A 144,179-nucleotide genomic window follows, 5' to 3' on the forward strand; every position below is an offset into this window, starting at 1 on the left:
CTACTGTACTTCTAACAGCTCATATCACGATACAGAGCATCAAATGTCCCTGAGGAAGTACATGGCAGGCCAGACAACAAAAGTCACATCACACAAAGCACATTCATAACCCACAAGATGGGTAACAACTGGCCTTGACTTGCAATCTGAGTTCTGACAGGTAACATCTAAGAATCATGCTGCATATCTTCCACCAAGAGCTGGGCTACAAATGTCAGTGTACGGAAAGCAAAACTAAAGCCACATGGTCTGCAAGTTGTAACTGGACTGTCCAGTATGGTACCAAGTGCCAAACCTGAGTGTGTATACTACTATGCAACCAAACCGTCACTTATTCACAGGTATGTGTAACATACTGGTAGCATCAATACTAGGTACCCCATTCACAAACCCATGGCCGTGTTTGAGGGGGGGCGGTGGATACACAACTATAATTTGCCAACAACATGTACACCGAGGAGTGTATAGGCTAATCCACACATTTTTGTCTCCACAGACACACCACAGGTAAGGTCTATCTACAATTAGGAGTCAGCAAACCCTAGAGCACTCATAGGGTCAGACATGTCAGGAAAATCAGAACTTAGTACACAACATATACTTCCAGTGAGGCCTGACTTACATCAGACACAGAGTTGCTAGAACACCCATGATCATGAATTGCATGCACACCTAGGCCATTACACTCAGGTTCCACAGACTTGATGCACTACATGTGGAAGTACATGCTGCTAGGAGGTTCTACCTACTGTTTCAAACTTACGTAGGTAAATAGGGAAGCAGATGTCTATTGGGAAGCTATTAGCTCCACCAATCTTAGAGAATGTGGGTCTGACAGGCTGACTAAATAGGGGCTGACTTCCATTGCGACTCTTGGTGATACAAGTGTCAGAGACATGACTATCCCCTGTACTCACAGTGGGGCCTACAGGGATGTCCTACAATCCCTACATGATACCATTGGATACGCATTGGCTAACTCAAAACATGTGAGAACTGCATTCCCACTCAAGGAACAAGTGAAAAACTTGCCCAACGCATCACACCTTGCTATGCGTCCAACTCACACGAGTCCATAACCAGCATACACAACACATAACAGACATATCAACACTTACTGTAGTGGTCGGGGTCCTCAAATGTCGCCACCTCTCCCACAGTGTAGGGCGCCGGTCCACCTGTAAGGTATGGAAGGAAGAAATGTGCTCAAAATCTGTGCACAGTGCAACATTTTCAGTATAATGTACAATGTGTAGGCTGAATAAGGACATGGCAGCCATTCAGACATGATGGTACTGCATCTGATATTTCATGGCCAACTTGTAGATAGCATGGGTCTCCTGTGACAGTTACACACACATATCTGCACACATACATTGGCCCTAACTATCATGTGGTTGCAAACTTGCCCCATAATTGGTGAGCACTAAAAAATATGGAGTGTAATTGTCTCATCATGTGCATCCAAGAGAAACATCCAAGAGAAACATCCAACGTCTGGTTACTTGAGGACTGCATTACCAGTCAAACATGCCTTGTGGCCATGACACATTTAGTGCACATAGGCCCAATGTACAGAGGGAGGGGCAGGGACTCCTGTAAGCCATCCTGTTGTTACAGTATAGTCAATTGATGTGGCCCAGCTATGGTGATTTGCACCAACCATGGAGATGTAAAGCCATGTGCATACACTCGGACTGCCATCCATATTTGGATTGTGGCTCAACCGATTCCAACAAACTACTTAAGATGTTAGCTGAGGGCACCTTACACCTTTTCACGATGTTTTCAAATCATTAACTGACATGTATCCAAAAAGATCAAGAAACACAATAATCCCACACATTCATAGTATTTCTGTGAACGCTTTCCTTCCACACTCACCAAACTAACATGGGTCCAATGTTTGAGCCACTTTGATATTATCAATTGACGTGAAGGCAGCACTCATTTTCAGCATCATGTAGTGATTCTAAAGTCAGTCTAGCAATTGCGTCAACATTGTTGGCCTAAATGTTGGTACATCTGTACTTCTCTGTCAATAATATAGACATGATTGGCTCCTATTTTGTTAGCTGTGCTGACAAAAAGGCCGCACCAATTTCCTTCATGGTAAAGTTACCTGTAAGTTTGCTGAGCACGTGCTACCTGACAGCTAGCAATTGTGATCCTTGCCATAGTGCATCAATGATCCCCTTATATTTCCCCCAAATTACACACAGTCATCAAGGTAGCTTGCAGACATTGCACTAATCCACTGATGTCACTACAGAGCATTTAATCGTGCACAATAACAATAGTCGTACTCACCAACAGTGCCACCAATCATGATTCCCAGGTGGACCAAGAGATCCTGCTCCCTGGTGATGAGGTCAGCCCACCGGTGCTTCAGCTGGTGGTCACTCCTCTGGCTGGCATAAACACTCTGCAGGTGATGCAGCACCTTTCCCCACCGGATTCTGCGCGCCTCTGTCGGGTTCCCCTGTATGACCCTGCCCCCTGCCTGGATCATGAGTGGCAAGAAATGTGTCACCAGCCAGAAGAATCCCCCAACTCCTCTTCCCCCATCCTGCCAAGACGTGGCCTACCAGACATACTTATAAATGAAGAGAAGGAATAGGGGTAAAAGAAATAGAAAGGGGAAATGGGAGAAAGTAGGGGTAAAAAGACAGAAAAAAAGTAAACCTAAACACTAAAAGAGCCCAACTATCCCCAAACTAACACTACCCACAACAGGCTCCCACAAACAAGAAATACACAAGATAAATGGACAAATGTAGACAAAACACAGTACTACAGTATTCACAAACAATATTTATTTCACAAAAGGACTTTACAGATAGCACACAGGACAAATACAGCACAAAATCTCAGGACAACACTCTACACAGCCACACAGTCTAGAAGGATCAAAGACTGCAAAGTGAAAGTGAAAGTACACCCACTGTACATGATCTGTAAACAGGATATCCTATTACATCACTTCCTGTATGAAAAGTCCCGCCTTTTTCGCGTTATGCGTCATTTTTTGTTACACAAAACTGTATTTGCAGCATTTTTTTTGACGCACAGACGTGAATATTAACCCGCATCCACATAATGATACATGGACAGTACAAATATCTGAATGCGGGCTAAATTTCACTCCTGTGCGTCAAAAAATTTTACGCAAATACAGTTTTGGTCAACAAAAAATGACGCACACCGCTAGGGACGTCAAAATTACAGTGCATTAACTGGTTTGGGGCATTTTTACTTCTTTTTAGGTTATTTTACATTTGGAACACATCAGAGATTGGCTAATTGAAGGCAGTATGGTGTTGATGGTGTATGTTCACATGTGTGACATCATACTGCAGTGGAACATCATCCACTACACCCTTCACAGTATGTTTACAGTTGGCTGACGTCATAGATGGTCATAAGTGTGCCCTACATAAATGTGTGGCACAAATTGTGCATGTTTGCCATGAGGAGAGGATAGCAATGTGACGCACATATGTACAATACCTAATTGCCTTTGGCTCAAAGTGTGTGCTTTGACAACTAATTTGTTGGTTGACCAAGTGTGTGTGTACATCACATAAAGCATTATTGTACATTTGGTTGTATGAATGTGACGTCCATGTGTCCAACCCTAAGATGCAAGTAAAAATTGGAATGAGCAAGGGCATGTGTTAGTCATACATGTAACAACACCCGCAAAGTATACTTCCAAGTTTTAGGGTCACATAAACACCACACGTGACATAGCATGCACCAGATGGATGGCAGACGCATGTTCATGTCAAAGGTCCACAATTTCTACATCCTATGTCCTAGAGTATTGGTAAGAGCTTCCTAGGCACTAGTTGATGAATCCCACAGTGAGTCATACACATGCATTGAGGAAGTGGGTACCATGTTGTTTGCACAGACAGACAAGGGTCAATCTCATATGTATGATGACACCACAGTTGAGGCCATAGAAGTAAGCCCCAACTATCAAGTGGCTGTGGTGGACCAGCATACAAGACAGCACGGGTCCACATATTTCCAGTGATCAATTGCACATAGGTGTCTTGTTCATGTGTGTGGTCCAATGATGAGCCTGTAGATTGTTTGGGGTGTAATTTGTCACAGTTCGGACCAGGACTCATCATGAGTCAGTGGCAGCTATTCCTGTAACTACTGAGTATCCTTTGTTGATCAATGTGAGTAAAGTAGATGTGGACATGTGAATCAACATGTGGATGGTCCCACCCTGTCACTAAAGACGTGTAATGAGACAGTCAACAGGGCAACCTTGGTGTGCTGAGTGAGATAATATCTCAATTGTCATGTTCCGGCAGGTGTCATTACAACATTTGTACACAGGTTGGCCTCTGCACTTCCCATTGCATCTGTGAACATCATAGCCTCTGTGCTGTTTATTCTTGCAGCTATTCACCACACACGGCCCATCACTATGTTGTGCGCACTGTGATGCTGTGTGTGAACTGTCATGGTTCTGACATTTGTGTATCAGTCATGTACATTATCAGAGGTTGCTGGTTGTGCTTGACGCCCCGTACCTAATCCCTGCCTATGACCCTGGGACACTGTCACACTTTGTCATTCATGCATATATGCAACCCAGACAAGGGATGGGCCATGAATTTTGCATTTCCAAGAGGATTTAACTCAAATGGTACAGTTAAAAGGCAGATGATGCTATACAATGTATTTGTGCATGCATGGAAGAAGCCCATGCCCAATGCCCCCTGATGAATGAGAGGTTTGCTAACGCAAGTGTGGTACATGTGTAGACACAGGGATACTTTAGTGTGACGCACAGACTGTTGCCAGTCAGGCTCCCAGAATGCAAGATGATTCAGGAGCCAGCTACTGGACAAGTTACATAATCAGTGGTCTGACTGAGACTGTTTGGAGGACAAACTGGACAGTTGACATGTCAATCTGTGTACGTCCTGTGTTTTTGAAGGTGACAAATGAACCCAAGGGCTGTGTTACACGGCTTAATTACTATCAATGGTTGACGGTGTATTTGACATAATGGCGACTCCTATGCTGTTTCAGGCATCATTAGGGGCAGTGCTTTTTGTAATGGGTGGTGTGCATGGAGGAGATCACATGTGTGGGCTGCATCTGTTTCTCACCAGTCCTGTAGGTGAGACTTGCATTCTAAGGGCCAACAGACATTTTCACAAGGGGAAGCAATCTACATGTGCTAACAGGGCTTTGAAACTAGAAGACAGTGTATAAATTGACCAGACGTCCATGCAGTCAGATGTTCTATGACAATGGCATACCTTAGGAAAGGGTGTAGCACACTGGTTTGCTAATGTTGGTCTGTGTGTGTAGAGGAGGTATTATCAGGGTACACATCTTAGTATTCCAGGGACCTCTTCCGACAGGTGGATTGTGAACAGGTGCATGGGTGTGTCAGGAGTTAGGAAATGGGCTGACATGTGCATGGAATGTCATGTGCACAATGCATGTCATATGTGTGGCACTTTTGCTGTCTATGTTCTGCTTCTATGGAACTCTAGTCACAGATATTCCTTGCAAATATTGGTTGCAATTTGACTAACTGCTGTCAAGGGTCTTGCCAGACATTCCTGTTAGTGATGCCAAAGCACATTGACTGCCTCATGTATGAGGCTTGTTTTCCCCTTATTGAGTGATGGTGTCATAGTTGTGTGCCATATGCTGTGTTGGACCTTGCTTTCAACATGTATGTGTGAAATAGTTGTGGTCCTCTGCTATAGGCCTTCAAAGTAGATATGTACATGATATATGTCATTAAGAGTGTGTGTGTATGTGACCATTGCATGTTAGGCATCACATAATCTCTGGGATGTTCCGTGTCCTACTCAGTATCTCAGCAATGCTCCATGAGGCAACACTCTTATTCTGATAAGTAGAGATGAAGGTGTGTAAAAAGGAATAGCCAGACCATGATATGGTGATTATAATAGGTTTTTATTTAAATTAGTTAACTAAAGTGGTGAAGGTGATCATATTCAGAAGAAATTATTTACAATCTGTTGCCGCCTGCGTATACCAGCAGCTGTGTTCTGTAGTTCCCCCTCTTGCTGATGGCCAGCATCCTCCTCTTCCTCCTCTTCAGGCATGTGTGGCTCTGGTTCCAGGAGTGGAATGTTTCTTCTGATGCAAATGTTGTGCAATATTGCACATGTGAGGATGATCCTACAGACCCTCTCGGGGGAATATAGGAGGCTACCACCAGTGATGTCGAGGCAGCGGAACCTTGACTTGAGGATGCCGAAGGTCCTCTCGACAATGCTGCATGTGCTCCTATGGGCCTTGTTGAATGCACTCTCTGCAGCTGTACTTGGGTTGCCAGATGGTGTCATAATCCATGGCTGGATGCCATACCCCTGATCAGCTGCAAGAGAAAATGAATGGGATCATGTTGATGTAGATGGCACTATTGAAAAGGCCTTTAATGGCAGTAGTTGTCTTGTGTTGTCTGTGACTCTTTTGTGTACTAATGTGACATCATATGCTTGTATGCTGCACCATCTGCATTGTGTTGTTTCCTTGGCTGAACAAGTGTTTGTCTGCTAACCATTTGTCAGCAGTATGTTTTGGGATTTGCAGTACAGTGTGCCCTCCCTAGCATTGTGACTTGTGATACAGGTGTCCGTGTGTCTTCACTAGGGGTGAGATGATAATTCCATGCACAGTTAAAATTGAAAGTGTTGTTAACACGTTCATATCAAAGTACACTGGACATCCCATACCTTTAAACTTAGGCAATGTATTAATGTAAAGGCCATTGGGACACTTACAATTTGCAAGGTGACATTTAGGCAACCACACTCATTGACGTCTTCACATTAGGCTGTACAGTAAATTCCGATGTGTGACAGGTTCAATGGTGACTTAAGAAACATGGCTAGCGATGTCACGACCACAGTGTGTTCCTGTCGACATGTTGCTGTTGTGGTGTATGTGTTGTGTGTCCTAGAGGGTTGCTGTGCAGTGTATTTATATGTAGGTTTTTGTACTTACCAACAAGTAGTCCATTGCCATACCGTCCATCCTGGAAGTGTTCATTGATGGTGCAGTGACGGAAGATGTATGAGTCATGTACACTCCCAGGATATTTAGCCACGATGTTGGTGATCAATCCCCGGTGATCAACAATGGCCTGCACGTTGATGGAATGTGTGTGCTTCCTGTTGCGATAGAGGTGTTCAGTTGCAGCAGGTGGCACAAGGCGTACATGTGTGCAGTTGATTGCACCAAGGACGTGTGGGAAGCCACTGATTGCGTAGAACCCCTGATTAGTTTCCTGCTGCTTCTGCAGTGTGTTAGGGAAGCAGATGTGGTGGGGTGTCAGTCGAAGGATGGCGTCCAGTACTTTGGGCAAAAAGGCGGAGAATGATGGTTGTGATATTCCGCCAACCAGGGCACCAGTTGTTTGGAAAGAGCCACTTGCCAGTATATGAAGTACGGAAAGCAGCTTTGTTTCTGTTGGGATGGTGCAGGGTGTCACCAAAGTGGGGGCCAACTGCTGTTCAATGTTTCGCAGCAGCTGCTGAATGGCCTGCCAGTTCAACCGGTACCTCTGTATGATGTTGTGTTCCCTGAGGCCCTAAAGGGTTGTTCTTGGGCGGAATATCTTCTCCTGCCTTCTGCGCTGCCTTTGGGGTCCCTGCTAGTGTTGTTGTAGCTGCTGTTGTTGCTGCTGGGCTCTGCGTCTGCGTGCACGCTGGATTAGAATCACCTCCATGGCTCCATGTTGCTGCTCTGCTGCTCTGCTGTTTGTTCTGTGTGTTCTGATTAAATACTGGTGTGTTTGCCCCATTTTAATGCCTGCCCTGACCCAGGCGTTAGATTTTGACGCAAATCGGGCTGTGCGTCATTTTCTGGCTCCGCCTCCTGGCCGTGCGTAATTTTTGCCCGAAAGCATAAATACGACGCACAGCCGTTTAAGCCATTTTTTGGACGGGAACGCCTACCTTGCATATAATTAACGCAAGGCGGGTTGCCGCATCCAAAAAATGACGGAATTTTGTCATCCGCGGGCTCTGGCATCAAAGTTTAAATACGGGGCGACGTTCGCGCTGATTGTGCGTCAAAATTTTTGACGCACAATCGGCTCAGACAGAGTATATATATCCCCCTAGAGACTTTGTAATTTGGTCTAAAGAGAAAAACCTACTGAGCACTATAGACTAAAATCACTGCAGTGATGATTTCAGGATCAAACTTGAATATTTCATAGTGAAAATGGAAGATTTGGGGAAAATTACCAATTGGTGGAGTTGGCCCTATTCTTTTAGTTTTTCACATATTAACCTAGTAGCTGGTCATTATTATTTGCAGCAGTCCAGCCATTGCCTATCTATGCTCTATGCAGGTAGACAGGTGCCAGCCTCTTTGGAAATGTTTTCAATGTGCATGCACCAAACTATGTGCAGTCGAATACGGTTTGCACCTGTTCGAAATATGCTAGGGTCCCTTTGCATGATGGTGATTGTATGGCCATACTGCAATGGAAAACCATTGAACTGCGATTTCCTCAATTCTACCTCCTCTTGGATAAAAATCGGGACCTCATTACATGGGAATGGTTGGCAGGTATGTGGCATGAGTGTACACACGAAGATACAGCCCAGATGCGGCGGTCACCGATGGCTGCACCCCAGCAGGTGTCTCTGTTTCTGCGGCTGGCAGTCAGAACGAGCTCCGTGCCGGGTTTTACGCCAGAAAAGGATGCCCGTTTGACTGGTTTCTATGGGAGCAGAGGTTCTGTACAAGCTGCAGGGTACTGTCAGGCGCTGCATGTTAGATGGTCCTGGTGTTCAAAGGCAGAGCTCCACATTAGCGGGCAGGGTGTGCAGCCACTCTGTATCTGGGGCTTCGCAGCCAGCTTTTAAGTTAAAAATGGATCGAGAGCGAGCACGAGGAAATTAATGAATGCAGGCAGCACTGCAGAAGAAGCGCGCGCGGAAGACTCGGATTGGTACAGCTCGAGCCCCGCAAAATGCATACGAATTCCACGATAAAGGTGAATTGTGTTCCGTTCCCAGGCTTTTCACAAAAGACACGCAGATTGTCGCGTTTATTTTTAAAACGTAGATGGAGCACTGACGTAGTCGACCCATTTTCATTTTGGTTTAGCCTCCCTTCCTTCCCCACAACAACACCGATTACCCCATCAATCCCTTGTTCAACGCTTCTAGAAATTCCTTTGCATCCACTTGTCAATTACGTGGCTAGGCTGAGCTGGTTGTCCAGGTGACAATGATGCCCAGGCTTCAGATTGGCACTTGCCACCGACGTGCTGCAGCTGGGAACGCTTATCTTAATGTTTACTCAGGGCCTCGTTTACAAGAGGCCTGCGCTGCTGGAGCCTCACACGAGGCTCCTGTGGCACAGGCTTCTCAATCATATCTATCCCTGCGTGACTTTGCATGGCCTCATAGATATGGGGTAAGGCAAGGTTGTGTAAAACTCTGCCTTGCCTTACTCTATATCAGGGAGGTGTTTTATGGGCGTCACAGTGGTTTTTCCCATTCCCAGATTTACAACAATCTATAAACATGGGAATACATCAAAACTGTGCACCTCCCCAGAGGAGGCTTAAAAGGGCAAAATAAGGGCCATATTTGCAAGGCCTTTAGCGCTGCCAGAACATCACTTTTACTGACGGGCTGGCGCTGCCACTGCAGGGCCATATTTACAAGGCCACATACAAGGCCCACTTTGTAAACTGGGTCTCTAGTTGGCAGAGGTAACATCCTGTGCAAGTAGGGACCATAATCCTAGTCAGGGTAAGTCACAGCACTTAGGGCCAGATGTAGGAAGACGGCAAATTGCGACTTGCAATTTGCGAGTCCGAGCGACTCGCAAATTGCAACTCGCAATTTGCTATGCAGAACGGTGTCTCAGACACCATCTGCGAGTCGCTATGGGGTCGCAAAGACCCACCTCATTAATATTAATGAGGTGGGTCGCAATTTGCGCCCCCATAGCGACTATGGGCACTCACGGGATGGAGGCCTGCTGGGAACAGCAGACCTCCATGTCTGTGACTGCTTTTAAATAAAGCAGTTTTTTTTTTTCCAAGTGTAGACCGTTTTCCTTAAAGGAAAACGAGCTGCACTTAGAAAAAAAAAACGAAACCTTTAGTTTTGGATTTTTTCAGGGCAGGTAGTCGTCCCTTGGACCACTGCCTGCTCTGAAAAAATATTTTTGGGTCCACTCACATAGAGGAAGGGGTCCCCTGGGGACCCCTTCCAGTTTGCGAGTGGGTTACCATCCACTTCAAGTGTATGGTAACTGCGACTCCATTTGCGACAGCGTACGCGGTCGCAAATGGAATTGCATACCACTGCAAGTCGCAAATAGGAAGGGAACACCCCTTCCTATTTGCGAGTCGGAAATGCATTTTGCGAGTCGGTTCCAACTCGCAAAATGCATTTCTGCATAGCAAACACACGTTTGCGACTCGCAAACGGCGATTTTCGCCGTTTGCGACTCGCAAACTGTTTGCTACATCTGGCCCAAAGTATATTATCCTGTGCTCACTCACCGGTAGACTGGCACAGAGAAGGCAGGCTTAACTTAGAAGGCAATGTGTAAATATTTGTGCAATAACTCATACAGTAACACAATCAAAACACCACAAAACTTACTCCATATCAGTTTATAAAAATAGATAACATTTAACTGAAAAAAGCAATACAAAAATGACAAAAATCCAATGTGCACAAGTTAAGAAATTACTTTGTAGAGGTTTAAGTAAGTCTTAACTCATGCCAACACCCTCGCACCGCTCAAAATACCACCAAACACCTCCCACAGAATCAAGGCCAGCTGGTTCCCCCCAGAACTACAGGAATCCAAACGGCTATGTCGCAGAATGGAAAAAACCTGGCACCTTGACCCTACCAACTCCAACCACATCGCTTTCAAGGATGCCCTACGCAAACATCACCAACTGATCCGCACCACTAAAAGGACCCACTTCAAAAACCGCATTGACGCCAACGCTCACAACAGTAAAGAGCTCTTCAGCATCATTAATGAGCTCTCCATCCCCAGGACCTGCTCCAACGAACCCCCGCCATCACAGGAGTTCTGCAACTCAATGGCAACCCACTTCCGTCGAAAGATAGTATAAATCCACAATAGCTTCAGACCCCAGACCCACCAGCTGACTACAAACACCCAAGAACCCAAGGCTCCAAGCAACACCCACCTCCTCCACATCTGGACCCCTGTCAACATAGGGGACAACCCCACCACCATGGCCTTCATCCACTCTGTATCACCATCAGACCCCTGCCCACACCATATCTTCAATAAGGCAAACATCATCATCGCCCCCCACCTCTGCAAAACCATCAACAGCTCCTTTGAGTCAGCCACCTTCCCAGAAAAATGGAAGCACGCAGAAATCAACGCCCTCCTGAAGAAACCAAAGGCATACCCAGATGACCCCAAGAACTACCGGCCAATCTCCCTCCTCCCTTTCCCAGCCAAGGTCATTGAAAAAATCGTAGGCAGCCAACTATCCCAGTTCCTGGAAGACAGCAAGGTACTCAACACCTCCCAATCCGGATTCCACAGAAACCACAGCACCAAAACTGCACTCATTGCTGCCACAGACGACATTAGGACCATGCTCGACGAAGGAGAAACAGCAGCACTCATCCTCCTGGACCTCTCCGCAGCTTTCGACACAGTATGTCATTACACTCTCTGCACACGCCACCACAATGCTGGAATCCGCGACAAGGCACTCGACTGGATCTCGTCATTTCTCTCAGGCAGAATCCAGAGAGTCCGCCTCCCAACGTTCCTGTCAGAAGCCTCCAGAATCATCCGTGGCGTTCCCCAAGGATCTTCGCTCAGCCCCACGCTCTTCAACATTTACATGGCCCCCCTCGCCAACATCGCACGAACCCACCACATCAACACAGTTTCCTACGCAGATGACACTCATCTCATCCTCTCCCTCACGAAAGACCCTACAACTGCAAAGAGCAACCTCCACAACGGACTTCACGCCTTTGCCAGCTGGATGGAATCAAGCAACCTCAAGTTAAAGACAGACAAGACAGAAATCCTCATCTTTGGCACCAATCCCTCAACTTGGAATGACTCCTGGTGGCTCACCTCCCTAGGAACCGCGCCCTCACCCACCACCCACGCATGCAACCTAGGCTTCATCTTGGACTCCACACTCAGCATGACTCAGTAGATCAATGCCATCTCCTCTTCCTGCTACAACACTCTCTGCATGCACCGCAAAATCTTCAAGTGGATTCCCGTCGAAACCAGGAAAACTGTCACCCACGCCCTGGTCAGCAGCCGATTGGACTACGGAAACGCCCTATATGCAGGAATAACAACCAAACTCCTAACAAAGCTGCAAAGAGTCCAGAACGCATCCGCCCACCTCATTCTGGACATCCCACTCCGCAACCACATTTCCCCCACCTCAGAGACCTTCACTGACTACCAGTATTGAAGAGGATCACCTTCAAACTCCTCATCCACGCACACAAGGCCCTCCATGACCCAGGCCCAGCCTACCTCAACGACAGACTCACCTTCCACACCCCCACCTGCAATCTTCGCTCTGCCAGCCTCGCCCTAGACTCCATCCCCTGCATCCGCTGCACGACCGCTGGAGGAAGATCCTTCTCTCACCTAGCCACCAAGACCTGGAACTTCCTACTGCTCCACCTTCGCCAGACCCAAGACCTCTTGACATTCAGGAAACGCTTCAACACATGGCTCTATGACCAGTAGCTCCCCCCCCAGCCCTTTGAGACCCTAACGGGTGATTAGTGCCCTCTATAAATCCTTGATTGATTGATTGATTGATTAATCCATAGAAATCAATGGATGTATTGCTTTAGCACAAAGCACCGGAGATGCATCAAAAATAAAGACACTACGGGCCACAGAGGAGATGAGCCATTGGAAAGTAAAGCGAGGTGTCATTCTTTCTCGCGCGGCGGAGGTGATGCGACAATTCTTTTTTTGCAGGCAAGGTGTTGCATCGTTTCCATGCACGCAGCCTTGGTTCCTTACTGTGATGCACGGTTTAATGACAAATTGACCCCCATGGACAATGCATGGAAAATCCAAACTCTCTGTAATGATAAAACAGGTGCTGTGTCAATTCTGCAGGTGCTGCATCAGTTTTTCGGGCCGCAAGACAATAGCTGCATCTATTCTGCCGGGCACTGCATTGATTTCTCTGGTGCAGTGCATTTTCTCTGTTAGGTGAAGTCTTTGATGGCCCCAAGACTTCTTAACAGGAGGCAAGCTGACAAGCACTTGGAGATCACGTGTGGGGATAAGGCAAAGTACTTACAGCAGAGTCAGTGTGCAGCAGGCAGCAGGGCAACACGCAGGGAAGCAGTCCTACCACAAAAATCAGTCCTGGTGAGCCCTTTGGGCAGGACTGCAGTCCTTCTGACAGAGTCTAGTTGTAGGTCCAGAAGTGTCTGATTTTTGGGTGACCAGGGACCTAGCATATATACCCAAATGTGCCTTTGAAGTGGAGGAGAGTTCAAAGAGTGGTTTTGGAATGCACCAGTTCCCCTTTCAACCCAGTCCTGTCTGACAGGAGATCTGTTGGGTGTTATCAGTCCTTTGCATGGGGTCAGGCCACTAGCCTTTGAAGTGTAAGTGAGAGCCCCTCTACCATTCCTGCCTAGGAAGACCCTTCAGTATGCAGATGGATCCAGATGCAACTGAGTGTCCTGTGTGAATGGCTGCCTGGGTGTAATGCACATGGGGAGCTGTCAACCAGCACAGACTGTCGTAGTTTGACTCTTGCTCTAGGCAAGACTGCTGGTTTAAGGATGACAGTACTTATGTTTGTAGGTGACTATGCCAGTCCTACAACAAGTCAAAACTGTCGTCCCAACCCTCCCGGCTCACAAGCAGCACCTCACCAAAAACCCAAACAGTAAAAGGTTATTTGTGGCAGCCTTTACGCTTGGACTCAAGAGTGTGACATCTCAGGGAGTGTGGTGGTTAAACAGATGGCAATACCACTGACCTGGTCAGTGAACTACTCTGCCTCTCATGGCTCCAACAGGTAAGTAGAGCCCTCATCCCTTGCTCCTCTGAACTCCTGACCCCTGTCAGGAGTTCAAGGCTCTCCTCCACCCACAGGCTTCTGCCTGCGCCTCATCCCTGGTGTCTAGTGGGAGAGCTCTGCTTTCCTATTAGGCTGCCTCTCTCTTTCTTTTCTCTGCTTCATTCTCTGTCTACTCTCTCTTCCGTGTCTGCCCCCCTCTGTGTCGCTTGCCGTTCGCTTTTCACCGTGCTCTTTTCTTGACTTTTTTGACTTTGCTTACACTCTCTCTTTGCCTTTTCCCTCCACTGTGCTCTCTCTCTCTCTCACTCTCGCCCCTCTCTCTCTCCCCCCGCTACTGCCCCTGTGGCCCTGCCACCCCTCTCTCTCACACTACACTCCCACCGCTGCTGCCCCCGCGGCCCTGCCCCCTTTTTTGCACACCATTTCAACCCCGCTCCCACCTCCCAGCTGTCCTCTCCTTCCCCCACCTCCCTACTTAATGGCGCCCACTGCGTGGTAGGTCTAGCAATACCACTGACCTCGCTTCTGCCTGCACTTCATCCCTGGTGTCTAGTGGGAGAGCTCTGCTTTCCTACTAGGCTGCCTCTCTCCTTCTTTTCTCTGCTTCATTCTCTGTCTACTCTCTCTTCCGTGTCTGCCCCCTCTGTGTCCTTTTTGCCGTTCACTTTTCACAGTGCTCCTTTCTTGACTTTTTTGGAGGTTGCTTACCCTCTCTCTTTGCTTTTTCCCTCCACTCTACTCTCTCTCTCACTCTCGCTCTCCCCCCTCTCCGTCCCCCACCGTTGCTGCCCCTGCGGCCCGCCCCCCTCATCTCTCTCGCGCTGCACTCCCGCCGCTGCTGCCCACGCAGCCCACCTCCTTCTCTGCACACCGTTTTCACCCCCAATCCCGCCTCCCAGCTGTCATCTCCTCCTCCCACCTCCTTACTTAATGGCGGCTGCTGCGTGGTAGGTCGATCAATACCACTAACCTGGTCAGTGAACTGCTCTGACTCCCGTGGCTCCAACTGGTAAGTAGAGCCCTCATCCCTCGCTCCTCTGAACTTCTGACCCCTGTCAGGAGTTCGAGGCTCTCCTCCACCCTCAAGCTTCTGCCTGCGCCTCTTCCCTGGTGTCTAGTGGGAGAGCTCTTCTTTCCTACTAGGCTGCCTCTCTCCTCCTTTTCTCTGCTTCACTCCCTGTGTGCTCTCTCTTCTGTGTCTGCCCCCTCTGTACCCGTTCACTTTTCACAGTGCTCCTTTCTTGACTTTTTGACTTTGCTTAAACTCTCTCTTCACTTTTTCCCTCCACTCCACTCTCTCTCTCAGTCTCGCTCTCCCCCTCTCTGTCTCCCCAGCCACTGCTGCCCCTGCAGCCCCGCTCTCCTCCTCTCTCTCACGCTACACTCCTGCCGCTGCTGCCCCCACAGCCCGCCCCCTTTTTTGCACTCTGTTTTTGCCCCGCTCCTGCCTCCCAGCTGTCCTCTCCTCCCCCTACTTCCCTACTTAATGACGGACACTATGCGGCCGCGCCATTGGGGCGTCAAAGGCGTGCCAAAGGCAAGCCCGTCTGCACCCGTCCGCACCTCGATCATGGCCATCGCTGGAACCCCTGGCTCTCGTCACCCCCACCACCGCCACGCACGTCTTCATTATGACGGTGCCACCCTCCACGCCCTCAACACCGGCTGCTCTCCCGCCTGCCTTCAAGCGTCCCCGCAGATCACCTGCAGACCCTTCTCCTGCCGTAACTGCACCTTCACCAGCCTCCATGCCAACGACCCTCCCACCACGGCAGGATGCAACCATCTTAGATGTATCCTCCTCAACTCCTGTTCTGTCCACAAACACACAGTAAAGCTATGGAATCTACTCGACTCAGCTTCCCCAGACATCGCCTTCCTGACCGAGACCTGGATGAACCCCTCCTCAGTGCCTGACATCACCATAGCCATCCCGGATGGCCACAAGATCACCCACAGGGACCGCTTCAACAAACCAGGAGGAGGCATCGCCATCACCCACAAGAACACCCTGAGAATCAGGACCAGCACCGAAGACACCCTCAGCACCGCCAAACACCTACACCTCCAGATCCACACTGACCCAAACACCAACCTCCGAGGGACCCTCGTCTACAGGCCCCCTCTGCCCCCGACACCAGTTCAGCGACTCCATCACTGACATCATCAGCATGCACGTTCTCACATCCATTGACTACATACTCCTTGGGGACCTAACCTTCCACCTCGAGAACACCAACGACAACAACACCGCCACCCTGCTCAACAACCTCTCCAACCGCGGCCTCAAACAGCTCGTCACAACACCGACCCGCTCCACAGGACACACACTCAACCCTATTTTCTCTGCCAGCAATCACGTCTCCTTCAGCCACACCACCAAACTCCACTGAACAGATCACCGCTCCATCCACCTTACCTTCAAGAAACCTATAACACACCACCACCCACAATGGATTCCCACAGCAGTTGGAACAAGGTCACTGAAGACCAACTAATCACGACCCTCTCCCGAAACCCACCCATTGACACCACCCACACTGAAACAGCTGCCCGCAACTTCAGGCAATGGATTGACACCTGTGCCACCACTCTAGCCGATCAAGAATCCCTCCAACAGACACACTGACAGAAAGGCCTTCTGGTTTACCGCCGACCTCCACAAATCTAAGCAAACCTGCAGAAGACTCTAAAAGAAGTGGCGCCAAGATCAGACACTGGACAACCACACACCCTTCAAAAACACCATCCGCAGACACCACCAACTCATCAGAACTGCCAAGAGAACCGCTTTCAAAGACCGAATCAACAACAATGCACACAGCCACAAGGATTTCTTCAACATCATAAAGGAACTCTCCAACCCCAGCTCCAACGCCAATTACATCCTGCCATCTCAAGACCTCTGCAACTCCCTAGCCTCCTACTTCCACCACAAGATTACATACAATCACAACAGCTTCAGCACTCAGACCCCCCCGGCAAACACCAACACCACAGACTCACCACCGACCAGCCTCCTGCTCTCTTGGACCCCCACAAAGCACTGCACAACACCGGACCAGAATACCTAAACAGATGGCTCTCCTTCTACATCCCGACCCGGCAACTCTGCTCCGCTGACCTCGCCCTCGCAACCGTCCCACGCATCCGCAGAACTACAGGCTACAGACGGCAGATCATTCTCGCACCTTGCCGCCAAGATGTGGAACACTCTTCCTACCCACCTGCGTCAGACCAAAGACCTCCTTACCTTCAGGAGACTTCTCAAGACCTGGCTGTTTGACCAGTAGCAGCACCTCCCTCCCACCCCACCTCAGCTCCTTGATACCCTCACAGGTGAGTAGTGCGCTTTACAAATTCCTTGATTGATTGATTGATTGATTGATAGATTACACCTTTCTCACATGAAGAACATGTCTCAATCATACACAGGCAATGAAGAAGATGCAGTACGGTTTCATTGGGTTTTATTTAGCAAAACTACAATCTGCGATAAGTTGCATGGGCTGCAATGATTAGGTTAATGAACAGTGCAAGAAACAGAATGGTAAAGACAAGAGTCATTAATACAAAGACCTACACCATCTTGCAATAACATGTAATGACATGAAGTATGAGATATGTCCTAATACCATAGCATAATGAGCCTAACCCCTAACCTAAAAGAGAGCTAGATATGTTAAACCTAATCTGCCAGTGCCATGCCCGTGAGAATAGCCCCCCAACCCTTGTTACCTTGGAATGAGGTCTCTATCTGAGACTCCGTAGGGACATGAAGACTGGTCAGCATCAAGGTGATGGGCAGCATCGACAGCAGTGATGGCATCTAGTCGGAATCCCTCTGTCTATCTGTTTAAGTAAGGAGTATTTATACAGATCTTCTTGGACCCCTGATGTAGGTCTGTTCCCAAGCAATAGATAACTAGACATTCTTGGGACTGTCATTTATATAAAGAATTCCCTCAAAAGTGTGAAGAGGGAAAGTACCTAATGTGAACACCTACAGTTTGTTTATCTTTGTCGCATGATATTGACGACTTAGCGCGGTGGCACTGATAACGCAAACTAAAACATGGGCCTAACTAAAAACAAGGCAGCCATCTTAGAAGATTTAATTAAATAAATGCGCTAAAACGGAACAAGCTAAGTAGGGTAAAAGTAACTAGATGATGGGGGCACGAGTTGGCAAGCCAAAGGCTTGTCTAACTCCTGTATCCCATTAAAACAAACTGGGATTCACTACAAGACCAGACGTGGATTGGAGACAGGCTGTTAGGCACAGAGACCAGCAAGTGCAGAGAAATACCTACTTTCTAAAAGTGGCATTTCTAAAATAGTAATGTTAAATCCAACTTCACCAGTAAGCAGGATTTCTCACTACCATTTCAGTTATACCAGTCATAACGATAGCACTCCTTTCAGATCAGAAATTGCCACTTAAAAGTATGCTGGCCTATGAGAGGAGCAGGCTTCACAATAGTGGAAAATGACTTTGATTGTTTTTCACTATCAGGACATGTAAAACTTACAAGTACATGCCCTGCCTTTTACTTACATAGCACCCTTCCCTATGGACTACCTAGGGCCTACCTTAGGGGTTTCTTATATGTAATAAAAAGGGAGTTTAAGGCTTGGCAAGTAGTTTTAAATGCCAGGTCCAATTGGCAGTGAAACTGCACACACAGGCCTTTCAATGGCAGGCCTGAGACATGGTTAAGGGGCTACTTATGTGGGTGGCACAATCAGTCCTGCAGGCCTACTAGTAGCATTTAACTTACCAACTCTGGGTACATGAAGTGCACTTTACTAGGGGCTTACAAGTAAATTAAATATGCCAATTCGGTATGAGAATAGGTTACCATGTATTAGTAAGAGGGCACAAGCACTTTACCACTGGTTAGCAGTGGTAGAGTGCCTGGAGTCCTAAAGCCAACAAAAACAAGGTCAGAAGAAGAGGAGGAAGAAGGCAAAAAGTTTGCAGTGACCCTTCAGAGAGGGCCGTTTTCCAACAGCCACCCTGCATAGCTTTTCATGGCTTTGTAAATATGGACTGAGTCAACACAGCGCAATTCGCTGTGCTGACACCCTGCCACAGGGAGGTGTTTCCATGGGTGTTGTGGTGGGTGTTCCAAGGCAACACCCATGGATTTTGATGCATTTCCAGATTTACAATGATTTGTAAAGCTGGGAATGAGTCAAAAGCCTATGCCTCCTCAGGGGACGAGTTTTGGAGGTGCAACGAGGAGGGATACCTTTATTTCTCCTTGTTTTTTCCCTTTTGTATGTCTGCTGCATTATGCAGAACACACAGAAAGAGGAAAATGCCTCTCATGATTGTTTTTGTGAAGGAAGGTGTCCTTTCCTGCACAAAAACAATCATTCCTGCAACACACACACCCTTGCACCATGGTGCAAGTGTGCCTGCATTGACGCATGGCAGCCCATTGTGCGCCAACATAGGGGAAAAGGACAGGAATGTACTGTATCTTGTAGAAATAGCACATTCCTGCCTTTTTCTTTAGATGCAGTGCAGTGCAGCAAAAAGGCTCACGGTGCCGCCCTGCATCAAAAGCTTATAAAAATACTCCTAAATTTATTTTTCCTAATGTTTTCCTATGTGTGCTGCATTCTGCAGCACACATAGAAAGGGGAAAACACCCCCATTTATGTTTTTTGTGTAGGAAGGGGTCCCTTCCTGCACAAAAACAATCATACAACAACACAGACATCCTTGCACTAAGGTGCAAGGATGACTTTTTTGGCGCTGGGCAGCAATTTCTGTGCCATGCTGGTTGAAAGGACAGGAATGCACCATATCATGTAAATACTGTACGTTGCTGCTCTTTCGATTTGGTGTAGGACAGCGCTGCTAAAAGGCTTGTGGCGCTGCCCTATCCCAAATGTTTGTAAATGAGACCACTGGTGTGCGAGACACACAAGTGCTTCTAAGTGCTTTAGTGTGAGGCACCTGGGCGGGGTGAAATTTTAATTATTCAAGCATAATGTTACATATTTTTATTTACATGATTTTCACATAATATCAAGCTCCAGCTGGTTAAGCTATTTGGTGATATTTTAAGGCTGTATAGGCCTGTTTTGTCGTAGGAACTGTATAATGGTCTTGAGACAGCTTTCTACTTGTGTCACTCTCCTTTTGGTATCTAGAGTTACTTTTTTATGCAAAAAATGTCCTCATGGAGAAAATGACACGAGATACCCGTGAAATGTATTTGTGTGGTAAGTATAATTTTACATGAATATGACTGTGTTTTTCACATGGAATAAAACACTTGTAATTTCGCTTGTGGGCAATCCACTGAAGGCTCAAGCCAAATCCCAGGTTCTGAGTCAGCTCGTGGTCCTCTTAAAACCTCGAGCCAAAGACAAACCGAGTCTTCATGTGGATTCTGCCTCTCCGTCAATCACCTTTTTTCTAAAAAGCCTTATTGTTCGAACTTGATTTAACATGTACCACATGTATTATTTAATGCAGAGTATTACTGTAGCTCCTAAAAAATATCTAACCTTTCATTTAAATCCAAAAAGAGCAAAAAATCTATTGATGTACCTAGAAGACAAATGCAACAAACTAAAAAATATAGGAGAATAAAAAGAAGCTAAAGAACATGCTTAGAGAATATTTGGATCTTAACTGAGACTCAGTTTCCTACCAACAGGTTCTCTAGATTGTGGGGAAATCATAATTAATAGGGATTCTAATGGTAGACTGTCTGGAAGCTTAAAAAGAGTCTACCAGCGTATTGCTCAGTCTGGATATTGAAATATTTGCACTGCACAAAAGGTACAAACAGCATCCACCAACAGAATTCATACAAATATTAAGGCATAGGAAATCTGAATTGAACACTATCTTCTCTCCCATAGTGTGAATGCCGTGCTCCGCATCAAAGGACAGACCTATGAACATGAAGAGAAAGCAGGAAGGTTATTGACCCAGCAATTAAAGCAGTGTGAGGTGCCGTCAGCCATCCCTGCAGTCCATAACTCCAGTGAACAATGAGCTTGAAGGGCACTGCATGGTGCCCAAGAGAATGTGGCTATTTGAGTTGACTTTGCTGCTGCTCGAATAAATATCTTCTTGTGAAGTAGCCTTCTGACCGCGCCTTTGATCTGCAACCTCCCGCATTCAAAACTCTTCCCGGAAGTCCTCCTGCTAGTGCCAGAAAATCAGGCCAGGCGACACCAAATCTTGCTCGCACACTATCTTACATTTCTTGCAACTCGCAGGAGAAAACATTCCACCACTCGGTGATGGAGGGCGTTTGGTAGGAACTCAGCATTACAAGAGTGACACAAAGTCACTGAATTCTGCCAATTCTACAACTGGAATGACATTTTCCACCCGGGCCTAGTCTACAACAGTCACATTGTCAGAAAACATTTTTTGGAATGCTATGGAACTTAATATCTTACACTAAGAATATAACAGGGCCCATATTGAATTATTACACAAGCCTGAGAAATGCTATGTTGTATCTACTGGCCTATATATCCCTTGTAAATTGCAAAACAAAGATTTTGGCAAAAGCGCCAGCCGTGAGGTAGAGAAAAGTATTCTACTGTTTACTCACAGAAATCAAGAGGGATTCATACCAAATTGATCCTCACAAACCCATATGTAGACTTGCTGACCCTACTATGGCAGTTCAAGCAGGATGAAGATGAGAAGATGGTCTTCTCCCTCAGCGATGTGTAAGCATTTGATCGAGTGGAGTGGGGCTATCTGTTTTTCACTCTTTAGCAGTTTGGAATTAGACATAAGTACTCTTATATGATTGGTTGGCTCTATCAGGGCCACAAAAAAGATAAGTTGCAATGAATTTACCTCTTGCACCAATAAAACCGAAAGTTGCTACAGACAGAATGTCCTCTTTCACCACCGGCACTGGAAGCACAGGTGTCTGCCATTAGAGAACCAGCCACTAACACAGGGTTACATACACAATCAAGAGAACTATCAGGGCCACAAAAAAGATAAGTTGCAATGAATTTACCTCTTGCACCAATAAAACCGAAAGTTGCTACAGACAGAATGTCCTCTTTCACCACCGGCACTGGAAGCACAGGTGTCTGCCATTAGAGAACCAGCCACTAACACAGGGTTACATACACAATCAAGAGAACTCAAATTAATTCTTTATGCCTATGATAAATTGCTGACAATGAGTAAATGGACCACTTCTATACCAACCCAGATGGAGGTTACTGCAAACTTCTTTGATTTGTTTTGGGTATAAAATTGACTTAAATAAAAGTAAGCCATGTCACTGACATCGGATACCATGAAACCAGCACTGGCTAGTCTGCCATTTCAATGGATCCCACACAGAAAGAAAAATCTAGGCATCTTTGTTAGACGTTCGTGCCATGGTCATTGATAACATAGAGGGTATACTAGATAAGATGAAAATTGATTTTACCCAATGGGAAAAACTACAGCTATCACTAGAGATCAGAGTTACAACAGTAAAGATGGTAGAGGCACCTAGGTTTAATTACATTTTCAGAATACGACCACCTAGAATTTGACCTCACACCCTCACCCTGAAGTTCATAGCAGATAAGATCAGAAAATAAGATTGGGTGTGAAAAACATCTAATGAAAACTCTTACATTAGAGTATGGCACAGAAGCAAATACTTTACATATTCATTACAGTTATGTAGAACAATTTTAAATTGACAATCAGACATCTCAATAGAGTAGGAAGTTACATACGTGAGAGTTCGAGTTTAGGAAAAAAGATTCAAGCAGAATATAGGAGACCAGTCTAGAACACCTCACTTTTTTCGAAGATGCAAGAACCACCAACTAGTATTTACATTTTTGAACAGTTTTGTATTAAGCTATGCTGCACAATCAAAGACTTGTTTTGCTTGAGACTTAGGAAAATGGATAAGAATTGGTCCATCAAGATCACCAAGGCACACAATGAATGTCCAAAGAAAGCACCTCTGCTCCAAGTACACAGAACTCTCCAACACATCTCATGTAAAACCTTGTGATTTATTCTCATAGACAACTCATCCATTGCGATTGAACAGCGGACACATGTTTTGTCATCATGACTTTTTCAAGGCCAAAATTTGAGAAAATGCTACATTTAAATGTGAATCAAATATAAATCACATTGCCCATTAGAAATCGGGGTGCATAAAAATTAGCCTCCACACAGTTGTATTAGACCTGAATAGTCCTCTTCCAATTAATCTGTAAAAAGGTCTGCATTTGAGTACCAGACCGGACGTATATTGAATGTCAAGGCCATGGTAAGTCTACTCGTTCTTGTCACAGTTGTGTGATCACGAGGACACCGGTGAATTGGTTGTTTGCCTGTCCCTAGCCAATATTTGTAGGTATTGGCATTGAAAGGGTAGAATTGCTGCTCCAGTGTACAGAGTAACTGCATTAGTTGCTTAACATAGGTATATAAGAGATGAATGGAGGGTTGAGCCCTGAAGGACTCTGCACATTAGTAGGAAAATATGGTATTCCAGGCCCAAAACTTTGGCTGGGGTGGAACAGGGAGAATATGAACCCATTCAAAAGAATGATATGAGACTTTGGGTACTCAATGGAAATGATGAAGAGATGTTGTGGTCCACTGTTTTGAAAGAGGTACAGAGGTCCATATGTATATCTGAGTGAGGACCCCATGGTCCCCTAAGAATAGGAAATCATCATATACTGTGACTAGCTTTGTCTCAGTATTGTGGCCTGGATGGATTTGAATTGCTGCATCTCCTTAATATTGTGGAATTTAGTGTGGTACTGGAGTTGGGAAGTGACTTCCACATCCATGATCTTGAAGTCCCACTGGAATTATACTAATAGCCGGTAGTTGACAAATGGATTTAGGGTACAGAGTGACTTTATTAATAAGAAGAGTCTTCAGAGAGTGTTTAATTGGATTACCATCAAGTAATCTGCTTGTATTTCAAAGACACAGGCCAGTACATTCAAACTTACCATCACAGAATGCAATGATTTTAAATACAAAAGTAGAAATGTATGATGGCAGGCCTGTTTAAGCATGTACTCATTCCAGGGGTCTCTCATGTGCCATATGCACATTTCTCTGTCTGAAATCTTCCTATGGAATGAGTGTCTCAGCCTGCATACCTCCTAAAACACAAATCTTCAGTTCATCCACTTAACTACGAAAACTCTTTTAGTATTTCATAGTCAACAATTCTCAATTGTATCCTATGAAAGTAAAAACAAATGATTGATGTGCTAAAATGTTGTGGCCTGATTATTGACTACCAAAATATCATGAAGATAAGTACAAATAGGTAAGTATAGATTTACTAGACTTAGGTCGAATTTCTGTTTATATTCTGGCATACGTCTGTTCACTACCTTTCTGCTGCTATATTTTCCCACCACACAGCACCATTCAGTTTGAAACTGGTTCTGGCGTGGCAATAGTCCAAATAGCAATTTGGGGCATTTCTCCAACCGGCCTTCAAGTTGACACGAAAAAATAAATAAATGGCTTGTGATCTGTATTTGTTTTGTATGGAACTCTCCAAACAGCAGCTTTGAAGTGATTTGATACTCATAAACAGTGTAGTGTCTTGGTCTTAATCATTGCTATGAAGTTTCATGCTCATTCAAAGACTGTAAAAGGCATTTCTTACTCATTTGTACTTGAGAAGGTACTACAAGTACCTCTTTCCAGCCAGTGTCAATTCTTAATATGATATTGCACTTAACATGAACCATTTTAACATTCGGGTATTAAATATACAAATATCTAGTTGCTCAATAGAATACTGCCATTTGACATAATATGACCACACTAGAAATGTTTTCAGCAATACTCACATCTAAGGCATCTTTTCTGAGAATGCAACATGATGATTTTATTTTATTACAATAAATTCAATGAGAATTTTGGATGCACTAAGCTTTTTAATGGTTGCAAGTACTCCAATTCTGAGCTTGTGGCCCTTTTAAACGCTTTTCATATGTACTAATTTTGCTTTAGAAATCAGAAAGGTTTTCCAACTCCTAAAATGGGATTGTGCATAGTTACTCATTTGGTGTCTGGAAGGCATGTGTTGTAGGTGTACCTTTCAAATAACGAATCGGTATCTAAGGTATTAATGTTTTGCAACCAAAATACAGCCGCAAATCATTGATGTTTTATTGGCACTTTAAAGGAGGATGTAATGTATTGAGACCCATGTCAATTGTAAATGTAAAAAGAAAAAGTCTGTTGAAGTGTAGAAAGTGGTCCACATGACAGCTGTCAACTCTTAAACAAACAATAAAAGTAAACTTTTGTCACAAGCCTCTTAAGTGCGGGTGTTGGCCAATGGCCGACACTCGCACTACCTCCCTAGTGTGTGTGTCTGGCCTTGGCTGACACTGGGGTGGACTACAAAGGCCCCTCTGGTACTATGTACCAGAAGGAGTCCTTGATTATTTTTTAACCGCCCTTCCAATGATATCCCTTTCACTCTCCAGTAGATCCCTGCTTGTGGATCACCATAGGGGAGTGATCCCCCAGCAGAGATCCACCCAGTACACACCAGGGATTTTGGGGAGCAGACCATTAGGCAAGGGCTTGTGCTCCCCCAACCCCTTACAAAATAAGACTTTCTGACCCTCTTCAGGAGCGGATGATGTAAAATCCCCCTGATCAGCCCCACCCAGGGGGGCAGAGAGCCCTCTAGAATGAATAAATGAACAAATTAAAGAGTACTTTTAAAGCGCTACTGTCACTAATAAGAGAGCATCCTGATGCCATGATGGGGACTGCCACAAACACTGTCAAGGAGGTTAAAAATGTTATATTAAGGAACTGCAAAGTGCATCAGGGGCTAGGAAAAAACAGGTTTGTATTTGTTTTTCGAAAGTTTCTTCAGATATGATAAAACGCAAAGTGTTGGGAAGCATGTTCGAAGCTTTGGAGCCTAGTACTCTGAAGGACTTTCCCCCTCAAGATTTAAGTAAAAAAGAGGGGGTCTCAGGAGGTTGGCCTTGGAGGATCTTAAGGTTCGCTGGGTCTGAAAATGGCAGAACCAATCCATAAGATATTTAGGGCCAGTGAACTTAAAAGCTCTATTAACTAGCAGAAGTATTTTAAAGAGGATCCTTTTATAAATGGGTAGCCAATGCAGTTTTTTTTAGCACAGTTGATACAGAGCTCTGCTTGTGGAGTTGTAAAACCAATCTGGCTGCTGCATGCTGTACCATTTGAGGTTTATGAATATTCCTCTGGAGCAGCCAGCATGGAGACTGTTACAGTGGTCTAGTCTTGATGTGATTAGGGCAAAGGCTACTGTTTTCCTAGTGGACAGGGGCAGGAAACATTTTTTAAAGAATTTGCTAGATGAAAACACATGCATGTAGCTGCTGAAGCCTGTGGAAGAAGAGACAATTCGGTGTTGAATTTGACCCCATGGCTTATTAAAAAAAATATAGGGGTGAATGCTGCCCTTAATGGCATGGCCATATTCCACCCCACAAAAAATTGCTAAGAGTTTTTTCTCCCTCCGGGTTGCTGATGGAAGGTCATTACCCCAATCTCCCGGGGGGAGGCCGGAAAGACTTCTAGACACCAATGAAATTGAAAAAGAAATATAGGGGTGAGCTGCCCACCATGGACAGGGCTATGTTCGCACCCCAAAAAAGGACTCAACAGCCTTTCTGCCCCCCCTTGAGAAGAATAGGGCAATTACCTTCAATTTGCCCCACCTCTATGAGGGACAGAAAGCTCACTGGGGACTGTATTTATGCAGTATTTGCATGGGCATTGCCCCCCCAAAGGCATAGGCCCATGCTCTCCCTCAATCCATACCCCTTTAGATTTTCTTCCCACCCTGGGGGTGGATAGGGCTTTCCACCCCAATCTTCCCCCAGGGAGGGTAGAAAGCTTACTGAAAAACAAGGATTCAAAATTACGCCAAAACAAACAAAAGGAGGGGGTGTACTACAGTAGTATCGAGCCATCCCCCTCCACAGAAGGGGCAATAGTGTGTTTTTGTGTCCCTAGAAGCAGATGGGAGGTTTACCCCAATTAAGGAGGGTGCCCCTAAATCTGCCTCCAAGGGGGTAGAAAGTCCCCCTGACACTAGGGATTTTGTGCTTTAGACAAAAAAAGTGGTGCTGGTGTTGCAATAAGGCATTGACAACACCCCACCCCACATATGACAAACCAGCCTCCACACACAGAGGCTGACAAGAGGTTTGCCCTCTGTTAGAAATGGGGTTTCTGGTTGGCTAGGGTATGCACCTAAGCCAGGTTGAGCTCACCCACCCAATCTAGTCAGGGAAAGGGAGTTACACGTCCAAGATAATCCCTGCTCACTCCCTTGGTAGCTTGGCACGAGCAGTTAGGCCTATCCAAGAGACAATGTGTAAAGCGTTTGCACAACACACACAACACATGTGACACACTATCCCCACCACAAAGAAAAACACATTACCAAGTTATATAAAATAAACTGTATTGTACACAACATAATTAGACCAAACACAACATGTCAATAATACCCTGCTACCCAAGCAGCTGTCAGAACGTTACACAATAGTTACTCTGCATAAACCAACAGTAGTCACACATAACACACAGGTTACTTATTATTCTGCATCATAAGCAGTAGTCAATAATCACTTTACTACAGAAATGCACTTGTCATACAAATGTCATAAATGCCCATATCAGGAACATTAGAAAGCATATGGCAAGTCAGAAAAAAACATATCAGCGGGTTATGCCCATAAAAGGAAATCAGATCTTAAGAAAACACACAGCAAATTAGCAAACCATGACATCCTAGCTGCGCAGGTCATAGGACAACACATGAGCATTGATGGGCAAACAGCCTCCTGAATACCATTAACACAACAGCAGAAATGTATTGGTTCTTTGTTAATATTCTCACATGATCCGGTGAGTATGATCTGTCCTCCGCAGTTGAGGTAAAACGATGTAGGCCAAGATAGGGAGAGCTGTGTCCTCACCCTCGGAGCTCCTCCGCTCCGCTTTTCACCCTCGTGGTGAAGGGAGAAAATTCTGGTCAGACCGGGTACCTCCGTCGAGGATCACCCACCGACCAGTCTGTGTGGACACGTGCCCGGGGGGGACAGGGTGGAGCCTCTGAGGTTTCCACCCCTGCCCTCGAGCTACAACAACAATAAAAAGGGAGGGGGGCCCAGCGGCAGGCAAACTCACTTTCTCCCTGGCCCGTTGCGGTGAAACACCCAAAGGAGGTGTATGTCAGTGCTCGGGGGCATTTACTTCCTCGCTCATCACCCCGGGGGCACTATAATGGTGACCCTCACTCCTATCCTTGACTGGCCATTCTCCAGGGGTCCTCAGAGCAGCGCGTTTCCGACATGATCCTGGCTTCTCTCAAATAAACCACCCAGGTCGCTGAGGTGATCTTCGGACATCGGGACAAGCGCGTTCAATCACAAAACGAGCAGGAAGAAAGTGCTCTCAAGGCACTTAGGATAATAACTGCAGAGAGCGCTCTCCAGGCGCTATGTGTTTAAGATGAAGCACTCCTTGTGTGCTTGAGTCTACAGTTGCAGGGGTCAGGGGTTACAGCCCCCAGCCCCTGGGGGACAAAGTAGAATGGAGTACAGGGTGGCAGGGCCCAGCAGCAAGCCAGCGCAAGGTGGATGCAGGCAAGTGGCAGTTCCTCCCAGTGACCAACAGGTCACAGGTCAGCACAGAAGCAGCAGTCCAAGGTCGTTCCAGGTGAGTCCCTCCATCAGTATTCTGTGTCCAGTTAAAGCATGTGGAACGTCCAAAATGGCTTACAATTGTGGGGGAAAATCCCCTGTAACTATTTTTAATTTGCAATGGTTTAACAAAGGAGGGGAGAGGAGGCTCCAACCAGTTACAACTGTTTCTGGGAGTGCCCCCTCTTTCCTCCAGCACAGGCTCCAAACATTAGTTGGTGGTAAATGACCCCTTTATGTGAGGCCACGGAACAGCCTTTACAGATGCATGTGTGCCCTGCCCCCCTGCTCTCAACCCAGGAAGACTATTCAAAATGCAGATGCTGCTCTGTGACACCTTCACCCTCCCTGTGTGCAGGCTGTCTGAAACGTATGCACACAGCCCATCTGTCACTCTGCCCAGACATGGATTGGAGTCAAGATAAAAAAACACCAGAGTCATAAGCACAGAGAAATGCTCACTTTCTAGAAGTGAAATTTCTGTAATAGTAATAAAAAAAACACTTACACCAGTAAGCAGCATTTCTCACTATCATTACAACCATTCCAAACATGCCTATGCTACCCCTCATAAATCAGTCAGTACCCCCTAGACATAAGGCAGGACATTTCCAGTGCAATACTATGAGAAGGCAGCACTCACAGCAGTGAGAAACCAAATTGGCTGTTGTCAATACCAGGACAGGCCTTGCAATCAGGCACATGTCCTGCCTTCTACATACATAGAACCCTGCCCATAGGGCTGGCTAGGACCTACCTTAGGGGTGACTTACATATGGTAAAAGGGTTAGTTCTGGGCCAGGCAAGTAAATTTAGATGCCAGATCACTGTGGCAGAAAGCTGCGCATGCAGGCCCTGCGCTAGCAGGCCTCAGACAGGTTTGAAAGGCTACTTCAGTGGGTGACGCAAGCATCGCTGCATTTAATTTACAGGCCCTAAGTATAGGGATACCACTGTGCATGGGACTTACAGGTAAATTTAATATGCCAATTAGGTATAAGTCAATCATACCAACTTTAGAAGGGAGAGCACCTGCACTTTAGCACTGATTGGCAGTGATAAACTGCTCAGAGACCTAGAGCCAACAACATGTCAGAAAAAATAGGAGGAAGGAGGCAAAAAGTCAGGGGATGAGCCTGCCAAGAGGGCCAGGTCCAACACCCTCAATTTGCACCTGTGTTGGAAAATGGCCACTCAATGGAAGGAATGCATTATTTCAAAAAAATATTGGGGTGGGCCTGGCCCATCCTAACATCAGGTCACACTCTAACCCCTAAAGCATCTATAGTCTTTCTGCTCCACCGCAGACTGAAGAATCCTATCCCAATGGCAAGCGAGAGGACATTTGATTGTGGGTGTTGTTTTTACAAATGGATCAGGAGACTGTGGGTAACTCCCAATATTGTTGCACTTGCTATAGTAAATGGCCGCATGTGTTGGGCTTCGGTAGGCTACCACCTAGGAAAATCTACCAGACCCAGATAGTTCTGAAAACTAGACACTTGGGGGAGTCCATGGTGGTGTTCTTCATGTGGATCCCTCAATACTTCTTACCCACAATGCCCTTCAAACCTCAAACTTTGAATTAAAATGCACATTTGTTTCAGATTTCTCTGAGGAAAACTTTGCAGGGAGCCGCAGATATCCTACCTCCTTGAGTTCCCATGTCTCCCAATAAGAACAGTACCACACTTGTGTTGGTGGGCCAAGGGACCATGACATAAAAGGCCCTGAAGAGCTATGTGCAGAGATCAGTGATAGGGATAGCTGTGGGATTAGGGGCTACGCTCAGCTGTCACTTACGAAAACTTACCAACTGCAAAATTAAGCAACAGTTGGATTCTAAGTTGGTCTGACTTGTGTGCATCCCACAAGGCTTTCTCACCCACAATGCCCTGCAAACTTCAAACTTTGCCTAAAATCACACATTTGCCTTTCATTTCTGTGATCGAATCTTCTGAAGTATGCAGGAATCTACAAAATTCCTACCCCCCTAGCATTACCCGCTTGTGGAGATAGAAAAACATTGCCACATATGTGGCTGGGCCTAATGCCTGTGACAGAAATGGATCCAACTGAGGTCAATGGGAGGCCTTCCCAGAGGACTCCAGTTGACCTAGATGTGATCCATTTCCATTTTTATCAGCAAAAGTGAGGTAACACTGGGTGGTAGGAATTTCATAGTTTCCTGTGGATTCCGGACATTTCTATCACAGAAAGGTAAGGAAAATGTGTGTGTTGTTTACCACAGTTTGATGTTTGCAAGGGCTTCTGGGTAAATGACCTAGTAAAAGCCACACAAGCTATGCAACCCTTGACTTCTGTGATTGTCTACTTTTAAAAAATGGGCAAGTTTGCTAGGTTTCCCTAGGTGCTGGCTGAGCTAGGGCCCAAAATCCACAGCTACCCACTTTGTGGAAAAAGGTGTCAGTTTGGAGTGGAATAATATGATGTTTCCATGTTGCATTTTGGGCAGTTTCCTTCAGTGGACACTAGGCCTACCCACACAAGTGAGGTATGATTGTTATCAAGAGATTTATTGGAATCTTAGGTAAAAGTAAGTTTGTGCTTCTCTATAGATTTGAGAACTTTCCATGACTAAAATGTAAGAAAAATGTGTTTTTGTCAAAATTTAAGGTTTGCAATGGAGTCTAGGTAAAAAAAACTAAAAAATATTGTGAGAACCACACAAGACACCCCTACTGGGTGGCCAGGTTGGTAAAAAAGGTCAGTTTTCAGTGGAAAAATGTGATGTGTCCATGTTGTATTTTTGCTTGTTTCTTGTTGGTGCACTGGGCATACCCACACAAGTGAGATACCATTGTTATTGGAAGACACATAGGAGCATTAAATACTAGAACATTTGTTATTACCAATTGGATTTTGCTGCATTTATGCCTTCCAAATGTAAGTTAGTGTTTGAGAAAGAAGGCATTTTGAATAATATCCTCTAAATCAAATGCTAGTAACCACTGCCCCTAAACTTCATATCTTGAGGCAATTTCAGAAATACATAGGGGCATATTTACGAGCCCCTAGCACCACCGGAGTGTCACTTTTTGTGATGCTCTGGTAGTGCTGTGCCCTGCGCCATATTTACAACGTGGCGTTGAGCCACTTTTTGTGGCTTAACGCCACCTTGTAAATACAGCCCCTTCACACGCACCACTTTGCGTGGAAGGGACGTGCAATGGGTGTTGCAGTGGGCATGCCACAGCAACACCCATTGCATTTTGATGCTGCATTTTGATGCAGTTTTCATAACCTGAGGCAGCGCCAAAATCTAATGCCACCCCTATGGTGGTGTTAGCATGACGCAACGAGGAGAACTGCTTTCATGTCTCCTAGTTTTTGCTATTTCTATGTGTGCTGTATACTGCAGGACACAAAGAAAGAGTAAATCACCATTTAAGATTGTTTTTGTGCAGGAATGTGTCCCTTCCTGCATGAAAACAAACTCCCCCACAATGCAGCCATCCTTGTACCAGGGCGCAAAGGTGGCTGCGTTGGCGCTCTCCAGCAAATTTAGCGCCGGCGCAGGTGGCAACACAGGGGTGCACCATTTTTTACTGAATACGGCGCATCCCTGTATTTTGAAAATGATGGTGCACGATGCTGTCAAATTTGGCACAGTGCCACGTACCAACATTTTCTGTTAAATCTGGCCCATAAGTTTGATGTATTTTACCATGTAAGTTGGTCTATAATCAGTACACACTGACAAACTGTTTTACGATGCACCCTATTCATTAGCTCTGGCTTCCTTGGGGTCTTGGTGAACCTATAAACCGTACATATCCTCATTCAACCAGAAGAGTCTAGAAAACGTTATGGTATATTGCTTTTGAAAACTAGCCATCGTGACAAAATGTTACAGATGAAAACATTGTCACAAATGGTTCTTTTGTCCTACTAACATTCTATATTTATTTCAACAGCTGGGTTCTTTGACAAAGCCTTGAGAAGCTACACATATGATGAGTTTGGAATTTTTTCTCCCTTTCAGAAATCTATACCTTTCCTGGATCACCAATGGATTTCACACTGGTTTCCAGTACAAACTGGAAGTAGGTTGAGAACACACAAAATAGAAAAAAATGAGCTACCTCTTCCAAAAGTACCTAAACTATGGTAGAAAGACCGTTTTTTTAATTCAGCTCTGCAAATTCCCAAAAGCCGGGAAGATGGTGACTTTGGCACAGCAAACTGTTCATGGATGCCATTTTTATGTAGAAAATAGAAATTTTTATCCAGGGAACTTTTTTCCTATTTTTACCAAAAAAACACTCGAAATTTAGCTATATCATGCCCATTTCGTCTGTCCCCTCCATGGAAATCCACAAACCCCGGGTACCTTTAGAATCCCAAGGATGTTGGAAAAAAAGAACACAAATTCGACCTGGATACCTTATTTGGGCAAAGAATTATGGAGCCCTAAATGACAACTGCCCCAAATAGCTAAAAAAGGACTCAGCACTGGGGGGAGAGACCCAGGAGTTAAGGGGTGAAGCGCGGAACCACTGCCAACTCGTAAATTATCAGAAAAAGACAATGTTTCTTCCTAAACACATACCCATTTCATTTAAGAAAAATAGGCTGCATTAAAAAAAAAAAAACTTCACTTTATTAAAAAGGCAATTACAGACATGGTTGTGTGCTGGTCACAGCCTACCTCATTAAAATCTTTACTGGTAGCAAAATAGTGGTTGCAATTTGTGACCAATATTTTGTGTCCAAAAGTTCAGTCATCGGGCCTTTAGCTCCTTATTTGCAGCTGGTTAGGCCTCATGCAGTATTTTATGCTCATACGGGATACTGGGTTTCCTAAATAGGTCACTGATCTTTCTTGTATGCAGCACTTGGAATGCCTCATTTTTAAACTCTGTGGCATTAAAAGGCAGATATACTGATGTTTGCTTGGGATTTTGAGTGGTGCAACACAATTTTGTGCGGTGCTTGAAAGCCTCTATAATTTATAGTATATAGGTGCTACGTTCTCTACTGCACTGCACTACGAGTGCCCAGACAAACCTTTAGTAAATCTACTCATAATTGTCAGGTTACTTCTCCAATACTCTCTTATTGGCTCATAGCCAAAGAGGCAGCCCCAACTAAGAGCCACTGTACCAGCACTTGAAATGACATATTGGCCCTCATTCTGACCCTGGCGGTCAAAGACCGCCATGGCGGAGGACCGCGGGAGCACCGCCGACAGGCCGGCGGTGCTCCAATGGGGATTCCGACCGCGGCGGTAAAGCCGCGGTCGGACCGGCACCACTGGCGGGCTCCCGCCAGTGTACCGCCGCCCCATTGAATCCTCCACGGCGGCGCAGCTTGCTGCACCGCCGCGGGGATTCCGACCCCCCCTACCGCCATCCAGATCCCGGCGGTCCGACCGCCGGGATCCGGATGGCGGTAGGGGGGGTCGCGGGGCCCCTGGGGGCCCCTGCAGTGCCCATGCCACTGGCATGGGCATTGCAGGGGCCCCCGTAAGAGGGCCCCTACATGTATTTCACTGTCTGCTGCGCAGACAGTGAAATACGCGACGGGTGCAACTGCACCCGTCGCACAGCTTCCACTCCGCCGGCTCGATTCCGAGCCGGCTTCATCGTGGAAGCCTCTTTCCCGCTGGGCTGGCTGGCGGTCTGAAGGCGACCGCCCGCCAGCCCAGCGGAAAGTCAGAATTACCGCCGCGGTCTTTCGACCGCGGAACGGTAACCTGACGGCGGGACTTTGGCGGGCGGCCTCCGCCGCCCGCCAAGGTCAGAATGAGGGCCATAGTGGCATACATGTATCCTCAGGAAGAGATCTAAAAGACAGGAAAAATCTGAGGGAGGAAAAGCAATTGTGAGAAAACAGATGACTAGTATCCAAGTGTTTAACAGTACCACTCAAGAAAAGCAGACTCAAAGTACTTTTGCCCAAGCATGCAGTATACGTATGCCGAATAACTAAAACACATGACAGGCATTGCAAAACCAGACCAATTGTTCATTAGAATAAACCGCCCAAGAAAGCTGATGGACCCTCGTTAGATGATGTGAGGTGGAAATGTGGGTACTGCAAGTGGGACGTAGCATGCATGAGGCATGGGTGTCTGATCAATGGCATTAAAGTCCACTGTACCTGATGTAACAGTGAACCATGTCCTTTCCTGGCCCTGGCACCCATCAAGATATCACTTGAAAATATGATATCCCTTTAGTAAGAGAAACATTGAAGATTTGTATGTATTTTTTTGGAAATATAATAATTTATTAATTGTTGCCTTCTGGCTCATTCAGAATGCTGTACTAAAAAAATATAGGATCAAGATCTTGGGGTAGAAGAAGTCCGATCGAAGGTTGAGCATGAGTTCTTTTGAATATTATACACTTGCTTCCACAAGTCTATGGTGTAGAACCATAAATGACATCAAAGCAAATGAATATGCCCCCAATATTTCAGATATCCTTATTGCTCTAAGTACACCTGTTGAATTAGTGATTAAAAATGTCATGTACTAAACCACTCTCGTGTGGCCAATGTTATCAGCATATCATCGACACTAGGGAGAGCACAATGATCAGCCATTTTGTCTGAATATAAATTGTCTGACATAGACTCACATCCTCAGTGAATGATTAGACTCACAAGAGTGTGCCAAATGATTACATTCTGTGGCTTCTATTGGTTAAATGACCATATTTCTTATCAGCTTTTCCAATTGCACCCACAATTGCTCCACTGTCATAAGCTGAGTAATTCTAACTTTATTACAAGAATGTGAACGCTTCTCAGTACTATCTTCTGCTTGAAAAACTTAAACTTCTACATTTATCAGAGCCATTTTCTGGAAATAGAGCTGGCACATTCCCTGGGATGCTGGGTAGACATTTGCATCACTTTATGATTCAGACAAATATTTAACAGGGCCTATGCTTATTCCCCAGAAGCATAGCTCCCTCCCCTGCACTTTGTGAATTGAACCACACAATCAAAACTATTTTTCATGAATTCCAAATTAGTTATGTTTGTTACTTTAATTCTAAAAAGTTTCACTTGCACACACTTTAGAAAAACTTCCTGGGCACAGCTCTTTATGAAGGTCACCAATGCCAATGCGCTCAAAGGCAGGTTGTTCATTCTTGTCTCAAAATGCAGCTGGAACGGTCCACTTTCTCTACCTCTTCCGCAGTCCCTTTGTGTTGACTTAACTCCTGTCTGGATTTCAACATCTTTTCACAAAGTACCCCGTAATTCACATGTTCTGAATTTCGCTTTCATCCCGGACATTCATTGTGATTCACCAAATGCTCAACATTTCCAAACCTAGAGCTCTTGAACCAACAAGGCAATGGGAACAACTACTCCCCACATTTGTGTCCCCATTCTCCTGACCCAGTTTCACCTCGGCCTTTCTTCTTTCCGTCCATTAACTGTGCAACATGTTCAGTTATCTGGACATTGGTAATGGCATTATTCAGCTTTTTCCAGAAGCCAGCCATAACTGTTCTTGAAGCTTTTTGTTGCACGTTTTAACATATCCTTGACAGGTACATTCTCACCAGTATGTCAAGTAAATGTACAATATATTATTTAACAATGCAACATATCAATATACTGATCTATACTTTTCTGTTTATTTTGAGTTCTCCAGAAGGACTTAAATCTTTCCAAAATTGCTTTAACTTTATTTCAAAATGCCATTCAATTTGCCTCGTGGCGTTTCCAAAAATAATTCCTGATCTCCACTACTATCCGACTTCAAACATTGACAATTTAGGGCCAGATTAAAGAAAAGTGTCACTGCACCCAGTGCACCACCACTTTCCTTGCGCCCCTTAGCGCCCCCTAATGCCACCATGTTTGCACGGTATCTAAGGTATGGTACACCACGGCATAGGAGTAGTGTCTAATTTTTTGACGCTAGTTTGGAGCATTGCAAGATTAGCGTAAAAAATGTTGACCCTAATACTGCAAAGCCCATTGAGGCTGATTATGAATAATGGTGTGCCTCCATTTAACACCTGCTCTGAGCAGGTATTAAAAGTGCCGAAAAAAATGATGCAAAGAAATCTCTTATCCTTTTTTTGCATCATTGTTTTGGCCCCCCTAATGGAGGAACGCCCCCTTTGCATACATTAAGCATGGTGCATGCATGATGTAGCACAAAGGGTTACAAAATGGTTCAATGCATGTATTGCACCACTTTTTAAACCTGATGCAGCGTTTTTGACCATCTTACGCCACATTAGCTTAAAAAATGGTGCTAATCTGCCATTAGATGCGCAAGAGGATCTTAAATCTGATCCTTAGTATCTTTGGATAATGTCTCACTCAAATCTGCAGTTATGCATAGTAAACAGGCGGCTGATCAATAACTGTAATGGCAGATGTGTCTGTAGATCCCACGTTTATCTTCTCTCTTCCCTCTTTTATTTCACATTGCTGATCAATTTCCATGCTCCATAATTAGTTCATTTTCTAGCACAGTATGTACCTAAAAAATCTTTACTGCACACAAAATAAAAATTTATCATCAAATAAATCAGTGCCAGTCTAACTTTGGGTAAAAGTATCTATTCTTCACACCAAGCATTCTAGCAAACTGGCTACTATAATTCAACATTCTCCAGATCAACACATTTCACCACTCAAGCTTTTCTTCTACCTCTCTGTAAGTCAGCCCTTGCATCAAGCTTCCACACAACCAAAGCGTCACTTCTGTCTGCCTACAGTGTTGTCCTCAGAGAGTGTGATGTCAGGTTATCACACTGGATGTAGTTCAAATGGCAATGGCTATCAAACAGCTTGCATTGCATTACAGTACTTTTCAAGCTAGGCATTCCATGGGTGGAGCATGGGTGTTTCCATGCATCCACCCATGGATTTTGGTGCATTCTCAGATTTACTACAGCTAGTAAACCTAGGAATGCATCAAAATGCTATGCCTTCCACAGTAAAGCATACTGAGGAGAAATATTTTTTTTTTCTCCTTGTTTCTTCCTCTTTCTATGTGTGATGCATTCCGGATCCGACAAACAAAGAGGAAAATGCCTCTCAAGATGTCCCTTCCTGCACAAAAGCAATCCTGTCAATAGTGTATCCACCCTTGGTGCAAGGATTCCTGCTTTGGTGCTAAGCAGCACACAGTGTGCCAGTGCACAGAGAGGGCAGAACTGCTCCACCTCTTAGTAAATAGGCACAATTTCTGCTGTCTCCCTTTAATGCAATGCAGTGAAGCAACTTTGCTTGTTGTCCTTCACTGCATGAAAGATTACTAAATATGCCCCACTGCCTCTGTACAAAGACAGAGGTCCCGCTCCTATTATCCCTGTCTGAAACATTATCTGATGAACACCGCTTAAGGATGGCAATGTATTATCATTCTGTGTGGCAGGAAATTGGATGATTACTGCTAAATTAAGGTCTTGGAGGAGTATTGATTAAGGATCTAATGACATTCATACATCGAATGAAAGCTAAGGGATTGTACAGAAGTCTTAGGAATAGTTCAGAATGGCATCCCTTCCCCTCCATCCTTTGTGTATAAGTATATGCAACAGAAGGCAAATAAAAAAAGACTTGATCGTGCGTCCCCAAACTCTCAAATCTATAACAAGCATGCAGCAACAAATATTCTGTCCCACTTCCTTCCTGTGAACTGTTCTGTGTTGAAAGTCTACTAAGTTCTGCCTAGGTAGTGAACGTGAATAATGATGGCCAGGGTAGGTGCTGTAGTGTGCTTGTGCAACTATACTCATTGGGATGTATAGAGCAATGCTAGAAAAGTTAATCAACCAACTTCATCAAGCAATTTTGACCTATATGAGGAGGATACAGTTAAACACCTTAGTTTGCAATGGACCATATACAGAAAGGAAGGGTCGTGGAAAGAGCTGGAAGTGAAAAGGGAAGAAAACACGCCGTTTATTTGTAAGCAAAAAAACAGCAAGAGGTGAAGTATAAAAGGGCTCTGTTACTTCTCTTGCAAGTATTTGTTGTGGCAGCGTATACATGAATCACTGGAGAAAGAAGACAGCAAACAAACAGAGTGTAACTCTGAGAAGACACGATTATTGGAAATACTGAAGAGAGACTAACCTCATTTTAATTGGTGTATTGATTTATGTAAAATGGCTGAGAACATATGGAGGGAGGGTGACAATTTGTAGTAATTAACTCTGTTCAGCAAAGGAGGAGAGAAGCGAGGTCGTGTCTGGTTGAAATGTTCTTGTTCTCTGTGCTGGTCAAAACTTTGGCCCAGATTTGCAAGAATCTGGCGCACCAGTACTGATGAGCCAAATTTCTGGCACCCCCCCACCTCCACCGAATAACACCATGGGTGAGCCATATTTACAATACGGCGCACCATGGCACACGCTACATCAACAGCACCAAACGTTTTGATGCTATTGTGGCACTTTGCTGCACTAGCGTCAAAGTTTGACGCTAGTGCAGCAAAGTGCAACGAGGCCCAGTGACTTCAATGGGTGTGTCTTTTTAACACCTGCTTTGAGTAGGCTTTAAAAATTACGCCAAAAATGTGCCATATTTGTGGGCGTCCTAACGCCGGAATGCATCCCTTACATACATTATGCCGAGTGTGGGCATAATGTGACGCAAGGGGTCACAAATTAGAGCAATTCGTGCATTGCACCAACTTTGAAATATGGCATGGCGATTTTTGTCTTGTTGAGCCACATTAGTGTAAAAAAAGATATCATGCTAGTGTGGCAGAAGGAGGAGCAAGGGCCTTGTAAATCTGGCCCTTTGTGTAGAAGACATAGCGCAGTGTAATGCTATTATTACATAGTTACCAGGCACTGCGCCACAGACTCGGAGGTAGAAGATGATGAATCCAGTGGCCACTTCAGTTCCAGAATTCAGATAGATAACTGGTCCCACCAAGATTTCAGAAACAGTCTGAAAGATTCCACGTTATCAATGTTCACATTTGCCACCCTCCAAACTACTTTAACTCGCTGTGCTACCATTTCCAGAATTCAGATAGATAACTGGTCCCACCAAGATTTCAGAAACAGTCTGAAAGATTCCACGTTATCAATGTTCACATTTGCCACCCTCCAAACTACTTTAACTCGCTGTGCTACCATTGTTCAGCTTGGTAATCTGTCCATGTTAGTTTGTGGGCATTTCTATTTAATTTTGATTGTTTCTAGGGGTGTGCAAAGTCATAAGCTTGGGTAACTGAAATGTGAAGCTTGCAAAGTGGAAGAAAATGGCAAGTCTAGCTGGCCTTCGCAGTAACATGGAACCATTCCAGCAGGATTGTCTGGCTCAAATGTGCACAGATTGGCATGCGCCATCACTTGCCCCTGATTTGGGCCCTTGCACCTCAATAGAAAGTCCCTAGTTCTATTGCCTTTCTCAACCATGGAGAGGAGCAAAGAGGTCCCTGGAGCTCTGTCTCACCCTTTACAATATTTCCATTTTTGATTTTTACTGCCATCTTGCTCTTGATATCACCCTCCTTGCTATCGTCATCTGCATCCGACATCTCTTTCCTTGTGATCCTGTAGAGGGTTGTACACAACAACAATTTGCTACTCAAAGACTTTCCACCAATTGGATATTCCTGTAGAAGGAAATAGTAACTTCTGGTTTTAAACTTATGGGAAGTTGGAAAAGATTTCCTGTCTTCCCAAATTTAAAGTATCCAGCCATTTGCCCAACTTCACTGGCAAATTATTTTAAATAATCCATTCCTTATGAACAGTTGTGCATTTTGATGAAAAAGTGTATGCAAACCATAGATAAACGTGGGTGAAAGCTGTGGGGTATGGTGTACTCATACTTTTTGATTACTTTAATGAAAACAGTTCTCCTGCTTTTTAGATCTTGCTTGAGACAGCACATTTGCTGCTTCTTGTTAGATATGTCGCCTCATGATGCAGAGTGCTCTGAAAGCCAGCTTGCTTACCACACTGCATCATTAGGAAAGTGCAGGGATGCGTCATATTTACAGCAATATGACACATCACTGTACTTTCCACTGTACCAACGCACAAATGGCTGCCTAGCACCAATGCAGGCACCTGCCACTATGCTGCAAGGATGCCTGCATTTCAGGGATGATTGTTGTGTGCAGGAAGGGACACGTTTTGCACATAAACAATCATTAATGGCATTTTCCTCCTTTCTCCTCGTTGTGCCACTTTTATGCCACCACTGGGGTGGCATAGGAATCTGACACATTCCTAGACTTGTAAATCTGGAAATGTGTCAGATTCCATGGGCGTTGTGTGGGAACACCCACAGCAACACCTATGGAACTTCTCTTTCACCCAGAGCATTATTGTGCTACAGGGGCATTGTAAATATGCCCCTTTGTTTCCTTACAATGGGCTCAGAGCTCCCACTGTTGCTTACCATTTGTTGGCTTCATAATCACCAATGTTTCCTTGCTTCTCTTCTATTCAGCCTGTACCAGCTTCGCTTCCTCTTAATGTGTTTTTTTCCTCTCCTGGTACATAGCCCCAGTACTGCTGTATTGTGGCTCCCAGTGTCATTTCACTGCTCACAGGCTTTCAGCTGTACTTTTTAAAATTTTAGTTTCAGCACTCCATAACAGTGCATGTGTTTGCAGGCTATCAATCCCTCTCGTTCTACTTCAAGCTGTTATTGCCCGATCCACCTTCCTTTCTTTCTAGATGTAGTACGAAACGGGGTTTGAGAAAACGTCAAAGAGTTGACCCTACCAAGTCTAATGCCATTTTACATAAAATAAGCACATCACATGAGGCTTGTGGCAATCAAGGTGGACATAATGTAAAAGGGAAAAGGGACATTTATGGTGACCTTGTGCCTCCTAGACTCTATTGACAGCCCTAAAGCTGCCCACTGGCTCACCACCTACTAACCCACAGATAGGATTTCACAACCCCCAAGACCTTCATGTACCCTGTCTGTAGCAGCCATGTGGTTACACTACATGTAGACCGTTAAACAACCTTTTAAGTACGCACCATTTCTCTCTGTGAAAGTGGAGTTGATCATTAAAAAGGTATAAATCAAACTGAATCAAATTTTATTTCATGCTTTGGAATTGCAAAGAGTTCCATATAAAACTCAGAGATATAAAATACACATGCAAAATGACTGGAAATAACAACTGAAATGCACCCATGAGCATTCATTATTACATTCAATATAAAGCCAAAAACAAATTAAAAAGTTAAAAACATAAATACAAAACATTTAATTTGGTGGGTTAAGTAGTAAATACATACCCTCTGTGGCTGTGCGAGCAGAAAACCTGAGAAAGAGGGTTCTCAACCACTTTACGGAGATATAAAAGCAAAGATGAGCATATAAATAGGACATGTTTTAAATCCTGGTTTCTGTTTTTACAAAAGTGATGTGCTCGAGGAGCCAAACCATTTAGATGTTACAACATTTAATGGAACAATATTTAGGTCGGTTAGGGCCCAGAGGCGTGTAACCCCATAGGCCATATTCCATGACACGTAATGGTGATTTGTTTAAAACGTAGGAACTCATTACTGAATCAAAATTTGCATTATAATCGAGATCCAAATAGAAACTAACTTGAGGGAAGCTTACTTAAGAAAATCTTTAGGGTGAGACATCGGTATAGATGAGGCTGCTGGAGCTCCCACAGAAGTCTTCTAACCACCTTGGGTTCAGAAACCACAAGCACTAGTGTGATACACAATCACAAAGTCTCACCCTCAAAAGTGAACTGAAACCTTTGGAGTTGGTGATGGAATCAGTAGTCAGTAGTCAGAATCATACGATCCCACAAACCAATTACATTATATCATAATCAATACAAAACACCATGAATAATTCAACACTAAAACAAAAACTCCAAACTAAATCAAGTTTCAAAGCTTTATTACAATCCCAAAATCAAAGTCACATAAATGGTGCACAAGACTAAATTATAAACATACATGAAAACCATAGGCTGACCAAAACGTCTGAAATTATTCAATCTACTAAACATCAATACTGTTAGACACTCTAAAAGAATTATGTAAATTAGCAACAAAGCAGTATAAATTATTATTACCAGATTTCAAAGCAGATGATTGTGACATCAGTAAATCATCAAAATACAGTTTCAACAAATAATTTCAGAGTTGGGCCATTCTTAATACTAACCAAAATTGGGACTTGCATGCGGCAAAAACAATTAAATTGTAAAACATCTAACTAGAATAACTTGCTACAGAAAATATGCTGGTATGAGTTACCAACTGAAAGGGAAACAAGAAGTTACACCTCTCCTCATGGGACAGCATACAGCATTGATTCATCAAGACAGATCGTCTGGCATTGGTAGACAGTAGCATCAAGACAGTGCAGAACACAAGCTGAATATAAGACAGATCAGCAGTTCAGAATTGGTTGGCCTTATTAGTACTGAACCACATAACAAAATAGGGCAGTTAAGACTATGGTGAGGAAACTCATCAGGATATTCAGACTAGAAATGTGAGAGAACAGACTTAAACAGAATAGATTAACCCCAACAGAGTTCTAAACAATACCAAGCAGCAGGCAAAGACAAAAGACTGATTTTAGTTCCAAAGTTCCTTACTAATGAAAATAACCAAAATCCATTGGATTGGTAGTTTAGGTGAGCACATACTGGACGTTAATTTCAGCATCCAATCATTATAGATGGCACCACCAAAACCTGCTATATTCAGAAATGTTCTCAGCAAATGTACGTTGTTCTCTTCCTCTGGTTACATGGTTATGCCAAAATGATACATTTTCTAATAATCTGCTACTAACAGTTCCTTTCACATGATTCACAATAAAGTAAACTAATATTCCTTCACATGAATGCTGTAGCTTCCTGCTCCATTCAACAGCTACAAAAAGTATTGTTATGTCATTGCATCTGAAACATGTCTCTTGCCTACAGTACAATAGTACATTCAACATTACACTTGCTGCTTAGAGAAAGAATTCAAGTCAGAGTGGACAAAATGAACAAATACAATTTTCCATAATTGCTTGCAAAATGAATCTTAAGGCCTAGTCAAGTTAAGAAACCTAAATGCACATGAATACATTTAATACATTAATAAACCTATTGCTCACCCACAATTCAAATCAAATATGCAAAGCTTTATTTATTTAAAACATCACTCATGTTATGTCAAAACAGTTTTAAATATATACTTATTTTTCACATTATGAAACCCATTTTATTCAATTTAAATTCTTTTAAAACATTTCATTCTACTGTTTTCACTTGAAAGTAATACTTTCATGTTAATATTTATTAATAATTCAGTCAAAGTAAATGCACAATGTTTTCTTATTATACATGGTGTCAGAATAAAAAAGGTAGGCACAAATGTCCACCACAATCGAAACTGTGCACATTTTCTTTTCTACATTAATTATTAGTCCTTTGAAACTACTGATTTACTATTTGCCATATGCTATGTCTATGCCACTAATTAATTAATAAAACTTGATCTCTCTCAATCCCTCCTCTGATGGCAATCTATGCCGTCACCAAATAATTATTCTCAATTACAATTGGACAAGTCAAAACATTGTAGTTTGATAACGTATTGATCTATGTTTGTGTCAATTGTCAATTCTCTTCATCACCTGATAAAACCTGTTTCTCATATTCTCCAGTTCCATCAGTGGTGGCCGGCAGCTTTAGCAGGGAGGGAGGTGGCTGGGAAGCACACACACATACTCATTCTTTCACACACACATGCACACACGCATGTACATCCATTAACAACACTCATAACATTCAAACATGCACGCACGCACCAAACATTCATTTTAAAAGATCACACACACATCTACCTTCAGCCTCGGAGCTCCCAGGAGGGCTGGGACTGCTACCTTCCCTCATTGGCTAACCTTAGGTCAGCCAATGAGGGAAGGCAGCAGTCCCAGCCTTGTTACAGAGTGGGATGGGGTCAGTGAGACTGCTGACCCCACCCCACTCTGTGACGAAGTGTCACTGATTGACACTCACCCTGGACACTTCAGAGCTTAAACCTGAAGCGACCAGGTCAAAGTCAATGGGTGACGCTTTTCTTTTCACCCGGGGGAGGGCCTCAAGGCACATTTACTGAGCTGAGGAGGTCACGCCCATAGGAGCTGTGACCTTCTCAGCCCAGCAAAGTTCAGCTCAGACAGTCAGGAGTCTGCGCAAATTGCGCATGTCTGCTCCTGGCTGCCTGACCCGAACATGAAGAGTGCCTGTCAGGCTAACTTTTGTTCAGCCTGACAGACACTCTTCATGAGGGGTAAAAGGTGGGGGGGTATTGTAAGCTCTGTAAAATCCAAGTGCACAAATTATGCACACTATCACAGTCAATAAAGTTTTCAGGATCATCTTCACAAAACCTTTTCCCAAACTTCCAAACCTAGATCCTTCCTTTGAAAATCCTTCAGCTAATGTTTCCCAAATATTTGTCTCTTTTAGGTCACTTAAGTCATTTTTCAAACTTGTCAAATTAGATAAGTATCTCCTTATCTCCTTGCTAATATTAGGAATGTAGTTGAGGCAGTACTGTGATTTCAAAACTCTACAGACTCTGCCCTCTTTTGATAAAAGAATGTCAAATCAAAATGATTCTGAAGAATCAAAGACCTTGCCACAACCATTTTTGTGCCAATTAGGAGCATTGCACCTGAAAAATCAGCTGACATCTTATCTACAATCGTTGACAACTATCTTATCTTTATGTCATTCAAGATCACTCCCACTGATGGAAGAATAGCTCCAAAACATCTCCTGTAATCTGTGAACAACTTGCTCCTGTCTTAAATATTATTTTCGGTGTCTCTAGATTGTCAATGTTATCCACTTGGTAAATTTTAGGAAAATTACTCCCAAACAGCGTGTACCATACCAGTCTTTTGGCAACTTGTAGTAAGCGTTTTTACCACAGATGCAATAAACACCAGGTAGAGTGGGGTCTTGTCCATATAGGATGAAATCCCATGCACTCTTGAACAGGAACATGTGTCTTCGTTCACTTGCTCCTACAAACTTATTGTCAGCTTTTGATTGTGGACTATATGTACTAAGCTTTCCTACATGTTAACAATCTAAAGCTAAGCATCCGAGTATCAGGTGTGTTGTGAAATTATTTCTTTCTATAAACTATTCCCCTATCTGCTTTCTTTACTTGTTTTTTTCTATCATCTAACTGACTAATGAACTCCTTTTCTACCTGTGTGAGAATACATGACAAGTTATTCCTGTGTGCATATGCTGTGCCAAAAGTCAATGTAGGTTCAGAGAAACCTCCTACTATGTCTAGGTTTCTAGCTTTTGCAGTGCTGCTCAAATACTGATTAATGGGAACAAAAGAGAAAGCTAAGTTGTAGTTTGAGTAAAAATACTGAAAGTTCTCCTGGTTGTACAAACTTGTTAATAATAGACTGCAACTAATCCCGTAAGTAAGCAGTAAGCTATGATGAGTGATTCCTTCTTGTACTGATGAAGGAATTTGGTACATACATAACAATTACGCACATTCATCATCTTTACATACTCATACAGCAAACTATTATATACATTGGAAGACAAATCTCTCTTTGTGTCATCTAAGTGAACCAATTCCTCATTTTCATAAAAACTATCCTATTTAGATGTTGTCATTCTCAGCACTGCAGTCATTGTACTTTGCACCCTTCCTTTTATTGAAACACTCATTCCTACAGTCAAAGAAATGCACACAATCATGCACACCATAATCAAAGCAAAGCACACATATTTACACTTACTGTGTTTGCCCTGTCCAGGATTCATGGTTTCTGTAGAATCAGAGAAGGAAAAAAAGAAAAATATAAAAAGAAAAAAGTGACCAAAACAAAAACAAAAATCTAAGTCTCTTTGCACTATTTATAGCAGTTCTCGATCTTCAAGAAAGTTCTTGACTCAGCAAAGCCGTCAATCACTTATTGTTATTTCCAGAGTGTGATGTTTTTGTTGATCAATTGGCAGGGTTATTTCAAAGCTCAGTTCAAATGTGATTTCAAGTTCCGAAACATTCAGCTGAATTCTCACAGCCAGCCCATACAAAGGTGCATATACTCACTCTACCATTCATTTCTGACAAGATAGATCCATTCAGATGAAGATTCTCCGTGACTTGGCACTCTTTTCCTTTTCGTTCTCCATACAGCACCATCTTCTTCTTCACTCTGAGTTGACTTTTCAACTGCTTCTGTTACTGATGGGAGTTTATTAGCAACCAGTTCATGTGTAGCTGCAGGCCTTTTGTCTCCTTTCACAGTTCTCTTTCTGGGTGCAACTGCTTTCACAATGTTTGCTGTACTGGCAGGAGACAGTTGATTTTGACTTTAACTTGGTTCTCCTGCACCTCTGTCATTTTTCAGGCTGCTTGCACCTTTGTCTGCACCTTTAACTATGTCTTTGTCTGTGCCTTTATCAGTATGCAGAGCATGTGCCTTCACCACTTTGCACTTTTTCTGCTTCAGCCAGTGGTTCCGTCCTCACAGCTTGGTCAGCCGAACACCTTCTTCATTTGCATTCGCTCCTGCAGGATCAGACTCTGTGTTTTCAAGAGGACACAGAACTTTGCGCGTGTGGCCTGTATGTATCTAGTTTGGAAGACCAGCACACTTCACAGTTGTCGTCGTCACCAAGATGACTTGATATTGACTTTTCAACCTTCCTCACATGCTTCTTCAGCCCTCAAGCTGTGACACTGTTGCTGGGTTGTTTGAACTGTTGCTGTTTCAACCTGATGAGACAAAGAGAAAACAACATTAGCTAGACCTTTGCAATAATCCAGCACTAAGTCATCTGTTATGTTCACAAGTGCATTTGCAGGGACTGCTGGCAGTCTCATTGCACAACCCATCAGGACTTCCTGGGGAGACAGTCCTGTCTTTCTGTCAGGGGTGCTATGCATGCTTTCAGGACAAGTGGAAATGCATCAGGCCATTTCAATGCTGTTGAGGCGCAAACCATTGCCGTTTGAGCTTTCAGTGTTCCATTCATGTGCTCCACCAACCCAGAAGACTCTTGTCTGTAAGTGCAGTGCAGTTTTTGCTCAATGTTCAATGCTGCAGACAACTTTATAATCTCATTATTAAAATGAGTTCATCTATCTGATTACAAAGAAGTTGGGAATCCATAACGTGGAATAAGTTCTCTGAGCAGCAACTTAGGTAAAGTGAGACTATCATTCTTACGTGTTGGATAAGCCTTGATCCACTTAGAATAGACACACACAATAACAAACACACACTTCAATCCATCACAAGCAGGCCTCTCAATGAAATTAAGATGCATTCTTTTAAATGGGCCTCTCAATCTACTTATGTGGCTTAAATTAACCACTGTGTGTTTCCCTAAATTAGTTTGTTGGCATGCAATACATCTGTGACAAACCGCTTCTGAAACCAATCTAAACCTGGGGTTGTACCATGTCTGTTTAAATGTACAAATCTTTGCATCTCTGCCTAGAAGAACCTGACCATGATAATATCTAGCCATCAATTCAATAGTCAACTTGGTAAAACAACTTTCCCTTCATTTGAAATCAAAACATCATCTCCCTCTCTTTGAGCACAACCGGATTTTATCTAACCTGTTCTTCCTCTGTTGCCTCTTTCCGCAATCTCTTAATCTCATCCAAGGTATCAACCACTGACAACAAGAAATTTTGATTTGTCCCACTGGTGTCACTTTCATTACTCCACTCTTCAGAGAAGGTGACGCAATGGAGTTTACAATATCAGGCAATTTGGTTATCATAGCCATTACCCAAAGATACATAGACATTTGACTTTACATGAGCGGTACATTTCACAACCACAATCTTCTCAGGTAACTGTCAAGCTTTCAACTAATTATGAATTCTTTCTCCATTTCGAATAGGTGATCCAGATGAGGTAATGAAACCTCACTGGTGCCACAAGTGCCCGAAGTCGTGCACAACACCAAATCCATATTGACTATCCATAAATATTGTCACTTGGAGCTGCTCTGACATGCAGCATGCTCTTGTAAGAGCAACCAATTTGGATAGTTGGGCAGAAATGACTCCTTGAAACCGTGAGGCTTCAACCACTCCTGAGAGGGTGCAGACTGCATTACCAGCTATCAGAGCCAGTGCTTCAAACTATATAGGACTAGGAAGGGACTTTGATTCATACATCAAGACATACCATCCTCTGCTACCAAAAACTGCTGGAGCACCCGCAAAAGTCTTCTTCCTACCACAGGCACTCAGACGAGACACCCTCATAAGATCTCACCCTCAGAGGTCGATTGAACCTTTGGAATTGGTGACGGAGTCAGTAGTCAGAATCATACAACCCCACCAACCAATGACATTATATCATAAACAGTACTAAACACCATGAATAATTCAACAGTAAAACAAAACCTCCAAACTGAATAAAGATTAAAAGCTTTATTACAATCCTAAAATCAATGTCCCATAAATGGTGTGCAAGACCAAATTATAAACATACATGGAAACCATAGGCTGACCAAAACGTCTGAAAAGATTCAGTCTACTGAACATCAATACTGTTAGACACTCCAAAAGAATTATGTAAATTAGCAACAAATCAGTATGAACATTATTATCAGATTTCAAAGCAGATGATGGTGACATCAGTAAGTCATCAAAATACAGTTTCAACAAATAATTTCAGAGTTCGGCCATTCCTAATACTAACCAAAATTGGGACTTGCATGTGTGGGAACAGACTAACACATGCAGGGAAAAAAATAAAAGAAGATAACATCTAACTAGAATAACTCACTACAATAAGTATGCTGGTGTAAGTTACTAACTGAAAGGGAAACAAGAAATCACATTTAGTTATACCTCTCCTCATGGGACAGCATACAGCGTTGATTCATTGAGACAGAGTGTTCACCATCTTCTTGCATCGGTTCACAGCAGCATCAGGACAGTGCAGAGCATGAACTGCACATAAGACAGATCAGCAGTTCAGAATTAGTTGGCCTTATTAGTACAGAATAGGGCAGTTAAGACTATGATGGAAAAACTAATCTGTATACTCAGAGTAGAAATGTGAGAGAGCAGACCTAAACAACTCCAACAGAGTTGTAACAATACCAAGCAGTGGAAGAAGGCTGAAGAAGGCTGACTTCAGTTCCAAATTCCTCACTAATTAAAATAACCAAAATCCATTTCATAGGTCCTTAGTTGGAGACATAATGGGCGTTGATTTCACAATCCAATCATTGTATTTGGCACCACCACATTCTGTAACATTCAGAAACTCAGTACGTTGTCATATTCCTTTGATTACAGGGTTTTAGTAAAGTATTACATTTTCTAATAATCTGCTACTAACAGTTCCTTTCACATGATTCACAATAAACTAAACTAACATTCTTTCACATGAGTGCTGTATCTTCCTGCTCCATTCAACAGCTAAAACACATATTGTTACATTATTGCATATGAAACATGTCTCTTGCCTACAATACAATAGGACATTCAACATTACACTTGCTGCTTAGAGAAAAAATTCAGTTCAGAGGGGACAAAAGGAACACATACAATTTTCCATAACTGCATATAAAACGAATCCTAAGGCTTAGTCAAGTTAGGAAACCTAAAGGCACATTAATACATTCAATACATTGATAAATCTTATGCGCACCCATAATTCAAATCAAATATGCAAAGCAATAATTTATCTAAAACATCATTCATTTTATGTCAAAAGAGTTTTAAATGTAAGTAGTTCATATTCATTAAACATTTAGGGGGTCATTCTGACCCCGGCGGTCATGGACCGCCGGGGCCAGGGTTGGCGGGAGCACCGCCAACAGGCTGGCGGTGCCCCGCAGGGCATTCTGACCGCGGCGCTTTGGCCGCGGTCAGAAGAGGAAAACCGGTGGTCTCCCGCCGGTTTTCCGCTGCCCATAAGAATCCTCCATCCATGGGGATTCTGACACCCCATACCGCCATCCTGTTCCTGGCGGCTCTGCCGCCAGGAACAGGATGGCGGTATGGGGTGTCGTGGGGCCCCTGGGGGCCCCTGCAGTGCCCATGCCAATGGCATGGGCACTGCAGGGGCCCCCATAAGAGGGCCCCACTTTGTATTTCAGTGTCTGCTTTACAGACACTGAAATACGTGACAGGTGCAACAGCACCCGTCGCACCTTCCCACTCCGCCGGCTCCATTCAGAGCCGGCGTCCTCGTGGGAAGGTTGATTTCCACTGGGCTGGCGGGCGGCCTTTTGGCGGTCGCCCGCCAGCCCAGTGGAAATCCCAGAATCACTGCAGCGGTCTGACAACCGCGATGCGGTGTTCTGGCGGGGGTACTTTGGCGGGCAGCCTCCGCCGCCCGCCAAGGTAAGAATCAGGCCCTTAGTTTCTACTGTTTTCACTTGAAAATAATACTTTCAGGTTAATATTTATTAATAATTCAATTACACATAAATGGACAAATGTTTTTTGTTAAACGTGGTGTCAGAATCTGAGTGATAGCATCTTCGCTTCAGACTTATCTGAAATACTCCACTTTGACACATCAATTAGTGTGATGGCATATAGAAGAGTAGGCAGAGTTTTGGCCCGGTACATTGACTGAAAAGGTACAAGTTGCCAGCAAGACCACATGTCTCATATGGCACTGTGCTGTTGATGCTCATTGCAATTAGGCTGATACCTGATTGGGGGTGGGGGTGGAAAGGCAAATTTGTTATGAGATAAACACTGCCACCACAGTGACTCGAAGGGCGTAGTGGCTGGCCTTCTGATCAGAGCCTTAGGGACAGAAAAGGCTTCACTAACCTCATACTCATCCCCAGAACTCTGCCAGCTGTGAGCCCTGCCCTCCCAAGAGTTGCCACTCCAGTCCTGAACCCTTGAAACTGGGCCTGAAGGTACTCTGCTAGCCCAGCTGTGGTCCCACTACAACCGACAACGTATGACACATTGAATCCCAAAACTCGGCATCAAAATTGCAGAGAGACGCATCTCCTCCCAAAAGTTTGAATTCGAACCACTGTGCGATACATCCCTGATGCATGACTTTGCATTGCAGCTTACAGCAGTCCTGACTTTGTTCCTCTATCCTGGCCATGCTCCATCTCTATCGGCTTCAACTTATGACTCTATTTCGTTTCGGCACATCCAGATAACAACAGATGGCGCTCTGTGTTTTTTTTTGCACTATTTTCACTTAAATCTTTAAAATTGCATATCTTCAGTTCTACTGATTGGCTTTTTGTCATGTTGGTCTGAAATTATTTAATACATTTACTAGATTTTTCTAAATTGGTGTGGGATGTTTCTTCTGTTGTGTTTTCACTGAATTATTGATTGAAGTGCTGCATAAATACTTAGCACATTGCCTCTAAGTTAAGTTTGACTACTCCGAGATAAGGTACCAGAGGGTTAAGCACAGGTTAATTTGGGGTTGACTTCTGATTTCGACCTGACATGGGTTTTGGTTGCTGCTTGAGTAGGATTTCACACACCCCCAACCAGAGGCCCAATTTCCTACATATATTAAACCAGAGTTTAAGAAACACTTAGACGTTGACTATAGCCATCTATTGATCAATTTGTGGTAGGATTTTTCTGTGAGCCTCAGGGCTAGTATTCACTGAACAGATTTACATTGTATAAACTTCATTTTTGATTGCCTTCTTTTTTAATTGTTCTGCAGTGGGAATAAGAAAATTTAAGGTTCATTGCATTACATGGCATGCTTTTAATAAAACAACCTACAAACACAGTCAATTCTGTCGTTAAGACTGGTTTGTGCGCTTTCCTTTCTTTCGTTGGGTTTGTCCCTCCCCTAGAGTATGGCCTTCCTTATTGTTTGTGTCCCTCCACTGACTACTTTTCAGGTACTACTTTTGAGGGTCGAGCGCGCAAGCGCTCTGGCCTGTTGTAATCTCTCTGTGGGCTTTTAACCACACCCACTTTTGCTATTCATTCTTTGTTGTGCTTGTTTTAAATGCTTCATTTTTATTTGTGCATTTTGTGAAATATACCACCTTTGTGTGCTGAGTTCCCTCCCACAGGTAATTTCACTAAGTGAACATTTTTCTTGGCCATCACATTACGTCATGCTTTCTCCTCTTACAGCGTGCCCCTCCTCCAGTTTCGGTTTGCCTTTCATCCCACCCGCAATCCTTTCTAGACATACACGCTGGAGTCAATAACTCTTGCGCTCATGCTCATGGCGCCTGTGGTGCTTTGAATTGACTTGCTTATGTCAACTGTTTTACTTTTCATGTTCAATTTATGTGAAAAGAAAAGTCCAGTTAGGAATTTACAGCGCTAATAGCTCTAACTCCAGCAAATGCGAGACCCATTGCATTGCAAACGCTTGTTTCTTTTTGGTTAAGCACTCCATGAAAATCCATGTATTTTCCAGCTGTCGCTTTCATGTACTATTGTTCACCCCTTCCACCAGGCATCATGTAGCTCACACACGTGGGCTTCTCCCACATCCCCTTCTGTGCTGTTTTGGCCCTTGTGTGCTTCTCACCCCTCATTGTTTTCTTCCCTGTGTGCTTCTCCCCATCCCACGTTGCGCTCTCTCTTTCCTGCGTGCTTCTGTTTCCCCACGCTTCACATTGCTCTATCTCTTACACCTATATTACGTACTTCTTCCACCACTCTCCGTATTGCTTCCTATCCTGAGCTCTGTGATGCTTCCCCCACTTGTGCCCCCCATGCCATTCCCCCGCTTGTTTGTTGCTCCTCCACCCATTTTATGGTCTTGCTTGACAATGCTGCTGTCACCAGACAATCATGTGAACACCACTCGAGAGAGGATTTGGTTCCACTACATGTTGGGAGCCTGGAGTACATGTTTTGATTGGGCAGAAGTAGTGTGCTTCCACACAAAAACTGCTGCCCTTCACACAGCATTTTGTTCTTCCAGCTGCCTGAGCTTGGACTTCCAGGGGCAAACTCATGACATTGGAATGCCATTAATGTGTCTTAGATAATTAGATCATTTATGTTGTATTTCTCTGGCAGCAAAATAGATGGGAGGAGGGCAGTCATTAACCTCAGGGATTTTTAGGCCTGATGACTTTTAAACTACACCAATATTATTCTACAGCTTTGTTTTCATACAAATAGATATCTATTCCTATGCTTTTTACTTGTAATGCTTCACATTACCCCATAATATTCCTTTCAAGCCAGAACTTTTAGCATTGACAATGCTTATTTTTTTAAGTCCCCATGCACTAACTTTTTTAATTTGCCAAATTAACCTAACTTTAATCACTAAATAAAAAGAAAGAAACATACATTCTGTAGGCAAATGCATACATAGTGCACGTATGTACAACTGAACACAGCTGCAACAGCCATGTCTAAGCAACTTTTTTAATTTCCTCTTTGACCATGCTAAACAACGTCACTAAAAATCATTGGCAACACCAATCCATACCAATAGTGGGACCTATTGGCTTTCCAGTGCACGTTGTTAATAGATAGGGCTCCCTATTTTATGGTATTTATTATTTTAACATTTCCATCTGTATTTATCCATATTTATTCGTTGGCCTTTTAATTGGCATTTATCCATATTTATTTTATATTTTGAGAATAAATTGAGTCAATAAATGGTATATTACCACATTCATTTAACTGATAAACGTGCACTCATACCTTGAAGTCTGTTGTGTTTTAGCAAAATAAGCAGCCAATTATAGCAAAACACTACACTGACAGGTAAATATTAGCATTATATTCAAATACATTTTAACATATGCCTGTGTTTAAAGGAATTCATGAAGGACAAAATGAAGAATCATGCACAAAAAGTAAAATATTCTGTATTTTTCATTTTTTTTTAAATAAATACAGATAGGGATTAGACTCTCTGCATTTATCTATACAAATCAGTAAAAACGGAAAACTAGAGGACCTAATAATGGATAATGGTCCTGGGATGGTTACTTCCAAGAGTTGAGATGCCTTAGGTGAAGTGGAAGGGTAGGAGTCTCTTGTGCTATGAAACAGAGGGAGGAACAGAGAACTTACTAAGAAACAAGCTTTCTGCCAGAGTGTCTGCTGCCTGGAGAAAGTGTAAATGTGTACAACTGGTTATTCTGCAGATGTAAAGGCTGTCTGGAAACATCTTGAAAGGTACTGTAAGGCAGTTGGCTGCGGAGCTCTGGAGTACCTGTTTTCAATGGACAGTTATAAAAACGTTTGCACTAGTTGTAGTCTGTCCATTACTAAAATCTATATTTTGGAAGCACTTTTTATCTTAAATCTAAATCTTTTTGCCCATTTTGTTGCAGTCTATCCTATACTGTGTGTAATGTTAAGTTTAAAAAATGCATCTGCAGTGATCAAATTAACCAACAGGTTTCATAACATAAAATAGTGAATTTCACAGTCCTAGTTTAACTTGCATTTATTTTTCATTATGGTGTGTCTTTTAGTCATTGAAAGATCAACAAAATAGTTACAGAATATGTTCTTCCCTTTACCTACGCTTTTGGCCCATCCTCACTCACAGGCAGTGGTGGATCCTCCGCTATGGCGGAGAAACGTCGCCTCCCGCCCCCATGCCATCAGCAGAAGCTGCAAACCTTTCACAACAAAGGAATAATAAACTCTGTTTATTATCCCTTCATTGTGAAAGGGGCGGGCCATGGGGGTGCCAAGCAGTGAAGGGAGTGCACTCCCCTCAGTGTGCATGTATGTTTGGCCAGCCGTCTGGGGTGGGTCAAACACACATGTGCAGTGTGCTCTCCCCAGCCTAGCACTGTGTTGCCGGGCTGGATAGAGCATGCACAGGGTCCCAGTCTGCCTAGGAGGGCCCTGGCTGGGTGCTCCCAGTGAATCTTAACACCGCTCGGAGCAGCGTCAGGATTGGCCGCAGGGCAGAGTGGGAGCCTGTACCTGCAAGACGGAGGAGCTGCAGTGAGGCAGAAGTGGAGCGGAGGTAAGTTTATTTGATTGTTTTTTAAAATATTTATTAAAAAATCCCCCCTCGCGCTGCCCTGTCCCCTGTATCCCTGGCGAGCGGTGACTGTTCCCAGGATCTCCTCCCCACTGCTATCAGAAATACAGTTCTCATACTTCTTTTAATGAACTTCCACTGCAGATGGCCAGCCAGCCAAACACACATGCGCAGTGTGCTCTCTCTCTAGCCCGGCACTGTGTTACCGGGCTGGAGAAAGCATGCACAGGCTTCCAGTCTGCCTGGGAGCACCCTGGCTGTGTGCTCCCAGCCAATCCTAATGCTGCTCTGAGCAGCGTCAGTATTGGCCGGAGGGCAGGCTGGGAGCCTGTGACTGCACTGCAAGACAGAGGAGCGGCAGTGCAGCAGAAGCGGAGGTAAGTTTGTTTGTGTTTTTTTTCATTTATTAAAACATTCCTTCCCATCCTCTGTAACTCCGGCAAGCCACAACTGCTCCCAGGGGCTCCTTCCCACTGCTGTCAGAATTTCAGTTCTCATACTTCTCTTAATGAACTTCCACTGCAGATGCAGCGTCTTTATACAACTGTAAAACCGCAGACAGAAAGATGAAATCCAAAAGGGAGAGGTCGAATGAGGTACCTTATTTCAAATTCAGACAGGCTCCTGTTTCCTTGTCTTCACTAGCTATTCACTCTAAATTAGTGTCTTCGAACAATTTGACAGGGTTGTTCTCTCTACTTTGAGCATTGAAGCTAATAAAGTGTTTTCAAAACCATAATCAAAGTTGACAGACCCAAACATGTGCCCCCAATGCAGCCAAATGTATGTCCACACACTTTTACATTACAAATAACCCGAAAGAAGCAAGCAGCACAGGATGTTCCAGGTGAAGCCCATATAGAGCTGCAGAGAGTGAAAGGTTTATGTCTCAGTTGTATATTAGCTGTATTTAGTATCTTTCAAACGTGGGTTTTCCAATATTCCCCTTATGCTTGGAGACAACTAAACATTATTTGTGGGCTTCCACAGCTGCATGTTTAGCCTTCTGTTGAAAATGGTTTGTCAAATATATTCTTCGTCTATCCTTCTGGCATTAACAAGTCTTTATTTAACATACTTATTTTGTTCACCATTTTATTTTAATTAGTCGAGCAGAAGCATTTTACACGTCATGTAAAAAGTAACGTATTAAGAAATCAGAAAAAATTTACATTACATATCATTCGTTAATTGATCCAGATCGAAGCTCAATGCACATCTTTATACCGTCTTTATCAGGTTACTCTTCTCGTTTATATGCACCCAAAGTAAGAATCCTACTAATGTTTAATGTTACCTTTTGGCTGGTTCTTGTGACACTATTGCTGACAATATGCATTACTTTCTGCAGTCATTATTTCGCTACATAAATAACATGCATTCTGCAGGACAGGCTTTGTTATATATCCTTGTCCGAAAACCAAATCTCATCTCTAATGCGAATATAAAGCTTCTGCATGAACAATCTTAATGCAGACGATACAATGTAACATTACACTGCCATACATATTGTTTTTTTTTACTAACTTCTATACGTTTCAAAGTTTTTTTAAACAAAAAGTACAAATCAATTATTTACCTAAAATATATTAAATGCATTCTAGCAGCAATTTATAGTTATCAGATAATTAAACTCTTTGCATTCTACATTTTCAACCAACATCATATCTAGTTATTCAATTTGCCAAGCTCTCCTTTGCATTTCTTCTCCTAACATTTTCTTTTCACATTACTTCTAAATTTGTAAAAGAGTTTCCATTGATCAAAACGCATTTTTTAGGTCCAGCATAAATAGAGCTTTATTTGGTACCATTTCGATTCTGCATAACGTTGTAGGTAGAAAAAAGGAAAAAAGAACTAAAGGAAAGGAACGGAGGGAATAGCAATAGTCCTGGCACCTTGATAAACCTCCATAAAAAATTGTCCACAGATTTTCATTTTTGATTTGTGTGTTTTTTATCATTAGAGAAGAAATTTAGCTAGGGTTGATGTAATATTTGAGGAACAATGAAACCTATATACTTCATTTTGGTGTCAAAACCTAGGTTTTGGGGGTCAAGTAGTCTTATACAAAGGAGCATGACAAAAAGAGTAAAAAGAGGACATAACGATAGTCTGAAGGGAGAAACTGTGCTACAGATGACGTCCTCAACATCTTTTCCTACACATACTCAGCTCATCCTCTCGCTCTCAAAAGACCCCCACTACCACAATGTCCAACTTGTACAAGTGCATGACGAGTGTCACCGATTGGATGAAGACCAACTGGCTGAAGCTCAGCACAGACAAGACTGAAGTTCTGATCTTTGGGAACAACACCTCTCCATGAAAGAACATCTGATGACCATCCAACTCGGACCCACACTGACAGACTGTGCCCGCAACCTCAGCATCATTCTAGACAGCAAACTCACCATGAAATGGCAGGCAGTCTCCTCGCCTGCTTCCACACCCTCCACCTGCTCTGAATGATCTTCAAATGGCTCCTCATCAACACCAGGAAAACCATCACACAAGCCATCACACAAGCCCTAGTTCCCTGCTCCCTGGACAACAGCAACACACTTAACGCAGGAATCACACCCAGCTCCTGAAGAGTCTGCAGACTATTCAGAACATAGATGCTCATATCACCCCCCACCTCAGGAACCTCCACTGGGTCTCTCTCCATAAATGATGCCACTTCAAAATGCTCACACCTGCCTACAAGACCTCCATGACATAGAACTAACATACATCAACCACTGCCTGAACTTCTACCAACCCTTCAGACACCAGGACTCCACTTCCCTCACCCTTGCACACACTTCCTGCATCTGCTGCAACTACAGTGGAGGACGATCCTTCTCTTACCTCTCCGCCAAGTCCTGGAATGATCTCCACCTCTGAATAGCACCCTCCATTCAGGATTTCTGAAAGGGACCCAAGACTTGGCTTTTTGACTGAGTCCAACATGCTTGCAGCGCCTCAGGTGATTAGTTGTGCTTTACAGTATAAATCAAAGTTGATTGATTGAATGGAAGAATAGTCAGATTAACCATACTTACTGTGTAAAGCTCCTGCTGATTGTTACTGCATCCCTCTTCCAACACTTAAACTCTACCTTTATTGAAGTCTTTGGAGTAAATCAAGTTCCCTTTTCCCTTTAGAAGTGAGATGATTTGTGATTTGCTCCATGGTGTGATTAATTTAGGAAACACAACTAATCATGGGCTTACGGCATTAGACGTTTACGTGAATTTGGCTCTTGGACTTACCATGGTCCTAATCATTGGCTATTCTTTACCTATTTTGGACGCCTTTTCCAGTGTGGCACATTAATACCGGCATTAGCTAGTTACAGACTATCTGATGCAAGGACTAAACTTCTATTCCCGAGATTCTTAGACTTATCTTGCTGTTATCATTACGCCAGAATAGCCTTGAAAAAGTCACCAGTGTGACAAAACACATGTTGGTTGTGTTCAGAGTGATGCTCTATGTTTACTGAATGCAACTTCGCCCACAATTAAAGAACTCACATTTCAAGACAAGATTTGAATACCGACGTGCCTGCTTTCTTCATTTACTCATCTTAACCTAACACTACGGAGTGTCATGACTCTTTTGTCTTCCTGTTGCTCATTGTGTGCTGTGATCTGTTTTTGCTTAACTTTAGGAAAGGTATTTAGACATAAATGCAGGCAACCCCGTGATGATATTTTTAAAATAATGCTGCTGATATTTCTGGGATTCCACTTATACTAGAAACCACAGCACCTCCCCAGTGGAACGACTCCTGGTGGCCTACCGAACTAGGACCAGCATTCACTCCAACAGGCCAAGCTGGCAACCTTGGCATAACCCTGAACAGCAAGCTCATCATGAAAAACCAGACCAATGCAGTCTCTTCTGCCTGCATCCTCACTCTTTGTATGCTCAATAAGATTTTCAAATGGTCCCCGTCATCACCAGGTGAACCCCCACTCAAGCCCTTGTCACCAGCAAACTGGACTACGGCAACACACTCTACACAGCAATTAACATACACTTCCTGAAGAGACTACAGACCATAGGGAATTCAGTGGCCAGGCTCATCCTTGACCTCCCCAAATGGCCCATATCATCCCCCACCTCAAGAAGTTCAGCTGGCTCCCCATTCAGAAGAGATGTAAATTTAAGATGGTGATCCATACATATAAAGCCCTTCACAATCAAGAGCCAGCATACACCAACCGCCACCTGAACTTCCATCGACACTCCAGACACCTGCACTCTGCTTCCCTTTCCCTCGCACACAACACCCACATCTGCCAAAACAACAGTGGAAGACCCTCCTTCTCCTACCTCATGGTAAAACCCTGGAATTACCTCCCCCTTCACCTACAGACCTCATCCTCTCTTCTGGAATTCAGGAAAGAAGTCAACGCTTGGCTGTTCAACTGAACCCCTTAGCAGTTATGTTCTCAGTGCCTGGTTACCCTTGCGGATGATTGGCTGTGCTCTTTAAATCCTGTTTGATTGATTGACAACAAAATGAAAGAACAGCTGACCTATAGCCTGCCCCCTCTAATCCTGTTAGCAAGTTGAAAATCAGAGACCGAAAGGTAAGCTAGACACAGTGCTTCTTATGTATGTGTTCCTTGTGTAAAGAGACAATTGATACTCCTTTCCTATGTAAATATGGAGACAGCTGCTAAACCTCATGCTTCTCGAGCATTCAATATACAGTCTGGAGTATTTTTTTGCAAAATAATCAAGCCTTCCAATAATTTATTTGAATTAGGGAGCATCCTTTCGGGCAAGTCAATTTACTGCAGACATGGAGAAACAAAGACTACTACAATAGAAAATTAGTCTAAAATATAAAATCAGTACCCTAGAACTCCGTGGAAACTAAGACCTTTAGTCATCTATCATTAGGAAGACCATATTCTCTGACAAGACCATTCACTCCTCTAATGTGTCCCAAGAGAATACATACACACCTTGAACTAGTCAAAGAATTCAGCTTCCTAGGGTATTAAAACATATAGGGGGTCATTCTGACCTCGGCGGTAAAAGGCGCTTACCGCCGGTCAGAAGACCGCCATAACACCGCCGCGGTCGCGGTAAACCGCCACGGTCATTCTGACCCGCAACTGGCAAACCGCCAAAAACCCGACATCCACAAAAGTCCGCCACACCAACGGGCAGCGCAAAACAGGCGATTACCAAACCTCCACCGTCACGCCAACAGAAATACGCCCATGCCATTCCGACCCACAAATCCCTGCAGCGGTCTTTCAACCACGGTATTCCATTGGCGGTACACACCGCCGCGCTCAAAATACACACACCTTTACAAAACACTACCACATTGGACAAATCAAAATACACACACCTGAGACACATACACACACCACTCCCACACACCCAATTAAATATAAAACACACACCCACATCACCCACAAACCCTTACAACCACAATTGCGACTGAAGGACAGAGAGAGACAGCACAGCATAGAGTAGACCATCACACAGAGGCAAATCACAACATCACCCACACAATTTCCATGCACAAAACACCATACACCACCACACTCACCACACTCTACAACACATACACCACCCCTCACCTCATCCACACCACCCGATGACACCCCAAAGACACCCCAGGTTCTCTGACGCAGAACTCAGGGTCATGGGGGAGGAAATAGTTTGTGTAGAGCCGCAGCTCTTCGGTGCACAGGTGCAGCACACCACCATTGCCAGGAAGATGGAGCTATGGAGCAGAATAGTGGACAGGGTCAACGCTGTGGGACAGCATCCACGCAATCGGGACGACATCAGGAAGCGGTGGAACGACCTACGGGGGAAGGTGCGTTCCATGGTATCAAGGCACAACATCGCGGTACAGTGGACTGGCGGCGGACCCCCATCTACTCCCCCAGAATTCACAGCATGGGAGGAGGAAGTCTTGCACATCCTGCATCCTGAGGGCCTCGCAGGAGTAGGCGGAGGAATGGACTCTGGTAAGGCAAATCTCCACTACTTCATTCCCCCCACCCCACCTGCATGCCAAATCATACCCCCACCCTCACCCCCACCCCCATCACACCAACTCCTTGCAAATGGCTCACCATCACAACCCACCCATCCCAAAACCTAGCCCTGCATGCCTCCCCAAAGCATGGACACCCATCACCAAAGCATGCCCACTGCACACACCCATCACCCCCACAAGCCACCGTCACAAAAGCCCCCACAAGGGAATGCCAGCACTGGGGTACACGGCCACCCACCCATTACACGAAATGCCACACACAGAAGCAATAACCATACTCTTATACCCCTGCAGGACCCGAACGCCACCACACCACCACAGAGGGTCCAGAGATGTCCATCCCACCCCCAGAAGAGGCTCCCAGTGATGACAGCAGCTCTGTCTCCATGGACCCAGATGACCAGCCCGGCCCATCGGGGACCTCGGGACAGTCTGTTCCCCACAGACAGCCACAGGCTACACCAGACCTAACCCCCTCTGGGAACACCAGCATAGCTCCCACCCAGCGGGCCCATGCCTCTGTCTCCAGGACACGTCAATCAGCGGTGTGTCCACCACTACAGGGCACCCAGGTTGACCCACCACCCCAACAACAACAGGGACCTGGGGGCAGTGGTAGTGGGCACACCGTCCAGGGGACAGAGGCCCAGGGAAACAGGGAAACTGGGAGGGCTGCTGTGCGACAGGGGGGGGACAGGCCCAGGGAACCGACTCTCCAAGAGGCCCTCTCCTCCATCATGGGAGCATACCACCGCTCCCAGGAGACGATGGCTACGGTACTGGCCAGGTTCCAGGAGATCCAGGTACTGCAGGAGGAACAGTACATGGGGTTCAGAGAGGAACTGAGGAACATTAGTTCCGCAATGGGGACCATCGTCGTGGCCCTTAACCAGATAGTCACCACATTGCGGGACCATGTGGCACCACAAAGGGCCCCTGTCACTAGCCTGGACAATGAACAGCCTACCACCTCCGCCGGCGCTAGTGGACAGGAGGCCCCCACACAACGACAGGCCACCAGAACCCCACCTCCTGCAGAAGAAGAACCACCCCGCAAGCGGCACCTGAGATCTCACAAGAAGACAGAGTAGGATCCCAAGACCCTCGCCAGCAAAGGATACCCCCTGATGTCATCCCACTGTCCCACATTGTCACCCTGTCCAACCTTGAACTGCCCCTACTCCATCCTTCCACAGGCATATGGACAATGCACCTGAGACTGAAAACTGGACTGTGCCATGGACATTACTCCACCATCACCCATCACCGTTTTACAATCATGTTCCTAAATGTAGCACTTTAATTAAATCACTTATTGCACTTAAAAAATCTGGAGTCTGCTTGTATTTTGAACAAATGTATTAGACATAACAGTGCAATAATGTTCAGTCACATTGTGATGACAACATGCCACTGTCACACAGCTGTAGTCCATGGGCAAACAAAGCAGAGGTCACGCAGTGGGGCCCACAGCTCTGAAAACCAAAGGGAAAGTCACAACTCAGTTAACAGGAACTGGGGGGAAACTCAGACAGTACAGAGGCAGGAGACTTTAAGTAAATGTAAAATGGCGTGGTTGATTCGTACCTGTGTGCTACTGAAAATACTGTTGTATCACAGTGTCCCTGTTGTCTGTGTCGTCCCCGTCGTCTTCCTCCTCTTCACTCTCCACAGGCTCCACAGCTGCTACAACACCACCATCTGGACCATCCTCCTGCAGGAAAGGCACCTGGCGTCACAAAGCCAGGTTGTGAAGCATACAGCAGGCCACGATGATATGGCACACCTTCTTTGGTGAGTACATTAGGGATCCACCTGTCATATGCAGGCACCTAAACCTGGCCTTCAGGAGGCCGAAGGTTCTTTCTATAATCCTCCTAGTTCGCCCATGGGCCTCATTGTAGCGTTCCTCTGCCCTTGTCCTGGGATTCCTCACTGGGGTAAGTAGCCACGACAGGTTGGGGTAACCAGAGTCACCTATTAGGCACACACGGTGTCTCTGTAGCTGTTCCATCACATAAGGGATGCTGCTATTTCGCATGATGTACGCGTCATGCACTGACCCAGGGAACTTGGCATTTACATGGGAGATGTACTGGTCAGCCAAACAGACCACCTGGACATTCATCGAATGATAACTTTTTCTGTTCCTGTACACCTGCTCACTTTGACTGGGGGGAACCAAAGCCACATGAGTCCCATCAATGGCACCAATGATGTTGGGGATATGTCCAAGGGCATAGAAATCACCCTTCACTGTAGCCAAATCACCCACCTCAGGGAAAACAATGTAGCTCTGCATGTATTTCATCAGGGCAGACAACACTCTGGACAAAACCTTAGAAAACATAGGCTGAGACATCCCTGATGATATGGCCACTGTTGTTTGGAATGATCCACTTGCCAAAAAATGGAGTACTGACAGAACCTGCACCAGAGGGGGAATCCCTGTGGGTTGGCGAATGGGGGACATCAGGTCTGGCTCCAGCTGGACACACAGTTCCTGTATAGTGGCTCTGTCAAGCCTGTATGTCAGTATGACATATCTTTCTTCCATTGTCGACAGGTCCACCAGCGGTCTGTACACGGGAGAATTCCTCCATCTCCTCGCAAGTCCCAGCGGACGGTGCCTAGGAAGGACAACATGAAGCACAGAGTCAAGCAACCCACAGGTACGTAACCACAGCTTGCACAGTACACGATTCGCTATGCATTGAATGGCTTGTATGATTGGCAATGCAAGGCCTAGGCCTGTGTGACGCTGTAGAAATTAAGCCATGTGGGCCCTTGAAATGACGGCTGCCTGACCTGTGAAGTGTGACAATGGGATGTGAGGTCAATGCGCTGGCGTGGCACACCGTGGCGGTAGGCGGTCGAAGACCGCGGCGCAAAGCAGCATTGGTTAACATTGAACCCTATGGGTCTCAGGAGGCAATGACGATGTGCGCCGGCGGACGCGGTACGCACCGCCGCGGGCGTGACCGCCATTTTCTATCTGCTTAATCACTCGAGACCTGATCATCCACAGGAGAGGACCTATACTGCAAGTGCTGCTGTGACCTCGGTCTGGAAGAGACAATGGCTGCTGCGAATGGGGAAAGGGCCCCTGCCTTCACATCTGAGGAATTGGAGAAACTTGTTGATGGGGTCCTCCCCCAGTATGCGCTACTCTACGGTCCTCCAGACCAACAGGTAAGTACACAGGGAGCACGTTGTATGGGCTATGCCTGTGTTGAGTGGGGTGGATGTAAGATGGTGGGGAGGGGAGCGAATGAGGAATGCAACTCACGACAGATGAGAGCATATGCCACATGGCAAGGTTGGGGAGGGGGGGCCACTCACATCGACCATGCAGAAAAGTGATGATATTTCTTTTCCCACCCTTTCCATGTCACATAGGTCAGCGCCCATCAGAAGATCGACATTTGGCGTGCCATCGCCAAGGACGTCCGGGCCCTGGGGGTCCACAACAGCCGGGGCACCCACTGCCGCAAGAGGTGGGAGGACATCCGCCGCGGGAGCAGAAAGACCGCCGAGGCTCTGCTGGGGATGGCCTCCCAACCTAGGAGGGGTGCCACACGGCAATAAACCCCCCTGATGTCCCGGATCCTGGCGGTGGCCTACCCCGATTTGGATGGGCGCGTGAGGACATCACAGCAGACACAAGGGGGTGAGTCTCAGCACATTCTGCTATATCAGCGCACAGTGGAGGTGTCTGGGTGGTGGAGGAGGGCTGTGGCTATCTCTAGGCCAGGGCGGTTTCTGTAGGCTAGGCCCCTCCGTTAGGCATGGCCCTGTGCCCCCGCCACCCACCTCTGTAGGGTGCTAAGTACAGCTATCCATGGCCCGGGCTCACCTATGTGTGCAGTTGTCCTCCATAGACTTGTAGGCCAAGTCACAATAATTGAGTAGTGTACCCCGAGTGCGCGGCGTAGTGCAGGGGGCTTCTGTGTCTGGCCTCTCCGCCAATGGTGCCGCCAATGCATGCACTCAACATGTCTTTCTTAATTACCCCCCCCCCTTTTTTTTGGTTTTCCTGTTCATGTGTGCATTAGCATCATCAGGCGGAGGAGAAGTGGCATCGGCGCACAAGGGAGCTGCATCTCACATGGCCCCGGAGGGCCCTGCAACCGACTCCGAGTTCACCAGTGAGACGGAGGGCGAGGGGAGAACCACAACGGGGACCCGTGGAGACGTCAGCGACACCGACACGTCCTCGGAAGGGAGCTCCCTTGTGGTGGCGGCAACATCCGTGCCCACCGCAACAACAGGTACAGCCGCCACCCAGCGCACCAGCTCCGCCCTCCCAGCAGCCCCTCAGCGTTCGCCCCGTGCCCGCTCGGCCAGGAAGCCGGGCATCTCCTTCGCCCCAGGCACCTCAGGCCCTGCCCCAGTTACCCCTGCTGCCCTCAGTGCGGAGATCATTGACCTCCTCCAGACGCTCATTGTTGGGCAGTCTACCCTTTTGAATGCCATCCAGGGGGTGGAAAGGGAGGTGCATCGGAGCAATGCATACCTGGAGGGCATTCATTCGGGTCAGGCTGCCCATCAGCGATCGTTCAACGCTCTGGCCTCAGCGCTGACGGCAGCCATTGTCCCTGTCTCCAGCCTCCCTCCTCCAACTCCCTCCACCCAGTCCCACTCCCCTGTTCCTCTGCCTATCCCAGACACACCTACAGACCAGCCTGCACACACATCAACACCCAAGGGCAGCTCATCCAGACATAAGCACCACAGATCACACAAGCATTCACCCAAGCAACATCCACATGCAGACATGCCAACAGCCACTGCCTCCTCTGTGTCCCCCTCCTCCTCGTCTCCCTCCTCCCTCCCTGTGACGTCTCCACTCACACTTGCATGCACAACATCATCAGCCACTACGTCCATCACCAGAACACCCACCAGAACACTCCGCACACGTGCAGTCACCACCCCCACTGCCACTTACATGTCCCCTGTGTCCTCTCCCAGTGTGTCTGTCACCCCCTCTTCCAAACCACAAAAACGCAGGCAGCCACCCACCCAACAACCATTCACCTCACGACAGCCTCCGTCACAAGCACCTGCACCCATAGACAGCACACTTGACTCTCCTACAACCACATCCTCTTCCTCCACTCCCATACCCACTGCATCTACCCTTCCCATTGCTCCTAAAAAGTTTTTCCGCTCCAAAATTAACCTCTTTGCATCACCTGACCCACCCCCTCCATCTCGTAAGAGTCCAAACAGCACCTCAGCCACCACAAGCCCTGCACCTACTAGGACCATAGTTCAGGGCTATTGGAGTCCACCAGCTCCTAGGGCCGGAACATCGGCCAGCAGCAAGGGGACAGCACGCCCACCCCCTGGGAAAAGAACCAAAAAAGGGAAGGGCCGGCGCGACAGGCCTGAGACGGCTGGCCCCAAGGACACTACCCTTGCACCGTCACCTGGCACATCCACAAAGGGAGGCAAGGGCCCCAGAGATTCGTCGAAGGAGGGCAAGGGCAGCAGGGCGGACAAGTCCGGCAGCAGGCGAGATGCCCAGGAGGGCCCCACCAGCCCCATTTCGGGTGTGACGGAGGACACCCACGGGCCCAGGACTCCAGCACAGGAGGGCCCCGCTAGCGAAAGGTCGGATGGCGACTGAGCGGGAATTATTGGCCAGATCCGGTTCCCCAGGAGCACAAAACAAGCACTGCTGAACAGGGCCCCGCCGTGACAAGCACCGCTGAACAGGGCACCGCCGTCTCAAGAACCGCTGAACAGGGCCCCGCCGTGAAAAGCACCGCTGAACAGGGCCCCGCCGTGACAAGCACCGCTGAACAGGGCCCCGCCGTGACAAGCACCGCTGAACAGGGCCCCGCCGTGACAAGCACCGCTGAAAAGAGCCCCGCCGTCTCAAGAACTGCTGAACAGGGCCCGCCATGACAAGCACCGCTGAACAGGGCCCCGCCGTGACAAGCACCGCTGAACAGGGCCCCGCCGTCTCAAGAACCGCTGAACAGGGCCCTGCCGTGACAAGCACCGCTGAACAGGGCCCCGCCGTGACAAGCACCGCTGAACAGGGCCCCGCCGTGACAAGCACCGCTGAACAGGGCACCGCCGTCTCAAGAACCGCTGAACAGGGCCACGCCGTGACAAGCACCGCTGAACAGGGCCCTTCCTGTCAAGCACCGCTCCGCTGGGCCCTGCCTGTCAAGCACCGCTCCGCTGGGCCCTTCCTGTCAAGCACCGCTCCGCTGGGCACCGCCGTCTCTGAACTGCTCCGCTGGGCCCTTCCTGTCAAGCACCACTCCGCTGGGCCCTTCAACTCAAGCACCGCTCCGCTGGGCACCGCCGTCTCTGAACTGCTCCGCTGGGCCCTTCCTGTCAAGCACCGCTCCGCTGGGCCCTTCCTGTCAAGCACCGCTCCCCTGGGCCCTTCCTGTCAAGCACCGCTCTGCTGGGCACCGCCGTCTCTGAACTGCTCCGCTGGGCCCTTCCTGTCAAGCACCGCTCCGCTGGGCCCTTCATCTCAAGCACCGCTGGCCCATTGGCAGGGCCGGATCTGTGTCGGGCAGGGCTTCACGAAGCACTCTGGCCAACATGCCTCCTCCATAACCAGTGGAGTCTGTAATCCACCTGATGGACTGTGGCTTTGCACTTCCCAGGATGTGACAGTGGTCAACACACCCACTGTAGAGACTTGGGAGACTGTGGCTTTGCACTCCCCAGGATGTGACAGTGGGCAATCCACCCACTGTAGAGACTTGAGAGACTGTGGCTTTGCACTCCCCAGGATGGTACAGTGGGCATGGAGGCCCCTCGTGGATCTGGCGTCGTGGACTCATGTGGCTGAGGTGCCCCCCCTTTCCTTCCCCCTGAGGTGCCTGTAGTTTTATTATCTGATACCCCAGCAGTGTTCTCTCCAATGGAATCGGGTCTCGTGTGTGGGCTTTGCCCATGTGTTTATGCACATTGGCCCACGAACAATAGAAGGTAGCCAATGTGTGCCAGACTTTTGGGCTATGTATATATTGTTCATGTTGTAATATATTTTATTTAGATATTTCATATTTCACTTAACTTCAAATATGCTATAATATACTTCAATTTTCATGATCAATTTATTTTGTCTTTGCATTCTTCCGGGGGGTTTGGGGAGTGTCACTCTGACTTGTTTCTCTGCATTGGTGTGTAGGGATTTGGGGGTGGTGGGTGTGTCGCGTATGTGTGTGCCCGTAACCTTTTCTCCTCCCCCCTCCCCTGTGTCGTAGGTGCAGTACTCACCGTTGTCGTCTGCGCCGGCGTTCGTGCTCCTGGTAGAGGAGCAGGTAGACAATAGCTGGTAGGATGTTTAATTCGGGTTCCATGCTGTCCAGATTCCTCGTGGAGTGTATAGAGGTGAGCGTTTTCCCGTTCGTAGTCTGTTTTCGCCGTGTTTTTATCGGCGGGGCTCCCGCACCGGAAAAGGTGGCGGATTGGTGGGTCGTGATAGGGTGGGCGGTACATTGTCTGCCGCCTGTCTGTTGGCGGTGACCGCCGCGCTGTTTGTTTGTCCCGCCGTGGCGGTCGGAGTGTTAAAGTGGCGGGCTGTGTTGGCGGTTCCCACCAGGGTCAGAATTCCGCCTGCCTGTTGGCGGGTTGGCCGCCGCTTTAACACCGACCGCCAGGGTTGGAATGACCCCCATAGGCCCAAATATACTAACACTTTGTACCGGGTTTTGTCACAGAAGGGGGGAGAATCTGGTGCAAAGTGTTGTGGTACGATATACTTTTCAATGCAAATCATAATTTTCACTGAAAAGATGCCTAAAGTAAGAAAAAGTAGAGCTATGTGCTACTTTCTGCTACTTTGCATCAAGGGGATGTCCCATGATTGGTACATCAAAGTTCTCATGCAACCATTTATGGGTTTTGATAAAAATCCCTATCTACTAACATTTATAGACAGGGATTTGAACAAAGTAATTGCTCCTCCTTGGGGTAGGTGTAACAGCGGAGAAACCTTTAAAAGTCTGAACATTTTTCCAGCTATGCATGTGAGCTTTATAGCACATTCTCAAAGTGGAAAAAACTATTAAGCATAGTTTTTGCACTGGTTGGACCCCCTTCCACTGCAAAACTGATGCTCAACAGAAAGCACACACCCTTGCACCATGGTGCAAGGGTGTGTATGCTGCTGTATGGAGACCTGAAGGGAGCCATCTCAAGAAGAGAGGAAAAGACCATTATATTGCAGTTGACATGATGCAGTTTTTCTCTCACTCGTTGATCCAATACAGCACAGATACATTGAGTGCTGCACTGCGTTGCACCGAAATGAAGAAAACATGCATCATGATATGTAATCAAAGCAGGAGCTAGTTACCACATCACTATCAAACATATGGTTTTCATAGGGCAGAATATCTAAATGCACCTAGCACAGAATGAGGGTGTATGCAGTAAATATTCAGTAAATACAGCAGCAGCCTGCAACCAATAAAATAAAATTTAGCAAAGGCCTGCAAAGCAGCTCACATTTTCAATTCACCTCATTGAATCATGAGATGTCAGAGACAAACTTTCCATTATGCCCCAACAGTGGCACACATTAGATTGGAAAGATCCTTGAATACAAATATATCCACTAAGTAAACCAAATACTCATAGGCCCTCATTCCGACCCTGGCGGTTTCAAACCGCCAGGGTGGAGGGCAGAGGAAGCACCGCCAACAGGCTGGCGGTGCTTCCCGGGCCATTCTGACCGCGGCGGTAAAGCTGCGGTCAGAAAAGGGGAACTGGCGGTTTCCTGCCGGTTTCCCCCTGGCCCAGGGAATCCTCCATGGCGGCGCTGCTTGCAGCGCCGCCATGGGGATTCCGACCCCCTTCCCGCCAGCCTAGAGGCATGGCATGGGCAGTGCACTGCCACTGGCATGGGCAGTGCAGGGGCCCCCTAACAGGGCCCCACAAAGATTTTCACTGTCTGCTTAGCAGACAGTGAAAATCTGCATTTGCAGGGGTGCGACGGGTGCAGTGGCACCCGTCGCACCCCTGCAAATACGCCGGCTCCATTCGGAGCCGGCTTCCTCTTTGCAGGGGCTTTCCCGCTGGGCCGGCGGGCGATCTTTTGGAGATCGCCCGCCGGTCCAGCGGGAAAGTTGAAATGACCCCCGCGGTCATTTGACCGCGGGCGGTCTTTGGGCTGGTTCCGCCCGGCGGGCGGTGCCCGCCGCCCGTCAGGGTCAGAATGACCCCCATAGTATCTTCATACTTGTTAGAAGCAGTGATGTATGGTGCTGCAGCACTGCCAAAATAACCATGATACAAATCAGAAAGTGAATGAGAAATGAAGATTTCTTTAGATTGTGTTTTTATCTTGTGTCAATTACTGTTCCATCAATGAAAGAGGTCAAATGTCAGGCTCTGTCTTCTGTCTCTGCCTGCAAAGTTAGAGGATTTTCTCAAGTGAACAATATGACAATCTAGCTGGGGACAGGGAGTGTGAAAGGTAAGGCTGTAGAATGTCAATATATTTCTAACACACAATAACATTTATCTGTAATAAAACTTTTCAAATGATTGAAAATATATCATCATTTAAGAAAGCATAAATTGAGAAAAAATGTTGTAGCTTAGAAGGATGATGGAAACAAAGATTTCAATATAATCAAAAGAAATCAAGACACTTCACTTGTTGATTATATAAATTATAAATATTAGTATAACTCTATTTTCACATATTGTGTGTGTGCTATACAGTTTATTCAGTAAAACAGCTTGTCTGTACAAAGTTAATAACCCGTGGAAAATATGTTGTCTGGAAATGATAGTGCACTACCACACTATGGGGGTTATTACAACTTTGGAGGAGGTGTTAATCCGTCCCAAAAGTGACGGTAAAGTGACGGATATACCACCAGCCGTATTACGAGTTCCATAGGATATAATGGACTCGTAATATGGCTGGTGGTATATCCGTCACTTTACCGTCACTTTTGGAACGGATTAACACCTCCTCCAAAGTTGTAATAACCCCCTATGTTTTCTTAATATATGTGTACCAATGTGCTCCAAAATTCAATATCAGCCCTTCCCACTCTCCTGCTGCTCCTGCTGCATGGGGCTCATTTGCTACACTTGTTCTTAGTTTGACACTAGGGGGCTTATTTACAAGTGATTTTGCTGTGCTGCGTCATAGGGAAAGGGCAGAAATGCATGGTACCTACAGGAAAATGGTCTGTCTACCGCCAATCTAGACATCGCACACCAAGGTGCAAGGATGCTTGTGTCGCAGACAGGATTGTTCCTGTCCATGGAGGCTGCAGAGTGCAGTACACATGGAAGGAGGAAAAGAATGAGGAGAAGTACAGATATTTCTCGTTGTTGCTCCTCTCAGGGAAGGCATACGATTTTGATGCATTCCTAAATTGTAAATCTGGGAATTCATCAAAACCCATTAGTGTAATGTGGGAACACCCTCCGCAAAACCCATGTAATGCCTCCCTGATGCAGTGTAAGGCTAAGCAGCGACTTGCTCTGTGTTGCCTTACTCCATATCTGCAAAGCCATGAAAAGCCAGGCAGAGTGGCTTTGCGTGGCTTTGTAGATATGGGCCTGCACAATGCGCCCATGGTGCAACACTAAAAGTGATGCTCTGGTGGTGCACGGGGCTTGTAAATAAGCTCCTTGCATTTTTCACAATCCCAGGTATTTAGTAATGTAACATTGATGACAGCACCCCCAGTTTGAAAATTGTTTAAGCTCCAGTGAGCATCATAACATTATGCTGGTAAATTACAAAAACATGCACACAACTTTTGACATGTCATCAAAATACAGAGGGATTGGTATGACCTCAATATGTGTCTACGGTGCAGAAAATATGTGAGGTGCAACTAATAGCAGTCTGTTAAGGTTTGCAGAATACAAGATCAGACGGGTTAGAATGTTGATGACAGCACTAGAGAGAAAAGCAAGGCTTTTTCTTCGCGCAATCTCTTTTGTTCTGCCCTTTCGTGAGGGGTCCTGAAATAAGAGATATAACTGCTAAAGTTATAGGCACGTCTCATCACACTCCTGAGGTGGTGCTAGTCGATTACAAACATTGTTTTTATTCGAAGACAACTAGCAGAGAAAAGCCTAAACTTGCAAAAGAACTGCAAACTCTGCACAAGATGTGGAGAGATTAAAATAGAACATTATGTTCTTCTGCTTTCTGTGCAGAATATTAAGTCCTTGGCTGCTGAGGCTTTTCATGTCTCAGTTCCGAGCCGCTTTTGACTTTTGGAGGACTTTTCACATAAGCGTTTATTATTTTATCCAGAAATGGTACTGAAGGCTCATTTGCATTCTTTCTTCCCCCCTACATCTTGGGAATTTTAAAGGTACTCATGTTTTGTGAATTGCTCTAGAGAGATCTGAGATAATAGTTAAAATATAGAAACATTTGTTTTTACTTTTTTTAGTGGAAAACGTGCTGTGCAAGAAAGTGCATGTTATACTAACAAACAAAAGGTTTGCTGTACCAAGAGCACCCTCTTCCCAACTCTCAGGAAAAACAGGACACATTTTACTGCAGTTTTGGCATTTTTCTAATTGGTAGTCTAGTTTTCATATTTTGTGTGGCTTATACCTGTGTGCAGCCTGTATTGGAAACAAGTGTGAAGCCCATGGATAAAGCTGGAATGCTCTACATTTCTGAAAACTAGACAAAAGCTCAAAATCGACTAGGGGTCATTTGTGTAGATGGCTCATGGATTTCCTAAAGAAAATAATTTTGAGTTGAAATTTAAAAAATAATGCGAAGAAGTAGTACAAAATAGCAATTAATGACAATGTTTTCATCTGTAATGTTTTTCCTCAATGTTTGTATTATAAAGGTTATACACTGTTATGATTGTCAGGCCCTTTGTGTTGCAGGGATATATAGGGGGTCATTCTGACGCCGCCAGGGCCACCAACCACGGGAGCACCGCCAACAGGCTGGCGGTGCTCCCACGAGCATTCTAACCGCGGCGGTTCAGCCGCGGTCAGAAGCGGAAAGTCGGCGGTCTCCCGCCGACTTCCCGCTGCTCGGGGGAATCCTCCATGGCTGCGGAGAGCGCTCCGCAGCCATGGGGATTCTGACACCCCCTACCGCCATCCTGTTCCTGGCGGGTCTCCCGCCAGGAACAGGATGGCGGTAGGGGCCCCCGTAAGAGGGCCCCACTGTGTATTTCAGTGTCTGCAATGCAGACACTGAAATACGCGACGGGTGCAAACTGCACCCGTCGCACCCCTGCAACTACGCCGGCTCAATTCTGAGCCGGCGTCCTCGTTGCAGGGGCATTTCCTCTGGGCCGGCGGGCGCTCTTTTGGAGAGCGCCCGCCGGCCCAGAGGAAATGTCTGAATGGCCGCCGCGGTCTTATGACCGCGGTGCGGTCATTTGGCGGCTCCCTCCAGGCGGGCGGCGCCCGCCGCCCGCCGGGCTCAGAATGAGCCCCATAGTGTTTGTTAATTGTCTAAAATACACAGTCACCAAAGCCAACAATTTGAGGTGCCACTTATGATTTTTTATTGCCTACTGACCATGCAACAATTCATTTGATAAAACCTAATGAACGAAAAATGAGCTTGGAGGAGATCTATGTGTTACAGATATGGGCAGAAGATACACAGTTTAAATGATTATTTGTGCAGTTCTGAATGTATGGTTTCCCATACTATCATGTCATTCGAGGGTGTTTCGCAAAATGTGTTCTTTCTTGCACACTGGCTTAAATTTGGAAGCCAAACAATGGAAAACTCAAATTTATGATGGCAAATGCTCTCCTAGTAAGTGTTTCCACTGTTCTCATGACTGAAATGGTACCCCACTTGTGAAGCTGAGCCAACTGCCCGCAACAGTAAAGACTCCAAAATATGATGTGGTGACATCAAATTTGTGTTAAGAAACATGCCCATGTAGTGATGTGGATAGTTGTTGAATTTCGGAACGGGTGGGACCAAAGTGCAGTTCCCTGCCCAGAATAGCATGGGAAGTGTATGTCAACACACTCCAGGGCGGGGAACCACAGTGTCCAGGGGGTAGGCTCTTTTGAACACTGTACATTATCACACCCCAGAGGATGGAGCCTCCAGGGCCAATATTGGCATGGAGACGGAGGGGATGTGGTCCCCCTTCCCTTCTGTAAGTACTTGGACTCTGGTGGATAGGAGATCTGTGGCCCAAAAGTGGTTTTAAGAGGTGGACGTGTACCTTCCCTTTTTTAATAAATATTGACCTGGGGTAGAGCCCCAGGGGCCCTATTGTGGCCAGTGAGGGGGGCACATGCCCCCTCCTCATTATTATCCAATTAACCCATGGGATATGGTCCTTGGGACCCAATAGAGGCTCAAGGAGGGGGCCACATGCCTGCCTCCCCTGTATTTAGGATTCACCCCCAGGGAATAGTGCCCCAAGGGCCTATAACAGGGTTCCATAACCTCAGCTTTCGGCCTCATTCCACTATATGGTTATGGAACACCTCAGTGATTTGCAATATCTTTATAGTTTCCAGCGGGGGTAATGTATCCCTCACATATGTATATAAACCACAAAGAAGTACATGCCCACTCAGAACTCCATTGCTGGATAAGTGCAGTGTAATGTTGGTAACAATGACCCATCGTGATGTTTTTTGGCCACAGATTCACATGGCCAGCAGTTTCGTCCCTTGCCCCATTAAGTATTGCAAAGACAGAAAAGACAAAGTGAATACATTGCAACTCAGGTGCCATCTTAGTCTGTACAGAGAGCCCGTATTCTAAATCAAAATAAAATGGAAATAACATATAGCAACATGACCCTTTACATTTATATATACTACAAAGGACATAAACAGATGAAAATTTAGGAGCAAAATAGAGGTCTTAGGCAGTAACATAAATTCATTTCCGAACCCTAAATTGTTTTAGATAAATAAGCCAGAGTGTACACACATTGTTCCCCAAAGGAAGACATACAGACTAAGAAACACAGAATATCCAGTTGAGACAAAGTCAAGGGTCAGGCATAATGTAATAACCTGAAATAAAGGACACAGTAATGGGCTGAAGGGTGAATGAAAGGAAGTACCTGCATCAAATAAGGAAAAAAAAACCTGTGGGATGATTACTAGGACAACTTCCCAAGGATATGACTGTCCTATGGTAATAAGGGCCAAACAACAAAGAACAACAAGGATAAAAAAGACAGCATCCACATAGAAAACAATTCCAAAACCCTCTTATTTGTGTTAGTGCTTCAAATATCCATGAGCGAAATAGAAGAAAAGGACAAATTGTGAGCTTCATGGAGAATACTGATTCTCATATTTGTAATGGTTGGAGAATCGTGATTTTATTAAAGACAAAGAGGCTAGCATTATGCATAAACCCTTTTAATGAAGACTTTCAAGCAGCAACATTCAAAGCTTCATAACTGAAGGACTAAAACCATGTTGGTTCATAACTGAACCAACTATGACAACATAAACAAAATAGAACTTTCAGCCCATAACACTCCCCAACACTCCAACATCCCCCTCTTTTAGCACTGCTCATTCTCTTGGAAATGTCTTCCAACACGAAACTTCAATTAACTAAAGAAAACGTAATTGATATAACTATTATATCATTTCCTGTAATACGTCTACTGAAATCCTAAATACATAATCATCACTGTAATAATTTGAACAGTGTATATACACTTTGTTTCATTGCAAATCATATTCACTTTCTCCTTTTTATACTTTCTCCAAGGGAAGCGAGGGAGGGATAATGCGAGCCTCCTTGTCATTGATAAAATCACAGTTCTCTAATCATTAAAACTATGAGAATCAGCATTTTATGGCAAGACAGGAGGCCAGCATTCTGCATGTTCAAAGCTTCTTAATATAGAACTAGAGACATACTTTACTGGTTTAAAATAAAACTTCCTAAATACCCAAGCATTAGACCAATCTGTGGCTTTCAATATTTGTTCCAATCTTCCTTCTTTATAAAACACTTGAGAAGGCATCACTCCTCTTACAGAATGAGCTTTAAACCTTTCCACATCCACTCTAGCTTCTTTCGTAACATTCTTCACCTTACTTGCAATAGTTGCTACTGAAACAGCTTTAAAAGTGTTAAAATAAGAAATCAACAGCTGAGTTAGACCATCAGCTCTAAAATGATCCATCCTATTCTCATCTTCCTTGGTACAACTAACGCACAATTGTGTTCTTTCCTCAATGTTTGGGTAAAACAAAGACTCTGACATGGTTTTAGTCCTTCTCCATTCTTCAAACAAAACATCTTCCGGTTGGAAGAATCTACTTCCCAAATCCAATGCTTGAACATTTGATATCGTCCAAAAATATATCAAACACAATAAAATCACCAACTTTCACAGCAGCTCCCGCAAACCTAAATTCCTTTGTTGGCTAACTGTAAAAAAAATATTTTAAAAAACTAATTTACATCCCATAATTTATCGTATCTTGACTTGGGAGGTCTTTTCAAATGAATTCCTTTCATCACTCCAACGGACTCATACCTACAGATAGACCTTCCAAAAGAGAATGCCTTGCTGCTATTGCCAATTCATATCAATTCAAACTTGTGTACAATAAACCCTGGTCATACGGTCAATGGTGGGAACGCATACGTCTTCAAATATGCCCAGTTCTCAGTAAAAGCATCCACTGCTAATGCTTCCGGATATGGACTCCAACTGAAATAATCCTTCTTCTTGGATGTTAATCGAGCTGCAAAGAGGTCTACTTTTATTGGACCTAGAGAATACTCTGTCACTCTGAAATTCTCCTTGTACATCCTACGCTGTAATCCTTGATAAAGTTGGAATTTCAGTCTGCTTTTACATTCCCTGTCCCTGGTAAATACTGCACTGTTAAACTTATACCGTGACAAAATTCCCACATGTCCTTTGCTAGCTCTGTTAATTTCTTGGACATGCTTCCTCCCATCCTCAGCAGGACTAAATGACCCTGTAACACCTACCTGATGCTGCGCAGTGCAAAGAAACCTGCTTTAATCTCCAAATAATTTATATGCTCTTGTTTCTCTGACATGTTCAATTTCCCTCCTGTCTCCTGATCACTGCACATTGCACCCCATCTTAATGTGCTTACATCTGAATTCAATACATAATCTGGAACAGTCTCGAAAACGACCATTCCATGTGTCCACATTTTCCAAACACCAAGTTAACTCCTCCTTCGGTTCATCCAACACTTGCTTTTTCTCTGTACCAGGAACCCTTTAACAAGCTTGAACTCTTGAATCTCTGGTGAGTTCTGTAATGCAAAGGACCTGAGAAACAGCCTGAATTGAAGAAGATAAAAGACCTACCACTGAAGCTACATCCATCAACAATGCTTCCTGTTTCATACATAACTGACCCACTTCTCTCTTTATCTTTCTCTCCGGTAATCCTAGCTGCAACTTCACTGTGTATATAATGAATCTTAAAAAACTCCAATTGCTGAGTCTGGATTAAAAATATATATTTTTACATAGTCACTACAAATCCCATATTCACTAATAACTGTCTCACCATACTCAAATGTTTCTCCAAGACCTTCATGTCCTGGTTCAAGATAATGATTTTGTCCAGATAAATCACTATCCTTACCCCTTGTTCTCTCAACAGACCCACAAAAGGTCTTACAACCTTTGTAAAACACCACAGGCTGATGAAAGCCCTAATGGCAGGCATTTGAATTGGTGGACTTTCTCATTCCAACTGTACTGTAGAAATCTCTGACTCTCTTTCTCCATCGGAATAGTGAAATAAGGATCTTTCAAATCTTATTTCACCAACCAACACTTCTCCAATAAAATATCTCTCAACATATGTATGCCCTCCATCTTGAAGCAAAGGTAAGTCATGTACTGATTCACTTGACAAAGGTTTATTACCTGCCTCCAACCTTTGTCTTTTTTCTTTACTAAAAACAAGGTACTCACAAAACCTCTTTCATATTCCTTGACTTGAATGTATCCTTCTTTAACATTTGCATTATCTGTTGTTTTACCACCTCCTTCTCGTCTTCTTTGAATTGAAGATCCCTTGGTTCTTAGTCCTGTAAAGGGATACTCTCAAGCTTCACCTTTAACTAGCAAAAAATAGAAGTTATCTCCATAGTCACCTGTGGATGAAGACTGATGTTCTCTTCCTCTTGAAGATCTTCCTTTGCTTTATCTTCCCCTCTGGGGGTAGAAACTTGATGTACCTTGATTTCCTCTGTAATTTGTTCTTCAGTAGCCCCCCTGGGTCTTGTAATATCCACGGTCAGAAGGTTGCCCTCTCCTTCCAGCCCTCTGATAGTATTTGCACTAGAAACCTTTTGCATGGACGTTTATGCTTTGTCGAAAGCTGTCAATGTAGCTACAAACTTTCCTAAATATTTGACCATACTTTCTCCAAAGAGAAGTTCCTTAGTATCTTTGCCACTTTCCTTCCTAGGCAGATCCCCGATTTTGACTGACCCTAAATAACACTGCCTTATTTTTCTCTGCTACAATACTAGCATTGGCATTCACATGAAAACAAATTGCCCTTTGGCTCCAATCTCTAAGTAACTCTAGAGCAATCTCACTTCGATTTATGGATATGTCATCTACCAAATCAAAATTACATGTCATGTAAGAGGACCCAAAAATCCAATAACTTATCTTGTATTGTTTTAGCAAACGTTCTAGACCCTTTCTTGGATTCCTTCCAAGTCTAAACAGATAGGTAGTAAGTTCTGGGTCTAAATTTGGAGTCATAGTGACCTAATTTACAATTACTGGCTTTGAACACTCAGCCCTCATGATATTCCTTTCCTCCTTCTCCAGAGGCTTTTTAATTGTGTTCTGTATATAACCCGGCATATGCCCCATAGGCCACCAGTCAGAACTCCTAGGGTGTGGCATCTCTTTAGGGTCAAACCTTTTTTGTCCCACAGGGTCTTTCATACATTTTTCACATTTTTTTGGAGGAATTCTCACTACCTCAAAAATTTGTTCCAGAATATATATCCCCACCATCATAATCCATAGCAAATATGTATTCTTCCAGCTCTGAATTGGCATCTATTTCTTTCTCCTCCTCTAGGAAATCCTTGGCATGGTTAACCTGCCTTGAACGTGTGCCTCTTTGGGTCACCATGCCTTGTGAGCTACGTAAGGCTCCTATGTTTGATGATACAGACACCTCCTCTACCATTACATTTTTGTATTTACTGAAATATGTTCCCCTTGGTTCTTTCTTAGAAGAACCTTTCTCTTCAGAGTCCAATATTCCTCATCATCATCCATTCCCTTTCTCTTTTTATTATTCAATACATTACAAATTGTCTCCTTTACATTCTCCTTATCATTTTCCTTTAGCTTTAATGTAAAAATTACAAGAGCCTTTAGACCAAGGTGAGTATCCCTTTTTTCATTAGCAGAGACTCCATATCTCCCTCAGCTCCTCCCATGCTAAAATGAGTATGCTGCCATCTATCTACGTCAAAAAGTGTTTTTCACCTGCAAGGAGACAGAGAGTTTAGGATGAGCCTTGAAATGACGAATGAATGAGAACAAACGTGCCAGTTCTATTTAGCATCTACAAGTCAAAGTGTACCCTTCACATTTACTATCCTGAGCCCAAAAGTCAAGCCAACTTTATCCATAAATAGGGGTGTGAACTTCTGGCCAGGAATATGTATTTAGTCCAAAGAGTGGGTCAAAGTGATAAGCTGGTTGTGATCCAGTTTTGTCTGAAGCAAAACAGATTACACCTTTTAAAAGTTAACTTTCCACAAAAGTCTACTTATGCCAAAAAATGTGACTTTCAAAAGTAAATGCAAAATTATTTTGAATCATTTTTCTAACAATTTTGAAAATGAAAACATCAACCAATGAATTAATTTACACTTAGACCTGTTCATTAAAAATTAATTCTTACCTTCACTCTGAAAGCAGCCGCTCACTATGAGGGCAAATATAGCCAATGCGGGATGTGCCATATTTTTTTATGTTAAGCACTCATCCCTGGGGGCTTGCAAGGGACACTTTAATTTTGAACTATTTACTATATAAAAATGGTTTTCCTACATGACAACACCTTTCCCTTCCCTGTGCCACTGTGGTGCTTTAAAACTACAGCCTAGCCAAGACCCAATGGCACTCTTGGAAGCTGTTAGACCTGACATCCTTAGGGTGGTCACCTGTAACTTTTTGCCTGCCTCCCTCCACTTTTTAGATACTGTGTTTGCTGGTTTTTAGACTCTGCACACTTTACCACTGCTCACCAGTGCTAAAGTGCATATGCTATCTACCTTTAAACATGGTAACATTGGATCATACCCAAATGGACTTTTTCATTTACTTATAAGTCCCTAATAGAGTGCACTATGTGTGCCCAGGGCCTGTAGATTAAATTATACTAGTAGCCCCCAAGCCTTGTCTCAGGCCTGCCATAGCAAGCCCTGTGTGTGCAGTTTCACTGCTGATTCGACTTGGCATTTAACAGTACTTGCCAAGCCTAAAACCCCCTTTTTTCTGCATATAAGGCACCCCTAAGGTATGCCCTAGGTAACCCATAGGGCAGGGTGCTGTGTAGGCAAAAGGCAGAACATGTACCTGGGTAGTCTACATGTCCTGGTAGTGTAAAACTCCTAAATTCGTTTTTACACTGCTGTGAGGCCTGCTCACTTCATAAGCTAACATTGGGGCTGCCCTCATACATTGTTTGAGTGGTAGCTGCTGATCTGACAGGAGTAGAAAGGTCATATTTAGTATGACCAGAATGGTGATATAAATTCCTGCTGACTGGTGAAGTTGGATTTAATATTACTATTTTAGAAATGCCACTTTTAGAAAGTGAGCATTTCTCTGCACTTAAATCTTTCTGTTCCTTGCAATCCATGTCTGGCTGGGTTTTTCTGACAGCTCCTTGTGCATTCACTCAGACACACCCCAAACACAGTATACTCAGCCTCACATGCATACATCTGCATTTTGAATGGGTCTTCCTGGGCTGAGGGTGGAGTGTCTGCTCTCACACAAAGGACTGCCACACTCACTTCGGGGACCTTGGCAGACAGGATGGAATTGAAAGGAGACCTGGTGCACTTCTAAGCCACTCTTTGAAGTCTCCCCCAATTCAAAGGCACATTTGGGTAAATAAACAGGGCCTCTGCCCCTACCAACTCAGACACTTCTTGGGGTAGACACTCTACCTCACAGACACTTCCTGGAGAAGAAACCTGTAACCAGAACCTGAAACCTGCCAAGAAAAACTGCCTGGCTGCCCAAAGGACTCACCTGACTGCTTTCTGTGAGTGACTGCTGCCTTGCTGTTGCCCTGCTGCCTTGCTGCACTCTGGCTATGGTGAAGAAATGCTCTCCAAGGGCTTAGATAGAGCTTGCCTCCTGTTCCCTGAAGTCTCAGGACCAAAAAGACTTCATCTCTTCAAGAAGGACTCCTTGTGCGGCGAAATTCTGAACCAGAATGACGCAGTCCGACTTCGCGGCAAGGTGATTGATTTAGCGCGAGTGTAGCAACTGGAAAATCGACGCACAGCCCACTGGATTGACGCACAGCCGACCCGGAACGCCGCAGTCTGACTTCCAGAGGGGAATCAACGCAGCGCTTCCCATGTGGGAGAAAATTTGACGCAACCATCATTGGATTGACGCAGCTCCTGTGACTTCATCCTGACAGTTAAGGAAATCCACGCACCGTCCCCGGGTCATCTGAAAACTCCACAACCCGAAGAGAATCCACAACCGAGCACTCGAAATCGACACACAGCTGTCCCTGCGTGAAGACTAAACGATGCATCACTGTATGCGGCCTGAGAAATCTACGCACAGCCCTTTGTTTCCACGCTTCACCTCCTCTGCGGTTCTATGCAGAGATTTTTCACACGAACCAGATACTTTGTGCTTGAAAGAGACTTTTTTGCTTTTAAAAGACTTAAGACACTTTGGCCCATATTTATACTTTTTGACGCAAAACTGCGCTAACGCAGTTCCGCATCAAAAAAATGTGCGCCGGCTAACGCCATTCTGAAGCACCATGCGGGCGCCGTATTTATTGGATGACGTTAGCCGGCGTTAGCCGCCGTCGCCGTCTGGTGTGCGTTAAAAAAAACTACGTACACCAGGCAGCGCCGGCGTAGGCGGATATGGGGCTTGGGTGTCAAGAAATGGGGCAAGTCAGGTTGAGGCAATTTTTTCGCCTCAACCCGATTTGCGCCATTTTTTTTTCACTCCCAACCCCCATAGAAATGACTCCTGTTTTAGCAAAGACAGGAGTCATGCCCCCTTGCCCAATGGCCATGCCCACGGGACTTCTATCCCCTGGGCATGGTCATTGGGCATAGTGGCATGTAGGGGGGCACAAATCAGGCCCCCCTATGCCACAAAAAAAAAAAAAAAAAAAAACTTACCTGAACTTACCTTAATGTCCCTGGGATGGGTCCCTCCAGCCTTGGGTGTCCTCCTGGGGTGGGCAAGGGTGACAGGGGGGGTCCCTGGGGGCATGGGAGGGCACCTCTGGGCTCCTTCAGAGCCCACAGGTCCCTTAACGCCTGCCTTTTGCAGGCGCTAAAAAACAGTGCAAAAGCGGCCGTACGTCATTTTTTTTGACCCGCCCACTCCCGGGCGTGAATTTTGCCCGGGAGTATAAATCCGACGCACATGCGTCGGAGTCGATTTTTTAGACGGGAACGCCTACCTTGCATATAATTAATGCAAAGTAGGTGTCCACGCTAAAAAATGACGCTAACTCCATGGACTTTGGCGCTAGACGCGTCTAACGCCAAAGTATAAATATGGAGTTAGTTTTGCGTCGGAATTGCGTCAAAAAAAACGACGCAATTCCGGCGTAAACGGAGTATAAATATGCCCCTTTATATCACTTTTCAGCGATATCTCTACATTTACTTATTGCATCTTTGATCATTTTGACCTGCATTTAACCAGATAAATATTATATATTTTTCTAAACACTGTGTGGTGTATTTTTGTGGTGCTATATGGTGTTATTGTATGATTTATTGCACAAATACTTTACACATTGTCTTCTAAGTTAAGCCTGACTGCTCAGTGCCAAGCTACCAGAGGGTGGGCACAGGATAATTCGGATTGTGTGTGATTTACCCTGACTAGAGTGAGGGTCCTTACTTATACAGGGTGTAACCTGACTGCCAACCAAAGACCCCATTTCTAACAGAAGCCATTTATTTTTTTAATTTGTGGGTGTCGTAAATACATACTGCATTCACATATAGCTTTTAATTTCCATGCCATTAGTACATTTTCTCCACCATGGCATTACAAGAAAATAAAGTAAATCAATTGGGGGAAAGCAATTTACCAGTTAACAGTTCTATTTTAGCTTTAGAACACAGACACCGTGGCACTGTATGTCAGCGTTGCAGTGCACAGAATTCCATAAAAAAGGGGAAAATGCCACTGTCACCACACAGAAATGGTGGATCTCCTAAAATGCATCTATAAATAGTATGTTGTGGTGTCAATGTAACTATGTGTGTTGAAACCTTGTGTCACAAATACAGACTACTCTATCCTCTGTTTTGTACACTGACTATTATTTCCAAGAGGTCTTTTTTGCAGTAGGTGTAGAGTTGTCCTGGGCACAAAGCTTCAATTGTGCTGCTTCTTTATCAATATCAATGATAAATCTCTACCAAAAGACACACAACATTGCTTTAATTGTGGCAGACATTCTTGCCATGTACATTTTTAAATATAAGGGACATTGAAATGGACAAAGATGAAATGTGTGCCCTTTGGACTAGTTTTTAGTAGGTTTTCAGGGGAAACAACCTGAACAACTACGTTTGAATTGCTACTTGCCTTAACAACGAATCTTGAAGAACTACTGGGTCTTAACAATGAAGTTTTGAACAACTACTGGTTTAACAACGATTTTACCTTAACAACTAATGCCAGGACAACGAATTTTAAGGTAAGTTAATTATTTGTTGATGAATTTTAAGGTGAGTTTTGTGTTTTGTTTTTTATTTGTTTAGGGTTTAATTATTATATGTTTAATTTTTTAAAGTATATTGTGTGGATCAAGTAATGGATTCTATGGGTTGTGGATGTTATGGGTGGGGTATTGTATTAACACTCAGGTGTTTTTTTATATGTTGTAATTTATGTTGTGGGTTTAGGGGCGGGATATATGGGATGTAGGGGTTATGGGTGGGTTAGTGTATTAATACTCAGGTATTAATTTAAGTACTTGTGTTTTTTTATATGTTGTAATTTATGTTGTGGGTTTAGGGGCGGGATATATGGGATGTAGGGGTTATGGGTGGGGCAGTGTATTAATACTCAGGTATTAATTTAAGTACTTGTGTTTTTTTTTATATGTTGTAATTTGTGTTGTTGCTTTGGGGTGGGATATATGGGATGTAGGGGTTATGGGTGGGGAAGTGTATTAATACTCAGGTATTAATTTAAGTACTTGTGTTTTTTTATATGTTGTAATTTATGTTGTGGGTTTAGGGGCGGGATATATGGGATGTAGGGGTTATGGGTGGGGCAGTGTATTAATACTCAGGTATTAATTTAAGTACTTGTGTTTTTTTTATATGTTGTAATTTGTGTTGTTGCTTTGGGGTGGGATATATGGGATGTAGGGGTTATGGGTGGGGAAGTGTAGTAATACTCAGGTATTAATTTAAGTACTTGTGTTTTTTTATATGTTGTAATTTATGTTGTGGGTTTAGGGGCGGGATATAGGGGATGTAGGGGTTATGGGTGGGAAAGTGTATTAATACTCAGGTATTAATTTAAGTACTTGTGTTTTTTTATATGTTGTAATTTATGTTGTGGGTTTAGGGGTGGGATATATGGGATGTAGGGGTTATGGGTGGGGCAGTGTATTAATACTCAGGTATTAATTTAAGTACTTGTGTTTTTTATATGTTGTAATTTGTGTTGTTGCTTTGGGGTGGGATATATGGGATATAGGGGTTATGGGTGGGGAAGTGTAGTAATACTCAGGTATTAATTTAAGTACTTGTGTTTTTTAATATGTTGTAATTTATGTTGTGGGTTTAGGGGCGGGATATAGGGGATGGAGGGGTTATGGGTGGGGAAGTGTATTAATTCTCAGGTATTAATTTATGTACTTGTATTATTTTCTATGTTTTAATTTATGTTGTGGGTTCCGGGGTGGGATATGTGGGATGTAGGGTTTATGGGTGGGGAAGTGTATTAATACTCAGGTATTAATTTAAGTACTTGTGTTTTTTTATATGTTGTAATTTATGTGGTGGGTTTGGGGGTGGGATATATGGGATGTAGGGGTTATGGGTGGGGAAGTATATTAATACTCAGGTATTAATTTAAGTACTTGTGTTTTTTTATATGTTTTAATTTATGTTGTGGGTTTAGGGGTGGGATATATGGGATGTTGGGTTTATGGGTGGGTGAGTGTTTTAGTACTCAGGTATTAATTTAAGTACTTGTGTTTTTTATATGTTGTAATTTATGTTGTGGGTTTAGGGGCGGGATATATGAGATGTTGGGTTTATGGGTGGGTGAGTGTTTCAATACTCAGGTATTAATTTAAGTATTTGTGTTTTTTTTATATGTTTTTATTTATGTTGTGGATTTAGGGGCAGGATGTATGGGATGTAGGGGTTATGGGTGGGGAAGTGTATTAATTCTTAGGTATTAATTTAAGTATTTGTGTTTTTTTATATGTTGTAATTTATGTTGTGGGTTTAGGGGTGGGATATGTGGGTTGTAGGGGTTATGGGTGGGGAAGTGTATTTATACTCGGGTATTAATTTAAGTACTTGTGTTTTTTTATATGTTGTAATTTATGATGTGGGTTTAGGGGCGGGATATGTGGGATGTAGGGGTTATGGGTGGGGAAGTGTATTAATAGTCAGGTCTTAATTTAAGTACTTGTGTTTTTTTATTTGTTGTAATTTTTGTTGTGGGTTTTGGTGTGGGATATATGGGATGTATGGGTTATGGGTGGGGAAGTGTATTAATATTTGGGTATTAATTTAAGTAGTTGTATATTATTATAATTTGGCATTCATGTTGTGGGTTTAGGGGTGGGATATATGGGATCTAGGAGTTATGGGTTGGCAGTATATTAGTAGTTTGGTATTATTTATTGTATTTAATTAATTGTTTATTTATTTTTATTGAAATTATATTTAGAATTAGGGGTGGGATATAGGGGATGTAGGGTTTATGGTTGGGGTATTGTTTTTATGAATAAGTTTTTTTTTCTATGTTTGAGTTTTTATTTATTTATGTTATTTATTTTTTTGGGGATGCAATTTGCTTTATTGGTGGATTATGATTTGGACATGTATTGATAGTTTATAATTTTTTAACATGGTTGAATTATTTTTTTGTGTTATATTTTTAGTTTTTTTTGTGTTTTTTTGTTATTGAAGGTGTAAAAATAAATTTGTTTTAAAATAGTTATGTTTAAAAATGTATATTTAATTTTTTGATAGTATAGTAGTTGGTATAGTAGGTTTTGGAATATAATAATTGTAATTTTGTTTTATTTTTAATATTTATTAGGTAAAAAAAAAATTGTGATTTTTAAAATTTGTTAAAATGTTTTTTATTCTTTATTTTGATTATATTTATTTTTGATGTGATGCAATTAATATTCTTCATATTTGTTAATTATTTTTTAGGATGTATAATTCTTTTATATATATTAATGTGTCTTAATATTATTTCAAAAAATTTATTAGTTAAATAATTATTTGTAGATTATCTCTAGAATTGTTTTATTTTTTTTAGATGTAAATTTTTTTTGCTTTTGCAATAATGTTTTTTTTCATGCAAATGTAATTTAAAAAAAAAATGCAATTCATTTTTTTCAAAATAATTTTTATTTTGAACATAAGCAACTTTAAAAAATGCAAATACATTTTTTAAAGTATTATTTGATATTTACATAATTATACCATTTTTTAAATTATTTATTTATATTTTTTTCTCTATTTTTAGTGTTATTTTCTTAATTTACCTATTATAGTCTATGAGTGAAATAGTCCGTTTTCTATTTTTAGTGCTCTTCCATGTTTAAGTTGTTTGACGTCTTCTGTTATCAGTCGTAGGAGCGTCGCGGTCAAGATAGGACGTAAGCGGAGACCTCGTTCAGGTAAGTGGGATTATAATTTTTTTTACAGTATGTAGTAGGGTATTTTTACTACGGAAATAGTTGTCGGAGGTAGTTATAAGGTAGGTAGTAGATTTTCGGTGTTTCTTATGTTTGTTATGTTTAATTATTTCTTTTCGTATACTTTTGTATACGATAGTGGTTTCGTAAAAGTAAACAAATTTGTTTAGCAGTGTTATATCTTATAAATGATTATACTGCTTTTGTAGTAGTTGGAAAGAATTGAATATATTTTTTAAAAATTTAGTTTTGGGATTTTTGAGGGAGTCAGTTGTTCGTTTTATGAAAAAAAATGTTGTTTATTGTAATAGGTTTTGTGGTAAAAAAAAAATTGTGTTAGTAGTATCATTTGTATCATTTTCATGTCTTTTTCTTGATAGTTAATGTTGTAATTAATGATGTGGCTTTGGTTAGTGTGTGATTAATTTTTTTACTTTTTTTTGGTAAAAAAAAAGGATATTTGGTATTTTACGTTTTTTAGATATTTTTCAAATTTCTTGTTTAGCAAAGTATTATATTTTATTTCTTTGATTGTTATTATAGTATATAGAGTTGTTTTTTTTTATCATCAATTTAATCTGAATATTTTTTAATTGTTTTTGGATGATTAATGTTTTTATTTTCTTTTCTCAGTATGAGATCATTCTTTTTATATTAATGAAGAAGATTTATTCACCATCATCTGTTTGGAGAAAGACATGAAAACTTCAAAGGTAGGAACAATATTTGTTGTGTAAATTTAGTGAAAAAAAATTGAAAAATGCCAATTTAATTAATGGTGTTTGTTTTTTTTGGAACTGGCAAGTAATTTTTACAGTAGGTTAGTTGTTGTTAGTAATGTAGAATATATGCTAGACTGTTGAGGTAGTCTGATGGTGTTATTGTATCAAATTGTTGTATTTTTGCCAAAATTCTTTCGGTCATTTCTTTGCTTTTTTTACTTGTGCGTGGATTCAGGCTACCTGACAGTGTTTGAGCAAGTCTCATTTCTTGGAAACTTTGTTCCTTTTTTAAAATTTCCATGAAATGATACAGGTGTGGGTGCGACCAGATCTGTTTAGGTGTCCAATCTAGGTTTCTTCGAAGTAATTTAGTAAGGGTTCTAATTTGTCTTCATTTTGTGTATAATAGTTAGACTCTGTTATTGTGGTGTAATACTCATCTACTTTTGTAGGTGGTACAAAGCATAATGCTGTGAGATTTTTTAATTCAAATTGTAGTATGCAATCTGAGAAATATTCTCTACTTAGAGATGATTTTTGTATTCTATGCCAATATGCTTGTGAAAAGTGGAAAAAGCATCCTTGAATTTGGGTTTGTGGATATATTTTTAGTATTGTATTTATCATTGATAATTCGAAATCCAGTATTACTTTTCTAGGTGTTTTATTTAATGTTTTGTTTTTGATTGTTGATAAAAACTCACTGTAAGTAGAGGAATGTTTATCAGGTCGTAATGCATACACTAGGGGGATTATAGTGTTATTTTTTGTGGCATGTATGGTGTAAATTTGAGTGAATGGATAGGGTGTAGATTTAAAGGTTCCATCCATCATCCAAATTTCACTATTTTGTAGGATTAGTAAGTTGGATGTTGTGCTGAATATTAGTATTCTTTTTTGAGGGTTTTCGTTGTCGTGGATGAGGAAAGTTTCTTTGGAGAAGGTAATTGTTAGTTCTGAGGGGAAGTTAATGTCTTCATAGGTTTGTGGTGTTATATGTTGGGGATTACTTGCCAGTCTTTCTCGTTGAAATATTCTCCTAAGGTTTGGTACAGAAGGCATGCTACCGGAAATCTGTATTGGAATATTTTGTACTACCTCCCTTATAACCTGTCCGCAGGAGTCATTGGAGATATGTGCAATGTTTTTTCTTTTTTGTATGTTTTCTCTTATTTCAATTTCTATTGCAGAGGCAGAGTGGTTGTGATCTGTTGTTTTAACAACGGTGTTTTCTAGAGTTACAGCTCTGCCTCTACAATGTGAAGAGTAGAATTGTACACCTCCAATGGCTCCTGAGGTTGACAACCTTGTCTCTGCAATAAAGATAACCTTCATACTTTAGTAGCTGGTTTCCGGTTCTTGAGGTTATGTGACTTGCTTCTTCTTGCGATGCCATTTGTGAAATATCTGTAAATAATATAAAAGAAATAGGTTAAAAGAAGTTTGCAGTTCTTATTATTAAATTTGTGGTGGATTTAGTTTACCACTTAGTAAGTTAATTAATATATAATGTATTCTATTTGTAATTATTTGGGGTAGGTGGTTTGTTATCTTTTATATTTGGCGATTGTGTGTTATTTATTCAGGTAAGTCATTTTTGCTTTTAGATTTGTATTTGTGGGTCTATCGTGTTCCTAGTTTTTGTTATGAGGTAAGTAGTTGGTGGAGTTGTAATAGTATATTATTTAATAATTATTCTGTAGCACTTATGTTAATGTAAGTATCTAGTGAAGTTGCTTTGATTATTTTATAATGTTTTGAGTATTTGTAATGTGATATGAGGTAAGTACTTGGTGGAGTAGGAATAGTAATTTTAGTGTTATTTACTGTGTAGCAGCTGCTGTGACGTAAGTATGTGGTGGACTTGTTATAGTAGATTTAATTAGGTTAGTGGGGGGTTTTAGGTTTTGGGGAGGAGTGGGGGTAGGGGGTTTTAGGTTTTGGGGTGGGGTTGGGGGGAAGGGGCATTTTTGGTTTTGGGTAGGTGGTTGGGGTTAGGGGTTTTTAGGTTTTGGGGTGGGTTTGGGGGGTGGAGTGTTTTTGGTTTTGGGGAGGGGGCGGAGAGTCAGGGGGTTTTAGGTTTTGGGGTGGGGTGGGGGGGTGGAGTGTTTTTGGTTTTGGGGAGGGGGTGGAGGGTCAGGGGGTTTTAGGTTTTGGGATGGGGTTGGGGGGGTGGGGTGTTTTTGGTTTTGGGGAAGTGGTAGAGGGTGAGGTGGTTTTAGGGTTTGGGGTGGCGTTGGGGGTGTGGGGTGTTTTGGGTTTTGGGGAGTGGGTGTGGGGTCAGGGGATTTTAGGTTTTGGGGTGGGTTTGGGGGTGTGGTGCGTTTTTGGTTTTGGGGAGTGGGGTCAGGGGATTTTAGGTTTTGGGGTGGGGTTGGGGGTGTGGGGCGTTTTTGGTTTTGGGGAGTGGGTGTGGGGCAGGGGATTTTAGGTTTTGGGGTGGGGTTGGGGGGTGGTGCGTTTTTAGTTTTGGGGAGGGGGTGGGGGGTAGGGGTTTTTGATTTTGGGGTAGGGTTGGTGGGTGGGGTGTTTTTGGTTTTGGGTAGGGGGTTGGGGTGAGGGGGTTTTAGGTTTTTGGGTGGGTTTGGGGGGGTGGGACGTTTTTAATTTTGGGGAGGAGGTGGGGAGTTAGGGGGTTTTAGGTTTTTGGGTGGGTTTGGGGGTGGGGCGTTTTTGGTTTTGGGGAGGAGGTGGGGGGTTAGGGGGTTTTAGGTTTTTGGGTGGGGTTGGGGGTGGGATGTTTTTGGTTTTGGGGAGGGGGTGGGGGTTTAGGGGGTTTTAGGTTTTGGGGGGTGGTTGGGGGTGGCGTGAGGGATGTAGGGTGAATGGTGCTTATTAGTAGTTATTTTTTCAAGTATGGTTTTACAACGAAATATTGTTGTTAAGGTATTTGTGGTAAGATTGTTAGTAGAAAGCACAAGGTTGGTAGTCTTTGTTGTTAAGGCTCTAGTTGTTTTGGAAGTTGGTGTTTTGTTGTGAAATGTATTTATGTTTATTGTGGAGCAGCTGTTTAGAGGTAAGTGTTTGGTGGAGTTGTTATAGTTATTTTTTTTATGTAATATATGTACTGTGTTTGTGAAGTGTTTTTAATTTTATAGAATTTATGTGTGTTTGGTGTTATGTTAAGGGGTATTTGAATAAGAATGTTTGTTTTGTTTTATTTAACTAGAAAATCTGGTTGTATGTTAAAATGAAAATATTATACTTACTTTGAGGTTTTTTTCTTATTTCAGATGTTATTTTTTTTAAAATTGATTTCTTTCAATTTTTTAGGTCTTCTGGTGTTTTTTTGGGTTCTTGGAGTCTGTAAGAAATAAGAAAAAGTGTATTATTTAGTTTATTCTCTTGTTTTATTAATTATTTAGTTATTTTGATTTAGGAGTTATTTTTTTAGTACGTTTAATTTTGGTGAATAATATTTGGGTTTTGGTTAAATTTATTAGGTGAATTATTTATTTTTTTAACTAATTTGTACTTTTAATATTTAATATATATATTTTTATTCTATTATGGTATTCGTTATTTAACAATTTTTTTAATTAATTTGTTTATGGTTAATGAAATTGTTTTTGAATAATGGTAATGGTTTACCTTTGATGATGAAGGTGTTGTGTTTATTTTTTGGGTCAGATTCTTGATATTTATGCCTGTAACGAAATAGTACGAAAGGTATGTTAATTATATATTATTTTAGCTGTGGTATAGGTTAGTAAATTTCTTTATATTTATTTATGAATATTTTACCTTGTTATCTCAGTAGATGGCGGTGTTGGATAAATTATATTTTAATTCTTTTCCGTAGTGATCTGCTCGTCTTCTCTGTAAGTTGTTTGGTGTAGTAATGAGTAGAAAATGGAGGTGGTTGGTATTTATATGTGTTTTTGTAACTATTGTTTTATTTGTAAATTGAATGTGTTTTGGATGTGTATTTTTATTGCGAATTCGTTTGTGATGTTAGATTTATATAATTGTGGAGTGTATTTGTTTTGTAGTTTATATTTTTTTTTATTTTCGTTCTCGTTTGTTCAGTAGAGGAAGTACTTCCTGGGTCATGTAGAAAGTGTTGTAGGACTATCGTTTTATGTGTTTTTTTTTTTTTAGTGTTGTGTTTGTTTTATTATTATTTAAGTATTATTTATTTTGTTTTAAAACGGTGTTTATGTTTGGAATTTTTGTGATGTTTTGTGTTTTTGTATGTAGGAAATAAATTGTTATTTTCGATTTCGTTTTTTTTTTTGCCTTGTATTGTAGTGGTTTTAATATTTTTTTTATTAATCATTATTGTTTAGATTTGGTATTAATTATTAATATTTTTAGTTGTTTGGAGTTCGTTTTAAATATATTCGGTGTTTAGGTGTTTTCGGTGTTGGGTAGTATTTGTTTGGGTATTCGTTGTTTGGCTAGTCGTTTGTTTGGCTAGTAGTTATTTTAGGATACGTTGTTTAAGTATTCGTTGTTTGGGTAGTAGATTATTTGGTTATTAGTTATTTGTGGAGTCGTTATTTAGGTAATTTTTTTTTGGGTAGTTGTTATTTAGGTAGTAGTTATTTGTGGAGTCGTTGTTTAGGTAGTCGTGGTTTACTAAGTAGACGTTTAATGGAAGATTCGTGATTTAGTGGTTCTCGTAGTCGTTATATAGGTGTTCGTTGTTAAGGAATAATTAAGTTAATGTTTTTTTTTCGTTGTTTAGACTTCGTTGTAAAATAATTCGTTTTATAGGTTTTTTCGGTGTTGGGAAGTCGTATTTAAGTAATAGTTGTTTAGGTAGTAGTGGTTTAGTGTCATATTCGGTTTTCAGAGGTTGGTAGAAACAAATGTTTAATTTTGAGAAACCTGCTGCAGTTTCTACGAAACTAAAGATAAAGTAAAATGTGGATACAAATAAAAGTGTTTATATTTTGGATGACCTTTGAGACATGTTTTCATGCCTGTAGTTTCTTCATATTTCTTAAGTTTATGGCTCTCATTTTTCAGAAACTGAAGCCTCTCAAACTGAAGCAAAGTTTTCCATCAGAGGATACTCTGGCCTGTTGCGGTTTGGTCTGTCTTCTACCACACATCCTTATTAAACACACATACATCGCAATGATGTAACTGGGAAATAGGTACATTTACACATCTGTTTTGGCATACACAGCTGATGTTGATGAGATTCGGGATGCATATATTATGGAAAGAACTGTTTATCTAACTACTAGAATATTATGAATAAGCACCATTTAAAGTACCAGTGACTCCAAAGGATAGTCGCCTCAGTGCTTACTATGACATTGTGGAAGTGTCAGTCAAAAACGTTCTGCTGAAAGTCTCACATTACTTAACTGGAGTTGTAGTCTTGTCTGTTCATCTGTGTTTAGGATACTCTGCAAGTCCATTTAAAGGTGGAAAAAAAGTTAGGTTTGATTCTACGGCGCTTCATCTGGTTTGATATGGTGACCCTTCAACCTCCTAACCACACAGTCATAGTTACAGTTGACCTGTGCTATTTAGAAATGGTTGACTGTCATTAGATCTCTAGATTAATTAGTGGGCTTGACTGACCGCTATTGGAGCTTGATCACAGTCTTCACTGCAACTGCAGATCTTATAGTTGCCATGAACACTTTAGAGAACCTGCCTGGTGGGGTCTCCGGTGACCAGGTGGGCCAGTGGGCTACCCAATGGCTCAACCCAGGAGCAACCACAGTACTGATACAGTTGAGCTTTATAAGAAATTGAATTATTAGTTGGTGGGGTGAGCACACACATTAAATAATATTCAAACATCTAATAAGTAGAACGGTAGAGATGAATATTTAAAGTTTGAATGAAAATAATGCTAAAAATCACAAAGAACCAGCTGCAGTCATCTGGCCATGCTATATCTGGTCAAATTCAAAAGTTAGGGTCAACTCCTATGTGTTACTGGTCAGATATAGGGACCAGTTTCATTCCGGTGAAAATGTTGCCTTCTGACTTTATGGAGAATATAGTTTAATGAAGAAAAGTGTTCATCAACAAGTCATCAGCAGGGCAAGCTACAAGCTGGATCCACAGTATTACCAGGTGTGACCCTACTCACTTTTGCAGCACTTCCTGTCTGTTGTACTAAAAGTTTTTACACAGTAACCATCTTTCTCAAAGACCAACATGTCACAATCCTTCTTTTCCAAGTCAGAGCACCTTGTGCCCTTCCAGAAGTGTGACTGTGAAGATGGGCAAGCCCTCCCTTGTGGCTACTCCAAACCAGTTCTCTGACAGCTTCCCCTGTCACTTGGTGTGGAGCCAATTTGGTGAGCAGGACAAATAAGAGGTAGGACTAGGGGTGAACCATATCTGCTAGTTACGGGGTAGGCATCCTTTAAAGCTTAAAATGGGTGGGACACAGTCCCTCAGGCCATCCTGCTTAAGAAAGAAAAACACCTCCCCAGACCCAACCCCTTTGTCCACTGTCTAGAAGCAATCCTCATCTCGAGACAGGGAAGCCATCAGCAGTCGGGTGAAAATGGACACTGGCAGAAAAGTCCATCTGGCTTAGGCAGGAAAATGACAGCTTTTTAAATAGTGTCATTTCTGAGATAGTAATTTAAATCCAACTTGACCTTTAAGATGCATTTTAAATTAAATTTTTCTCGCAGCTCGTGATACTGTTGCCTAGTGAGAGTCTTATGAGAGTGACAGCGTTACTACACTGAAAAATGACTTTGAAGATTTTTCACTGCCAGGACATGTAAAACATTATGGGGCATATTTAAGAAAGGTTGCGCTGCACTGTGTGCAGTGCCACTTTTCTTACGCCCTTTACTCCCCCCTACAGCCAGCATGTGTGCGCCATATTTAAAATGTGTTGCACAATGGCACAGGGTAGAGAGCAATAGCGTAATTTTTCACGGCGCTATTGACGTACTCTGCAGGAGAAGCGCCAAAATATTGGCGCTACTCCTGCAGAACACATATGGGCTCATCATAAATAATGGAAGTCCACTTTTAATGCCTGCTATGAGAAGGTGTTAAAAGAGGCATAAAAAAAGGATGCAAGGAAATCTCTTACTTTTCCTTGTGCCATTTTTACAGCCCCCCTAATGGAGGAATGCCCCCTTTGCATACATTATGCCTGGCGCAGGCATAATGCAGTGCAAAAGGTTACAAAGTGCTGCAATGCATACATTGCGACACTTTGTAAATGTGGCATGAGGATTTTGGCCTTGTTGGGCCACATTAGCATAAACAAATGACACTAATGTGGCGGAAGTTGAAGCTAGGTGCTTATAAATATGCCCCTAAATATACATGTACTACGTATTAAATACCATGAACCCTGACCTATGGGTATTTAGGGCTTACTTAAGGGTGACCCTTACGTAATAAAATAGACATAGTAAGCCCTGGCAAAATATTTATTTTGCCAAGTCCATTTCACAGTTCAACACTACAGTCCTGGCTGTAGATGCAAGCCTGGAGATATGTTTTGTCGAGCTACTGTAGTTGGTGGCACAATGAATGCTGTAGCCCACTACTAGGATTAAACACCCTTGGAACAGGTAGCACTAAGGACTTATAAGTAAATTAAATCTTCCAATCAAGAAAGTTTAAATTTTACCGGGTTTAAAGGGAGAGCACAAGCACTTCACCTTCGGTTATTAGGAGTAAAGTGTGAAAAGCCCTATTCCCAACAGAAATGGGTCCAGCTAAAGAAGGCAAACATCTGGGGAAATATCATGCAAATAATAGTCTTTTCCAATAGGATTGCAAACAGAAATACACTTCTGTGAGGAACTTTTGGCTTTACCTTTAACAGCGTTTCACAAGCAGCTAGGCCCACCCTGAAAAATATCCATGTGGTATAGGTGCAACAACCAGTCTAACAACTATACAGTAAAACAACAATACAGTAAATAACTTAAAAGGTTCATAATGATGGTGTTATTAATAATTTGTCTGAGGTGGTACAAAACTGGGTTACTTGTTGAGGGGGTTGGACGTTCCACTCAGGGAACAACGACAATCCTTGTTGGAATGAACCACAATAGTCACTAAATAAGCATTGCTTAACCTTCTGGTAGCTTGGCACAAAAGCAGAAAGGCTTGCTTAGAGGCAATGTGTAAAGTATTTATGATGCACACAAATAGTAATAAAATGAAAACACAACACAAGAAAAATCCCAAACCTATTTAAGAAAATAAAGTACATTTTAATAATTAAAGTAGTAGACAAAAGTAAAACTGGTGTCAGTTTCCTTTGTGTGAGCAGGAGACAAAGGCCCTCTTTATGACTTTTTCAGTCTTTTACAAAGACCACCGAAGCTGCACAAGTCAGAAGTCCACCCGTGCTGGTGGACTTCCGACCACCATATTACGACTAATGAAGGATTTCCACAACAATTTGGGCAGAAATCCATCAGCAGTCATGCCGGCTGTTGGCGGCGCAGAGGCAGTTCAATAGCCATCGCCACCATGCCAAAAACACTCTGCCCGCCATATTATGAGGAATAATACGGCATGGTGGTGTCCTGATGGTGAGGTGCTGCCGGCAGTGGAAGCACCGGGTCCCGTTCCCTGGCCGACGACCTCCTCGCCAGACAAGGTAAGTCGATCATCTGACAGGGAACGGGGTGGGAGGGTGGGTTGTGTTGTGTGTGTGTACGTATGTGAGTGGGTGTATGTTTGCATCAGTGAATGTAAGTGTGTATGTGTAACTTCCATGATTTCTACACATATAGATTTATCTTTGTTAATATGCTCCTCAATCTGGAAACTAAAATCTCACAAACACAGCCCTGTGCCCATGTTCACATGATTTACATGTTAAAAGCAAGACTGTTGCTAATTCTTGAAGCTTAGAGAACAAATTTCCAATATTGTTCTCATGTAATAGATAAAAGTTGCGTAAAAGATTTGGGGTAGAAAGCCTGATAATGAATCATGAACCAATGAGAAGTATTGAGTAGAGTGTCTGAGATGGGAAAGAGGTTGGCCCATGTTTGAGTAATTATGAATGACAAGAGAGGACATCTAGAAGCTGAAAGCAGAAAGGCAGCTATAAATGTTGTCATCAACAGCGGTGATAGATTAGAAGCATATAGAGATTGAAGAATCATCTCTGTTAAAGTGGTATGACTGTCCAAAAGAAGTGGTATAGTAGAAAGACAAAAAGTGAGGATGAGAAAAGAAAGATACAATGAAGAGCCGTCAACAAACAGCTTACCACCTTCCTGGAAGACAACAACCTGCTCGACCCTTCACAAACCGGATTCCGAACCAACCACAGCACTGAAACCGCCCTCATCTCAGTCACAGACGACATCAGAACCCTGATGGACAACGGTGAAACAGTCGCCCTCATCCTCCTCGACCTCTCGGCTGCCTTTGACACCATCTGTCACCGCACCCTAATAACCCGCCTCCGCTCCACCGGGATCCAAGGCCAGGCCCTGGACTGGATTGCCTCCTTCCTCTCAAACCGATCTCAAAGAGTTTACCTCCCACCGTTTCGCTCAGACCCCACCGAGATCATCTGCGGCGTACCTCAAGGCTCATCGCTCAGCCCGACACTCTTCAATGTCTACATGAGCCCCCTCGCCGACATCGTACGCAAGCACGACATCATCATCACCTCCTATGCCGACGACACCCAACTTATACTCTCCCTCACCAAGGACCCCGCCAGCGCCAAGACCAACCTACAAGAGGGCATGAAGGACGTCGCAGATTGGATGAGGCTCAGCCACCTAAAGCTGAACTCGGACAAAATGGAAGTCCTCATCCTCGGCAACACCCCGTCCGCTTGGGACGACTCCTGGTGGCCCACGGCCCTCGGCACCGCACCCACCCCCTCAGACCACGCCCGCAACCTCGACTTCATATTGGACCCTCTTCTCACCATGACCAAGCAAGTCAACGCCATGTCCGCCGCCTGCTTCCTCACCCTCCACATGCTCCGCAAGATCTTCCGCTGGATCCCCGCCGACACTAGAAAAACCGTGACCCACGCCCTCGTCACGAGCCGCCTGGACTACGGCAACACCCTCTATGCTGGGACCACTGCTAAACTCCAAAAACGCCTGCAACGTATTCAAAACGCCTCGGCCCGCCTCATCCTCGACGTACCCCGCAACAGCCACATCTCCGCACACCTGAGACACCTGCATTGGCTCCCAGTCAGCAAAAAAGGATCACCTTCCGACTTCTCACCCACGCACACAAAGCCCTCCACAACAAGGGACCGGAATACCTCAACCGTCGCCTCAGCTTCCTGGCTTTTCGAGCAGCAGTAACCCGCCCTTCCCCCTAGCGCCTTGAGACCCGCACGGGTGAGTAGCGCGCTTTATAAATGTTAATGATTTGATTTGATTTGATAAAGCCATATTATGAGTGCCCTTTTAATTACAAATTGGGTAACAATACTATTTACAAGTCACAGGGGAAATATGGCTTCCTAAGGAACACTGTGGGGCTGGCAAATCTCACCTGGAAACTCCACATGCTGCAGACAGAGTCTCTGCATGAAATACAAGGGGTGAAATTGGGACTAATCAGTGTATTTGCACCAGCATAATCAATTTCATTTGTAACGTTTCATTTTCATGAGGAACCACAGGGCCCTACAAAGTACACTACAGTACAGATGGAGAGAGGTGTAGTAGTGGCTTGACAATAAGACAGAGATTGAGCAGGTAAGAAGCAATCGATGATGATATTACAAATGATATCAAGACTACCACTGTTTCTAGGGAAGTGAATAGTGAATTGAGTAACAAGCAGGGGCATAGTAGACACTAAGGGGGTCATTCTGACTCCCGCCGGCCGCAGTAACCGCGGTGCCGGCGGGAGCCGCCAGAATACCGCTGCGCGGTCAGAAGACCGCCGCGGTTATTCTGTGTTTCCCGCTGGGCTGGCGGGCGACCGCCAGAAGGCCGCCCGCCAGCCCAGCGGGAAACCCCTTCCCACGAGGAAGCCGGCTCCGAATGGAGCCCGCGGAGTGGGAAGGGTGCGACGGGTGCAGTAGCACCCGTCGCGATTTTCAGTGTCTGCATGGCAGACACTGAAAATCTTTTAGGGGCCCTCTTACGGGAGCCCCTGCAGTGCCCATGCCATTGGCATGGGCACTGCAGGCGCCCCCAGGGGCCCCACGACACCCCTCACCGCCAACCTGTTCCTGGCGGTCAAAACCGCCAGGAACAGGATGGCGGTGAGGGGGTCGGAATCCCCATGGCGGCGCAGCAAGATGCGCCGCCATGGAGGATTCCTCAGGGCAGCGGAAAACCGGCGGGAGACCGCCGGTTTTCCGTTTCTGACCGCGGCCATACCGCCGCGGTCAGAATGCCCTTGGGAGCACCGCCAGCCTGTTGGCGGTGCTCCCGCGGTCCCCGGCCCTGGCGGGCCATGACCGCCAGGGTCAGAATGACCGCCTAAATGTCTGTGGTGGGGGAGCAGTGTCAGCCTTGGGGACTGAATAGAAATTACCTATGGTCTTCACACTGCTGGCTCAAAAAAAACAGTACAGTCACAGAGTTTTGAAGTGGAATAGTGATAAATGCTATTTTCATACAAAGTTCAGATGTGGTTTATAAAAACACAGCCTAATGAACGGTTGCTGGGAGTTGAGCCATCTGCTGTCAAAGGCCAAGCACAACAAGGAGGTCACAGGTTTGACTTTCTGCAGGATCTGCTTTGCATCCTTCGGAGGTTCATAGCATGACTGCTACTGAGTTGGTATAATATTAACCCCTGCAATTTTTGAGGGTTGAGCCTGTGAGTGCATGCACCAATGTATGCATCCTGTTTGCGAGACTCTTTTGTGTTCAGTAAAGGGCTTGGAGCCAGCCTGTCGCTTGCCATTTGTTAGCTTGTGTGGAACTCTTTTTTACAGCCTCACAATTCGTCATGGCAGGCATGGCATAATTTATGTTCCTCTGTGTAGAGCAGGAACCAAGGACTAATTGGTTCAATTTAATCAGTGCCCATCCGCAGCTCCCCACATGATTGAGGTACTATGTTGTTCTTGTAAACTTCTAGAGCTCAGCAAACAGATGGATTGTGACTGGTAAAAACGTGCCCAGCAGGACAAACAAAATTGCAAAGTTGTGTTTTTTTGCTATGTTTCGTTTTTTTGCCAAGTCATCTTTTCTCACGCTCCACTCATTTTTCTTTTGCCTATGCTCGTAGGCCCTCTCCTAAAAAACTGTCAATTATCTTGTTTGAAATATTGCAAAGCAACATTGTTTCTTTATTATGTGAAATTGATGAAATGATGCTTCAACACATAATCGTGCAGTACACATCAATCCACCCCACTCTAATCTGCCTGAATACATTCCATCCCAATTTACCCAACACCAATCCACACCACTCCAATCCAAACGACTCACTTGAATCCAATCCACTCAAACCCATTCCACTCCAATCCCCCAACCCATCCCAATCTAATCTGCACCACTTTAATTCACCCCAGTCAATCAAAAACAATCTGCACCACTACAAAACAATCTGACACCCTCCATTCTAAAACAATCTGCCCCACTCCAATCCAAAACAATCTGCCCCACTCCAATCCAGAACAATCTGTTCCACTCCAATCTGCCCAATCCAAAACAATCTGTCCCACTGCTAACTGCTGCACTCCAGTGAACAGCAATCGGCTGACTCCAATATGCCCCACTACAATCCAAACCAATCTTTCCCATTCCAAGTCAAAACAATCTGCCCCACTCCAATCCAAAACAATATGCCCCACTCCAGTCCACCTCACTCCAATCTACCCCTCTCTAATCTGAAACAATCTATCCCACCCAAATCCACTCCAGTCCAATCTGCCCCACTCCAATCCAAAACAATGTGCCCTACTCCAGTCTGCCCCACTCCAATCCAAAATAAGCTGTCCAAATCCAATCCACCCTGCTCCAATCCAAAACAAGGTGACCCACTCCAATCCAGTCCACCTTACCCCACTCCAATCCACCTCACTCCAATCCAATCCACCCCATTTCACACTAATATAAGCTGCCCCACTCCAATCCAAAACAATCTGCCCTACTCCAGTCTGCCCCACTACAATCCAAAACAATCTGTCTCACTCCAATCTGCCCAATCCTCTCTGCCTGTGGTTCTAAAAATTCTGGACCCATGTAATTTACTTTGCCACAGCAGTACGATTTTAGTATCAAAAGACCGATAATGACTAGTACACTAAGCATGAGCATTTTTGCTCAATTCCAGCAGCGTTTTCACCTCGAAATCGCCATTTTCGTCCTGCACTCGTGGCTCCCATTTTATACACGGCAGCCATTTTAAAAGTTGCCCTCACATAGGCTTATAATACAGTCGGATTTGATTCCAAGGACACGTACACCTTGATTGACTTTTCTCTGACCTGGGCAAGCTGGAACCATGGCCTCAGGCCAAACCTGTTTTGTCAGTCCCTCTCCCAGTGGCCGAATCAGATAGCATCAAGGCACACCATGCCATAAAACCCTTATTATCGCTAACACACCCTGCCTAATCTTGCTCACACCTGCTCTTTTCTTCTTCTTACTTTACGAGGGGGAGGTGCCCGTTTTTATTGGGGTTTCACACTTATCTGATGTGAAATTCTAGGCCTTGCCGGGTAATTTATTATGGGTTGGATGACATGAAATATGAGGTTTCATCATGACACTGTTTTTTCCTTTGTAGTGAAAACATGTGAATGACCAACCAAAATGTCAAGAATGTTTGCCTGAAGCTTAAAAAACTGTATATAAGGAAACCTGATTTTGCATTGACAGACAGTCTCCTGAGAACATACAAACCGTGCTGTTGTACTTCTAGGACGCTTGTTACTTGGTTGCAGCCAATAAATTCGATCTTTGACTTCACCTAGAAGACTCTGAGTTTCTGTAGTCTGAATCAGGAAAGTACCCGAGGTCTTTGGGTGTACCCTGGCACCGCTGGGTTACCGGATCCGTACCGGTTCTGAAAAACCCAGTACCTCATGCCCCATTCCAATCCGAACCAAACTGCCCCTCTCCAGTCCAAAACAGCCTGTGTCACTCCAATCAGCCACACTTCAATCCAAAACAACCCTACTCTACCCCAGTCCAATCCACCCCACTCTGCTCCAATCCACCCCACTACCTCAATCCACGCCACCCTATTCCAGCCCACTCCACTCTATGACACTCTCTGCCACCGAATCACTGAACTCTACTCCCCTCTACTCGACTCTACGATACTCTACTCCTCCTACGCCACTCTACGACATTCCAACAACTTAATTCTATGACTCTCTAGTCCCCTACTTCACTCTGACAGTAACACCAGTAACTTTTAGCCATGCTGAAAGTAGCATCACTGGTGAACAACATGGCAAAACACATTGCCAAAATCAAAGTCTCTTGTATGACCTAGACTTTTTGCTTTTGCTAATGCTTGTTTGTCAATGAGGTTGTGAGAACATGGCTGGAAGTGCTTCATATGCAGTGGCAGGTCTCTTGTGTTTATTGTTTTGCACTTTTATATAGCGGGAACTCGACCCAAAAGTACTAGAGACCCTTACATGAGAACCAGTTACAATACACAAGGTTAAATTATGTATTTTATTATGTACAGGAAACCTAAGGGCCTGATTTAGATATTGACAGACAAGTTATTCAATCACAACAGTGATGGATATCCCATTTGCCACAATCTAAAGCCCATAAGACATAATGGGATTTAGATTTCGGCGAACGAGATATCCGTCACCGCTGTGACTGAGTAATCGGTCCAGCAATATCTAAATAAGGATCTAGGTGATTTGCTCAGAATCAAATGATGTTGAGCCAATACCAAGACTTAAACCTGGTTTCCTAGTGCTAAAGTCAGCATCTCTGGTCCTAATGCCACCTTCTATCCCTTAGATTAAATGTAACAAAATGTATTTTGGGAAGCAGATAGCTCTCCAAAGTGTATTTATGGTCAGAAGAACACATCTAACTCGCATGACTGCATGCTGATTATCCACATTTATTGTGTCAAAGTGCTCCGAAGTGGCTGCAAAGACTTGCTGGAATAAAGTAAATTGACTGACATATAAAAGTATTACTATACACACACACACACACACCCGCACACACACATACACACACACGCTGCACACACCAATACAGGTGCAGGAGATATAAAGTTGGACACGTACTAAATATGGCTCAAATCAGAGAGGGAACAGAGAAAGAGAAAGTCCCCTCAATAAATTGTCTGAGCCCTATCTGGAGCTTAACTGGAAATCTTAAAACAGACATATCTTCTCCTTTCTATGGTCTGTTTTTCTCGCAGCCGGGGGCAATTAGAGAAGGCCGCACCTCATGTTGCTCAAACGTCTGCTACAAATGAAGTGGAGCAGTCATGTTTGTGCATCATGAAGTGGAGAAGCCAGTAAAGGAAGGAAAGAGTATCATGCCACGATGGTGTGTGGTGGGAAAGAGTGAGGTTCTTTAGGCCCATCTGCTTGTTGCTTTCAAAGGTTGCTGAAGAGCAGTGGGGCTAGCCCTGAGCTTGTGTAGATAAAAAAATGTATGTGCCTTGCAGGGACTGCTGAAGTGCAATGGGAGGCCCAGGGTAGAAAGTATATGGTTTTCTCTTGTGCTGCCAAAGAGGAGGAAACCCTTTGTAATGACATTTCCGACCCTGCCTCCTTTGTACTGAGAATCATAGTTCCTATAGTTTTTATATGCACAAAGCTGGGAGGAACCTTTGTGACAACATCCTCATTGTGTTAACCACAAAGTGGTCATACGTACTTGAGGCAGGGTTGGACTGTGACAGAAAACAGGTCCAGGTTCCAAAATAAGGTGGACCCATTAGCAAATCAGGTAGCAAAAAAAGTGACCCTCACTTTCAAATCGGGGCAGGACTGAACTTATAAAGACACACAGCATAGGTGTTTTGCAAAGTATAGCCAGGGCCACTGGAACTATACATCAAGGGAGGGCAAAATTATGTAGAAGAGTTGAGAAATTAAGCAACGGGGAAATGCAAATTATGAGGCGTAATGTAGCACATTTTGTAATAGCATTACTCATTAGTTTGACATTTGTACACTTATTAACACTGTCTGGGCATTGGTTGCACCTCTTTATCAATAGTTTAATATACAGTTTTAAAACAGAGTAATACCCAACAGAAAGGCGACCAGTTAGCTTTTACAGAGGCTTCAACTGCAAAGCAATATGTCAGTGTCTTTTTAGTAATGTCTGAAGAATATGAGCTAGAAACATTTTTTCCCTTAAAATCAATTTACAGCTTATGCAATAGATGATGGATTATGAGGCAAATGCAGCATATCCTTAACATATGAAAAATGTTGCACAAACGCATAATTCCACTGGCCCTGGGTATGGCAGATCGCATGAATATGCTTTTGCTGCTGCCAGCAATGTTGATAATATCGAGAAAATCAACTGTAAAATACAGCCCACCAGACCATAATACTGTCCACAAACAGCAAGAAAAACAGCTACACAAGTGACCTGTTGGACCAACCCTTCTGGCACTACCTGATTGCACTAGAGGCCAGTCCGATCCTGCCAACACACCACAGCAGAAAGCAACTAAATCAGAATGATTTCTTGACTATTAAACTGCAAGCCATAAAAACTTACAGTTTCACTTGTTTTGTGTGAAAGTTCGTTTTCTCCAAAAGGAGTGTATGATCAAACATTTTATCTGTTTGATAAATCCTAAATGCTTCCTTGAGGGCCTCTTGTTGGACTAAAGTAATTGAAAGGCTATACTGCAGTAGTCCTAAAGTGCAGCAAACACATTGCTCATGGCATCTGTTGGTAATGCACTTCTATCAAGTGGCAAATCTGAAATAGATAGGTAAGAACCATGTTTGCTTTGCTGTTTATTTCTGGATTTGTGGTGGGTTGCATAACAAAATGGCTCTCCTAACTAGCATAAATGTTGGAGTGGCCACCCACTTTGGGAATCAAAGAAGAACTCGTTATACAGGCCCAGTACTCCCCTTTGCAAGCAGGTTGTGAGCTGCTAATCAGAAGCATCAGCAGAAGCATTCCTGCTGTGCCCTCAGGCCTAGATAGGAGTAGGAGCACCACACGCTGTGCCTGCTTGAGCCAATCATTGTCGTTCTATATGGAATGCCAATGCTCGGCCATCAATTTGTGCTACATAGAGATCCTGCTCCAACCCTGAAAAGAAAAAGGCCTACATCTGGACTCGGGAATTTGTCTTCGAGCATTGGCTAAACCCCACCTTCTAAATCTGACCCTGACTGAAGGCAGGTTAGCAGGTCAAAAGCAGGGCCGTCGTAGCTAGCGTTTTCGTGCTCCAATGGCCCTGCGAAGAGTGGAAATGGGATGCTTTTGTCCCCTTGGTACCCCAACGGTTGCCCCCCATGTCCCCTCAACTCCAAAATCTGGGGGTGATAAATCCCCCATGTCCCCCTCACTTTCAGAGCCCATGATAACAAGTTTCATTTGAGTGATCAGAACAGAAACGTGATTGAAGTAAGGAGTGAGAATAATGGCAGCCAGTGAAGTTTCCATCTGTGATAAAAAAAAAACTGAAGTATACGCCTTTGCTCACCCTGATTCACATTCCAGTTTCATCAATCCTCCCTTGCTATAGAGGATTATTTTCTGACATGATTGGTCAAACATGAGACATTAGGGGACCTATTTAAGAAAAGGGTCACTGTACCCAGTGAAGCGCCACTTTTCTTGCACCCCTTAGCGCCCCCGAGCGCCACCATGTGTCCGTCATACTTAACATACAGCACACGATAGCGGTAGTTAGGGTACTAGCGTCAAACTTTTGGATGCTAGTTCGATGCTTTGCTGGATTAGCGCCAAAAATTGTGAAGCTAATCCTGCAAAGCGCCTAGAGGCCCATTGAAATCAATGGGAGCCTCATTTTAACGCCTGCTCTGTGCAGGCATTAAAATTAAGAAAAAAATGGCGCAGGCATAATGTGACGCAAGGGGTTACAAAGTGGCGCAATGCATGCATTGTGCCACTTTGTAAATATGGTGCATGGAACAAGCCATTTTAGCGCCACCTTAGTGTAAAACAAATGATGCTATAACAGCACAAAAGTGGCACTAGGGGCTATTAAATATGCCCCTAAGATTCATAAACAAAATGAGAATAAAATGCTGGAAGCTTTAAAACTACTATTTTATCACGGTGTCCATCCAGAGATCTTGGAACTGGAATTGATTACTGAATTATTATTACAAAAGCAGAATAGGTAACACAACCCTCATCTTGAAAGTGGAGACTCCATGGCCAGAAAGTAAGTATTCCAACTCACCATTTAACTCATTCCTAACAAAATGTTCCTGCGAGCCTTAAGAGTATACTGGGGTGTGTGCCTAATGCAGATCTGCAGCACTGAGTGGTATGTAATAGTATGCATCTTACAAATCAGTTGGGCTATACAAAAAAATAAGATTGTCAGTAGACAGGCAATGATATTCGATGTTCTGACATAAGAACTCAGTTTAAAAAAAACAGACTTAATGAGAAATAAACCCTGTTAATACAGGACATACAAATATTGTTATAGCATTTAGGTCCGACGTAGTCCACCAGTCTTCTGTCATTGTCAATGCTTGTTTTATTTTCTCATGGTTTCCACAAACTTTAGTGTTATGGAAGTTGCCAAGCTTTAGTTAATTTCTTTTAAAAAAGCATTGGCTTAAACTGAAAATATTTTGGGGGTCTCAAAAATCACACATTGACGTAGTCGTCCCTCGCACTTAAAAGATCTACTTTGTGTAGGTGTGTGCACTTTTTGAAGGGGCAGAATGCTATCAGGCACAGTGAGTGATGTTAGCCAGTGGTTGAAGAAGCAACACCCACTATCCCATACTGTAAGCTATATTGGGTTGAAGAAAAATGTGAATGTCACAATAACAGACCAATGGCTGAAGAGGGCAGAAAGTAATATAAATAAATATATAATATAACCATTTAGAAAAATCTAAAGATATTGGCTAATAATTCCAGGTCTACAAATTAGATTATCATATTTCTAGAGTGGAAAATATCTAAATAATTTAGAACAGCTTTATTGGAGAGCTTTAGAAAAATAAATTATTCTTGGAGTGGCGGTATTACCTATTTATCATGTGACTTAAACTCAGTAGCCGCTACTTTGAAATATCAGTGTCTGAGTGGTATTAGGATACCATAATTAGTAATCCAAAGTACGATGGTGCCATGTGCACCCTTCAGTGTGCCGCACCCAAAATTCAAAATATTACTGTAATTGGCATTAAGTTGTTGCCTTCATTAGCACAAAATAAAAGTGTGTAATTCTTCTGAGTGGCATTTTCATCAACTGGGGGAATAATTTAAAAATAGAACCTACTTTTCTACAACCTTGAGCTGAAGCAAGTTAAACTGAGACAGCTGGTTTTAGGAGTGGACTGAAGTCTATTGTCTAATCTAAAAATGAACGTATTATTACTCCATTCGTAATGTAGGGAATTGATTGGACATTTCAGAAAATGTGGTCCATGAGTAAATTGCACATGTTACTTTATTCCCTGCAGGGACTGCATTTTCGTACTGTAAGAGACCACAAAGTCAATACTTAAGTACCGAAAGTGCACCCACTTGTTCCATTGGCAAGCACTGAAATGATACCTTTCTTTGATTTGCATTGTGTTATGAATCATCATGTCAATGAAGGAACCCTTTAGTCATAGTTATGCTTCTCGTAACTAAGCCTGTGCAGGGCAAAGCCCTGAGGAGACATGCTTTATGCGCATCCTAAGGAATGTAAAACAACTTTTTCATGTAGGAGGTAGTAACCAAGGAGTACCTGAGCACCTTCCCATGGGAATCCAGGACTGCCATGTGCACTGAGGTGCGGGAGAAGCAATCTTGTCAATATGCATGGGCACCCTGATCCGTGGGTCTGGCGCAGCACCAACAACCATGGAGTCATCACTTTGGCCTTCAGGGTCATGGGGCCCTCTCAACACGGACCCAAAGCGATAGGTTTACTCCCACTCCATACTTGTCTGTTTTACGTGAACCAACTAACTTACTAAAGGGCAGATTTAAGAAAAGTGGTGCTGCACCCCGTGCAGCACCACTTTCCTTGTGCCCCTTAGTGCCCCACTACCGCCACCATGTGTGTGCCGTATTTAAAATACGGCACACCATGACAAAGGGTAGGGGGCAATAGCATCGGAATTTTTGACGCTATTGATCTACTGTTCAGGGTTAGTGCCAACATTTTGGTGCTTATCCTGAACAGTACGTAGGAGCCCATTATAAATAATGTGTGTCCCCTTTTAACGCCTGCTCTGAGCAAGCGTTACAATTGCTGAAAAAATGAAATCATTTAGGTTTCTTTGTGCCATTTTTTCACCCCCCTTAATGGAGGACTGCCCCCCTTCCATACATTATGTCTGGCGCAGGCATAACATGGCGCAAGGGGTTACAAAGTGGCGGAATGCATGCATTGCGCCACTTTGTTAATCTGGTGCTGCATTTTTGCCACAATATTGCAACATTAGCGTAACATAAATGATACTAATGTGGGGCTATTATATCTGCCCCTAAACATTTTATAGAAGATGCCATTTTGTGTGAGTTTTCTGTACGATTGTGGAGCACCTGGTGCGGATGCACACTGTGCACCCACTCTGTTAATATAGCCCTACTACTGAAATGTTATAACGTATTTGGAGCCTGATCTTAGGCATGAGAAGCAAAAGTGAATCTTACGACCTGCAGGGATCTCTGACTATAATTTGAAATTATTGGTATCTAGGAACGCAAGACATGTAAATAACTCCCTGGTGACTAACAGGCAGACCTATCTGTGGCTTACTTGTAGAAATATTTATGGTTTCATAAGTTGCACATGAATATTAGATACCTGTGTAAATGTTCTACGATTTGCTCGGAGGATTCTTGCAAAATATGATATAAAATATATATGGGTGGGTTGTAAAACCGATGAATAAAAAACATGAGTTACTGCATAAGCATTCTATAAAAATAATTGGATCGAATGAGCCCACCTCTACAAGTGAACTACATGTAAAATTGTAGTACATAAGTCAAAATAAATTCCTCCTCTCGATGCGGTGGGGATGAGTGTGTGTGTGTGCAACAATGTGTGTATGAATATGTCTGTGTGAGCACAAATGCGTGAGAGAGAATACACTGATCCTATCCATGCTCCATGTTTATGATCTGACTTAACAGCACAGCTGTCACCAGACAATTAAATGAGTGTCATTAGAGGTGGGCTTTGGCTCTCTCTACATGTTGGGAGCCAGGAGTACATGTTTTGACTGGACAGAAGAACTGGGCATCCACGAAAATGTGCTTGCTCTCCAGACAGCTGTTATCATTTTATTATTGCAGTAATCTAAGCTCACACTTTCACACAAGCTACTCCTGAAATGCTATTGAAGTGTCTTAGATATTCAGATAATTTATTATGTTTTTCTCTGTTGGCAGCACAGTTGGCAGGAGGACACTCATTAGCCTACATGGAATTTTAGGTCTGGTTTGACAGTGCAACTGCCCCTGACCATTTATTATCCACCAGTATTATTGTACAGTACTTTGCTTCCACACCATATTATTGACTTGTAATGCTTCACATTACCAATCAGCATTACTTTAAAGCCAGACTTTTTGGCATGGCCAATGCTTGTTTGCCTTCTGAATTGGGATGCTTGATAACTGCTCTATATCACAACCATTATTTGCAAAGTTGTTTTTATAGAAATTATTGTTGTGAACAGATAAATACAAAGAAATATGCAATTTTTTTCAAAGATTGCTCCCAAAGTAATCTGTTGCCAGTTATTCATACACAGTGTTGCCATGATCAGGTGTCTATCATTAGCTATGACTATTGCTCATAAATATATATATATATATATATATATATATATATATATATATATATATATATATATATGATCAACACACACAAAGAAAACAGCAAACTTGATTCTATAGGACCTTCTCAATATGTCCAAGGCGTTGGGGGAGGAGGTGCCATAAATGCACCTAGAATGAGCGTAGCATCGTAGCTAGGGGGTAGGAGTATTGGCCTGTGGAGGGATTAACCAGGCTGGTGGGGGCCAGGCGTAACATTCTGGGTTTAAAATTGGAACAGGTGTAACACTCTCGTTCGTGTCGGACATGTTGTCAGTGGTAGGCCACGAGAGAGATAGGAGACCAGAGGGTCCCATGCAAATTCAAAGTTTTTAAAGTTATCGGAGAATAAAACTGCCATTCTCTCCATAGTGAGAGCCCGCCAAAGTCGAGCATGCTATTGTGTGATTGCTGGGGCTTCAGCTTTTTCCAAGCCACTGCAACAGCCATTTTTGCCTCTCCCAAAGCAGAGCCATAATATGGTTCTGTCACAATTCATCTGACATTTCAGTGTGGCTTCACGTAGCCCCCATAGGCAAACTCTATTGTGTGGGGGACAGGATATCCCAGTATGTCTTAAATTTGTGTCAGAATCTCGTTCCAGAAGGGAAGAATGATGGGGCTCTCCCATCATTTGTGGTGAAAATCACTGAGAAGACGACAACCCCTCCAGCAGATATCAGGGGTCCTGGAATTATGTTGTGTAATTTACTTGGGTATAGGTACCAATCACAGAGAATCTTAAAATTGGCTTCTAGAGAGTTGTAAATTTCGAGATATCCCTCCATAGTCTACACCAGCTCTCATTGGGCATCTCACCTCCCAAGAGGTCTTTCCAGAAGGCTATATGCCGAGGCTTGAAGGGAGTGGAGAAAGTGAGTAGTAAAGAGAAGAGGAATGAGGTAGTGTGGTGCGCTGAAGCCCCTGCCGGCCCTATTATGATTTTCCCACTGGGCCTGTGGGTGGAAACAGTGGTTCCGCCCACCGGCCCAGCAGGAAACAGGGCCTTTACATTGGCGCCAATGAGGCAGTGCTGCGGGTGCAGCAGCACCCATTGCGCATTTTACTGCCTGTAGTTTGGGCAGTGAAATGCACAACGAGGCTGTGCATGGGGTCCCCTGCACTGCCCAGGCCAAGTGCATGGGCAGTGCAGGGGCCCCGAGGGGGGCCCGAGTCACCCATTCCACAAGCCTTTCCCTGGCAGTGTTAACCGCCCAGAAAATGCTGGCAGAATGGGACTCATAATCCGCAGGGCAGCGTTGCTTGCAGCGCTGCCCTGTCGGATTTGAAACACTGACACCACCAGGCTGCCTGGTAGCGGCAGCCTGACAGTGGCGGCACTTCCACTGTGGCATCTCCGCCACTGTCATAATATGGCGGGCGGTCCATGGACTGCCAGACTCATAATGAGGCCCAATGTCTCTAGTTATGCCTGCTAGTTGGACAAATTGCTTGATTAGACACAAGTCTCTTGTGGCCACTAGACAGACTTCAGACTGGAGATCCCAGTGTCGTAATAGGGCATAGTGGAAGTATTATGTGTTGGGGGGTGAAAATCTCTCTGACAGTATTCAAAAGTCAGCAAATACCAATTTTGAAAGAGATCAGCTACCCTAAGACATCCTCCCACTCCCCAAGCATCGAACAACCCTGGGTGGAGTGTCAGTAGGAATCTCAGGTTGTAATGAATCAGTGTGTAGGGTGAGGGGAAAATGGTCCAGTGTGTCAATGTGATAAACGTGTCCCATATTTTGAAAATTGTTCTGGTTGGGTGCTAAGGTGTGCCTTCTGGGGGAGATCCAACCTAGAGTTCCAAAGGACATCCCAAATGGCCCTCCCCCATACTGAGCCAGTGCTTGTTTTACTCACAGAGAGACATTTGTGAGATAACCCTCAATTAAGACACCTTGTAGTAGAGGTAGATGTCCAGAAGGGCCAGCCCTCCATAGTACTTCAGAAGTCACAATACTTTAAAGGGTAATTGGTCTCTACTGTTTTGCCAAATGAAACTGCTAAGTTGCATATGCCGAGTTGAGAAGAATTCTCCATCCATGCCAATAGGCAAGCCCTGGAAAAGATATAGCACCTCGGGTAGGATGTCATTTTTATTGTGTGTATGCTCCCCAACCAGGAAAGATATAATGGAGCCCACCTCTTCCCATCAATCTTTAATTGTGTGAGGAAGGGGGGGAAATTAGCTCTATAGAGATCGATGATGCAGGATGTGTCAGGATCGAAAAGTTGAGTTCCTCAGGAGCAGAAGCTGGACCCAACAGAAGCTGGACCCAACGTCCCCTCACCAATATTCGCAACGACTTATAATACAGCCAGCGCGAGACATCAATGAGGGGGAAAGGGGAAGTGGATAAACAATTAAGACAGCCTTGAAGGGGAATTCATAGCTGCTTGCTTGTCTTGTGCTATGTGTAACAGCTGCCTCTAAAGGAAGGCAAACCCAAACAGAACATGTACATTTTAACAGATATGCTAATGTCAGGGAAAATGCTTTTCCTATTTGGTATACTTCAATCACTCATACCTCAATTTTGCAAGAGTAGTGCTCCCCTCATGTAGCGTTCTGTCACTTAATAAATTAATTAATTAAATGTCACAGTTAACATTAAGAGGATAATAATCCTGTGACAGAATGATATAATAGATTGTATAATTTGAGGGAGTGGTATGTCCGATACGAGGTTTCACTTGTAAATTAGATCTTTATTTTCTGCAATGCAATACAATGTCGAATAATGTTTTAAGTTTCTTGAGTAATTGAATATTGCCCAGTCTGCAAAGTCCTCTCTGTGAGAAATATCAATGCTGTTGGTAGTTGTCATCTTCAATTGAATGTCTTTTGCCAAAAAAAAGGAAATTACGTCTTGACCTTCTAGTTTACTGATTGAGACTCGATCTCTCCATGAACTGTGAGCATGGAGATACAGACAATGCTTGAGATACGAAGCTCTGACACATTGCTTCTGTAGTCTTGAACTACAAGGCAGGACACACACAAGGGTGCTTCGACTGATGGAAGTTTTCATTCTGTGAGGAAACAAATATACCGAAGAGACTTTACCAGCATCTCCAAAGGATCAGTTGAAGTGTGCTGCCTACCAAGGTGAGCACCTGGATCACGAGCTGAATCGGCTCGTGCTCAAAACAGTTGACTGCTGACTACCTTGATGCGTCTGCCATCTTGGAATTTCTGAAGTTGCAGCGTGTTACTAACACGTGAAGAATGGTCGCCAACAGAACTTTTGCGGATGGCACTCTGCGCCTTCAATAGGGATATCGCCAGGCTCTTGTCAGCCTCTGGTGTACTGGACTTCTGTACAGGTGGGTCCTTGTTCCTGCAATAACGTTCCTGAGAGGATGATAGTTTAATTCCTAAATAGGTGTTCTCTCTTCTAGTCCACATAAAAGGAGTCATTGTCGACAGTGTCACCATGGCAGCAGTGGGTAACCTCAGGTTGAGAATGTATGATCTCATTATTTTTAAATCTCACCACCTGTTCAAAAACTCTCAGTTCCTCCTCAAGGTCTTTCTATTCTAGCTGCCAGTATACAGGAGTAAAGTTTAGAGTCCAAATTTAGAAGTGCTATGGGTCTTTAGAAGCCGCAGAAATGCAAATCTTTCCCTAGTTTTGGAAACGAGAGCAGAGCTTCATTCATTGTGGGAGTGGTCACTCCCACAAATGCTATGTGGTTAATTCCATCCATAATCTGTTGTTTTTGCTTTTCTTGCCCCAAGTGGAAAGGGTATGCCCAGATGTGGGTCCCGTGCTTGCTATGTCACCAGATTCGAGCTAGCCTGTCTGATGACGGGTGATACCCTGAAACCGGTCCCAGGATGCTTTTTCCTGGTCCAGGGAGGACCTGGCCTTGCAGTTTGGGCTGGGCTGTTCCCATTGGAAAAGGGGTCAAGACTGATTTGCATATTGCTGGGTCCAAACTGGAATGTCATGGCAAGCAAAAAAACTGATGGATTAAACCCAGATCTGTTACTGGGGATGTATGTGATTTGCTCTGCATTCCGTCCATCATCTCTTGTTTTTACATATGATTAAAGAGAGGAATCAGGTGAGGAATTAAGTCTGCACTAAAACTTCTGTAGAATTGAGCTGTAAGCCAATTCAGCCCCAGCGCTTTAAGTAGCTTGAGGTTAATTATCGCTGACCTCACTTCTTCCTCAGTAATGTGTTCGCCTAGAGTTTTGTTTTGTGCAGGGGACACTCGGGGGAGATTCACCTTGTCAAGGTAATTACTCTTGGTTTGGGTTGTTGTGTGTTCTGCAGTATCTAGAGTCCTATAGAAGTCCCCAAATATCTGGGCCTTCTTCACGTCTAGTTTGACTAGTTCAGTTGAGGGTACGTATAATGCCCCTTAAATATTCCTTTTCCCGTTTGACCCTTAGCTGCCTTGTCAAATGCAATCCTATTTTGTTTCCCTGCTCGTAGGAAGTGTGGCCTAAATTTAGCACAGCAAGTTTCACTTGTCAGCATTGATAGCATTAAGTTTACTCTGTATAGAGGTGACCTGACATTGGAGTGATTGTGTTGGACAGACCTTATGCGCTTGTTCTAAAGGTTTTAGCTCAGTTTCTACGGCTAGCTATTCACTTGCCCTTTGATTATCAAGAGTGGACATCAAGGCAATACATTTGTTATGGAGCACCACCTTAAAGGTGTCCTAGTGTAAGGCTGGTGTCCTGTCAGTGGGAGTATTTGGTTAAAAATATTCACTGATAGCTTTCTGCAGGTCATTACGAGATGCTCAATCTCAGATTTGAGAATCAGGGAAGAACCAGCGACGATATCTTGAGGGTGCCGGACCCCAGTCTAACGTTTTCGATATTGTGGCATGGTCTCAGAGAGCTATTTGATCTATGGTTGTCTCCTTGGTTCTTGGATTTTGGATTGGCTAATGAAGGCATAATCTAGCCTGGAATAGGTGTGAGGTGAATGAGAAAAGAAGGTATAATTGCAAGCGTTTGGGTGTAATGTCCTCCACCCATCTATCAATCCATTGTACGAAAAGTCTGTTTGAATGCCCTGGAAAAGTTCCCTGAGAGTTACCAATGAGGGTGGGTACTGTCCACAGCTGCATGCCAGATGAGATAGCAAGTCCCCAATAAAAACTATCTTGTTCTGTGAACAGTCTAAGCAAATGCAAGGTGGATTGGAGGAATTGCTCCTGATTCATATTCGGGGCGTAGATCAAGGCAAACATTACGAGCTGACAATTTAGCGTGCCTTTGACCATTATAGCTCTCTCATCCTTGTTGGTCCTGTGGGCTGAAAATTCAGAGGGGTGTGAAACATAAGTGCTACCCCATTATTATGAGTCTCTTGAAGAGCCACTAAGTCATACCATTCATCCAGTAAATATTTCCAAATTTTGTGTTGTTTGGCAGTGGGGTATAGGTCCTTGACATTCCAGGTGAGTGACACTAATGCCATGTTAGTAGTCTAAGTGTAAAAATATTGTGAATCACCATAGCAAATCTAAGACTTCTCTCCCAACCAGGCAGTTTGCCCTGTGGAAACCCTCTCTTCCCTTCCACCACCCATGCAGTCCACATCCCCATAATAAACAGTTGTATTGCAGTTGTGAATCCAACGCCCAACTCCAAAGGACCGTGGTAGCACAACAATAAACCAGTAAAGTACCACAGGACAATGGGTCCTGAAATCAAACAAACATGTAAGGACATCTATGTCAAAAAGGGCAAATGGTCCATTACTGCTGTACAAGAAGTAGATTAGCTAATGAAGGTAAGGTATTACATTTAACAGTGGAGTAACCTTAGTATTGTGGCTGATCAACAGATTAAGCGTTAATCTATGCAATGGCAGGTGCATTAGCCAATTTTTCTCACAGGTTATGTTCTTCTGTGGTCCCAGCCGTCTTGTCTGGAGAAACATCCAGGCCCATATTTATACTTTTTGACGCAAAACTGCACTAACGCAGTTTTGCGCCCAAAAAATTAGCGCCGGCTAACGCCATTCTGAAGCGCCATGCGGGCGCCGTATTTATTGAATGACGTTAGCCGGCGTTAGCCGACCGGCGCTGCCAGGTGTGCGTGAAAAAAAACGACGTACACCAGGCAGCGCTGGCGTAGGGAAAAACGGCGTTTGGGCGTCCCAAAATGGGGCAAGTAAGGCTGAGGCAAAAAAATCGTCTTAACCCGATTTGCGCCATTTTTTTTGGGCGCCCAGACGCCATTAACATGACTCCTGTCTTAGCAAAGACAGGAGTCATGCCCCCTTGCCCAATGGCCATGCCCAGGTGACTTCTGTCCCCTGGGCATGGTCATTGGGCATAGTGGCATGTAGGGGGGCACAAATCAGGCCCCCCTATGCCACAATATTTTTTTTTTAAAATACTTACCACAACTTACCTTTTCTTCCCTGGGATGGGTCCCTCCATCCTTGGGTGTCCTCCTGGGGTGGGCAAGGGTGGCAGGGGGTGTCCCTGGGGGCAGGGGAGGGCACCTCTGGGCTCATTCTGAGCCCACAGGTCCCTTAACGCCTGCCCTGACCCAGGCGTTAAAAAGAGGCGCAAATGCGGGGTTTTTTGCCCCGCCCACTCCCGGGCGTGATTTTTGCCCGGGAGTATAAATACCACGCACATGCCTGGGAGTCATTGTTTAAGACGGGAACGCCTACCTTGCATCTCATTAACGCAAGGAAGGTGTTCACGGAAAAAACTGACGCTAACTCCTTGAACTTTGGCGCTAGACGCGTCTAACGCCAAAGTATAAATATGGAGTTAGTTTTGCGTCGAATTTGCATCGAAAAAAACGACGCAAATTCGGCGCAAACGGAGTATAAATATGCCCCCCAGAGTCTGTGCAGCGAGTCCCCTACGTCTCACCATTCACAGGCCAAACCTCCAAAACTAGCCGGCTGGTTCCTGTGGGGTGTCGTTCAGTTAGAGTCAATGTTTTTATGCAGATGAGGCTTGTGTTTGATAGCCAGGTAGAGAAGGTTGTAGGTGGGGAACACCCTCCTGGGCATTCCCCACATCACCCTCCCCGACCAAGCCACCGGTCCTGGGAGATCCAGAAGTGCAACGGCTTCTGATTGATTTGTGACATAACATGGTTTGTCCTGAAATTCAAAGGTGGGGCCAAACGGTTATGTCCAATGGTATTTGAGGAGATTCTGTCTTAGTTTATTTGTTAACTGTCTGAATTGTGGGATTCTGGTTAGTGTTGCGGGAGCTATGTCCTTACATAATTTACATGTTGTACTTAGGAGGGAGACTGCGTCCACCATTTGTGCTGCCGGCAGAATGGCTTATATGGTCTTAAATGAGGGTACTTTCACCAGTACATCTTGGGGGCACTTGTTGTCATTTGACAATTGTAGGCCAACTCGGTGTACTCTATCCAATTTTACTTTCACTATGCATCTCCAAGCAGCTCCAAGAATAGATCAAAAAATTAAGTCTTCCAGATTGGGGCCTTCTGCTCTTTCCTCAAGACCTCAAATTTGGATATTATCTCAAAGATACCTATGTTCCAATACTTCATTTTTTAAGAATGAGGCTTGAGGCTGCATGAGAAGTTCTTGTGTGAGTTCCTCAAGGGGGCCAGTATGAGTTTCCAAATCAGCAGATTTCAATACTAGGTCTATTACTCTAGTCCCCACCAAGTCCACATCATGCTGGAGAGCTGTTAGTTTAATATTAAGATCTGATCGCAAGGTCTCCTGAGATATGTGTAGATCATATTTCATTTTTTCACTGAGATCTTTCTTAAAATCTCTGAGAGATGAAAGTCAATCGTCTCTTGTGAGGACCATCGTTTAAGTTGTCAGATACCAGTGTTTTAGCTTCTGCTGGAGTCAAGTAACTGGAGACTGTGTTGAATTGATGTTTCTTAGGTGGCATAGAGACAGTGATTCTCTTGTAGGAGCAGCACAGTGGAGTTTCCTTGTATAGGCAGTATATAATTGCTCTGTTGCCACTGTAGAAGTCACCATAGTAACTAGAATCAGGATCACGTCTCTGAATGCTTATCTGACAATGCTTGATCATGAGAAGGGGGACACTAAATAACTAATAGGGCAGTGAAGCAGTGTGTAGATGGCAGAGCATTCCTTAACACTTTCTCATATAGTCAGTTTCTTAAAAGAGATGGCTTCTTCGCCCGTATTAGCGTCGTTTTTTTCCCGCTCATGAGCATCCCCAACACTTACTAAAGTCTGTTAGGAAGCCTCAACATTATGCATTAACGGTGCAAATGCACTCCAAAAGGTCACCGGTGAGCACATGTTGAATATGGCCTTCAGCTGCAAGGCTGGGATCCGTGGCGTTGCTTGAAGGCTGTGCGTTGGAGCAGAAAAGTTTGACAGCATTCTTTTCCTTGCTTCTGATCTGTTCCTAGGGCTTACTAGTCTTGGGCCCTCGCTATCTTAGAGTTAGGCATGTTGCAGCAGGGGTCGTATGCAGCTTTCTAGTATCCCCCTGTTTCATTAGAACCACACAGTTGAGTCATGTGTAATGAAGCCTTTTAGCCCAATCTCCTGGGGATATCAAGCGTAGCCCCGTGGGGGCCCTCCAAAGAACTGGAGTTCTCTATCTGCCAGCTGCCATCTTGAAGGCAGGCAGGCCATGTGGGCCTCTCCGGTGGTGGTAGAATGAGATGGGGAAAGCCAACAAAATCAACAGCACCCTCTACTGAAAGCTAAGTCCAAAGTTGCAAAGGTGAACCCAATGGGTTCCCTTTCCATGCACCTGTATGCGTGGATGAGCTCTGGTATCTCTTTCATCCTCTCCACATCTACTGCTGGGGGTGCAAGTCATGGGCATCCACCTCACACCCCTTCACCAGAGGTCCCTCCAGAAGACCCCTGCCGTGACTCTACTTACTCAGGTCTAGGTGTCAGTCAGGGAGCCACTATTGGGTGGCTGATGTGTGAACGAGTCGAGGAGCATCCAGGCCCAGGGTAAGGCTGTCATCTTCTAGGCCACACTGAGGTAGGAAACATCCATGTTCATCTCACAGCTGTTAATCATGCAACGGGTTTTTCCTCCTCTGAGGTGTTCCCTACTCTTGGCCCGTTCAGGTCAGGTACTTTACAATTAAAATCTTTGCTGACTGTAGCAGAGCCAAAGTGAATCACGTCCACTTGGCCATCTTGGCAAACCACGCACCCACAATCATTATTTTTATAGCTGAACCACTCAACATGGTTGGCTGTTTTCTATGATGCTGTACCTCATCTATGTGTCAGGTGTGTGCTGTTATTTTTTCATGCTGTCCTTGCTCTGTATGTGGAGAGTGTGTGCAGTGTCATCCCTGATATGCATTTTGTCAGTGCTGTTAGGGCCTGGATATGTGACAATGCTGCACATGCAATACCCAAGCCTTGTAAATCAAATCAGATGTACTCAAGTTGAACTAGAGAAAGACAAATTTCTAGGCATCATTATCAAGGTCACTTGCTTACAGTTGTGATGAGTGCTGTATAGGTTACTCCTTGAGTTCCACCCACCCCTAAATATGTTGCACCCAAAATCTGAAGGATGACATTGTCATAATTCCTCATGCACCACTAGCTTGGCCAAGATGTAGTAAAATATTTCTTGATGACGTGCGATGGAATCCCACTACATTATCTACAGGACTTAATACTTTGTTCCAACCTGTTTTTATTATTGAGAAAATCCCACCAAATATGCAGCATCACACTGACCTTAGTTCCTCATCTCAAACACTTATGAGAACATTCAGGGTAAATACAGTGTAATTTATGTGGGGTACGATATCACCTCGTACTATTTTATGTGGTTTCCACTTTTGTATGTGTCTGAAGCATTCTGCCATTAAGTACAATATATCCCCAAATGTATGTATAGGACTTCCTTTACAATCTCTACTTTCTATTATGTTTGGTATATCCATTTTTGGCAAGGTGCCTTCAGTATTTAGAATTGTATGCATAGGTGACACTAATCTCATTGTGGTTTCAAACCTAGGTAGAAACATTTGGAATGCTGTGAACTGCCTAGTTGCCGTTACTATTAGGGTGGAATGACCAATGTCTCAGCTGTGAGTATGACAGTCTGCCTGTGCCTTTATCTTGAATGCAAGCTTTCCCTCCAGAAAGGATGTTATATTGCCCTTCATAAATACGTCTCGGAGTGTGAGGCATTCCCCAGTTTCCCATCTCTCAAATAATCTCCAGTCTAGTGCTCAGTGGGGTTTTATGTGGTGGCGCATAGGGTGAAGGGAATAAGGTGAGACCCACCCTCACTGCAAATCTATTCCATAATTTGAGAGCTGCTCTTGTTACATTTGGAATGCACAAAGTACGAGGTCAGTGTTCTCCAGGCATCAATTGGAGTCTTTTTGGCCAATGCCTCACCACATGGAGCCCATACTCCTCTGATTTGCATTCAACAATAATTTGTAGGTGGACTTCGTAGTGATATCATAGTATGCTTAGGCTTTAGGCATGTTATCCTCCTTGCTTTCAGAGGGCCTTGGGTGTTTTTTTTTTAGATATTCTTGTTTTACCCTTGGACCACACAAAAACCAACAATCTACATTGTAATGCTTGAGATTCCACTATTGGTATTGCAACTGGCAGGCAGTGGAATAAATAGAGTAGCTGTGGGAAAATATTCATTTAATGATGTGGATCCTCCCTAGCCATGATATGTACAGGCATCATCATCATCTAGTTAAAATAGAGAGTATTAGTGACTTCAGCACAGGTTAATTTAGTTGCCCACTCTTTGAGTAACTTTTAAAAATATTGAGACCCAGATATTTAATGGACTTTGTTGGCCATTTCAGTGCAGATGATCCTATTAAATGCTATTTGGTGATATTTTAACTTTCAACCTTGTTATTCTCTACTTTGACAATCTCCATCAGTGATCGTAGATTTGAATCAAGCTCTGTGAGTGGAAGGAACACACCATCCTCAGGCCTAAACCTCATGCCACAGACCCTAGGGGATTTCCTTGTGACTAAGGGCTTGATCAACATTTCAAATAAAACAGGGAGACGGAAGGCCTCTCTTCATCCTTTGCTCTGATCGGTCACCATTTAGCCATTTTCTAGCTGCAAGTGTACAGTAATTCACTAAAATGTAACTTTTAATTTTATCCCCTACTTTTAGTTTGCTCAAAACCTCCTTGTCGAATTCCCAGCTTACCCTTTCAAATGCTTTCTCTGCATCCAGTGTTACCAAGATGGCCGTTATGCCATTTAGTTTTGCTGTTTCTGTGAGGTTTGCAAGTCTTTGAATGCTATCTGCTCCCTGCCTGCTGTGTACAAAGGCAACATGATTGTCACCTAACAGAACTGGTAGTACTGTGAATATTTTGTTCGTCAACACTTTTGTAAAGATTTTTGCATCTGCATTTAGTAGTGCAATGTGCCATGTAATTTACTCCCTGGTTTTGGGAAAACAGTACTTTTTGCTTTGCTCATTGAGGAACATCAGAGAAGCACTGTGAACTGTTGAGTTTCTTTTTATTTTTAGACATGTTATACTGCACCACTGAAATCCTTGTATCTAGGTTCTCCACAACATATGTGTAGTGTCACATATACACTGTTACCTAATTTATCATGTTATGGATGTGTGGCTGACGTTCTTGCTAAAGAAAACACAACTGTTACAGACCTCTGGTGCTTCATATATGGGTGAGATCTTATTTAGGAAAACAAACAGAAATAATTTACTTAAAACAAAGTAGGGCATATAAAAATTACACATTTGCTGTTTGACCTCAGGGCATTGTGAGGTGGAATGTGGTGGTATCAGTTTCTTTCTTTATGGACATTTTTCGTTTCTGTTCTTAATGATGAATTCTCTATATTCGAAACTGAAAAAAGTGTTTATTTTAAAAGTGACTATTCCCGTTCTCCAGCAGAACTTGCCCCTGCAACATTTGCTGTTTTGAAATATCACTCAGGTTACTCTTCTTGGCATACATATCATGGAACTCCATGGATTGTTGCGTAGTTTTTCAGTAACTCCGAGGAATTCTGTGGGGCGAAACTCCACAAGCTCCTCCCAGGCTTAGGCCTTGGGCAAAGAGTAGAGTAGGAAGAATAGTTTTATAAATTTTGTACCAAAACCGAACCAAGAAAGGGTTGAGAAAATAAAAGGCCAATTGACTCGATCAAATGCTTTTTCTGCTTTCTACACAATGGCTGCCAAGGAGCCTTGATACATATTAGATTTAGTCAAGACATTAAAAATTGTCTAATGTTATCCGACGGTAATCATTCCTTAATAAAACCAGATTGCTCTCTTTCTAATATGAAGAGCAAAAATGTTGGCACAAATTTTATAATCTAAATTAACAAGGAAAATAGATCTGCAATTTTTACACCTGTTTGCATCTTCTTTGGGAAAAAGACATATTACAGAGCATTGAAAAGAACCACCAGCAGTGTTAGATGAAATAAAATATTAAAAGAGATTTCGGAATTAAGAGTTTAGAGAAATGTAAATAAAATTCTCTTGTGAAACCATCAGGTCCTGGGGCCTTGCCTTTTTTCATGAGATGTAAAGCGGTAAGGATATCATTAATCAAATGTCTTTCTCTAAAGAAGAAAAAGCAATATCTGAATGTTCCATTCCTTAATAAAACCAGATTGTTCTCTTTCTAATATGAAGAGCAAAAATGTTGGAAAATATTTTATAATCTAAATTAACAAGGAAAATAGGTCTGTAATGTTTACACCTGTTTGCGTCTTCTTTGGGAAAAATACATATTACAGAGCATTGAAAAGAACCACCAGCAGCGTTACATGAAATAAAATATGAAAAGAGATTTCAGAATTAAGAGTTTAGAGAAATGTAAATAAGATTCTCTTGTGAAACCATCAGGACCTGGGGCCTTGCTTTTTTCATGAGATGTAAGGCGGTAAGGAGATCATTAATACAAATGTCTTTCTTTAAAGAAGAAAAAGCAATATCTGAATGTTGTGGTGGCTTGATGGGTGCTAAATATTGAAGAATATGTTCCTGTGAAGCTTGAGATTCGGGAGAATAAAGATCAGTGACAAACTGAATAAATTCATTTAAAATATCTTCATTTTTATAAATAAGAGAATTAGAAGCCTCTAAAATATACTCTAGTTTAATATGATCTTTTTTAATCTTAAAATAATTCGTAAGAGGTTTCCCAAACTTATTTTGCCCTCCATATTATTAAGCAATGAATTTAAGGAGGTAAGAAATTGAAATCTCTGTTGAATTCCTCTTACAAGTAAATTTGGCATGAATTAGTTCATTGAGACAAGTAAGTTTGGCATTGAATTAGTTCACTGAGACAAGCTTTAGATTTAGAATTATAGTTTAAGTGTTCTAGTTGTTTAGTACAATTCATGGTTTGAAGTAATTTTTTGGAAGCTGAGCCTTTCCTATTAGCCACATATGAAATGAAGAAATCTCAGAAAACTGCTTTAAATGTATCCTAGATAGTGTGAGTGGACACCTCAGGTGTATCATTACCTCTAAAAAATGAGTTGCCAATATTTCAAAAAGGTGAGTGAACTTAGTATTCAGAAGTTAAAAATTATTGAATCTCTATTAGTATCAAGAAGTAACAAATTATTGAATCTCTATCGCCTGTTTCCTGGGGTATGTGATAGAAGATCTTAATCTACAAAAACTGGAGCATGGTCAGAAATCATTATGGCTGGCAGTCTTATGACCATCACTCTCGTAATGAGGCCTTCATTCTTGTAATTACCATTGATAAAGGGATCCATAATCAAGTTGCAGTCACCCCCAAACATTAACTTATTATCAATAAGATTCATTAAAAGAAATATCTAACTGTGTGGGTGTGTATACATTGTTGCAGGTATTTTATTAATAGTGAGAGACACAGCTATCCATCAACACAAAGGGCCTGATTACGAGTGTGGCGGTCTTGAGACCGCCACACTCGCGGTGGTGTTCTTCAGACCGCCACACTTGCGGTGGTGGTCAGAACAGCCGCTGTAGCAGCGGTACGACTGCCACATTAAAACCCTGGCTATCAGGCTACCAGGTAACTGCCAGCACCGCCAGGATCCATGATCCTGGCGGCCTAGCGGTGGCAGAGCCACAAGCACGGCCCTGCAGATTACAACCTTGTTCTCCGCCAGCCTTTTCATGGCGGTAACGCTGGTGGTGAACATGTGCAGGGGGCCACAGGAGGCCCATGCACTTGGCATTTTGCCACCTTCCTTTTGCCCCTTAGCCCCCCACTACAGTCGACATGTGTGTGCCGTATTTAAAATACAGCGCACCATGGCACAGGGTAGGGGGCAATTGCATCATATTTTTTACACTATTGATGTACTGTTCAGCGTTAGCCACAACATTTTGGTGCTAACCCTGAACAGTACATAGGGGCCTATTGTAACAAATGGTGTTCCCCCTTTTAACACCTGCTCTGAGCAGGCGTTAAAAGTGCTAAAAAAAAGGATGCAATTAAATATCTTAGATTTCTTTGCATCATTTTTTCGTCCCTCACTCTCCTAACAGGCAAAGGTCCTCCTTTCATACATTATGCCTGGCTCAGGCATAGTGTGGCCCAAGGAGTTACAAAGTGACGCAATACATGCATTGTGCAATTTCTTAAATTTGGCGCTGTGATTTTGGCCTCGTTGGCCCACATTAACGTAAAAAATAAAATGACCCTAATGTGGCTGAAGGAGGCACTAGGGGCTCTCAAATTTGCCCCATTGTTTCTTCCGAGGTCCTTGTGCGACTGGACAATGTCCATTGTCTCTTTGCTTGCCAATTCCAACTACAAATAGCCTGACACTCATTTACACACGTTCCAGATTAAATTTCATTTTCATGTCTATTTGTATTTCTGCTCTTTTCACTGGACTCTCTAAAGCTTAAACAGGACAAGACAGAGGTCACAATTGTTTAGGGCCCCCTTCCTTCTGTAGCAAATGCCTGTGGTCACCCACCTTTTCACCAAACTAATCTAAAAGCCTTAATCATGTTATACAGGTTTAGATTTTGCTAGCAATCTGACACCATCCCACATGTCAACAGGGTCACTGCTAATTCTGCAAAAAATCTTTCTCTTTCAACATCTTGAGTGTTACAAAACGACAGTCCTAGCCATGACATTCTCTCTCTTTTACTTTGGTAATTCCCTTTTGCTGGTTTATGTACAGAGCTCATCAGCCTAATGCAATTGATCTGAAACAAGGCTACCCATCTTTATCTGGGCCTCAGTAGGTATGAAACCTTCTTCAACCACCTTTTCTACTCCTCACTGGCTCCCTATAGAAGAATGTATTGCTTTTAAAGCTGTCAAGCACATTGTGCCATGTGCACAAGTGGTAATTTACAGGACTCTTCTCACCCTACCTAGTATCTCATCCCAGCTCATGTTTAAGAAATCATGCATATGGCATGTATAAACTGTAGGCAGATCTTTCTTGTTTCCAGCAGCGGGTGCTGCAGCTATCAAGGGAAGGGGCAGGGAGGATGGCGGGGACGACAAGGATGTGGGGCATCCTCTCCTGCTGCCTCACTTGTCCTTCTTTCCTGTTCTGGTGTCCCAGCATTAACTGGGACACCAGAAAAGGCTCACCAGCAATCGTGGTGCTGCTTACATGCTAAACATAGCATGTAAGCAGCTTCAGGATTGTCTGAGTGGCAGTGACTGCTGCTCAGACACAACCCTGGGGCCTGTGCAGTTTCTCCAGCCCGGCTATGTACACAGCTGGGCTGGAGAAACCTAAGGGTGCATATGTGTTTGGATGGCCATCTTAGGCCGTCCAAACACACATGCGCACTTAGTGCACACAATTCCTCTTCTCCCCTGCCATCTCCTGTTTCCTTGCCCCTCCCTCTCTGCACCTGCACCTGAGCCAGCAGCAGAAAAAATAAACAATATTCAAATATTGTTTTATTTTTCCGCTTCTGGCTCTTAGCCAGTGGGACAATGCTCCTCCTCCATTGCAGAGGAGCCGCCCCTGTTTGTTTCTACATGCCAGTTGGTGGAATGTCTTTCCGGTCACCACCGACAATCTAATTTTTAGAAAGCAGCTGAAGGCTCATATTTCACTCTTAAATCCACATCTCTTTGAGCTCTTTTCAACTATCTTGCAGCATGACACCTCCAGTAACCATGCACTTCATACATTTCATTCCATTCATTCCTTTTACTTCTGTTCCACTAGCTTAGCTGCATTGAGAAAGGCTTCTTACAAAATATTTGAATATGTCAGGATCATTTGTACAGAGTTGTAATAGTAACTCATGTAGCATTTTGATTGAGTTTAAATGACACCATCAAGTATCCTTACACTGTTTTTTCTTCTTTCCACAAATTTCCACATTTTGCCAAAGCTCTCTGTTTTGTCCTAATTCTGTTCTTATGTACTGATTTACAAAAACATCCTAGTGAGAGAAAATAGTGTGAATTTAGGCAGGATAATCCATGTCATAATACAAATGTATCAACATCTGTATACAGTATTTGAGGCTCTCTGTTAATAATCTTTATACTTCCTGTTAGTGTAACCAACACGTCCTCAATAAAAAAAAGAGTTATTTTGATTAAACCACTGTGTTTTATCATTACATGTGCAGACACTCTAAGCGTCCTCCCAATACGAAATATATTTCTCGCACAAACAAAATACAGCAACCACACAGGATATCAACAAAACACAAACATTTATTTCTTGTACACATTAATTTTCATAGCGTCTTCTTGTACACATTGTGAGCAGAATAACTGTTTGACGTCACAGAGAAGGTTAGTCAATAGATTTTCCTCCTAAGCAGGAGTGTCAATTCCCATGCTGTAACAAATGTTCACTGTCTACAGGGTAGTCCACGTATCTCTTCAATGTGCACAATTCACATCAAACTACATAGTGCAGCTTTCCTGCCACTTCCACCTACATAACACTTCATATCTATAAAGCAAAGGTTTTATGGCAGAATGTGGTGGTCCAAAACATCAATCTGCGTCAATATCAATTCCATAGTATCAACACTATGGGCCTCATTTCGAGTCTGGCGGTCCATGGACTCATGGTGCCGCTCGTACTGCTACCGAAAGGGGTGGTCTTTTGCCGTATTATGACCGTGGCCACGGTCTGACTGCTGGCTTTGCCAGGTTGCCGACAGCCTGGCGGTGCCGGGGGTCTCAATCCACCAGGGCTGCACTACCCTGGTGATTATGAGTACCTTTTCTGCTAGCCTATGCATGGCGATAGCCCCGCCATGCAAAGGCTGGAGGAAATGGAGTGCAGGGGGGCCAATGGGGACCCCTGCACTGTCCATGCACTTGGCATGGGAAGTGCAGGGGCCCCCATGGACAGCCCCGTCATGCTTTTCAATGCCCAAATTACGGGCAGTGTAAACTGCGAAGGGTGCTGTTGCACCTGATGAACCGTCACATTGCTGTAGGCACTATTGTGAGCCGGCGTCAATGTTAAGGCCCTGCTCCCCGCTGGGCCAGTGGGTGGAAATGCTGTTTCCGCCAGCCAGAACAGTGGGCAGGTGGGAGGAAGACCAGCATGGAGGTCTTTCGTGTGAATGAGTTTGGTGGGCGGCCTCGGATGCTCGTCAAACTCATAATGAGGGCCTATATTGTAAATTTAATTGTAGAAGGTAAATATATATTGCTGTTCTATATGCCCCATCTATGTACCTTGATGAAATAAAAAAAATACTTTGGTAGAACACCAAAGTAACAGGGATAAGAACCTACAATAACAGAGTACCTTTGAACCTCATTCTAATCCCTCCTGTCCCACATAGCAGAGGCAATCCACGTAGTACAAGGTATTTCCCATTCCTACTACTGGATACTCAGTCCCACACGGTACATGGTATTCTCTCTCAAATCATGCATTGCAGGAAGGGCCAGCTTTAGCGTTGGTGGCTTCTGGTGTGACAATTATATGGCCCCTTCTTTATGATCTCCTAATCAGATCCCCTCACTTCTACAGAGAAACAAGTTCCCCTCATGTCTCCATAGCCCCTCTGTCACATTCATTTAATTTGTTTTAAAGCATTGGTGAAGACTGGCTTTACTAATAAGAATGCATATCAACCCAAACAAACCCTTTTAGCTACATTAGTAATAGATGATGAAAGACTGGGGAATAAACATAAGTCCATACCTATTATTTGCATGCAGCTCCTCAATGATAGTTCCTAATAGCCACTGTTCTTCATTAGGGATGTTTTTAATGAACTATGGTAACAAAAGAATCTCTGTGACAAAAGCAGTAAGCCACTCAGCTATCCACATAAAATACATATCTGTGATCTGCATGGTATTCATTCATTGCAGCAGGCATATTACCCTCTGTGCTATTTAACGGCGAGTCAAAACTGCCACTAGACAAACCTCCATCCATCTCTCTAGCAGGAACTTTAATCACAAAAGCCATCTGGACGTTTTTATTGCTGCCTGAAAGCTGGAGACACAAGAAACTCTGCAGCAGGTGTTTTAAATGGTAAAATATTGCTGAACACCGCACCCCCCCTCTGGGGTCAGCACTCCACTCCCCAGGCCAGTGCCCTAAAGTCAGTCCAGTCTGCAGGGTAGCACTGAACTTTCTTATGGCATTGAAAGTCTTTCATCCATATAAATTAGAATACCTCTCACTGCATGTAGTACTGGATATTGCTCAGCTCTCGCATCCGAGTACAGGGTATCTTTAAACCCCCCACAATTTCGGGTATATCTGAAACATCATTCAGTACTACTTAATATCCTAATTTCACACATTACACTTCATTAATCCTCAAACAGGAGCATGTAACATTCCTCTCCATATAAAAAACAGGGTATTTAACCGGGTATCTTTCAACCCCACACAATTTAGGGTATATCTGAAACATCATTCAGTACCACTTAATATTCCTAATTTCACACATTACACTTCACTAATCTTCAAACAGGAGCATGTAGCATTCCTCTCCATAAAAAACACAGGGTATTTAACAGTCTTTGCGCATGAGGAGGTAATCTGTATCATAACCCATGCATCTGAAAGTATATGTAAACCTTCACTCCACAGCACAGACTATCTTTCAAACCATTCAGTGACTCTGGCGTAATTCTCTGGTGGTGTGGGATCCCATTGTGTAGTGCTGCATGGGCCTCCTTTTGCACCTCCTTTATCCTCACGCTTTGGGACTGCTGTGAACAGTGCCTTGTCTTCTGAGGGCTCTCTGAGTTGCTGAGAGCCCCCTCTGGCTTCCCCTCCTGGGTAGGGTCCAACAGGTCCCTCCTGATCCTGGACAGCACCATTTTCAGCTAACCGTGAGCTTTGCGTGTGCCAAGGCTTGTTGGTGTAATCCAGCGATGCAAACCAGACTGCAATCATCCATCCGGTGTGGGACATCAAATGCACCAAACAGGAACCCTCATCTGTCTTCTTGGGTGCAGTACTGACTGTTGTTCTTCACCAGTGGTTCTTCTTTTGCATCTTCATCTGGGTTAGCAGAGGCTCCTGTTCTCCCAGGACTCTTCAGTGCTTTTTGGACTTGGTCCCTTTCTTCCACAGGTCTTCAGGTCCAGGAATCCATTGTTGGTGTCTTTCAGTCTCTTCCGGTTCTGGCATAATCTTCTTTCTTGTGTTCTTGTGTGTTCAAGGAAAGTTACTGTGATTTACTCCTGCTTTCCTGGGCTCTGGGGTGAGTTCTATTACTTACCTTTGGTATTTTCTAATACTCCCAGTGCCCCTCTACACACTATACTTGCCTAGTTGGGAAACTGACATTCGCATTCCACTTTCTTAGTATATGGTTTGTGTACCCCAGGCCCATTTCTAACTATTGTGATTTTCACAGTTTGCACTGTTTTCTGACTATTCTTACACCTGTTTTTGCATACTAGTATATTTAATTTGTATATTACTTACTTCCTAAGGGAGTATAGTCTTGATTGTATTTTTGGTAATTGTGTCACTAAAATAAAGTACTTTTATTTTCCTAACATTGAGTATTTTCTTTCATGTGTGTGGGTACTGTGTGACTACAGTGGTATTACATGAGCTTTGCATGTCTCCTAGTTAGGCCTTGGCTGCTCATCCACACTACCCCTAGACAGCCTGGCTTCTGGACCCTGCGTGCATTTCACTTATAAGGGATCAATGGACCTGGTATAAGGTGTAAGTATCTTAGGTACCCACTACAAACCAGGCCAGCCTCCTACACGGAGTCTTCAATGATTACTGATTAATCCATGAATTTCCTCTGGATTTTGTAGACTAGGAGGGCTGGTCTTCAAATCTCCAGCACCATTTCTTTTGAACAGTGAAAGGTAATCATTCAAGTGGTGAAGTGCATTCTTGATAGCCTCAGCCTTCCATTTCTTTCATTGATTAATAACAGAAACAAACATATTTCATTGTTCACAATATCACACACCCACTGGACTAAACAGGGTAGACACTTTCAAATAAAAACATTTATTATGACAGGAATAACTTGTTTCTCAGTACATCTAAAACAATCACACAGGATATCTTTAAAACAGCAAGAAGACATGCTGTAAGCAACAAGAACAAATGAACATTTCTAGCATGTTTAGAATGTCATCTAAATCCTAACACTCCATAACCTACACGTACACTAAATGCTTATACACATCATGGATAGCAGAGCAACTTGCAGTCTAGCGTCTCTTACGGAGAAGAGGTGCACTGCATACCCTGTTGAAAGTAAGGGCTAAAATTTTCAGTGGAGGCATGAAGGTTGTTGTCCCTGCTAAGGGCAAACACATACTGCGGTAGTAGCCTTCCTCTGGGACGTGTTTTTATTACCAGTGAGCGAGATGTAGCATCTTCAAAATGTGCTGACAGTAGCTGAGACCAACGTCTGGCAGAATCTCAGGTGATAAATTGGGCAAAGGATCTCTCCCTTTACGTGGTCAAATGGCAGTCTTTATATACTAAACCCTATCAGAGACTGGAATTTCTGACATAAGAGGACATCAATTTAGACTACATTTTTTTGACTAAATGTCTGTTCTTGTTCCTATTTGACCTTGAGATGGTGACAAGTAGACACCAGTCTAGTGTTCATCAGGTGTTATATCATTGTCATCAGTTGAACGCCCAGACACTTTCATAGTTCTTACAAAGATAAGGTCAGAAGACATATGCATCAAATGGCAGACATTACAATAACTTTCCATAAATTAAGAAAGATGCTGCCTCCATGGTTTAAATGGTGACCTCCATGATCTAAAATGGAGAAGGGGCCTAACTAAAATGGAGTCAGATGAGTTGGACCTTTAGGGCACATCAGTAAGCAGTTCTCAACCCCCACTGCACAGCACAGGCAGCCTATGTATGTATACAGCACAGCCCATCTTTAAACTCATGCAAGAGAATTCACCCACCCAAACAGCACATGACACTTCTCAACACCCATTGCTTTTTGACACTGTCCCAGATTTACGAGAAATTGTAAGCCTGAGGCAGTACCAAAAACGAATGCCACCTAGGGGTGGTGCTAGAGAGGCGCAACAAGGAGAAATACTTTTATTTCTCCTCGTTTTTTTACTCGTTCCTTGTGTGCTGTTCTGCACACATAGAAGGAGCAAATCGCCATTAATGATTGTTTTTGCACAGGAAGGTGTCCTTTCCTTCAGGAAAACAGTCACCCCCACAAAACAGTCACCCTTGTGCCATAGCACACGGGTGCATGCATTGGTAGCAGGCCTGCCTGCGTTGCCACTAGGCAGCTTATTTAGTGCCAGCGTGAAGGGATTACACAGGGAAGCACTGTGGCCCGTATTTATACTTTTTGATGCTAAACTGCGCTAACACAGTTTAGCGTCAAAAATTTTTGCGCCGGCTAACGCCATTCTGAAGCACCATGCGGGCGCCGTATTTATTGAATGGCGTTAGCCGGCGCGAGCAGACCGGCGCTGCCTGGTGTGCGTGGAAAAAAAACACGTACACCAGGCAGCGCCGGCGTAGGGAAAAATGGCGTTAGGGCGTCTTAAAAATGGCGCAAGTCAGGTTGACGCTAAAAAATCGTCTTAACCCGATTTGCGCCATTTTTAACGACGCCCAGACGCCATTTACATGACTCCTGTCTTAGTAAAGACAGGAGTCATGCCCCCTTGCCCAATGGCCATGCCCAGGGGACTTATGTCCCCTGGGCATGGTCATTGGGCATAGTGGCATGTAGGGGGGCACAAATAAGGCCCCCCTATCCCACCCAAAAAATAAAAATATAAAAAATGTATACTTACCTGAACTTACCTGAATGTCCCTGGGATGGGTCCCTCCATCCTTGGGTGTCCTCCTGGGGTGGTCAAGGGTGGCAGGGGGGGTCCCTGGGGGCAGGGGAGGGCACCTGTGGGCTCATTTTGAGCCCACAGGCCCCTTAACGCCTACCCTGACCCAGGCGTTAAAAAGTGGTGCAAATGCAGGGTTTTTTGCCCCGCCCACTCCCGGGCGTGATTTTTGCCCGGGAGTATAAATACGACGCATTTGCGTCGCCGTCATTTTTTAAGACGGGAACGCCTTCCTTGCATCTCATTAACGCAAGGAAGGCGTTCACGCAAAAAAATGACGCTATTTGCCCATACTTTGGCGCTAGACGCGTCTAACGCCAAAGTATAAATATGACGTTAGTTTTGCGCCGAATTTGCGTCGAAAAAAACGACGCAAATTCGGTGCAAACGGAGTATAAATATGCCCCTGTATTCTTTTAAATAGGGCTCATTCCTGAGTTCTGGAAATGACGCAGCTCAGTGCAGCAAAATTGCTTGCGGCACCGACCTGTGCCATTTCCTAGTATGTAACGCCCCTAGTTATTTCTCATTTCTGTTCATCTCGAAACCTAGGAGATTGAATGTGGTTGTTGAGTTTGCTGTTTTAGGTTTGGCTGTGTGTGCAGACGGAGGCAACTGCACAGTTTCCGGTCCCTGATCTGCATTATTGTTTTTGTAAGACTCCCAGAACTGTTTTCTATCTCCTTTCACCCGTACCATAGCTCATATGAGAACACTTAACTGAAAGACAGTGGAGAGAAAGCAGAAATCTGAATAATTCATTTTTAAATTCATACTCCGTAAAGCTCTGGAGGATGCAATCTGGAATAAATTCACTGGTGAACTACAACCAAGAAGCATTATTTCCACTCGTCACACCGTGGATACTTACTTACTCTCTGACCTTAAGCAATAAGGTACCAGAAGGAATAGATAAGCTCTAATGGTAAAAGTGACAATTATTGTAAGGAATCCTGTTTTGCCATGGCTCATGTGTGCACACAAACACATACTGTGAGGTCTATACCATCACATTATATGCACAAACTGGCACAGTTTTCTGGAGTATTCCTGGAGTACCATCATTTCTACACATTGGGCCTGATTCATAAACTGCATTTTTATAATAAAATGGGAAAGGACCAAGGGCCATATGTATCAAAAGAGCGTTTTGAAATTTCTAATAGCGAATGTTTGCGATTCGCTATTAGGAAATTGCAAACTTGCCATGTATTTTAGTGTAATTAACACTGTGATTTGCAGTGGGTCACAAATGGACCTACCTCATCAATATTCATGAAGCAGGTCACAATTTACGACCCATTGTGAATGGCTACAATCACAGGGATAGTGTCCTATTGGGGTCAGCAGACCACCATGCATTAAAAAAAGAAAACTGAAAGTTTTCTTTTCATTATTTAAGAGCAGGCAGTGGTCCGCAGTGGTCCTTGGGACCACTGCCTGCTCTTAAAAAAAATGTGCACCCCCATTCGCAAAGGGGAAGGGGTCAATAGGGGACCCCCTTCCCCTTAGCGAATGGGTTACCACCACCTTGAAGTTGGTGGTAACTGATTGTTTTGTAACCACATTCACGGTTGCAAAACATACATACAAAGCCCTGCGAGTGATTATTAGGAAGGGATGCCCTTGGCATGCAATCCGTATTTGGTGAGTCGGTAACAGGTTACTAGCTCTGCAAAACAGGGATGGTACATGCCAAAAAGCCTTTTACAGGTCTTAAACGACCCATCGAAAGCGCTTCATACATCTGGACCCAAGGGTAGTGGTGGGAAAATGGGGAATAATTGCTAAAAAAAAATGCACAGGGTTAATATAAAACTAAGAAGGGCTGTAGGGAGGCACATACTAATAGTGTCAAAACAAGTGTACTCCAGCTTAGCCCTGGAATATTCAAACACCACACATGGCCAACCATTGGTACTGCAACACAGTCCATTAAAAAACAGTAGAGGTGAGGAATTAAACTAATGCTCTACAGAAATTAATGGTACAGTAAAAATGAAGTTTAAATTAAATATTTTTATAAACTAACTTTAGACCCATAAATTAGGTCATAGGCGGCTCCACCTCTCCCTTGGGTTGGGTGAAGGCATGTATGTCTACACCAAGGGGGGGAATCTCCACTCAGAAATGGTAAAAAAGTGGGAAGTCACACCTACATGCAAGCAGATCTACATATATAAATGTACCTTTGTATATTGGGTTCTACATCTACAAAAAAAGTACAAAAACACACACATACTTATGTTACTGGGAATAATTGTCTTCTGCACTGACAAGCAGAAAATGAAAGAGGGACACCTTTTTCACAAACCCATACACTGTCTCCCAGATAGATGTATTCAGACCAGGAGATTCTCATATGTAGATGAAAATAGAGACATACGATGAGAACTCAACAAAAATTGGCTTATTTTAAGCACAATTGCATCGATGTAGTCGTACTTTGTTTCGGAATTACACATTTAACGACACACAAACGCACATATAGGCACAAAAAGGCACACATACACATACAAACATGCATATAAAAATGAAACAAGAACCTAAAGAAAAAAAAAAGAGAACAATATCATACTTGTTTCGATATTTATGAAACCTCAAAAACCTACACCATACTCCCCAATCTCCACCATGCACACATATTCCTTATGTGTGATCTGAAGCAGCACTGCAACTCACATGCATTAAGGGGCATATTTATACTCTGTTTGCATCGCTTTTGTGCCATTTTTTTAATGCAAATCCGGCGCAAACTTAACTCCTTATTTATATTTTGATACCAGACCCATCGAGAGCGTCAAACTTTTTGAGTTAACATCATTTTTTTACTGTGAAAACCTACCTTGCATCGATGAGATGCAAGGTAGGCGTTCCTGGGCAAAAAATGACTCTAAGGCCTTAGCGCCTTATTTAGGAGGAGGGCCTTAAATAATGATGCTAAGCTTGCTCAGCGTCATTATTTAACGCCAAGGTCAGGGCACGTGTTAGGGGACGTGTGGGCTCATTTTCATGGTCAGAAACCAAAGATTAGGTCCACAGGTGCCCTTCCGTGCCCCAAGGGACAACCCCACCCATCCCTACCCATCCCAGGTAAGTCCAGGTACGTTTTTGTTTTGTTTTTTGCCTTAAGGGGGCCTAATTGGGCCCCACTACATGGCACTGTGCCCAACGGCTATGCCCAGGGGACATGGCCATTGGGCATGGGGGCATGACTCCTGTCTTTACTAAGACAGGAGTCATGTCCGTGGGGGTTGTGCATAAAAAAATGATGCTAGTCAGGTTAGTGTCATTTTTCTCACTCTAACTTGACTAGCGCTTTCTTCGACGCAGGACCTCCTGGTTCCCCTATGCCTTCCCCACCCGGTTAGCATAATTTATTTTTACACTTACCGGGTCTTACCGCTGGCTAACATCATTCCTTAAATATGATGCCCGGCTGGCATCCAGGAATGGCACAAAATTTGAAAGTGAATAATGTGTATATTGAAAATACCATGGTAGAAGAGAGGAAAACTCATTTTAACTTGAGAGAAGCTGCATTGTGCTCTACCTGGGGATTGCACCTAGAGGTTGTAAGCACAAGCAATAAATCTATGTATGTAGGTCATTATCATAATTATACTCCCGCCCCCTGATATACCTCCATTAGAAAAACAAATTACCACAACATTTTCATTTTTGATTTGTGTTTTTAGATCATTAGAGGAGTAATTGCTGATCTGGCTGAATTTATCGGGACAACATTTTTAAAAATGACGGATGTGTTGCAGCGATGATGTAATATTTCAGGAACCATGAGACCTATATACTTCATTTTGGTGTCAAAAGTTAGGTTTTTTGAGTCAAGTGGTCTTATAGAGACAGAAAATACCTTCTCAGGGCAACCCTTCCACCATTTTCCAAAATGGTGGTTATAATAGACGAAGAAGAGACATATATACAAATTAAACAATTAATACCTTTTTATCCTTTTATGTATACATCAATGTTTATTATCTGGATATGAAAAAAATATGTTCATCACTTCTGTTTTAGACACATTTTCATAGTTCACTTTATTTATTTGTTTCTGCAATCGCTTGTGGTACATTCGCAGAATGTTGAACATTTCAGGAAAGAATATCCACAGGGACATCTATTTGTAGCACATGTACATGTATGTTCTGTGGGTAGAGGCCTTAGAAATTCTGTTTTAGCACCCAATCAATATCTTCCCAACCAAATTCACATGGATCTTTCTCTACATAGGCATGAGCCAAAGCATTTACACACCGTCTGATTAAGTAGAACTCTTTTTTAATGTGTTTAGGCACAGAATATGAAGTTGGTGGAAGGTCACTTAGTGGGACTGATCTCTTGTACTCACTGTACCAAGGATTTTCAAATGTGTGACAGTCAGAACTAATTTTCCACACGTGCACAAGGTATTTTTCTATGTCTTTAAAGTCACATTCTTCTTCTGTCTCAGCAAATCCTTTTAGAAACTTCACAGGTTCAGCAGTTAAAACACCAAGCTTTGTTACAATTTTGCTCATAGTTTCATAACCCATAGGAATATGTGCCATGATAAGAACACAGGCCATTTATTTGTCAAGTTCCTTGTACAGAATATGAAGCAGGGTAAAGGTCCTCATTATGAGTATGGCGTCTGTACTGAAGACCGCCATGGTGGTGGCCGCAGAAAGACCGCCAGTGAAGGCAGTATCCAGATCGGGGTATTACAAGTCACATAGTGAAGACTGCCAAAAAACAACCATTACTCCAGCACCACCAAGCCTACCGAGGGTGGGAGAGAGGCGGTCCCACCACCAGCCGAGCCATGGCGACAACATCCCACTCTCCATATTACGACCCACAACTCAGCACAGCAGTCATTGCACAGCCGTGTGAATCGCTGCCATCAAAATATCAACTCCACCAGAACCCAACACCACATTGGACAGTATGAATACTCCACACCTGCCACACATACCCCAACTAAACACACCCACACACACTACTATAGCACACACCCCCACACAACCCACAATCCTTTTTAAATACAACCACAGACAGGCAGCGAGGACCCACAAACCCATTATTAACCACTGATACACCATTGGCACATATACACTTCCCACTTAGCACACACCACACAACTGCACCATCAACACTGTACACACATCACAACTGAACACAAACACCACAACACACCAGCATATAAAACTAAGCACCCCACACACCGCATCAAGCCCCACACACCCCACCCTTGCACACAACACCCTTAACCCAAACCACTTCACAACCACCATGTCTCCTCAAAAGCACCCATGAGTCACAGATGAAGAGTTGAGGGTCATGGTCGATGAAATCATAAGGGTGGAGCCACAACTGTCAGGAGTACAGGTCCAGCAAACATCCATAGCCAGGAAAATGGAGTTATGGTGGAGGATCGTTGACAGGGTCAACTCAGTGGGCACCCATCCACGCACAAGGGAGGACAAAAGGAAAAGGTGGAATGACCTATGCAGGACCTATGGGGGAAGGTGCATACCATGGCATCACAACACCATGTTGCCATTAACAAGACTGTCTGTGGGCCCCCGCCTCCTCCCCCAGAGTTAACATTGCGCGAGGAGAAGGTATTGGACATCATGCATCCAGAGGGCCTGACTAGAATAACCAGTGAACTGGACTCTGGTATGTCACCAACATTCTCCTGGCACCAACGACTCCTGTACAGCATGCATCTCCATCACCCTATCAGCCCCCAATTCACCCGATCTCACACTTCTGCCCCCCAATCACCTCATGCCCCTCTCCTGCATACCAAACCACCCAACTCCCACTTTCCCCTCACAGTCCCTCCCTAGTGCATGAATAGAACTCACAATGGCAAGAACCACATGAAAAAATGCCATTTTCACCTCACAGTGGAACACCTGCACGCAAAACCGTTGCTAAGCAACACATACATAAGACAATGAAGATCCTGGTGTAACTGGAAGTGGGCACACTGTGCCAGGGGCACAGGCACAGGGGTCCAGGGGCAGTGGGGGGGCACCTGTGTGCCAAGGGATGGGCCTCCAAGAGAAACTAATGGCCAGGAGGCCTTGTCCTATATCCTGGGAGCATACCAGCAATCCCAGGACAAGATGGGCCAGATCCTCTCAACCTTGCAGGGGAACCAGAGGCGACAGAGGGAATACCACCAGGAGCCATGCAGCAGTTGAAGGCTCGCAATGCCACCATGGCCTCCATTGCAAGGATGCTGAAGGAACTAACTACCATCCTACGTGCATCCTCCTCCCACCAGCAGGCACCTTCCACTAGCCATATACCAGCTGGGCCACCCACTTCTGCCGCAGCAAAACAGTTAACACATACCTGTATTTCATTGGAAGTATTGATGGATCAACTCTGTTCTACAGCCAGCTGCATCCTCATCATCGGTCTCCTCATCACTTTTCATGTCACCATCATGAGTCACTGGTCCAGCTGCCATCTCCTCAACATCCAGTAATGGGATGTGACATCTCAGGGCCAGATTGTGTAGCATGCAGTAGGCAATAACAATCTGCAGACTATTGGTGGACTGTAGACCAGTGCACCTCCGGAAATGTGTAGACACTTGAATCTGGCCTTCAGTAGCCCAAATGTCTTTTTGAAGACATGCCTCATCTTGCCATGGGCCTATTGAAATGGTTTTCCCAATCCGTGGTCGGGTATCTCACTGGAGACAGCAGCCAGGGAAGGTTAGGATAGCCAAAGTCACCTGTTTGCACAAAGGTTGAATCCATCACAATACCGGTTGAGACACATGACAGAATGTGAAGAGAGGTGAGATCATAGGTGCACACATACTATTGGATACATAGCAATGTGTCAGGCCCTCTCTCTCTGTAGTTGTGCAATCAAGTGTGGGACATTGCTGTTCCTCAGAATGTAGGAGTCATGCACAGAACCAGGAAACTTGGACATCACCTAGGAGATATTGTCAGCGAGACACACCACCTGGACATTGATGGAGTAAAGGTTTTTCCTGTTCCTGTACACTTGTTCATTGGTCCTACGAGGAACCAAAGCAATGTGGGTGCCACCTGTGCTCCCTGTCACATGACGGATATGTGCCTTATCATAGAAGTCAGCTTTTACAATGGCCAAATCCGCACATTGGGGAAACCTGATGTAGCTGTCCAGATGTTTGAGTAAAGCACACAGTACATCCTTCAACACAAGACTGAACATTGGTTGTGGCAACCCTGCTGCCAAGCACACTGTAATCTGGAACAAGTCTGAGGCAAGGAAGTGTACCACAGACAACATCTGTACTGTGGGAAGGATGGCATAGGGATTACTTAAGGCAGCCAAGAGATACGGCTCCAACTGGGTATATAGTTCCATGATGATCTGATGGTTCAGACGATAGGTCTGGATGATGTGTCTCTCTTCCAGGGTAGCAAGGTTGACTAGGGGCCGGTAAACCGGTGCATGTCTTATTCTCACCATTGCACAGTATCTAGGAATAGGAAAGGGGAAAAAGCCACAAGTCGATGTTGACAGTTCACAAGCCACCGAACACTATGGGGGTCATTACGACCCTGGCGGCTGGCGGTATGTTGGCGGTAACCATACCGCCGGCTCCTCCATTTTCCCGCCAGGATTCCGCCTGGCGGTCATAATCCCCTGTCTCCCGCGGCTTCAGCAGTCTTTTCAAAAGACCGCCGAGGTCATAATGACCCCCCATATTTGTAGCACACAAGTGTGCTGTGGACATAACACTGAAAGACATATAATCCATTTGGGCATGTAGACTGACTGTGTGTGCCATCCAAAATGACAGTTGCAGTCCCAGACAGCTTGCCACACATTAAACATTTGACACTTCCATGTAGCAACACCCTATTTCCACAAGTAATAAGGTATATGTAACATTTGAACATGTAAATATGGTTACCCCTTCTATGAGGCAGCAAGTGACTGCACGTCATGTCCTAGTAACCAGTACATCTCACTACACTATCAATGAATGTCATGTGTCAACCCTGCTTTGATGTGTGAATATAGTTGATCTATGCACGTCACTAAAATCATCCATGACACACTTATCATTCACCTACAGAACACTAACTACATGTAAAATGGCAGACGCCTGTCCTGCATGCACAGGACAGATGGAAGTGACCTAATTCCGCTGGCGTTGGTCATCATGGCGGTAGGCGGGCCCAACTGCTGTGCAACTCCTCATTGGATAACATTGTTGCCTATGGAGACTGGGGCCAATGATGATCACTGCTGGCGGTGATGGTCATGTACGCAGAGGCTGTGACCACCATTTTTTGTTGCATAACTAATTTGAATCCTGACACTCATGCAAGCAAAATCTCCACTGTGTGAGCAGCTTAGTACTGTCTCTGGAAGCCATAATACCACATCCTGCATGAGATAGGGCCCCTGCCTCCACCAAGGAGGAGCTGGAGAAGCTAGTCGACGGTGTCCTACCCCTGTATGGACAGTTGTATGGGGCGCTAAAGCAGCAGGTGAGTCAAATGTTCCTGTCCTGTCTGCTAGTGATGTGTGTGAGGTTGAAAGGCATTGGGACGATGCACGTCATGAGATGTCTCAGATATGTGAAGTCCACTTATGTTGCTGTGAAGCCACTCTACATGACTTTTGCCTTCTGTCTGTGTCACCCATGCAAGTCAGCGCCCATCAGAAGAAGGGGATTTGGTGTGCCATTGCCAAGCAAGTGTGGACCCTGGGTGTCCATGCCCAGCGGAGCACCCACTGCAGAAAGCGGTGGGAGGACCTGAGACACTGGGCCCATAAGACCGCTGAGGCCCAGCTGGGGATGTCCTCCCAATGAGGGAGGGGTGCCCGTCAGACCCTGACCGCCTAATGGCCCGCATTTTGGCGGTGGCCTACCCTGAGGTGGATGGGCACTTGAGGGCAGCTCAACAGCTACAAGGGGATAAGTATAGACTCACACTTCTCTAATGTAAGGCTTGTATGGCTTTGGGTAACCTACTAGTGGGAAGATGTAGTGTGGATCATTGTTAGATGCAATATATCCTCGCGCTAAGTGACATTGCCGACAAAGCAAAATGCCTAAAGAAAATGTTACATTTATGCTTTGTGGACCTCAAAAGCGCCTTTCATCGGGTGGGCAGAGCAATTCTATGGCACAAACTGCAAAGCTGGGGCCTGCAAGAATGGCTTCTCAGGAGGATCGAAATGCAATAGATAAGACTTGGGTGCAGATCAAGGTAGCAGATGGCTCGAAAATTTCAAGGAGGATTCCAACAAGTATAGGCTTAAAACAAGGATGCATTCTGGCCCTGCCCTCTTTAACCTTTTTATGGAGGATCTCTCCCCAAAGCTAGATGCAACCAATTCACACTCTCCAAGGATGGGGAACTTGCCTATATCACACCTCTCACATGCTGATGATATTGTTTTATTCAGCCACACGAAAATAGAGCTACAGTGGCTAGTTAGCACCCTGGGCAATTTTACGACAACAAATAAATTAGAAATCAACACTGCGAAGACCAAAACGATGTCTATAGGATGCCCTTTTAATTCTATAAACAAAATTAAGTTGGACGCCATTAGCCTTGAAGTGACTCACTGCTATAAATATTTGGGTTTTACTGTAGACAACAAGGCCAACCTTGTGCTGCAAAAGCAGTACATTGCACAGAAGTGTAAAGCCCTGTTGTTCGCCTTCTGCGTCATAGCCAAAAGGTTAAAAGGGCCTTCCTACAAACCTTTACTGTCCGTCATGTCGGCCAAATTCCTTCCAGGTGTCACATATGGAAGCGCAGCACTATACGGGAAAGATGCCTTGCTCTTGTATCAGCAACAAACACAAACACGTCTTTAATCTTCCCTGTACTGCTTCCCCTGCACAGGTTAGGTTAGGATTTGGCCTTAAACAACAACAGCTGGACAGGAAAGCACATACAATAAAGACCTGGTATAAAATAAGAAGAAACAATGCCAGCCCTTTAGTCGTGGCTTTATGGAATTCAGTAAGCAATGACTCAAAGTCAGTTTATAACAGGTATTTACAGCATTCCCTGCAAGAGACTCAAGTGGTGCACCTATGGGACTCCAATATGTCATATCCCCTCCTGTGCCTTGTGTTAGAAAAGGAAATAGGTCTGCAATCCTTTCTAAACGATGAATGTATATTTGCACGACGCCCACATGCCTGATTCCTTATGCATACTTACACCACCCTGGCACCATCACAATATCTGATTTCAACATTTTCAGTTTACATCAAACGTCACCTGCTTGCGCTACGCTTAAGATCTCTACCATGTAGAGCGGATCAACCACTGTGGAACAATGGGGGAGAGACATCTTGCAGGCTATGCAATGCCACCAGGGAGGATATGGTCCACTTGATCTGTATCTGCCCGGCCCTAAAAGAAGTACGTTGCCAATTGTTAAAAACAGTTTTTAAGAGAAATGTGATTTGTTCTTGTCAGCCAGCAGTGATGAAAATGTTTGACTCAACTGATCCACAGACAAACTGCAGACTTGTTAAATATTTGATTGCGCATGCCACATACGTAAACTCGTGGCCCTTGGACCACGAATTCACCTTAAGGATGTAAATTATGTTCTTGCAACAAATTGAGTCAGACATTGAACAGTTTGCACTTAACAATTGTTTAGTTACTTTTAGTAGTTACTTTTATTATTGTTTTAGTATAAATTCAAGAATCTTATAGTGGATTTGTGAATTGTGTTGCATTTAATAATGTAATTATTGGTCATTTTTCCTAACATTTTAATTAATCATGCAAATAAATAAATACATTGAAATTAAATTGTAGTGGAAAGATGTAGTGTAGATCATTGTTAGATGCATATCGACAATGCGCATGAGCCACCCTGGCAGGATTTGTATTGAATATTAGATGTGCCAATCCCATGCAGAGAGTGATTTAGGAGGGGACTTACTTCCATGCATGGGTGTGTCTGGACACCCTTCACACCTTTTGAGTGACCAGCTCCTTCCATCAGCATCAGTATACCTGAGGTGTCAAGGCATTGCCATCAGTAATAGTCTGCCACTATGACAGAGGTAATTTGTGAGTTCTCAATCAGTAGTCTTATACTGTATGTGTAGATGGCTGCAGGGGGCCTAGATATTACTGGCCACATTGTTTATGGATTTGTTGGCATGCTACCTTGCCATGCAGGAATCAGTTGTGAAAGGAGTACAGGGTATGACTATGTAAACGGCCATGAGATTGTGCCCAGTACTGTGCTACTGTGAATTGTTTGAGCCTTCATCAAGTCAGTGAGTGCCAATGTTCCCACATTACTAGGGGGCATATTTATACTCTGTTTGCACCAAATTAGTGTAATTTTTTTTTACTCTAATTCGGT

The sequence above is a fragment of the Pleurodeles waltl genome, chromosome 9, assembly GCF_031143425.1.
Source record: "Pleurodeles waltl isolate 20211129_DDA chromosome 9, aPleWal1.hap1.20221129, whole genome shotgun sequence".
NCBI classification, from domain to species: domain Eukaryota; kingdom Metazoa; phylum Chordata; class Amphibia; order Caudata; family Salamandridae; genus Pleurodeles; species Pleurodeles waltl.